Source organism: Sabethes cyaneus, chromosome 2 (genome assembly GCF_943734655.1).
Source record: "Sabethes cyaneus chromosome 2, idSabCyanKW18_F2, whole genome shotgun sequence".
Classification (NCBI taxonomy): Eukaryota; Metazoa; Arthropoda; class Insecta; order Diptera; family Culicidae; genus Sabethes; species Sabethes cyaneus.
This window is the reverse complement of record NC_071354.1, coordinates 134,955,843-135,100,021: the sequence shown is the minus strand read 5'-3', so window position 1 is coordinate 135,100,021 and position 144,179 is coordinate 134,955,843. Positions and strand designations below refer to the sequence as shown.

Sequence of the window (144,179 nt, the reverse complement as noted above, 5' to 3'; positions counted from 1 at the left end):
ATAGCTAAATGTTTTGAATGAACACTTTTTTTTAACATATATGTGTGAACAAAACTCATTTATTCTATGTAAAATGAACTGTAAAATTAAGGCTTTACAGAATATGCAGTACACCGCTGAAGAGCTGCTTGAGTACCGTCCTGCCTCGGTATACCTCGGTTTTTCGGTATAATTTATACTGCCCCTCACTCAAAAGCTCTCTGAAGGATAGAGTTTAAGCCACTTGCGGATTGAATTTCGCATCTAAGGCAGTGTTGAATGATTGCACGATTGAATGAATACACAAAATGACAAAATCCGTCAGAAAAGTTCTTCCAAGGCGTGTTGCTGCAAGACGTCAGCAGCAAGTCCTGATTCTTTCAACTAGATCAGTCGAATTTGAGTGGATGGATGTAAAGGGCGTGCATATGCGCGAAACATCAATCGACGACACATCAGTGACTTCCGAAGCGTATCCGATTGCAGCAATTGGAGATCATTTTCAAAATCCGTGAATCGAAGACTTATAAGTTCGAAAATTTTCCTTTTTTTATTTGCTGAAATTCATTTGATAGCTTTAAATAAAAAAGGTTGGAATGAATATTTAATTTTTTTGTTGTGAAGAGGGGGGGGGGGGGTTGCTGTGACGTAACGTACTTTCTCAGGGGGGGGTCACGAATGTGTGACAAAATGTGGCAAGGGGGGGTTGATTTTGGTCAAAATTTGCGTGACGTACTAAATGGATGTCGCCAAAAGTCCAAAGGAAAGTGAAAGTCCAAGTCCAAGTCCAAGTCCAAGTCCAAGTCCAAGTCCAAGTCCAAGTCCAAGTCAAAGTCAAAGTCAAAGAAATAAGGAAAGAAAATACGCGCTGACGCCGCCGCTGGGAGGTAGGGAGCGTTGGGGTTTCCACGCGGAAGGGACACAACCCACAACACACATTTCAGGATAAGTTCTAAAGGTGGCAAATTAAAAACATTTTCTAATAACTTTCCTATGGAAATAGCATGTGCTGTAATCGACGAATGGCTAGACTTTTTCCAGCGATGCTTATATGTTGTGTGATTTATAAATATGTAGGTATTAAGTTACTGAGCAATAGAGTTTTGAAAAAATCATATACATATATGCACCTTTTATATGCACCATCCGAGTAATCGTAGTAATATTCAAAAATATGTTAATTAACTCCTCAGGAGCCTAATTACGAGTTAAACAGTTTTCTTGAAGGTATAATGATATTCGGTTTTGATTGTTTTCGTGCAGCAAAAAAAAAGAATTAATGTTCAATTTGGAATGGACATTTAGTGCTTTTAATTTTACCAGAGCCGATCCTGTACGAAATTGACTAACAACGGTTTGTAGCAATTGATTTATTCTTTAGTAAACTAAATTGTACAAGACTAATACTAATGTGATCTTATACTGACAACTAACCCTTCAAAATTGTTGATTGTACAATACTCCACGACTATTTTCTACTTCATACCTTCATATCACGCCTCCCTCTTATTGTACCACATACTGCTAAAAACTATTCAACATAACCCTCATTCAAATAAGTAATGAAGTAATAACTATGATACCCTAGGAATAAATCCAAATGCATTCATTGTCTCCAGCGACCATTCAACGTACAGTTGTCTAACATATTTCCTTCACACGGATTATTCAAAAACTTTCCTCATGAATCTTCAAATAGTCCATTTTTAAAGCTATAAGAAATAAAGTATGGCGACCTCTTGTAATGCGAAGCAGGAAACTTGTGAGCGGTTATTCCGCAGTTATGTCTTAAAGAGGAAGTAGTGCTAAATATGCACGCAACGTGGAATGTGGTCTTCACCCACAACAAACTTAATAGGATTCTCTAGCATACTGCATAAAATCGTTAAAATAAGGTAACCATTAATCACAACCAACATGTTCGGACTCCAACAGAAAGGTTTTTTACCCCTCTCATCTTCCAAGTACAACTCGCTGTCTTATTTTTCACAAAATACGCCATATGTGGCCAACTGGCGCTAGATGCACTCGCCAATGGAATTATGATACAACGTTGTCGAGATTCAGCAAGAAGAGTATAGTAGGAAAAAGTTACATACCACTTGCATTAACATAGAGTAGCATACACCACGATAGCTAAGAACAAGCTAAAGTTTTACGTTTGAAATTCGCTACAAAGTGAAACTTTGCGCGTTGTAGAATTAAACAGGCATATGATAGGGTAGAAGCATCGCGGAAAACCAAAAGTGGAAGGAAAAATTTATGAGCGAATATCAAACGAAAGATCAACCGTGGTGTTACGCAAGTAAAGTTTCATTTTAGTTTCTGGTATTAATAATCGAGGAAAATTCTACTTGTTTTATATCATTTCGAAAGTTTGTTTCAGCTGCATCATATGAAATTGTTAATATTTAATCAATATTTAAGATTTATGCAATTTTTTTTAAGATTAAAAATATATTGTATGTTTCTAAGAGTCCAAAACATGAATAATTTTCGCGAAAATGTGTTGTAAAATCGACAAATATTCCCTAATACGATGGCTGTACGGTGAATGATTTGTCCACCTTCACATCTTGTCATATCTAAACTAATTGACACTAACTCAAAGTCATCGAAGACGTAGGACCCCGAAGCGACCCGAATCCAATCAATATAAATAATTTGTTTTCTTTTAGTTACCATTTTCTCCCTAACAATGAGATATGACATAAAATAAAAACAATATTACATGAGAAATTTAATGAGGAAACCTAATTTAGTAGCCATATTCTGCAAATAGAGAGTAGCTACCTAATGCCTATCAACCTATATTTCAAATTGCTAATAGTAGCATTTAAGCGAAACTTGTAACAAAATTAATAAACCAATTATATGGGAAAAGTTTGATTTCACACAAAGTTTTGCACCCAACTGACATCGAGCAGCATCGAGGTTTACATCAGTATGGGGTATTGTCACATCGTATATGGGAGTGTATTGGTGACACCGGGCTGGTTATTTGTTATGGACCAGCCGTAACTGTTTTTGAAAACCATCTATTTAACATTAATATTTTTGAAACGGTGGTTCTAGAATTAATGAAGGGACGGTAGGGAAAGTAATGATTTTTTTTTTGTGTGGAAAGGGCGGGTAGGTAGTTACGTTTAATAAGTTGTCGTTATGACTCCTACTTTTTGTCCAATACTGGAAGGTGCATTAGTCGAACCAAGCTATAATCTGACATTATAACCGGATTTGAACCCACAACACCCGCCAGGGCATGTGGCTCGCTGGTACTCGTGTACCTTTGAGCCGCAGAGGCGCTAGGCGGTCATGGTGTGGAAAAAATATGTTAGAAAATTACTGTTTTTCACTATTTGTTCAAAAAATAGAAGTCCTCTTGGTTTTTTACCAGTTTTGAGTATGACGAAGAGAATCTGCTGATCGCTCGATTAAACTACTTGAAATTTTGAGCTGTGATCAAACTATTTCCACTTTTTTACCTTTGTTATACTATAACAAAGGTTTAAAAATTGGTCGAAAAACACGAAATTGATCCGAGGCCCGGAGGGCTAAGTCACATATAACAATCGATAGGGTTCGACGATTTGAGCAATGTCTGTGTGTGTGTGTGTGTGTGTGTGTGTGTGTGTGTGTGTGTGTGTGTGTGTGTGTGTGTGTGTGTGTGTGTGTGTGTGTGTGTGGTGTGTGTATGTATGTAATGATTTTTTCTATCGCCTGTTTCTCAGAGATGGCTGAACCGAACGGTTCGCTATTACTTTTGTTTGAAAGGTGTTATTGTCTAGTTGATCACTATTGAGTTGTTTCGTGATACGACATTTCGTTTAAAAGTTATAAGCAAAAATGTGAAAAATACGTGACACTGGTTTCTTCGGAAATACATGACCGATTTCAACGATCTTAGTATCAAATGAAAGCCCTTATTAAAGCTAAATTGTTCAGGAATTTTCAATTGTAAACAAACAAGTAGTTTAAAAGTTATGCTTAAAAAACCTGTTTTGACAAGGTAATAATTATCGCCTGTTTCTTAGAGATGGTCAAACCAATTTATAAGCTATTAGTCTCATTTTAAAGATAATATATCCTAATAGATCACTATTGAATGGTTTTTTGATTGGACGTTTAATTCGAAAGTTATGAGCAACCGTATACACCACACCAAAATTAACAATAATTTATAATGATTTTAACCTACATAATTTACCTAATTTCAATTATTTTAATATCAAACGAGAGGTTTTCACACTACGAATATATATGCAAAATTTCATAATAATTGGTTTTACCGGTCAAAAGATATTAACCCTCGAACACTCGCGCCATCTTTTATAACACAGTTACTCGCGCGCACAATAGCCCAAAACCAAAGAAAACGTGTGCACTAGAGTTTTGACTGGGAAAACTTGGTTTTAGGTTCATCGAACCTTTGGAAGAGTTTCTTGAAATTGAAAGCTCTATCGTCTGGTGGAATTTAAATTTTGATTAATCCCCATAAAAATGAAATATAAAAAATATTTTTCTTCAGTGTCAATATAACACATTGATGTGTTCTGCAAAGTTATAGAGCATATTATTACAAGAAATTTTAGTAAAGATAGTACCCTTCTATCTCTGCAGAGAAGATAGAAATATCTTATTTATTGTATATGAATTTGTAAAACCAGTTTTTCTATTTTTCCTCTTTTTGTAATTGTTGTATGACTTTTTCATGTACTACAAATTTGTACAAATAGTAAAAATACACAACTTTGCTGAAAATAGTATACCTGGATGTTTGCTTGTTTAGGAACCGTAGAACTTTGATTATAAAGAATACCCTAATTTTGACTCCGAATCACTCGACTACCAGCAGACGGATACATTTTAAACATTTTACATTTGCTGATAGTTTTACTGCATAAATTTTCCCAACAATTTAAATTATTAATGCATTGAATAATTATGATATTTTGCTCACAATAAGTTTGTTGAAGAATATACGTTAGTTAAACAACGATTTGTAACTTTATAACAATATGGCGTTAAAAAACCTACACGTGTTGTCAGGGGCGGACTGGGAGCCAAAGGGCCCACCGGGCCTTTGAGATTAGGGGCCCCGTGCAACTTGACTCGACTCAGTCACTGTCGAGTGTCGAGTATCGAGAGAACGGGCAGCATAGCGGCTCGATGCTCGAAACAAAACAAACTCAGTCGTTATTAGGACCGAGTTACCAACTTTTAGCGTGTGCGGCATATTAGCGGTTCACGGTACTTTAGTTTGGACGCATTTTTCTTCAACCCAATCTTCGCTACTTTGAGTTTTAGTTTTTTCAGCCACCATCACAGATGTTGTTCTATCGACAATATTCATTTCATTGGCAAAGCAAACGAACTAACTAGATTTGCTGAAGATTGTGCCTGTGTGTGCTCCTTTAATAACATCCTGTAACGGCATGTTGAACAGCCCACATGAGGGACCATCACGTTGATAAAGTCCACTGCGAGGTTAGAATGGCCATGATTTTACGGTCGATGGAATCATGCGCAACTTTGAAATCAATGAAATAATTGTGCGTAGAATTCTGTATTCATGGACTTTTTTGGAGGATCTGCCGCAGCGTGAATATTTGATTCTTTATTGACCGTGCTTCAGCGAACCCGGAAAAGAACTTTTCACATTCTGACCACTGTGCATCTTTACCAGCAATGCAACGTTTTCCTCATCTATCACCCATTTATATTTCTGCAGATTTTATGTTATAGGGTTAATGACATGCAAAATTGCAAGTATCATATAAGCTGATTTTATAAATGATGGGATGTAAACAGTTCAATATATATATGAGTAGCTTACTGCGTCTTCAAATCAGAACAAAACAGTCCATAGTGCAGGCGATTCCCTTGCCGAGTTGTAGCTATCCCTGGGATTAAACTCTTGGATTTTCCTATAAGAATTCTGCTTCTATAAGCAAGGTATTCTGTGCGAATCCTCTGCAGAATTTCTTCACACGATTCCGATGTGAGGAAGGCCCGAAACTCTGCGCGAATCTTTTTGGTTCGTCCTGGTAGAGCTGCGGAAGAAAGAACCCACCGTCTAAAAATGTCAGTACGAAGAGCACGTGCTCGCCAGTCCAGAGGAGAGGTTCGCCAGCAACGACACACGGAGTTTCTACAAAACGGTCAGGTGCAAGAATTTTGCCATGCCTGTGACGTGCAATGATAGTGCTGGCAACCTGCTTACTGACAAAACGACGGTAGCAGCCAGGTGGAAGAGTATTTCCAGACGCTGTTGAATAGAGAAGTAAACACGAAGATCAGCAGGTACAGGATAAGAATTTTGAGCGACGGCAAAACTGTGGAGCCATCAACACAGGAGGAGGTCAAAAGAGCAATCAGTGAGCTGAAAAACGGTAAAGTTGCTGTAAAGGATGCTATCCTGACTGAACTTCTAAAAGCGAGGAGCGAGCAGCCGTACGAAACAATTCGCCACCTCTTTGTCACGAACAAAATAAGGGAGGAAAACAAATCTCGGAGGAGTGGTTGATTGGCCTCATTTCCCATAATTTAAAAAACGGACATCGACTTTACATCGACATCGACATCGGACATCGAGACATTACGTTGCTCAATTTTGCCTATAAGGTGGTCTCCCTATCGTGTGTGGCTGAGTCCGTTAGCTGAGTTCTTCGTCGGCGAGTATCAAGCTGGTTTTCATGAGGGTCGCTTCAGGATAGATCAGATATTTACCCTGCGTCTAGTAACTGACGAGTTCCGGGAGTACAACTTGCAGATTCATCATGTTTTTATCATGGATTTCAAGGCGGCATACGATTCAGTAAAACGAAATGAGCTGTGACAGTTAACGCTAGGACTAGTTACGTTGATTCGTGTGACGCAGGATGAGTAAAAATTATGAGTCAGAATAGCAAATGAGACCTCACGTGCTTTTTGATTTTGCGGATGACGTCGATATCACCGAAATCAAAAGAAGAGCAGCGAAAGAAGCCTTTAGGTCATTTATTTAGAAAGTGGGACTTACCATTAACACCGCCAAAACGAAGTACATGGCGCGGAAATCCAAATGGTGCTGGTGTCGAAGAGGAACTGAATATATTTTGGTATGCTCGTGATATGTGACAACGATGTAAGTCGCAAAATAAAACGACTAATTGCAGCTGCGAATTGGCCTTTACGCAGGCATTACATTTTGTAGCTGAAGTCCCGTAGCTTGCAAATTCGCATAAACTGACGCTCTAGCCTTTCGGTGGCCCTTTACGGACATGAATCATGGACGCTAAAAGAAGCTGATCGACGAATGCTTCGGGTTTTAGCGTAATATTGCAAAATCCAAAATGGCGTGTAGCGCAGACGCATGAACCACGAGCTGTATTAAGAATGTAAATATGCTGTTATAATGAAGATAGTACAGTGTGACAGTCTGCGCTGGGCTGGTCACGTGTCTAGAATGCCCGACGAAAGAGTAACCAAAATTATTTTAAGCATAGAATCAAGAAGAGGCCGTAGACTTCGGAGTAGACATCGCACTGATAGATGTGCGCTATCAAGGATGATGCACGTTCAGCTGGTGTTCGAGGGGTTTGAAGAAAGGTAGCCCAGGATTGAGTACTGAAGGACCATAATTCATTCGGCGCAGGATCGATAACGGACCGTCGCCACTGAAGTAAACTAAGTATGGAGCTTAAGCCGACAGTTCGATATTTATAAGTAGTCAAATAACTGCGGATGAAATACTAATTCTACTTTTAATTACTCAGAATTGAAGCTGGTAATATTTTCTGAGCTTGGACCCCAACAGCTCAACTTAAATGGTTTCATGAATCATGGGGCCCCAGCAATCGAGCATTCGTGAGTCATAGAAAAAGTTTAATTAAAAGAAAAATTTTGGTTTAAAGTTCGGGGCCCCAATAGTCCCATTTGAAGCTGAATTTTCAATCATCAACTCGGTTGATTTAATATATCATGGGGCCCCAGCAACCGAGCATTCGTGAGTCATAGAAAAAGTTTAACTGAAAGAGAAATTTTGGTTTAAAGTTCGGGGCCCCAATAGTCCCATTTGAAGCTGAATTTTCAATCTTCAAATCGGTTGATTTCATGAATCATGGGGCCCCAGCAATCGAGCATTCGTGAGTCATAGAAAAAGTTTAATTGAAAGAAAAATTTTGGTTTAAAGTTCGGGGCCCCAATAGTCCCATTTGAAGCTGAATTTTCAATCTTCAAATCGGTTGATTTCATAAATCATGGGGCCCCAGCAATCGAATATTCGTGAGTCATAGAAAAAGTTTAACTGAAATAAAAATTTTGGAAAATCTCATTTTGTGTAACGACGAAATTTTTACTGGGGCCCACCGGGCATTTGCCCGGTTGCCCGGTGGGCCAGTCCGCCCCTGCGTGTTGTATAAAATACAACAGCGTGAGTTAATAAAAATTGATGAAGATTATTCAAGAAAACTCTATTGATGTGATTCAAATAGAATGGCATTACAGGAAACTATGCATAGTTCAAAAACCTATAAACTAGACCTTTACTAGACTATGTATATGCTAAAGGATAAGATTTCCTCTTAGAAATTACTTTTATTTGCACTTACTCAGATTAATAACAACTTACTTATCCTTACTCAGCCATTTCATGAAAAAAGGATCTATCAAAATTTAAAAGTGTTCCTATTTTGTTCAAATTTTGTAAACTTTTTCAATTTTCAAAAATTTTATGTAAATCAACGCACTACGCAACGATAACCAATAGATGAATTATGTTCCGAAGACGTGTCGATTTCTATCTCAAATAGCAAGTAAGACCGTATAACAAAGGTTCCTTTCACCACTAGGTGGATTAAATCGGGTTTTTCTCCATCCAATCTTCATTACTGGTTACAAGAGGATTTATACTAATAGTTTTTAGAATACTGAGATGACCTGTTAAGTCCCCTTCAAAAAGGTCCTTTGATCTTTTGATCCTCAGAGCACTTTTTTCAGCTTCTAATTGTATAAACTGATGCAATAGAAGTATATAGAGTAAAGCATCCAATGCCTTCGAAGGTGTACTTCTCATTGCACCTGTTATTGAGAGAGTGGCTAGCCTTTGAAGTTTTTCCAGCTTTGTTTGGGTAGTTTTCTCTTTCGTTTTTGGCCACCAGACCAACGAAGCATAGGTAATCCTGGGTCTGACAATGGCCGAATGGATCATCTTCGGTTTCAGTCCCCATTGCTTACCAAACGTTCTTTTACATATCCATAGAGCATTTGTTGCTTTGTTTACTGCTTGCTCTAGATGTGTGTTCCAATTGAGTTTTCTGTCAAGAAATACTCCAAGATATTTAACAGTGTCTGAAAGTTTTAAAAGTGTTCCTTTCAATCTGATGTTATTTAATGTAATTTTTTTCCTTCTCGTAAATGGTATGATAGTAGTTTTATTGGCATTTATGTTGAGACCCTGCCTATCACACCATGATGAAATCAAATTTAAAGCCATTTGCATTCGGTCAGCGATAATAGAATCAAATTTTCCTCGAACAATTATGACTATATCATCTGCGAAGCCAATTATTTCAAAGTCTAGCGCCGTCAACTTTTGAAGAAGATCATCAACTATTAAAGACCACAGTAGAGGTGATATTACGCCTCCTTGTGGGCAACCTTTTACTGCTCTAATGCTTATAGATGAGTTTCCAAGGCTTGCTGATATCTCCCTTTTTGATAACATTTCGCTAATCCAGTCGATAATGGATATATCGAAACCACGTTTCGTCATAGCCGTAATCATTGAATTATGAGATGAATTATCAAATGCGCCTTCTATGTCAAGGAAGGCACCTAGTGAAATTTCTTTCGCTTCAAAAGACTTTTCTAGTTTTTTTACAACAGTTTGTACTGCTGTTATTGAAGATTTGCCTTCTTGATATGCGAATTGATATTCGCTCAAAGGATCTTTGGCTAAATATGATGATTTTATATGCTCATCAATTATTTTTTCCATTGTTTTTAACACAACGGACGATAAGCTTATCGGCCTGAAGGATTTTGGTGAAGTCTTATCCTTCTTATTAGCCTTCGGAATGAACGTGACCCGTACTTGTCGCCGTACTGCTGGTATATGACATAGTATCAGGCTTGATTGAAAAAGGTTTGTTAGAATAGGTGTTAAAAACGCCTTGCCCTTCTGTAGTAGTACAGGAAAAATTCCATCCCTACCCGGTGATTTGAAGGGTTCAAAAGTGTCAATCGCCCATTCAACCTTGCTTCTTGTAAAAAAGTTTTTGGCCAAAGTACAAGCATCATTCCTGTTTCTATCTAACCCAGTCATTTCACTCGCTATTTCGAGAATGTCTGTCCTGGTTTCAAGATTTACAGTTCTCAATGCCGGTGCACTTTGGTCTCCGCATGTATTAATGATTGAACAGGGAAAATGTGTTCTCATCATTAACTCTAATGTTTCCTTAGTTGAGTTAGTAAAAGAGCCATCCTCTTTTTTCAAAGTACCTAACCCATTAGAATGATCTTTAGCGAGGATTTTCTGCAATCTAGCAGTTGCTGGAGTATTTTCAATGTTTTCACATGTGTGCCTCCAGTGAATCCTCTTTGATCTTCGTATTTCCCTATTATAGGCAGTGAGAGTTTGTTTATACTCCTCCCACTGTTGTGTTCTTTTTGCCCGGTTAAATAATTTCCGAGTTTTCTTTCTAAATTTCTCCAAAGTTTTGTTCCACCAAGGTACATCTCTATTCGTAGAGCGTTCCTTTGCAGGACAGCTTTCGTGATAAGCTTGTTGGATCAGGTTTGAAAGTTGTTTTGAGTTGTCCTCAAGTTCTTTACATGTCCTTGAGCAGCCTTTCAAGTTCTTGACTCCAACCTTCAGTTTCAAATTATACTGATCCCAGTTTGTTTTCCTGGGATCTCTTATAATTTCCTTAAGTTGCTGATTAGCTTCATAATCAAACATGATTTGCTTGTGATCGGACAAAGATTCTTCATCCGATACGTGCCAATTTTTTATTTTATCAGTCATCGTTGGACTGCATAGTGTTAAGTCAAGTACTTCTTGCCTTATTGCGTTTACAAAAGTTGGCTCTTCCCCTTTATTGCATATATCTATATCATTTGATGATATATAGTCTAAAAGGAGTTCACCTCTGTTATTGGTATCTGTGCTGGCCCAAACAGTGTGATGGGCGTTTGCATCACATCCAATTACAAGTGCTTTGTTTTGTTTCTTGCAGTAAGAAACCAAATTTACCACTTCTGGTGGAGGTACTTCACCCAAATCTCCTGGAAAATATGCAGATGCTACGCAAATTTCAGTCGTGCCATGGGTCGTTGGAACCTCCATCATTATTGCTGTGAGATCTTTTGTAATCAATTCTGTAATTGGAAAACTTTTTATGTTTTCACTTACTAAAATGGCAGCTCTTGGCGTGAGCTCACTTTCGGCGTAAATCAATTTACACGACTTTGTAGGAATTCCTTGTATCTTACCTTTATAGGTCCAGGGCTCCTGGATCAGTGCTACATCCAGGTTGCTTTCTGTGAATCTTCTACAAAGTACAGCAGTTGCTCCCTTTGCATGGTGAAGATTCACCTGGACAAATTTAACATTTTTTCTTTGTAATTTTATATGATTTATGGTACGACCGGGCTGTTTTGGGTTTAGTCCTGCACCGTTGACACAACTGGGTCCTGGGATTTGACTGATTATATCAGCATCGCCAGTTTCCTCTTGGGTCTTATCGATGTCAGGGTCCCTCCTGAGTGCTGATCCCCCACTTGATTTGTTATTTATATTTATATTAAAAGTTTTATTAATTGTTTCCATCTCAACGGTCTTAATTTGCTGGGAGAAAGAATCAGCTGTCCGTTACCAGCTTAGAACAGAGGGAGCAAATTACTGCACGGGGTGCCCTGGTACCATGCAGGCTCCGTTCGACCTTGGGAGACTTAATTAGACCCCCCCAAGCATTCATCCTTAGGCACGGGTCGCGTTACACCGAGGATTGGGGTCCTCCTCCGCAATTTACTCAGAATGCAGCATGCCCCAATGTTGCTTGCTACATTGGGAGCAAACGTTTTTTTACAAGATTTGCCGCGGAAGAGACTCGGTGCAGATCTAGATGGATCCATCACGTGTTTGTCATGGAGCCATCCAGCGCTGCACACCAAAAGACAAATCTCAACACTCCTCCTTTATCCTGGCTTGTGACAGACAGTTTGGGTCCCGATCCAATTTCCCCATCACTTGTTCACTCTTTTTATGGAGTCACACGTGCTAGTTCATCAGCGTGGTCCCTCACTGGCGGAGTTAAAACCACATGCTTAATACATTTTTCCACATACTATTAGATAGCTGTGAGGTCCTGTAGTAGTGCCAAAGAGGTTGGGGGAGCTCGAAATGTAGTTTGGACTAGTGCATTGGAATTGAGTGCAATAGGGTGATTTAACTATTTTGGGCAAGCGTTACGCCTATTCCATTGACGAACTGACACGACACATAGAAGAAAATCCTTTAAAAACCATCGTCCTACACATTTTGCTTGCACACTAGCACCCTCTATTATGCAGGTTGCGGAGTAGCTTGCATTTGCAGGGTTTTATGCTGTAGGATTTTTACATTTGTATGGTTTTATACTGAAAACTCTAAGCAACACCCGCGCGCCGCGGTGTGTCCATGTTGCGAAACATGCTTTTTTGAAAAATGAGTGGTTTTTTATTGGACGATGGAATTAACGCGAGTGTCTTGTCTGTTTGTCTGTGCCTATTCTATTTTAGACATTTTCATTTGATTTTGTCGTAAAAGTCCAAAATAGAGTACGTTTAACGTCTGTCCACAATATATAAATCATCCTAGTTTATAGTAGGGTAGATGCTCCAGTAATGGAGGGATTATGTCGGGGGATAGTGTGTAAAGACAATTTGAACGCTCAATTTATCAGTTTCCAATTGAACTACATGATAATATGATGCACCATAGTGTTGGCTTTAAATACATACCAAAATTATACCTTTCTACTGGTTAATATATCTAAAATATTGCTTTTCCTGACATTAGTATGTGCTCCTAAAGTAGTGGTAATGTTCCTATAATAGTGGAAAATTTGCCTATAATAGTGGAATGTTGTTTACCGCCTTAGCAACGCTTGCAATGAGCATGGCAGCAGGTGGATAACAACGTAGGCTTGTTAAAATGCTATGGATTGTTACGAATTTCTTAAGCAATTGCACTCTATTGGACTGCTGAAAAGGAATTTGTAATTTTTGCACCAACATCTTGAATTTTAACTGTGTATCTTAGATAAAGCTGTTAACAAATATATATTTAACAATAGAAAACGGAAATTGTCTCGAAATCCGCCAAAATCATGATATATTTCGAGTTTCCACCACTACTGGTACTACCACAACTACTGGAGCATCTACCCTAGCTATGTAGTAATATGTGAATTACGGAGCAGCCCATAAGGTTTTTCATAGTCACTTTTGTAGCTCCCTCGCCGGCAGGCTTAGCTGATTTGTACTTTATGGCCTCGTTTTTTTACTGAGTAAATAGTAAGAGCACAGACTAACAGATGTATTACTTCTAACAAATTTTCTAACAAAACATCGTTTCAATGACACCCCTAAAACTTGGAAAAAACACTAGCATCACCTGGTGCAGTCTTCGCGCTACGCCAGAATAGGTTTCTATAAATTTAGCAATGCTATGCAGCTTTTTACGGGTCATAATGGCGCACGTGTTCGTAATATTTGAACAGCTTTTTTGACATTTCCCTAATACATCTAGTGATGTCCATTAATCGTTCGATTAATTCAACTAATCGAATAACATGTGGAATATTCGAATAATTTTTAATCGAATACTGCCAGCACAAGTAGTTGAATTAATCGAATAGTTTAATGAGCACGAATAATCCCCGAATAATGCTCGTTAATCGTTCATAATCGTTCGATTAATCGAATTAATCAAAGAAATATTCGAATATTTCTAATCGAACACCACTGGCACGAATAGTTGAATTAATAGATTAATGCAGACAACGCTCACCGATTAATAGGACACCGCCTCTAGTTTCTGATAATAAATAACCGAAGTTGGCGCAAGTGTTTCATCATGCGCCATGTGTGAGAGTATGCTTGAAACTATCAATGTTTCCCTGTTGAATACAACAGATGTCGTTACTTCGTAGCGCATAGTGTGCATTTCCGTAACAACTGAATTTTGCGCGACAATAAATTTACTGACATCAACACCCTGACTCTCTCATGCATCTCAGTTTCTTTTGTGTTTATCGCAATATAACGTTTGACACCTGAACCAACAAATAGTGTTTATCGCTAATCGCAATATAACGTTTGACACCTGAACCAATAAATAGTTGGTAAACATTGTACTTTGCGAATTGTTTTTATTTATTGCGTTCATGTTGCGAAATTTAATTTTTTCGAATTGAAATGTCGCAAACATACTTTTCATAAAGCCCTATAAATGTATCTTTATAGGGCTTTAGCTTTTTATAGGGCTCTCGGATGACTGGTAGTAAAATGCTATGGAGAGGTATAGGAAATGTTTGTTTTTTATCAAAATTAGGCAGAAATCATGAAAATTAAGTATAACAGAATAACTGTACCACAAATAAAATATGATTAGTGATTGTTTTTCAGGTAGGTAAACATAAATAAGTGAGAAATTTTGATTTTACTACCACTAGAAAAGCGCCATCTCTTGAAAAGCAACGGTTCGTATGGTGTCCTATTGGTAATCGAATAATTGAAAATTTCGGACATCACTAAATACATCGTACGTTTTCTTTCCGCGCGTTCACGGTAAAACTAAAGGAATGCACGGAAAGAAGACGTGCGATGCATTAGGGAAATATCAAATATGTTGTTCAAATATTACGAACACGTCCGCCATTATGGCTCGGAAAAAGCTGGTTAAATTTACTTGTATATTATCTGATTATTATCTGACTATTATCTGACAACAGTGCCACCGCAGGCAGGCGCAATTCTCGCTCAGCGACTGTTGTTTGAGTCTTGGCTTAAGCGTAAATTTGGAATGATCGTTTTTATTGGCGATGGAATAAGGCTTCAGTGTTACGTCTGTTAGTCTGTGGTAAGAGTAAAGAAGACTGCTACTTTATTTTGCGCATAGAATTTCTGTTGAACAACAATCACACACACCAAATGGTGACTGGCTGATTCAGCTGCGGCTGGCTCAAATGTAATGTCAAATAAACTGACTGGTTTAGCTAGGATGGATTTTTATTACATGGATGGAAATTTTATTACAAAAATTCGATAAATTCAGGAAATCATTAATAATTTACGCATCGTAAGAAAGAAAATATAATTATTGCACCTATCACATCCTTGTGATTTTTTCCGTTATACAGCGTAGGTTTGTTTCTGGTAACACGCCAGAAAAATGTATATGTTGCCAAAATCGCACGGGTTTTAAATTTTTGGCTCACTATCACTCCTGATTGTTGAATATAAAATTAGGATGTTGCAGTGTATTACAGCCACGTAGCTAGAGGTGGGGGCCAAGAGCCCTATCTTGGCTTCTAATGCATTATATGCATATCTTTCTGCTTATAAATATAATACATCACAATACATTTAACGTATTGTACTTCTAAACGCAAAAATATGCATATAAAACAGTTAAAATCAAAATTGGGCACCGCCCCCCCCCTCTGGCTACGTGGCTGGTGTATTATAAAGATCACCAAATATACTTTTATTGAACTATCAGGTACACAACGAGCAGAACCAGAATGGCATGAGTTTCTTCTCCAGTGCATCTCAATATTGCATCAAAATGTAATAGCTTCCTTCAAATTTTATTACAAATTTTCACGCACTAACCCAAGCCGGGAGTAGCTAGCTAGGTATTCAGAATAGCCTAGGAATGGCCAATATTCGTAAAAACCATTCTGGGATATTATTTAAAAAAAATGTTTTCTTGAATCGATGATTTTGGCACATGTGCCAAAGAACGAGGCGTGCCAAAATCGAACCGATGCTGTATGAGGATTTTTGTTAACAGATATTTAAAAATATAGTTATCTTGGTTATAGATGTTCCTGAGAAATTATAAAATAATTATTATTGCAGTAGGAAGGCCAAACCACCTCTAGGTGGATTAATTAGGGTTCTTATTTTGTTCTTGCTAGTGAGTTTCAAGGATATCTAACATATGGAAACTTTCTCATTACAAGTATTGAAACATAAAACAAATATTCCTCAACTGCCAATACATTATCGCATGCAGGTAGGTACAGCACATACAAATTTCTGCTTACACCTGCCGGAAAATTCAAAACATCCTTCGCGATGTTGACTGGGTTATTCCTCAATCAACATTCATACAAAACGAAAATTCATTTCAAACTTTTTCATGTCCAGTTGTTCACTCATTCAGTGCAACAGTTTTTCGTTCTAACGAAACTTTTTTATCCTCGGCAGGTTACACACAGTAGTAGGAAAGCACTTGTAAGCTACAAGCAAAGCTAGGAATGAAAACTTTCTGCTGAAAACTTTTGCTAGCCACTGTATCGACAGTTTGACAGATGGATTTTGCAAATTACATTTGAATATTTCGACAACTTTAGCTCGTTCGACATTCGAGTGCTCTCTTATACCTACCTGCAAGCTTTATCAAACTGTCAAGTATCGTGGTCTCAACTAGTCTCATTCTTTTCGCGAACCACTGCCCAGTGGACGATGCTAGAGTACTTTTTCATATCAGCCCTGTGGGAGAAACAAACTGTGACACAGTTCTTGTTCCTCCTTCTGTTGCACAATTTAACTTTTTCTCGCCGTAAATTGTGTGAATGAATTGCATACAAACGGGTAACTGCTACAGGAGGAATCTACGAGGTAGACTTCCCAAGCAAATACCGCCCGAAGGTATTTTCGTTTGTCTCTTAAAAATTAAGTTTCGAACAAACTGCAAAACAAGAAAAAAACCATCATGTTATGCTTTAGTTTTTCGTCAATTATTAGTGATTTGTATATATATATATATATATATATATATATATATATATATATATATATATATATATATATATATATATATATATATATATACTAGCTGACCCGACAAACTTCGTATTGCCACAAATTAACCTGTGTTGTACATAAATCATGAATCTCGGATGATCTTTGTCACAATCTCGAGTTTTGCTAGCCCCCCAGTGGACGGCGCTTCCGACGGCGGGTCATCGACAACACTCGCGACCGTCTCGTCCTGAATGATCTAGTGTTACTATAGATAGTTTTTGTGGTCTTGTATTGACTAATGTTTTATGGAAGAGTCTCGAATTTCTCGAGTTCGATTAGTTTTTGAGTTTCGCAAAAATTGCTGTTTTATTTGTATGAGAGTCTATATCCCCCTACCACAGGGGTGAGAGGTCTCTAACTATCGTAAAATAAATTCAAGACTCCAAAATCTCCCACATGCCAAATTTGGTTCCATTTGCTTGATTATTTCTCAAGTTATATGGAAATTTGAATTTCATTTGAATGGGAGCTCCCCTCTCAAAAGGGGAAGGAGTCGTAATTCACCATAGAAAAAATTTCTGCCATCTAAAACTCCCACATGCCAAATTTGGTTCCATTTGATTGATTAGTTCTCGAGATAAGAGGAAATTTACATTTCATTTGTATGGAAGCCCACCCTCTTAAAAGGGAGATGGGCCATAACTCGCTTTCTAAAGAAGAGAGGGGTCTCAATTCACCATAGAAAAAATCTTGCGTCCAAAACCACTTACATGTCAAATTTGGTTCCATTTGCTTGATTAGTTCTCGAGTTATGAGGAAATTTGTTTTTCATTTGTATAGGAGCCCCCCCTCCTAAAGTGGGTAGGGGTCCCAATTCATCATAGAAAAAATTTTTGTCTCCAAAAACACCCACGTGCCAAATTTGGTTCCATTTGCTTGATTAGTTCTCGAGTTATGAGGAAATTTGTATTTCGTTTGTATAGGAGCCCCTCCTCTTAAAGTTGGGAGGGGTCCTAATTCACCATAGAAAATATTTTTGCCTTCAGAAACCTCCACATGCCAAATTTGGTTCTATTTGCTTGATTAGTTCTCGAGTTATGAGGAAATTTGAATTTCATTTGTATAGGAGCCCCCCCTCCTAAAGTGAGGAGGGGTCCCAGTTCATCATAGAAAAAATTTTTGTCTCCAAAAACACCCACGTGTCAAATTTGGTTCCATTTGCTTGATTAGTTCTCGAGTTATGAGGAAATTTGTATTTCGTTTGTATAGGAGCCCCCCCTCTTAAAGTGGGGAGGGGATCTAATTCACCATAGAAAATATTCATACCCTAGAAAACTTTCACATGCCAAATTTGGTTCCATTTGCTTGATTAATTCTCGAGTTATGAGGAAATTTGCATTTCATTTGTATAGGAGCCCCCCTTCCTAAAGTGGGGAGGGGTCCCAATTCATCATAGAAAAAAATTTTGTCTCCAAAAACACCCACGTGCCAAATTTGGTTCCATTTGCTTGATTAGTTCTCGAGTTATGAGGAAATTTGTATTTAGTTTGTATAGGAGCCCCCCCTCTTAAAGTGGGGAGGCGTCCTTATTCACCATAGAAAATATTCTTGCCCTCGAAAACTTTCACATGCCAAATTTTGTTCCATTTGCTTGATTAGTTCTCGAGTTATGAGGAAATTTGTATGGAAGCCCCCCCTTTTAAAGAGGAGAGGAGTTATAATTCCGCTTATAAAGAGGGGAGGGGTCTCAATTTACTATAGAATAAATTCTTGTCACCGAAAACACCCACATGCCAAATTTTGTTCTGTTTGCTTGATTAGTTGTCGAGTTATGCAGAAATTTGTGTTTCATTTGTATGGGAGCCCCCCCTCTTAGTGGGGGGAGGGGTTTCTAACCATCACTAAAACCTTTCCTGGCCCCAAAAAACCTCTACATGCATATTTTCATGCCGATTGGTTCAGTAGTTTTCGATTCTATAAGGAACATACGGACAGACAGACAGACAGACAGACAGACAGACAGACAGAAATCCTTCTTTATAGGTATAGATATATATATATATATATATATGCTTTAGTTTTTCGTCAATTATTAGTGATTTGTATATATATATATATGCTTTAGTTTTTCGTCAATTATTAGTGATTTGTATATATATATATATATATATATATATATATATATATATATATATATATATATATATATATATATATATATATATATATACAAATCACTAATAATTGACGAAAAACTAAAGCATAACATGATGGTTTTTTTCTTGTTTTGCAGTTTGTTCGAAACTTAATTTTTAAGAGACAAACGAAAATACCTTCGGGCGGTATTTGCTTGGGAAGTCTACCTCGTAGATTCCTCCTGTAGCAGTTACCCGTTTGTATGCAATTCATTCACACAATTTACGGCGAGAAAAAGTTAATATATATATATATATATATATATATATATATATATATATATATATATATATATATATATATATATATATATATATATATATATATATATATATATATATATATATTATGTTTGTATGTTCCACCATAACTCCAGAACGCCTTGACCATTCTCCACCAAACTTGGCACACATATTCCTTGATATAAGGAAATCAGCACTGGGGAGTTCACAAATAGGGGGGATCCATATCAAAGAGGGGGAGGTCCAAATAAGTAAAAGGAGCTGCGTTTCTCTTATATTTAAACGGATTACAGTTGTACAAGTGACTTTGAGAAAAGAGAGGGTCCCACCTAGGAGGAATATATGGCAAAGAAAACTTTTGTTTCGTCTCCGTTATAAGGATTTTTATCGACCAAACTGATGCATAATTAGCTACGTGACAGAAGTGGGAGGACTGGGAAGGAGCCGACAGGTAGGGAGACTAGGAACGTGAGTATGTATGTTACGACATAGCTCCGGAACAGTTGTACAAGTTGCTGGATTGCTGAAAGAGGGAATAGGGTGGCCATTAACAAGGGGCAGGTTCAAACACGTATGAAAGGCTTTGTGTCGATTTATATTGATTACCGAGAAGAACACAGATTTACAAGTTGCTAAACAGTTAATGATTTTAACCAAGATAATTTATCTAGTTTCAATTATTTTAGTATCAAACGAAAGATTTTTGCACTGAGAATATATATTCAAAAATTTTTAAGAATTGGATTTGCCGGTCAAAAGATATTTAAGCTATGTACATAGCTGTACTAACAACCAACAAACTAAAAACAAGATTATCTGGGCACAAATCGGTTACAAACAAACTGGAAAAATCGTACAAATACAGGATCAAACTACAAGAACTGAACGGCTAAAATCCCAATCATTTGATAAGGAAACCTTACTGTTATGAAACAGTGGGACCAAACCTCAAAAACGCGATAATTAACTCTAGCGTGAAAGTGTGTAATATTTTAACGTGTGTATCTTTGGAGCAGTTTATTAATAAAATATAGCGCATTTTCTTGCACTATTAGGGTGACCTTGATTGCGCCTAATAGGATGACACTAATTTTTATTTATTTTAAATGCGCAATAAAATGTAGCGTCGTCACAAAAATTGTAAAACGCACTCAAATAAGTAATTTTGCTGCATATACTAACTATCTATCTCTCACTGGTCGAAATATAATGAATTGTTTAAAAAAACACGCAAAAAAGCCAAATTGTTTGGATTATTTTTGATTGGAATGATTGGAATTGGAATGTGAAAATAGTTTCTTTCTAAACCTAATAAGGTATGTTGCTGCTTCGTCGTAATTGCCTATTCCCATCCTATCCAATAAAAATTGTTAAAAAATATCAGCGTTTTCTATGACAATGCAAAATTAGTTATTCCCTGATATTTTAGTTTGTTGATTATCATACACGATCAATAAAAGTGAGCTAAGATCTATTTAAATGTTTTTTTTTTATTAAAAAATTTCTTCCAGCCAAACTACCTATACGTTTTTTTATGCGACGAAGAAGAAAATGTCGACTAATCGTTTCAATTTCCATCATTCATAAAATGAAATTGACTCACACACCATATTGTTGTTATTGTCGGATTTTAAAACGGTGCGACAAATTTAAGAAATTAAGTCAGTTGCGTAATTTCAATAAAGTGTTTTGATAATCGCTTTTTAGTGAATTCAAAGGTCACGGATGGGAAGGTAAGTGTTTGAGTCAAAACAGGAAATGAAGCTTTGGAGAATTCATTAAATCCATCCAACAAATGATGAAAATTAAAGTGGCTTTACTAACTATGACGGGAATTAGAAATAAATCCTATTTCCAGATATATTTTGTTTTGAAACGGTGGTGCTACAGTTGGCGAATGGACGGTAGGAGAAGGTTATGAAAAATTTTTGAATGGAGGGGATAGAGTGGAAAGGTTAGGGGGGGGGGGGGGGTTATTGGTAGCTACGCTTAATAAGTTGTCGTTGTGACTCCTACCTTTTGTCCAATGCTGGAAGGTGCAAGGGTCGAACCAAGCTATAATCTGAGATTATAACCGGATTCGAATCCACAACACCCGCCAGGGCATGTGGCTCGCTGGTACTTGTATCTTTGAACCATAGAGACGCTGGACAAAAGGAGACTGCGCTACCCTCTTATTAAGCTAGCAACATGATTTGGGTTATTGGACACAAATTGTGCCTCTTCCTCCGTCTACTGTACTGCCCATAAATGAAGAATTGGCTAATATGCCACGAACATGAAATTGAGAAAAAGGCAATTTTATTACTTTTGTCTGTCAAAGAGGTTTTACACGGTAATGGCAACCTGTTTAATGTGCATATTACCCGTCATACATGCCGGAGTCATGCCGTGGAATTGAAACAGCGATACCTGTGGCCAAAAGACTTCCGGAGCACGTTTTTAACGCAGTAGCCATTTTTTCATTTATTAACCCAAGGAGAGTTGATAATCCAGGAAAAAATTTGGCTGACGTGCATACGTTGTCAATTATCTTATACTGACGAGTCTTCAAAATGGTTTTAAGCTATTTAAAAAAGTACGGAAGCATAAGTGACGACGAGGCTGTCGTGGCAATGAAAAAAAAATAATAACGAGATTCGATCCAAAAACTTAGCGATTACTAGCTTTACGCTAGTCTAGTGAGCCGCTTGAATGCTAGTGATCCGCTTGAATGTGTGATGGAAAAATGCGAAATAAGAGCACATCGGTTGCTGCGCATGCAGTTTTAAATCATCACGGATATTAGCCAACTTCTCATTTATTTTGGATATTAACCAAAATTGTGTCACGTCGTGTGCCTCCGGAAATGCAATTTTTTACAATCGGCTTCCGTGAGGACGTTGTTTGGGGTGTATACTATCATGTGATATTATGATCCCAATTTTGGAAAAATGGCATATTAGCCAATTTTTCATTTAGGCTTATACAAATTTGAAAAAAAGTTTATGTCACCCCCCCCCCCCCTTCAAAAATTTTCGAAATTTGAAGGGGCAAACAAATAAATTGCAATAATGTTGCATTCTTTAATGGTAAGCAGATTTTTACAATTCAACGAGTTTACATCTCTAAATTACCCAATTCGTGCAAAGTTGAAGTAATTATCCCGTTAGTCTCGATCAACTATCCTACACCATCTTAGCTTTCTGATTCCTGCTACAGGTCACAGGCGACTATTGTGCTTAACCTTTAAGTTCCGACGTCGAAAATTGGGGTGCTTGGAATTAGACTTTTGGCTCCATTTACTTTGAATTTTGTTCCATTTTAATTCAACTTGCTTCAAAAAAACCGAATTAGATTGAGGCATCAATCAACTAAACAATGTATTAGTGAAATTTGCTACCACTTTTGACGGAGATATTCCGAATTGCTGTGGGATTATATTTTGCTGTCATAGGTAGTAGATAAAATTAAAATAAAAATACAACAAATTACACACTCCGGAACATCAGCTTTCGGTGCTTTCGGGGTTCCAAATTGATCGTTTTATTCCATATTGTCCAAGTACCTAGCCTAAATTTGGGAGTAAGGGACGAAAAACTTATAGATAACATTTTTTATCATGCATTGAACGCATGCAAAAAGGATGTCACTGAACTGTTCGAAACTTTTCTGACTGTTGTCATGTTGTGATTATCATTCGGATCAACGGTGGCCCCGACCATTACATCAAATCAAGTCATGTTAAGTTATATTGCTTTTTTATTGAGCTTTATCTGCTTCTGCTTTAAAAATTGAGTTTTAGTATGGAAATGTACGAAAGTGGAATTAAATTGGAATAACACTTTCATTGCTAGGCAGTCGAAACAGTCTGATCTTATAACAGGACATTGTCCAAACCGCTTTCATCTGAAGCTTATGGGGAAACTGCAAGGTGATATATGTCGATTCTGTGGCACAAAAAAAAATAGACTAGGAACATCTGTTATGCCGATGTCCGGCATTTTTCAATTAAAGTTCAAGGTTTTTCGACAGAGGGCTGTTAGAAGCCCTGATATTTGGAAAACAACTCCCAGTGCAGTGCATCGGACTGGACAAATGCTATTAGCCAAAAAATGGCAAACGCTTCTGATAGTGGTGCGTTTGCATCCTTAATATATCAAAGATAAACATGTTATTGTTGAGAACCAGCATCAGCTGAGGAATGGGCTGATATTCATATGACTAAAAGGTTGTCCAAGAAACAAGTGGTTTCAAACGTGAATGGTGTGAGAGATTTTTTTCTTAAAAAATGTCGGTAACATAGCACATGCGTTCCAAGTAAAAAAGTTGTAGGGACCTAAATTGCCAATTTTTCGAGAAGATTAGATTCCGATACTATTTCGTGGTTACAGAGTTCTGAACTAGTAGGTGAAACAGATTTGGACTATTATCCAAATCCGAGTGACATACAAGTAAAAAGCAATATTCAAATGAAGGTTAATGGGAAATTAGCAGTCATCAACTTTTCGTCGGAAAGCCCAATTTTGGAAGTAGTTTTGAGCTCAAAAACGGAGTTTTGTTCGTAAATACTGCATTCTTCTGGCGAATCTAAACACTTCAAATATATTTTCATGAACAGAATTTTTGTTTCAAACAAAAAAAACTGCTTTTGAAACTGGCAGAATCGATGACGACTAATTTCACCCTAAGTTACACGTTTATGGCTCACTAAGGTGATCCTGTAGCACTCCACTATTTTCAAGTTGATTCATCTCTGCCAGAATACTTACTTTATGTGCTTGGATCAAAAAATTTTGAAAGTTGTTTTGGTTTGAACTAAAATTTAAGTACTGTACAACTTTTTTGTATTAAACTTTTATTAATCTGGAAAAATAAACACTGGTTTCTTCTCCTTTGTTTAGTTATTGAAGGTTTGATGTTATTATTTTTTTCTTGACACCCCCCCCCCCCCCCTTGAACAATATTTCGAGACCAGGACATAAACTTTTTTCCAAATTTGTATAAGCCTTATGGGCAGTAAACAACTTACTAAAAATTCAAGCTACGCTTTATTCACTATGAAATTTCGGCGAACCGGCGTTGCAAATTTACTTTGTACCTACTGAATTCCGTTATATTTCTCGTGATAGAACCGTTATTGCTACGTTTATTTACTTTGCTCGATTGGTTCCAATAACGAAACAAGAATGATGATATAATTTGATATTTTATCTATTAAAAGCTAAAACGACCATCATATGACCGTTCGAAACACGATTGTTTCAACCGTCGTGTTCGTCCAGGGTCCAGCAAGAAAATGTGCGCACAACACAATAATCTTGATATTTTTTTGAAACGATGATTCTACAATTGATGAAGGGACGGTAAGGGAAAGTAATGAAGAAGGATTTTCTAGGGAATGCAGGGGAAAGAGTGGAAAGGAGGAGGGTAATAGGTAGCTATACTTAACAAGTTGTCGTTGTGACTCCTATCTTTTGTCCAATGCTGGAAGGTGCATGGGTCGAACCAAGCTATAATCAGAGATTATAACCGGATTTGAACCCACAACACTTGCTAGAGCGTGTGGCTCGCTGGTACCCGTGTACCTTTGAACCATAGAGGCGCTGGACAAAAGAAGTCTGCACAACCCCCCTTATTAACCATAGCGACATGGGTTGGGCTATTTTTAGACACAAATTGTGCTACTTCCTCCACCTACTGTAGAAACCACCGACCGAGAAGTTTTAATCTAACGTGTTTTTACTTTCAGGATGACGACACTATGCAGGCCCTTACGACTTGCAAGGTACTGCGTGTGACGTTGTTCGTCCGAAAGCGTGTTAGTCCGCGTTTCTCAGCGCGGTTCTTCGGAGAAAGGCTCCGTTCCTACACTGAGAAAACTTTTCGTATAGTTTCTATGTGCCCCACACATAGATTTTTGCAATGTGCCCAATTAATGAACTTTATCCAGCTTTCCACGAGCGATAATGGCGGATATTGAGCACAAGTGGGCACAATCTTTTGACATGCATTGGAGGAGCGTCGAGTTCGCCCTGACGGAGTTACTATGGATACATTCATGATTGTTTGTTGTTCGAATGTAAAAATGTAAACATTGTTCAATTTTGCAGATCAGCTAAAGAGGAACATAATTGAACGGATAAGAAGTTTTATGGATTGTGGCTTTGCAGTTTTCGGACACTTCAGGAAGAATGGCCAAATACGTAACGGAAAGTTTTTTTTTTATCAAAACGAGACGCTATTCGATAGCAAACTTGGCAACGACTCGACCAATATGAAGTTAATGTTTGCCTTTTAAGTGCACTCGAATGCTAATTAGCACGATTATAAAAAGTATCCTGAGCCGGTGCTTTCAGGAAGTTATGGCCGCAAACCACCACAAAAGTTTGAATCCGTCCAGTTATGTTCTACTTCAGCTGATCTGCAAAATGAAACAATGTTTATATTTTTACACTCGAACAACAAACAATCATGGATGTTTCCATAGTAACTCCATCAGGGCGCACTCGACGCTCCTCCAATGAATGTCAAAAGATTGTGCCCACTTGTTCTCAATATCCGCCATTATCGCTCGTGGAAAGCTGGATATGCCAAACAGTTATAATTTATGGGTACGCGAAACTTTTGCACATACTATTCATATGCGCATATTTTTTATGTGTATAATTGCACGTACTATTCATATCCGTATAATTTTTATATGTATTTCTAGGCGGATTGTGCTTATATGTGACACATGATAATTATCTGGAATTTCATATGGAAATTTACCATGTGCAGAATATTTGGAGTGTATGAAATTGACCAAACTCATGATTTTAGTCATGACCTTGAAATGCGGTCAGGCATATATTAATATTTTTTTGAAACGATGATTCTACTACCCCCCCCCCCCCCCCCCCCCTCCTTTCCACTCTTTCCCCTGCATTCCCTAATACCGTCCCTTCTTCAATTGTAGAATCATCGTTTCAAAAAAATATTAATATATGCCTGACCGCATTTCAAGGTCATGACTAAAATCACGAGTTTGGTGAATTTCATAGGAACGGAGCCTTTCTCCGAAGAACCGCGCTGAGAAACGCGGACTAACACGCTTTCGGACGAACAACGTCACACGCAGTACCTTGCAAGTCGTAAGGGCCTGCATAGCGTCGTCGTCCTGAAAGTAAAAACACGTTAGATTAAAACTTCTCGGTCGGTGGTTTCTACAGTAGGTGGAGGAAGAGGCACAATTTGTGTCTAAAAATAGCCCAACGCATGTCGCTATGGTTAATAAGGGGGGTTGTGCAGACTTCTTTTGTCCAGCGCCTCTATGGTTCAAAGGTACACGAGTACCAGCGACCCACACGCCCTGGCAGGTGTTGTGGGTTCAAATCCGGTTATAATCTCTGATTATAGCTTGGTTCGACCCATGCACCTTCCAGCATTGGACAAAAGATAGGAGTCACAACAACAACTTGTTAAGCATAGCTACCTATTGCCCCCCCCCCCCTCCTTTCCACTCTTTCCCCTGCATTCCCTAAAAAATCCTTCTTCATTACTTTCCCTTACCGTCCCTTCATCAATTGTAGAATCATCGTTTCAAAAAAATATTAATATATGCCTGACCGCATTTCAAGGCCATGACTAAAATCACGAGTTTGGTCAACAATAATCTTGACTACAAGCGCAAGATATTCTGTGTAAAAGAATCATTTATTTTTCCTTTAACTAAGAACTCAAATTTTCTATCCAACAATACAGGTATTTTCCAGCAACAGCAAACAATTGTTTGGAAACTTTTTTGTTGAATTCTGCGATCCTTTGTTTATATAAAGACAAAGAAAATAAATAAAACGGAAATGTGCAAATACCCAGCGTGACTAAAAAATGGACAATAATTATTAGTAGGGGAAGAATAAACGCTTAAGGGGAAACCGAAAGTGGCTCGAAGATGGCTGGATAAATGGCTACCATTCGAAGCATGTATTGTTTTGCGCCTTAAAAATGCATCTGTATTGGCAGAGCACGCTTTCGCCACGTAATCAGTGCTTCCAGCGCTGTTATAATTTCCTAAAACTTGTAATTCAATTTATCGATCTGCTATGTATCAATAAACGCTCAGCAAAACATAATTGCTAATGGAAAATAAATTTAACTGAACATATCGATCATTACGTGTTCATAAAAGCGACCAATGTATAATTTGGAATTGGTTAATAGATATTTGGTTACGCACATATTTCGTTGAACTAGCGATTTCCGAAAAAGCAGCAACACAGTATCAAACTTCCGTCACACCAATGAGCTTTTAAAGAACTTTCAACTTTCGCCGCATCGATGAGCTTAGAGTAAAGTAAACAAACAAAACGCAAACGCAGGAATCAAAAACGAAATCCGATGCAAGCGTATTAATTAAACATCCTAGTGATCCTACGCATTATTCAGTTGCTGCTGTTAATTTTGATTGAATCGGAATGCCTTGATAAAGAAAACAAACCCTTTTTCGGGATGTTTGTAGTCAGTGCGATTGGCTGCGGATCAGCTGTTTATGTTTGCAAGCTCCGCTATTTGACATATTTTACCAATACTAATGCAATATTCAAATAAACGTTTAGGTTTTTAACGAACACATGAGATGTACAGTACAGTGTTTGTCGCACTAACACAATAACGTTAGCCACTTTCGGTTCCGCCTTAATGCGAGAAATGTAGATTCAGGCACACTGAAAATTCTTGATATTAGGCCAAAAGTATAGACTTAGCGAAGGTGAGAGTCGAACTCACAGCTCCCAATCTCTAGTTGAGCGTGTTGTTTAACCAATTACACCACTAAGCCATCTATACTCTGCGGTCTTATATCAAGATTTTGTTATGACGCATGCCTGATTCTATCATTCATTCGCAGTTGCAATTGCAGCAAATACAGTCAACAAAAATATATTCGCGCTGGATAAATGTGCGAATGAATGATAGAATCAGGCATGCGTCATAACAAAATCTGGATATAAGACCACAGAGTGTAGACGGTTTAGTGGTGTAATTGGTTAAACAACACGCTCAACTAGAGATTGGGAGCTGTGAGTTAGACTCTCATCTTCGCTAAGTCTATATTTTTAGCCTAATATCAAGAATTTTCAGTTTCCCTGAATCTACATTTCTCGCATTAAGCATTTATTCTTCCCCAACAGAAAAGTAAAGCCGACTGCTATACGTCGTTAGAAAAAAGAAAGAAAAAAAATTATTAACAACCTAATCTATAGGACGGCATCGAAACTCCTACTCGAACAAACAAACAAAAACTATTTTGAAACAAAAATTAATTTCGTGATTCTTCTTATTTATTTGATCATGAACATATTCACAACCATTATAGTAAAACTCATTGCGCCATCTTTAGTTAAAAACAAAGCGAGTGAATTATAGTACGTTGAATTGCGTTACGCTAGTAACGCACTAGCATTGAGGATGTAGGCGAATAAACGCAAAACTAATGAAGTCCATGCGACTCCTACATTTGGCTGTCCGAACTAGGAAAATGATGATCAGTTACAATTTTTCGCTGCACGGATATTACAAATCAAAACATTTTTTATTTAAATCTCACTAAAATGAATGTTGCGAACATCAAATTTTCTGCAGCGGGTTAGAAATCTTATTTACTAGCTAGCGCACTGGTGGTTGCAAATGAAATGTGTACTTAGGACTAGAGTGACTATATACAGAGTGGCGACAAGTCATCCCAAATGTATGCAATGCGGTTTTTCCAAGGTCTTTCTTTCTCTTTCCTGCATACGCGTTGGATAGGTCGTCTGCTCGATTGGAATGACACTGACAGATAATTATCATTCCAATTTTGACATTGTCGCCACTCTGTATATAGTCACTCTACTTAGGACAAGTAAATTGAGTAGAATCAATATATATAGAATGCCAGTGTCGCTGCAGTGCTCGTGGTAAACATCACACATTGTCTGCGCATATGTGTGAGTGCTTGATTCGAAACGAGAATCTCATTGTCAAATTGGAAAGGCAACCCAATAAAAAATCCTTCCTGCTTTTCCGTAAATCATGTAGGATAAATCACACGATTTGGTCGTTTTGGGGTATTTCGTCGATAGGGAAATTTTTCTGTTGGGCAATTTGACAGCGTTGTTCCCGCATCCAAGACACGAACCAGCAAGATGTTTGCCACTAGTGATGTCCGTTAATCGTTCGATTAATTCAACTAATCGAATAACTATAAAAATATTCGAATAATTTTTAATCGAATACTGCTAGCACGAGTCAAGGGGTCGGTCACTCGGCACAGCCGTTTTTATGTTAGGCGACTTGAAACGAGCCGAACTGTGCCGATGCTGTACCGAAAGTGCCGAACTGCAAGACTTGTTAAATTCGTTAAAATCTGATAGATCTGGCAACCGTGCGAGATGATTTTGACAACTGGCAGTGCTCCCATTTCATATAAATGTTATTTTTATAGGGCTTTAGAGGTGTGCCGTTTGATATCTCTGCAGTGCCGGGGCACTATGTGCTGAGTGTCCGACCCCTTGAGCACGAGTAGTTGAATTAATCGAATAGTTCAAAGGAAATAATATGAATGCGAATAATCCCCGAATAATGGCCGCAAATCGTTCATAATCGTTCGATTAATCGAATTAACGAAAAAAGTATTCGAATATTTCTAATCGAATACCACTACGACGAATAGTTGAATTAATCGATTAGTGCAGACAACACTCGCCGATTAATCGGTAATCGAATAATTGAAAATTTCGGACATCACTATTTGCCACCAAAACATTTATGAAACGCCAGCGACACTGGCATTCTGTATATATATATTGATTATAGTGTAAATTGAGATCCGGATTTAGTTTAGTTGTGTGTGGTTATGTTTATAGGTGTGGCACCGAAAAATTTCAATCCAAATATATTCATGAAAGTGTTTTACTTAATTGTTTAAGGTAATTTAAATAGTTTTAAGCAAAATTATAACAATATTTCATCCAAGGCATGCTGAATCAATGTCCTTATTGTTTCGTATTTATTATGTAATAAAATTTTAATAGTTTTAAATAAAATGCAGGCAAATAGAAATTATAGTATGTATATCCAGCTTTTTACGCGCTATAATGGCGGACGCTATAAATTGTGTTCGTAATATTCGACCAATCTTTTTGACAACTCTGCATCCATCAAAACTGGGTACTCTTCTCCTGTACGGCAGTGTTGCTCTTTCTTTCGTTTACGCAAAAGGAGGAAAGCAATAATTTTGTTTACATTTCGCACATTTTTGCTCTCCTTCTTTGGCGTAAACGAAAGAAAGAGCACGGTAGTGTTGCAAGAGAAAAGTGCCAGATTTGATGTATGCAGAATTGTCAAAAAGATTGTTCGCATAATACGAACACAATTTATAGCGGCCATCATTATAGCGCGTAAAAAGCTGGATATGTTATTTTCTAACCTAACCATAACATTTGATTGATTCCAAAGCGCGTATTTAAAAAAATCCAAATTCACTTCTGATGATTTTAGTTTTTTGTGTTTTGACAGCTTGAAATAAAAATATCATCATTTTTACCGCGGCGCCAACTACTTGTCGAATGAAGCTTTTGTTCACCTATCCAGCTTTTTACGAGCCATAATGGCGGACGTGTTCGTAATATTTGAACAGCATTTTTGACATTTCTCTAATACAGCGCACGTCTTGTTTCCGCGCGTTCACGGTAAAACTAAAGGAATGTACGGAAAGAAAACGTGCGATGTACTAGGGAAATGTCAAAAATGCTGTTTAAGGCTGTGAACCATTTCGCGAAATTTTTAACTTTTTGGTTAAAATTTGACAGTTCGATGGTTTTTCGAAAATAACCCTGCTCGGGAGCATGGTTAGTTTTGACCAAGGTTTTGACAGTTCGATGGTTCGCTTCAGAGCCAATGAGATATGCACAGGTGAGGAAGAGAGCTTCGACGTGTTTCACTGATTTTTCGTTGGATTTTTTTTGCATTGGTATGGATGCTTATCGCATAATAAATTTGTTCAAACAACCCGGGTTGAAATGAGATGAATTTTATCTATCAAATAAAAGCAAATCAACATCAAAAATTCATCCAATTTTAACTCGAACAGAATAAACAATATTTTCATCCTCACCTTATAGGCTCTCATTGAACAAAAAAAAACTATCAATATGTCAAATATGAAATGGTTCGCATTCTGAACTGATTTTAACCACTCGAGGAGAAATAACCATCAAACTGTCAAATTTTAACTAAAAAGTTAAAAATTTCGCGAAATGGTTCACAGCCTAAATATTACGAACACGTCCGCCATTATGGCTCGTAAAAAGCTGGATATCCAGCTTTTTACGCGCTATAATGGCGGGCGCTATAAATTGTATTCGTGATATGCGAACAACCTTTTTGACAACTCTGCATCCATCAAAACTAGGCACTCTTCTCCTGTACGGCAGTGTTGCTCTTTCTTTCGTTTACGCAAAAGAAGGAGAGCAAAAGTTTTGTTTACATTTCGCACATTTTTGCTCTCCTTCTTTGGCGTAAACGAAAGAAAGAGCACGGTAGTGTTGCGAGAGAAGAGTGCCAGATTTGCTGTATGCAGAGTTGTCAAAAAGATTGTTCGCATATTACGAACCAAATTTATAGCGGCCACCATCATAGCCGGTAAAAATCTGGATAGGTGCGATGTATTAGTGAAATGTCAAAAATGTTGTTCAAATATTACGAACACACCCGCTATTATGGCTCGTTAAAACCTGGATACAAAAATTTGCCTATAGAGCTTGCTAAGCCCAGTGCAAAAGGCTACAAAAACTTATCGTTTATCACTAAAATTACCGGGGTATAACTGGGGGAAAACAAAAACAAACGTGTAAAATCAATGTAAAATCTAACAACAGCAACAATAAATCGAGCGTCGATGTGTGCGTACGATAAACGTCAGCAAGCTCAATAGTGCGGAAATTCCGGAAACCCCTCGCTTAAATTTACCACAGTTTACCCAAGTAACCACGAAGCTTTATATCAATTCATTTGTAATGCTTTATAGTGCGCTACAAAGCATATCATATAATGTGTTATTTTCTTACATGTACAATAAATGCAGTAATAAAGTGGAAAAGGGCCCCACTATTGTCAAATTAAAGCTGCATTATAATAGAAATTGCTAAAGCACCATTACGGCATGAATTAAACATCGCTTCGCCTGCATTATCGACATATCGTTATTTTTAGCCTGTTTGCGAAAAAAATATAAAAACATCAATTCGGCCGGCGTGTCAAAAGACAAAAATAAATATTGTCAATTGCAAGGAAAATTGTACCAACCAAAGTGCGATATCGCTCATAAAAGTGCTATTTTAGCTTAAATCGTTTCGGTATCTTCGGCGCACTTTTTCGTTATCTTCCAAGCAATAAGTGCACCGAAGAGACCGAAACGATTTAAGCTAAAATAGCACTTTTATGAGCGATATCGCACTTTGGATGGTACAATTTTCCTTGCAATTGACAATATATTTCATATTTATTTTTTAAGTCCGCTGGTTCTAGCAGCTTCTCAAGCTATGCGTTACTTCATTATTTACGACGAATGGATTTTTTTGCATTTCAAATGTTACCTTTAATGAGACTTGAACCTGATGGGTGCGTGTATCCCTGCATGGTTCATTTGCTGGCGCCTTTAATATCTTAACCACAGCTGTTATAGATGAGTGGGTTGTAATTAGTCGTACTTAAATCGTCGTTCGTAGTTGATTTTAGAATTCAATTGGTTGAAAAAAGACAGCAGCAGTTAGGTGAAACAGAGTATGAGTAGTGGCCGTAAATAAGCAAAAACGAAGTCAGGTATAAGCATTTTATTAACATTTACGGTACGTTTTAAAGATTTGTCCTAAAGCTTGTAAGCAACACATTGTAACATTATATACGCCAAGGGGTCGGTCACTCGGCACAGCCGTTTTTATGTTAGGCGACTTGAAACGAACCGAGCTGTGCCGATGCTGTACCGAAAGTGCCGAATTGCAAGATTTCTCGGGAAATTTTTCAAAGGGACTTAAGTCGCAAAATGTCAACAAACGGTTTTTTATGCTATGTTACTATATAACATGTTATGAAAGCACTTATTAGATTAGATTCACGAAAATCGACTCTTGAATAAGTTTAAACAATTTTGACAATATGACCGAACATCCCTACAGTTACATTTTTTACTTGCACCGCTTCGGGACGAATGTATGAAACGAATTGTCATTTGACATACGCTCTTATAAAATCAGCCGAAGTAACTAAAGAAAAAAGAAATGCACCACAGTCATTTCCGTCATTTTGTGTGAACTTGTGGTTTTGATTCGGATAGCTTTATTTTACTTTTTCCTCGAGTTTTTCTAACTCACAATGAGACGAACAACGAACCAAAACACAACACTGTTTACGTAAAAGCCTATAATGCAGCATAATATGCTTATGTTCAATTCGACGTTAGTAACATTCGATTGCATTGAACGATGTAAACATATTGACGATTTTGACGCATATAACATAACGGTTTTCAATCTGACACAACATTTTGACGTAAGGTAACGCACTAGTTTATAGCGTGCGTTACGCCAAGTGGAGAGTAACACGCTAGCTGTCATTATGTCTTATGATCGGGTGTATGTGTTTTTTACTGAACCGAAGCATTGTATACTTTATTTTTGCTCAAAATTCAGTTATTTTTAAAAATTCTTAGAATCCTTACTACAATAATGCAAAACCATAGTAAAAAGTACCGTTAGGCAGTATCCACTAAAATAAAAATTGCCGGATTTTTAAATAGGATTTAAAATGATGAGTAAATAGTTTCAATGTTAATTTTCTCAGTTCGATGCAAATGTTAGATAAGGCCATTTGAAAAATTTCCCGAGATTTGTTAAATTCGTTAAAATCTGATAGATCTGGCAACCGTGCGAGATGATTTTGACAACTGGCAGTGCTCCCATTTCATATGTAAAATTGAACCGGAGGTGTGTAAAGCCCTGTAAATGTTATTTTTATAAGGCTTTAGAGGTGTGCCGTTTGATATCTCTGCAGTGCCGGGGCACTATGTGCTGAGTGTCCGACCCCTTGATATACGCAAATAGTGTTTTTAATAATGCTAATTTACGATAATGCTTAAACGCATTAGCAATGTTTATACAAAAGTTTTAACCATGCGAATTGCTGATATACCGCTGTCTGGTATTAGCGATGCCGAGCTACAGCCAATATGGGGTTATGCGTTAATGCTTGTGGTTACTTGGGTATTTTTTTGAAATGTACTAAATTTTACTTATATTTAGGTTAATTTCCACGAGCGTGTTTGAGGTTTGACAGTAAAGTTTTAGTTTGATGACAGCAAGAGGCAAGCAATGTGATATATACAGGTGTGGCAAAGTTAGTTAAGTGGTGTTAGTGCAATGAAGAAATTTCATCATGGTGTGGGTGAAATCGTAAATCGACCAATCACGATGAAGCGTGACGTAAAACTCCAAAAACAAATCCCATTGTCCGACGCGGTTTGTTTTTGTAGTTTGACGTCGTTTTCTGATTTTTCGCTACTAATACCATCAAATGTCTTCATCTGCCACACCTTTTTAAACCTCATTGAGAGGCAAGAGCAAACTGAAGTTTGTGTTTGTGAATATCAAAAGATTCAATGTCGTCGCGAATTTAATCGCTTTAAAAAATTTGATTTTATACTATAATTCTGCTATTGCAAAGTTTTCCCTTTTCGTACTGGTGTTCAAAATCAATCTAAAGCAATGGGAAAAGGATTCAACAACTATATGTGCAAGAAGTTTTTTCATCCTGCTTCTCGCGATAATCTTAAACGAGTAATGATCAACTTGCTCGTTTTGTAATGCTAAATTAAATTTTTACAATTATTCCTTCAGGTATGGATGGCAGAGCAACAAGCAGAGGCATATAAAAAGAAGCAAGAAGAACTTCGAAATCAATATGAGAAAGAACAGGAATTGCACGACAACAAAGCCATGCTTAGCAAGGAAAGTAAAGACAAACTTAGCGTCAACTTCATGTACGAGCTGCCTCCGGGCATGAAGAAGGAAAGGGAAAAGGAAACATCCAACGAAACCGAATACAAATTTGAATGGCAGCGGAAGTATAATGCTCCACGAGAAAGCTATTGTAAAGGCGATACCGAAATCAGAGATCAACCGTACGTATAACTTGGATTCACTTCTTGTAGATGTAGTCACTATTATCAACAAACAATTTCCATTCTAGATTTGGCATACAAGTTCGTAACGTTCGTTGTATCAAATGCCATAAGTGGGGCCATATAAATACAGACAAGGAGTGCACAATGTACAGTCTATCTATGAGTGAGGCAAAAAAAATTCATTCTGAATCAGAAGCAAACCAGATTTTATCAAAGAATGATTTGGAGCAGGGTCTTCGTGAAGATGGACTTGCAATGAAAAGAAGTGCCAAAGAACTGGCAACATCTCATCAACTTATTGAGGAGCCCGGACTAGAGAAAATCCAATCTGAAACTGATTTTCTAAAATCACTGACTACAAAGCAAAAGAAAAAACTGTTAAAAAAATTAGAGAAAATTGAAAAAAGACACAAAGCAGAATCAAAGAACAAGAAGAAGAAGAAGAAGCATGCTTCAAATAGTTCGACAGATTCGTCATCAGATGACGAAAAACTGCATCGTTCGCAAGGGGAATTCCGAAGAAATAAACGAAAGTACTCTTCCGACTTAGACGCTGAAAAATGCAGAGCTAGAAAACGCTCGCGTTCTCCAGATACAAAGCGTTATTATCGCTATAATGATAGTAAGAGAAACCGTGGCAGAGATCGTTCAGACAGTCCCCGAGATCGCAAACGACGTTGAAATCACAAGGCGTCTATAAACCTTTGAATATATTTATTTCTTGCGATGCCATCGATGGGACATGGCATATGGCGATGTGATATTTGACGCGTCATTGAATTCGCAGTATAATCTGAAACGTGTTTATCTTACTTTTAAACGTGCTTGGTTGCAAATTTATTCGATAAAACATATCAATTACTGTATTATTATATTTCATTTAATATCGAAATTCCATCAAGTAACGTATGGTGTGCGAGTACGACTCATCTACTTGGGTTTCTTCCGGAATCGTGCAAAAAACTCTTCCTCGTTCGGATTTAATCAATTGCGTACTAATAATGACGAAGAAGATCCAGTAGCCGGAAGAATTTCCGTTGCATGGTTACTCTCACGAGGTTGATTCTGGAAGCAAAAAGTCATGTTTTTGAAAAGTATAGAGTCTATCAATATGGACAGCTGAAAATTTTAATTATTTTACCGGTTGTTTTGTCTTTCCGCCGATATTTTCTAATAGACTTGTACCCTATGTTTGAGTAAACCTGGGAAATCAGTAGTACAGTGGTTTGTGTGCAAGAGGCCAACGCTTCCGTAGGTAGAAATAGGGCATATAATCGAACGAAGACGGCACTAAGCCCAGCACCAGCTAATAGTCTGAACTAGTCGTTTACTCACCATAAAAAGCGGCGGCCTCTGGCATAAAAGTCACTTGTTTCTAGGGTCTACTCAAACCTAGTATATAGCTAGTAGCCGTTTTACACGGAGCAACTAGAACAACTCCCAATATGCTACAATACACAATTATTTATTAAATACCAATTTGGAGGAAAACATTTTAGCGGAAAGTATTGACATTCGCGACTATATGCGACTTATGGTGGTCTACATGCATGCATGCAAGTATGAGTCTTCCTTACTCGTTATGTCGTTACACTTTTTAGCGCTAAAATCTTACCTTAACATGAATATGGTGTCTAACCATAGCTGCTCTAAGAATCAGCATGCGTGAGCGTCGCTGAAACTCTTTACCAACAATTATGGCCTTTTCGAACGTTGCACTACGATGGTCCGCATCTTTGGCATATAAAATCTTGTTATGTGAGTCAATTCGTGCCTGGATCTGCCCATCCAGAATAAGCTGCATCAATTCATTTTCAAGTGCCCCAACTGAACGATTGAAAGCGGTAGCCATTTTACGCATATCAGCCGACATATATGGACTGAAGTACTGCACTAGAGCTCTATTGCGGATTTGCGTATAAAGAGCGTTCACATGTGGAGCAATGTACATGTCCAGAAGAAGATTGTCCTTTATTTCGTCCAGCAATTTCAGGCAGGAAGCGTATTTAGATTCGTAAAATTTAAATATGATGTCCCGTAGCTGTGGTTCCAGCTCTAGAAATAATTTAAACGAGCTGCTAGAAATCACGTTTTTCAGCTCTTGTCTGTCAAACGTAGCTAACGCACAAAGTCCACCATACATTGCAACATTATTAGTAGAAATCATCTCCGGAAAGTCACACAAATCGAAATTGGCTTGCAAAAAGTGCTTAGCTGCTGATTTATACTTTCTGGTAGCTAGCTCAGCTAATCCAGCGGCACATTTTAAACGAGTAACAACGGCTTGATTGGGATCCTTTTCTTTAGATGTATCTGCAATTTCAGTTGTTCCCTCTGCTTTTGAAACGTAGCTCAAAACATGGGACCAGTTTTGCAGATAAATAGATACTTTTATAACATTTAGGCACATATTTACTACATGCTTTCCGCTGGTGCAATAGTCACGCGCTCTCGAATAACATTTCAATGCATTCGACAAGTCACCACAGTTAAGATAGTGATCCCCAAGATCATCGTGTCCCCGACGAATGCTTTCCTTGATCGAATTAGCTTTATAATTCTTGAGATCGCAGTCCAATTTTTCCAATTTTAGTGCAGATTTTTTACTTTTGGTTTCAACCCATGCCGCATCAAAACTGGGAACATCCTATAAAAATAAAAATAATGTTATGCAAAATGTTTAATCTACCTAATTAATATCTTAAGTGACCTGGGAGCTAGACTGAACAGCTACATCTGGCAGAGTGCTACCAGTGGCTATATCCGCCAATTTTTTATGCAAATGTTGGTATAAGGTAACATTATAGGTCGTTGTAACGTAATTTATTGCCATCTTGAGAGCTTCTAAGCGAAGAGCGGGGCAGTGATCGGCAATATAGATGAGTCGATGCAGCTTGGCCAGCCCAATAAACTGGTTAGCGTATACTTCAAGATCAAGGGATGAGTTTTCAACGATGTAAGCATCTTCTTCATTGTTCTCATTATCTTCAGGCTGAGCATCCACCTGCATTGGCTCCACTGCATTCTAAAACCGAATGATACGAAATAATCACACTCAAAATAGACACTTTACAATCAGAGGATTACCGAACAAAATAGCAGTAATCGAATCTAATGGCTAAGGCATACCGACTTAATAAACCCATTTTTTATTTTAACTATAATCATCATAAATCATATTTTTATCCTTTTTTACTTACCGGTATAATCAAAGGAAGTGGCATCATAAAATATTATAAAATATCCCAACAACTCACAAATTTTCTGCAAAAATGAAATTTGAAAACGGTCTCGGGTTTCGCTCTCGGTTCGGCTCGGTCCTCGGTCTGACGTTTGAGTTTGAGTCCAGAGATGCCAGATTTTTTTGAGAAAATACAACAACCCTACTCGAAAACCTCCAGCCTTGCCTCCTGCGGAATAAAGGGAATAAACAAGGGAATAAAGCTGCACCGAAAAAGAATCCACACAGTCGATAGAAGTGAATATCTGGAAATCAAGTATAGAGTGTTTTATGTAACGTTTAAGATCATATGGTTTTGGTTTGTTTATGATCTTGACACTTACTGGTAACGACAACAGGTATTAGTAAAAGAGAGACAGAAATATATTTGCTTTTTATATCACATATTCTCTGGTAACTGGTTATGCGATTCCGTGTAAGTATGAGCGCCCAAGTAACCACAAGCATTAACGCATAACCCCATATTGGCTGTAGCTCGGCATCGCTAATACCCAATACCAGACAGCGGTAGGGTTGCCAAGTGGCCGGTTTTTGGCCGGCCCGACCGGTTTTTCACCTGCAAAGCCGGTGGCCGGTCAATCCTGCAAAAAGGGCGGTTTGCCGACATAGGAAGCCGGATTGGTACTTTTTTTTCCTGATTTGTTGAATTTTCTGATAAATTTATTAGCAATCCTGAGCAGTGGATCATTGAAGATAGCCAGTTTTGCAATGACAATACTTTGCTTCTGGCGATAATATACCTTAAATTGTCCACCAGCACCAGAAGCAACTAGTTGTCTTCTAGTATCTTCAATAATCCATGCAATGTTCGTTGTGCGTTCGTTCGTTCGTTGTCCTAAATAATAATTAACGCACATTAAACATTCCAGGCAAATCCTCTAGTAATATGCTGACACAACCCCCCCCCCCCCCCCCCTCGCAGTTTTTGAAGACAGGACCGACCGGCCGGTTTTTGAAATTTTCGGCAAATTATCAGCAATTCGCATGGTTAAAACTTTTGTATAAACATTGCTAATGCGTTTAAGCATTATCGTAAATTAGTATTATTTAAAACACTATTTGCGTATATAATGTTACAATATGTTGCTTACAAGCTTTAGGACAAATCTTTAAAACGTACCGTAAATGTTAATGTTAATGTTAAAGCATTTGCTTATACCTGATTCCGTTTTTGCTTATTTACGGTCACTACTCATGCTCTGTTTCACCTAACTGCTGCTGTCTTTCTTCAACCAATTGGATTCTAAAATGAACTGCGAACGACGATTTAAGTACGACTAATTACAACCCACTCATCTACAGCAGCTGTGGTAGTGGTTGAGATGTCAAAAGCGCCAGCAAATGAATGATGCAGGGATACACGCACCCAGGTTCGAATCTAATTAAAGGAAACATTTGAAATGCGAAATAAAATGTGTTTCATTCATCGTAAATAATGGAACGCATAGCTTGAGAAGCTGTGTTAGAAATTGCGGACTTGAAAAATAAATATGAAAATATCCCAAGAAACATTTATACGCTGAATAAACACTTTTGCAGCCATAATTATTCAGCCATAGCTGAATATGCATCGAATAAAATTTATGTAAACAACTGTACAATACTTATTCAGCCGAAATTGGAGAACTTATACAACCTATTTTATTCGAGGCGGAAAAACACTTCCCAGGTAACCAATAAGCATTTCCAATGCAATTTAAAAGCAAGCCAATAAGCATTTAAGTTGCCTTAAATGCTATTTTGGCAAAATATGCGGCTTCTTTACTGCTAGCCCTCTTATAGTGCTGACAATGCTTATTTGCAGCTAGTTACCAACAAGAAGAATTTAAATAGAATTGTGGGTGCCAATTCACAACAGTTATGCAGTCAAAAAGCTGATAAACAACCTGCAGTATAAAACGCCAGGGATGCTAATAAACGACTGATTTACTGCTTATTTTAATGCTTATTGGTTACCTGGGTAGTGCAAGATGGCCGACACGAACAAATTTTCATTTGCGAAACTGAATAACCCAAACTGGCACAGCTGGAAGTTTCGCATAGAAATGTTGTTGACGAGGGAAGAGCTATGGCATGTGATTGAAAGCCCTAAGCCGGAACCGGTTCCCGAGCAGCGGAATAAAGACGATAAAAGGGCTCGGGCAACAATCGGTGTATGTCTAGAAGAATCGCAATATGGTTTAGTGAAAAACGAAAACAGTGCCAAAGCGTATTGGGATCAGCTGAAAAGCTATCATGAAAAGACAACTGTAACGTCGCGAGTGTCGTTGTTGAAAAAGTTGTGCAATTTAGATCGGAGGGAGGTGATATAGAACGCCATTTGCAAGAGCTCGAAGATTTGTATGATATGCTAGCGAATGCCGGTATAGAACTGCAAGAACCGTTGTGCATCGCTATGATTTTGCGAAGTTTGCCGGAGTCTTATGACACTTTGGTAACGGGCTTGGAAAGTAGTCCCGACGCTGATTTGACGATGCAATTAGTGAAAACAAAGCTTCAAAAAGCCAGGTCACCTCCGGCGCAACTGCAGGCTGTTAAAACAGCAGAAGAAAAGTTACGAAGAGAAGAAACCGCAAATGAAACAAACCGCAAAGCAAGCTGAAAAAGAAGTGTGTGGCAATGTTTGCTTTATGGTCGGTGATGGGCAACAATATTCGTGGTTTTTGACAGTGGTGCTAGTTGTCATATGACAAGCGATCGAAACTTTTTCACATCGTTGGGGAAGAGAGTCGAACCAAATGTGATTTTGGCAGACGGAAAAGTTGCGGAATCGGCAGGATGTGGTGAAGGACTGGTATACTGTGTCAATGACAATGGTAATGTGATCGAAGTGAAACTTTCAGATGTGTTGTACGTTCCATCGGTCACGAGCGGTCTTGTTTCGGTGGATAGGCTCACTGCTAAAGAGTTTACGGTCGTGTTTGATAAACATGGCTGCAGCGTTCGCGATGCGACTAGGATGGTCGTCGTAGTTGGTGAGCGATCTGGTTGTTTGTACAAGCTAAGTCTTGCGGAAACTTCGAGAAAAGCAGAAGGTAAGGTACACACTCTTAATTGTCAGCATCAATAGCACCGACGATTCGGGCATAGACACTCTGATGCGATTACTAGAATCACGAACGAAAATTTGGCTGTTGGTGTTAAAGTCGTAGATTGCGGTATACGTGAAACATGTGCCTTGTTTAGAAGGGAAAATGTTAAGGTCGCCCATTCCCAAGCAGGCTAAACGGAAATCGGTGCAGGTTTTAGACTTGATTCGCACCGATTTGTGCGGTCCAATGTGAACAACAACGCCAGGTGGTAAAAGATTTTTAATGACCATGATCGATGACTTCAGTAGATTCACAGTCGTCTATTTACTGAAGAAGAAATCAGAAGCGTGTCACAAAATTAAAGAATATGTAAGATATGTAGAGAATCTATTGGATCGAAAGCCACGATTGATTCGATCGGATGGTGGAGGGGAGTATGTAAATCAGGAACTGCAGCAATTCTTTGCTGATGAAGGTATCAAAGCACAGTACACGACAGCATATACCCCCCAGCAGAATGGCGTGGCAGAGAGGAAAAATAGATCTTTACAGGAAATGGCGACGACCATGTTGCTAGACGCTGGTCTAGATAAACGGTATTGGGGCGAGGCAGTGTTAACCGCTGCGTATTTACAGAATCGCCTCCCGTCAGGCTCTGTAGATACAACGCCATATGAAAAGTGGCATGGGCGGAAACCAAGCCTTGAACATTTGAGAGTTTACGGTTGCCCAGCTTACGTTCATGTCCCTGATGTCAAGCGTACAAAGTTTGACAGTAATTCAAGAAAACTCAGGTTCATTGGCTACTCACACGAGCACAAAGGCTACCGCTTTGTTGATACCGATATAGATGTGATCACTATAAGTCGTGATGCAAAGTTCTTAGAAATGAATAGCCATACACCAGAAAATGGAAACGCGAGTGACGCGAATCGTAAAGAGGACGATATCGAGTAGAGCTTAATCGAGCAGTCGGGCTCTGATGCAAATGTTCCGGATATACCTGATGATGGAGGCAGCGAGTATGATGATGAACAAGAAGATTTTTTTGTCGTTGATGATGTGGATAATCAATACGATCCCCTTGCTGTGAAGCAGGAGGAGTCGGATGCAATCGTAGACGATGAATCCCATGAAGGTAGCTATAGCGGCCGTAGTACTCGCGGTGTTCTGCCGAGTCGATATTCCGACTATGTGGTGGGCTTGTTTGTGGCAACGAGAAATGGAAAAATCGTTTATTTGATCGCCTACGTTGACGATTTGCTAGTGGGATGTGAAAGTGAGCAGGAAATTTATCGCATTCAACAGCAGTTAAGCCAGAGCTTCGATATTACATGTATGGGCGATGTAAAGCATTTCCTTGGCTTAGTAGTTGAGAAGGAAAACGGTGTTTACATGACTAGTCTTACGAACTATATTAACGATCTGGTAGGGTAATTGATCTTGAATGGACCTATTTAGCGCTTTTTAACACCACCACTCGCACTCCCCAAGGAACAATTTTTGCTTATTAAACGTTTCACCGACAGCTTTTATTCAGCACATGCTGTATAGCTGCTTTTAAAGTATATCTAAACACCTCTGTTCAATGCTTATACAGTTGGTTTTGGAGAATTTAAACAGCACAGTGCTGAATATGGGCGTGGAAGATGCGTTTGTATGACTGTTATGCAACGTATAGTAAAATGTTTATTCAGTACGCATAGAGATGTTTATTAAACTGCTGCTAATGATACTGAAATTACGTTTATTCCACAGCAGTTCAACATTTAGACAAGCAAAAAGAATAAAATATGCAGGAAGTATTTTTATTTTATTTTGTGGGTTTCGTTATTTTTATGTTCACTTTTGTATTCGTATTTTTATAATTTAATGAGAGACTTAGTAGGAAATCGTTGGTTGACTCAAAATTTATCAAGCCTGCCATTATACTTTTTTCATTCATCCGGATTCGAACTTACATACTGACGGTCGGAAGCCATCGACGAACACATCTGAGATAATCTGACATATGACAGGCGCCGAGTTTTTAGCCGATGTGGATTTACCTGTTTAAATTTGTCAAGCGTGGAACAAAAATGGGCTAAAATACATTTAAGCGCTGAAGAGTAGTTTCTTAAATCATGTTTGGCATCTGCTGTACAAGATTGCTTTAGAAGTATTTATTCTGCACATGTTAAACATTTAATAAACTATTTGTGCTAAAGTATTTCGCTTGTACCACCAGCAATGACAGCAACATAAAGGCCCAAACAGAATACTGCGTCAACGTGTCCGTCGGCGTCATTCTGACAGTTTTCCCATGGGTTTATTGCCAAATTGACGCTGACGGATGCGTTGACGCAGCATTCTGTTTGGGCCTTAACACACTCACAACGCAAAGGTTTTTTTTTCTTGAATATTGACGACGGTGAGCGGTGCTACTGAGTGAAATTAACTGGAAACTGGAAATCCAGAACTTTCGTCTAGCTGCGAACATTGTGTGCAATTGTTCAGTTAGTTAGCAGTGATGTGATTAGTTAGCAGCAGCAGTGATTAGTTAACAGCAGAAGTGGTTCGTGCTAGTACAGCAGAGGATTAGTACTTTTGTCACCCCATCATTAGTTTACGCAGATAGTACTGCTTCTGCTTGCTGTCTGTGCAGGTATATTTGTCAACGGGTCGGATTTAGTTTTTTTCGTCCAAAAAACAAAAAGCAGCAGTGGATGGCACGAGAAGAAGTGAGGTTTTCGCGCACCGGCAGCGGGAGCTGGTCACGCGATTACGGCGCTACCAGCAGTGGTGGTATTGCCATTATGCCACCCGATCATAACAATTCTGGCGGCTTTAGCCCGACGCAATTCATCTCGCTGAGCAAAGCGTCAAGTAGAGCTGGTTGCCTTGGACGAGGGATAAAGACACGCCGAGGGAGAAGATACAGATCGTCCAGACAACAACAAATAAAAGGATTGCCACGACCAGCAAAGATTTGTCTCAGATAAAAGTGGTTATGGAAATTTTTTCTATTCTTAATCTGTAAAAAATAGAAATAAAGTGTACCTAATACAAATTTATTTATATAAATTATAAAGTGTAAAGTATAAAGTGTCATTCAAGTTATTGTGTTATTGGCTGCCATCAAGCACTTTTTATTCCACACCTGCTCTTGGTGGTGCTACTGATACGTTTGTACGACGATTAATCGACACATATTTCACAATTTCTCTTAGCAATCAGCTGATGCGTTTGGGCAACTTTCATTCCACCCTTATTCCATCACTATTCCACACTTGCTCTCAGCAATGCTGCTGATTCGTTTGCGCCACGTTTATTCCATCCTTATTCCACTACTATTCCACACGTGCTTTCTGTAATACTGCTGATACGTTTGCGCAATGCTGATTCCCCTCTTATTCCACTTTTACTCCACAATTGCTCTTAGCTGATACGGTAGCTTTTAAGCGACCGGTATTCCACACCTGCTCTTAGCTGTGCTACTGATACGTTTGCACAATGCCTATTCGACTCTCATTCCACACTTACATAACAACATGTAGATGTTGATTAGAAGCTAGGAAAAATGTGGGATATGACGTTTAAACAACACGTACTTCAGCAAATTCGCTTATTCAGCACCGGATGCTACCACACAACTCTTATTCGACACCTGCTCTTTTAAGTGCTGCCGTTTTGCTCCTTGGGTCCTGCTCAATTTACTCGTCATTTATAAATAATATGTGGTGATGTTACTATTTGTTGGAAAGTACCACCTTTTTTCTACATTATCAGTACTTTAAAAATGTATAATTGATGAAACTTTTATTAAATATATCGTTTTTTGCCAAAGCCTTTTTTTGATCTTGAATGGACCCAACATGATCTTGAATTGGACCTATTTTTGATTTTGAAATGGACCTAAATTAGGATTGTCATAGTTTCTTCCATGTAAATGATTTTTTTAATAGTACAACTATACTACTGTTATTTATTAATAGGACACAAGGTTGAACAGCTTTTACCTTTCTTATACTCTGTTAGAAAGGTATGAAAGTCGGTTGAAAAATTTGAAATCGGTCACAGTCACCGAGGATCTTGTTTTTATGTCAGCCCAACAATTGAACAATGTTTCAGTGACTTGATATGCGTTGTGTATGTATCTGTGTGTGACATTTGTATATTGGGAATTTATTATTACCTGTTGCTCAGATATGATTGAAACGATTTCCACGTCATAAGAAAATTATGTCGCCTATTAGTTTCAAAAATTTAAACCATTCATTAAAAATATGTAATATAACTTGTATTAAACGTAGTTTATCAAGTACAGTGGGGTTCGAGCTTTTATTTAGTGAATACATATTTCGAAAGGTCAGACTTTTACTGACGTAGGACTACGTCTTACTGCAAAGCATCTAAAGGTTTGCGACAGCCCCTGTCGAACATTTTGAATATAAAACCGTTGCAGTCGTGAAAAATTCGTTAATTAGTGGTAATTATTCAATTTTTGACACATTTATATGCAATTTTTTCAGTTGAAAAATGGTCTAGATTTTGCCACGGTTTCGATTTTGGCAACATAGGCGACACGCATTTGTTGTCAATTTCGAAATCATACTGTAAATGGTACTTGAAAAAATTAGACTTGGTAATTCTACATCCCTACAAAACTTTACATCCCCCAAGAAAAAAATCAGAGGGGTTGTGTATAAGACCACGGATGACGTAGTACAACGTTAGTCCGGTTGCATAATTTTGAATATTTTACTAAACTGATTTTTAATCTATCTGTCAATCGACCAAAAGGTGATGTGAAGTCAACCTGCTTACTTATAGGCGGAATATAAGAGGCCTTTGCAAAATATTTTTTAAGTCACAATTTGTCACCCCCCCCCCCCCCCCCCCCCCCCTTTGGAAATTGACTTGAAAAATCGGGGGGCTAAAAAAATTTGGAGGATATGAGTATAAAATCAATTGTCCGTGGGCTCTACAGCCTGAAAAACTCGAAAAATGAGTGTACTTAACACTTCTAGCACGAAACAGAAATGGAAATTTGAATTCGGAGTTTCCGAAAATCGTCCAAAAAAAATTCTCTCGTTTTTGTCTTCTTTTCGTACATTTTTGCATGGAAAATAATAACGTATATATTAAAAGCAAGAACAGATTTGGTTTTCACGCTTAAACTTTAAATAAAAATGCTTCAAACCCATGTTTTTTGCTCGATTAAAAAATTCACTTTGCCCCCCCCCCTTTAGTGGCCCAACACCGGAAGGACAAAAACTTTATAAAATATTTGTAATGGCCTAACTTTACTTTATTCTGAGTCTCATAATTATTTTAACTAAACTAGAAAATTATCAAATACAATATTACTTTTTTAGGCATATCCAGTTCGAAAATGGTCCAGATATTGATCCAAATTTTATATTTTTTGCACCATATCATTATCCAGGCCTTTACCTAATTTCTGAATCCTCCATTGACGCACAGATGATTTTATTGCCAAACCGGGTAATTTTGTAGGGCAGTTGGGCATCACAAAGTTTCACGAGGGTGAGGAAGTTGGCGTTCTTAACCATCAGAAGTGGCTGCTTCTTTTTACTCAGACGACTCTGATTTTGTGACTACAGGATCCGGTTGAATTTTAGTGGCCATAGAGTTTTCGGTCAGCGCGCTAAAGGTGTTTTGAAGCTTTGGTATATGCTTGATTAACGTGTTTAAACTATTTCTCATCTGAGTTTTGTCAAAACTTAAACTTACAGCAAAACTTTTTGCTGTATTTATATGGAAAATACAGGACGTTATTTGTCCATGAAAAAATTTTTGATTCAAACCATTTTTACGATGTTGCCTGTCGATAGTTAAGCAGGGATAACCACTTGAAATAGAGTTTGGAATATTAGCTTCGTAACTCAATTCGAAGTTCCAATATTAGAGTTTCCTATGCAATAAAGCTATATATAAATCTTCCGAATTGTATTCTCAAATAACTTGTTTCATTCTTCTGTGCATTACTTTTAATGATACAAGAATTGTCCCGTTTAGCATAATTTGGGAATTTTTTTACATAGGGCGAACAAATTGGGAAAATTTTGCTCTACTTATATAGATTACTTATATAGATTATATAGATTACACTTTTGCTTCGTGCTAAAACAAATACGTAAAATCCGATTGAAAAATTTAAGTGTAACTGGTTTTGTGCTAAATGCAAATGAAGCAAAAATAGCTCTTTTTTAAGGGGCATAGTACCTTTTACACCATATTTTTTGCCTAATTTCAAATATTTTTTTCTCGATAACGCGAAAGGCAAATTGAATCGGGTTTTTTGCATTCGAAACATTGCATTTTATACTAATATTTACAGTTTTGTTTTCATAAGGGAACCTCTTCCCCTTGCCCCTACGGCTCCTTGAAGATAGTCGTTCAAAAAAACCATGAATTTCGGTACCATGGATTGGCGCTGGGGGGCTTATCCGAATTGAAAAATTCCAAAACGACATGAAAGAACATTAAATCTCGTGTTTGATCCATCCTTTTTTAGAATTCGAACACATAACAAAATGGCGGACATTGAAACATAAAAGTATGGTTTTTAAGCGAAAAAATTGACTTCAAACATTTCTAAAAAATTCAAAAATTACAATATCAAGAAAAGGATGGGTCAAACACTAGATAATTTTGTTGGCTTTCAAACAAAAAAAGAATCATAAGAAATGCTTGAGCCGTTCTTGAGATATTTATGGTACCGACTTTCAAAACCTGGTTTCGAGAAAAACGACGTTGAAGTTTTTACTCGTTGTTTAATCGCTCCAGACATGCGCGGTACAAATAGCTGTAACTTTGTCAATATTTGGAATTCATGCAAACGACTTCAAACACATATGGTTAAAATGGTAATCTTTCGAAATAATCAATAAAAAATTTAGGTTTTAAAAAATTGAAAAGGTACTATGCCCCCTTAACAGAAGGCAGTCCATCCATCTTATCTTTTAATCAATTATGGTTAAAATTTTTGTACAATACTGAGAATAAATTAAGTTTATATTGTTTTAAGCATAAAATGACATATGTTAGCTAACTAATTAGGAAGACTTTTTAGTTTCAAAACTAGAGGCTACACTATGAAGCAACTACGAAAAAGGATGAGGGATAGTTAGTTTTATCAATATAATTAAGTTTTTATTTAGGCTATAAATGAAGCCTACTTTCAATATCCCGTGCTTATAGATTAATTATAAACGGAGATACTATAGTGACAACAAGCAGTTTCAATGAATATACAACGACGAGTTCGTTAGTGGTAGGCAATGATAGCTACCGCCAGTGATGTCTCGGAGCGCAAAACTAGGTCCATTCTAAAATCAATACTAGGTCCATTCAAGATCAAAAAAGGGGGTTAACATTTTTAAGGAATTTGAAGATTTTACTGGTTTTACTGAACTTTTAAATACCTGAATTGAAATTACACATATTTTAGCATCATTTTAAGAGTATTGTTTTATTTCAAACCAGAAGGGTTCCGGGTAGTAACAGTTTGAAAATACTCTATGGTGACTGCCAAAACGCTGAAAAACAGCTACTTTTAAATAAGCGGCAATAAAGTGGTTTTGGCTATAATTTTAATTTAATTTTAGCATATTTACGTTCAGAAATGATTAAAGATAAACATAAAAGCTAAATACAGCACAAAGACTTGATAATTATATCCTAAAATTCTTATTTAAAAATAGGTCCATTCAAGATCAGAATTCGACTAGGTCCATTTCAAAATCATTTACCCTAACTAAAGTTGGGCTTAGTGAGGCGAAGACAGCGAAGACCCCAATGGACCCGGGTTATTTGAAAGCTGACATAAATAGTAAACCACTGGAAGATTCTACCAAGTTCAGAGCAGTCGTCGGCGCATTATTATACATTGCGGTGTGTGCTCGGCCGAACATTGCCGCAAGTGCTGCTATTCTAGGTAGGAAATTTAGTTCACCTACCGAAGCGGACTGGATTGCTGCAAAGAGGGTTGTACGTTACCTGAAAGGTACTATCGACTGGAAGCTTCAATTTGACGGTGAAAATCAGGATTTGAAAGCATTTTCGGATTCAGATTGGGCAGGAGACCAGAGAACGCGTAAGTCGACCACAGGCTTTGTGATTTACTACGCAGGAGGAGCGGTATCTTGGGTGAGTCGGTAACAGAGCTGCGTTACACTGTCTACAATGGAAGCAGAGTACGTCGCGCTTACCGAAACCTGTCAGGAGGTTCTATGGATGCGTAAGCTGCTAAAAGACCTAGGCGAAGAACAGATGAGTGCTACACCAATAGAGGAAGACAACCAAAGTTGTCTGAGTTTCGCTACATCGGAGCGCACCAGCAAACGATCTAAGCACATCGAAACCAAACATCATTTTGTAAAAGATATCTGCGAGCGTCGGGAAGTCTTGTTGGAGTATTGTCCTACTGATCGAATGAATGCGGATATTTTTACCTAACCGCTGGGTACAGTGAAACACCACTACTTCGCCGAGCAATTGAAGATGTTCGATGGAAAGCTGAGCGCCAACCTTTGAGGAGGAGTGAAGGAATTGAGCGTTATTATTGAGCGGAGTTCTCAAAAGCTAATAAACACTGTGGAAAACTGTATCCACAAGCCGCCATTAGGCGCGTGAAAAGGTGGATTAATGAGTATTTTACGGAAGTTTCCACCTTATTCAATACGATCTTGAGCTGTCAAGTCCCATAACAGTATGTGGTAAGAGTTGTTATGATGAAGTGGACACATTTAAAATAGTAGGGGATTGTCCCCGGTTGTGAAACACCCATCGTTTTTGACGTGTTTATTAAACTAGTACTACCAAATTACTACCAACGGCTCGTCTCATATAGTACTCTACCTTTTGAGCTACAAAATACAGCTTTTAGAATGTTTTGTGGGAAATGTGTTCGAAAAACATGCTCGAAAAAGTTTTATAGAATATTTTGGGATTGAATTTTTGTCTATCGAATAAAATAGAAAACGGCAGTAAAATGCATTTAACCTTAGTTTTGGATCTCTATTTCATTACACAGACAAATTTTAAGTGAAATAATTTACTCAAAAAATATTACATAAATTTTTACAAACTCGTCGTTCGCCCCGGTTGTGAAACAGTGAAGTTCTCTGGTTATGAAAAATTCAGCAAAACGATTATTCAATACTTTAATGATCACCAACATTTTCAACACACTTTTCAGGCACATGAGAGCCAAATCCGCATATTTGAGATCTCGAACTTCCTGTTTTTACATACATGGATTACAATTTAGATTTAGATGATTAAATTAAGAAACTGATAAATTACTTTGCATTTAAGGTGTTTTCCGTTAATAAATGAATGTTATATTTTATTTTCATTTCATATTTCTTTATTTTCTTCTTTATTTGTATTTTCTTTTATGGATTTTTCGAAGTGTTTCACAACCGGGTACACTTTGTTTTTGGTCAAAAAGTTCTATGTCTCCCAATTTCGCTATAACTTTTTTGTTTCAAGCAAAAAATATATGCTGTCTTTAGCAAAAACATACGTAAGTCTTCAATCTTTCAAATGCTTTAAAAAATCAGAGTGGTTGTGCACAAGACACGACCGCATATATAGGTGACGCAGAACTACGTAAGTCTCTTTGTAGTCATAGTGGCATGTATTCATGCTTGTAATCATTCGATCCTTCATGTATACATGCTATATGCAACATATATCCATGCTACATGCGTTGTATGTAACATTTATCAAAGAACATATACGTTCAATTCTCAAAATATTGTGCATTTGAAAACAATTTAACAAAATCAAGAACACAAACTATTGCTTTCCTGCTACCTTACTGAAATTAAAGATTGTTTTTATTATCCATGGTTTCCCACGTTGAAGGGATTTTACCTATTCAATCCTATTTTATCAACAGCACATCTTTTCACTATACTTCTAATGAAACGGCAAGCCTGCGCATTCATACAGAGTCGTATTATAACCGAACAGTACAGCTGTAGCACATTTTTCCAACACAGATATCAAGTTCGCCGAGGTTAAATCGTCTCGCAGTAAAGAATTTGCGATCTGTTGGGACAACGAACTTGTGTCATTTTTTCTGGCACACTTTCCTAACACAGACATCAAATTGGACTAGGTTTAATCGCGTTCGTAAGAAATCTGTTGGCACGAGGGGGCTTTGTTACTCTCTCTGCGTACTTCCCAAGCAAGGACATCAAAATGGTCTAGGTTGAACCACGGTGTTAAGAAATCTTGTTGAAATGAGGAAACTTGGTCACTTGTATTGGCTTACTTCCCAAGCACTTGATATCTGTGCTTGGGAAGTAAGCCAACAGCTGTACTGTTGGTATAGGTTTAGATCATCGTAAAGAATCTTCCAACCAATCACGAAGCGCGAATTCTGGTAAAACATAGGTTCATTATTTTCAATTTTTCAATAGTTCAAAATCAAGAATCCATACTTTTCTTCATTTGGGTCAATTCTTAAAAGATTTTCCGATCGATTGTTGTAAGAATATTGAAAATCGATCAGAAAACCGCTGAGCTATTAGCGCTCAAAACCTTTCATTTTTCGTGACGCTCACATTTTTCGATTTTTTGGAATGCCACCCTATCTCAAAACTTGCCGTAAGACGTAGTCCTACGTCAAAAGATATGGAATTAAATAATCCGTTCAAAACCTATGACCAAAAAACAAAACCTGTTTCATAACCGGGGACTTTCCCCTAAATATATTTATCACATATTGAATATTTATGCAGGAAGTGATTTACCCCGTGCCTGAAATTCATTATTTATGTACACATTGGGCAACGATTGAAAGCCCCATCAAATAGTAAATAAAATATTTAAAATTTATGTACAACACAGGTTAATTTGTGGCAATACGAAGTTTTTCGGGCCAGCTACTGTTTTACCTGTCCTACTGTGAATATGCGTGTTATTTATTGCAACAAAAAGGTAATCTACCGTTTTATTCGTTTATACTGCATATGCAGCTAATATCTATAACAAACGATTTTTTGTAAGTTGTGCTCTTTTGTTATTGCATTTAACTTGTAAAAAGTTGCACAAATAGCAATTCAGTTTCACAATACAATTATTGCGTACTACTGGCACTTGAAATATAACGTTTAAGTACGTTATTTTTAGTGATCAAAATTAACGATATTTTCGATACAAGGGCTATATTTTTCGAAACCTTTCGAATCAACACGATCCCGCGAACACAACGCATATTCGCTGTAAGTCAGGTAACACAGTAGTACAGAATAAAGGTGTATGTTTTACCAGTGTTTTGATAATTCATAATGGATTTATTGTAAGTGCTAAAATGCTTGGAAATTTATACCCATTAATACAAATATGAATGCAGGTACGCCGCTGACCAATGAATCGCCAAGACTAACGAAATCGAGTAGGGTAGGCGTACCCTTAGTGGAGGTAGTACCAATAGTGGTGGTACTTGAATAAAATACGCCCTTTATGAGATAAAATGCAATTATGATTCTAAATAACGTATATATAATCTATAAGTGGGTTTTACAGGTTTACTTGATATAATCGTCACTTCTTTTAGCGGTACAATGAAATTTGTAGAAATTTTCCGCTGGTTTTATTAAGATTTCCTGATTGAAATTTAATTTTGCATAGCTGCTAAAATAGGTTTTGAATTTTATCTTTTCTGATATTATTTATTTATGAATTTAAGAAATTTAAATCTGTCGAGCATATAAAGTGTGTGCGTAATCTCATGCAAATAAGCAGAGCCAGTTTGTATAAATTTTTATTGCAGTAATTGAATGTTTAATGTGTTACCTCCATTATGGGCTCGCGATGCTTCCAATCTAGGGACCTCGGCAAACCAATGATCGTAGAAAAAATGTTTCTCTTTAATAAAATTCGAATTTTTAATTACTCCAACCATCATTTTTAGTAAGATTAAGAATGTTTCAATCATATCGTGCGCGAGTGCATGTATATTTGTTCTGATATCACAGTATTTTGACCAGAAATATGAAATTTTACTACTAAATGCGCCACTACTGGTACGCTTACCCTAGTTATTCGAATGGTAGCGAGGAACGGCCGCTGCAAAAATTTATAGTTTGAGCACGCTAGCTTGGCTGTCAAATCAAATGAAACTCATTTATCCATTACTATTATTTATTTCACCACTTCATGTAGTCATTAGAAATTTTTTTATGCACATCAAAAAGACTATAAAATACATGGTTATCGTCTACAGTTTGGCCATACTTCCGCGTAAGTTCATCTGCGGACTTCTCGTGTACCAACAATCCATACCAGCCTGCATTTCTCGCTCCAAAATAATCCGTCGCAGGCGTTGCTCCAATATGTAAACACTCCTGTGGTTTCAAATCATCCAGCTCTGCCGCGTTCATGGCAGCTGCAAAAATTTCTTTAGCCGGTTTCATGTATCCAACATCATAAGAATTAAGCACAAAGTCAAAATAATGATTTATCTTCATATTTCTAAGTAAAACATCCAACCGGGGATCGAAATTTGAAATTACTCCAAGTTTGAAAGGAGGATTTTTGCTTCCACTAGATTCTATATGTCTCTGAAGCTTCAGATAGTTCAAGAAATCGATTGACCCATAGCAATGCTGCCAAAATCCACTGGTTTTGAAGAATTCCATAAAATGCTCAGTCATTTGTTCTATCTTGTCCTCTGGGATATTGTGAGTACCGTTTTCGTTGAAGATTCCTGAAAAAAGAATATGCTATCAATCTTTCATAAAATTTGCAATCACACATCCTCTGCGCTACAGACTTTGACAGTATCCCCATTACCAAGAGCCTCACAATGCGAAACCCCAAACAACAATGAAGTATTCCACCACGCACACACATCGACCTTTTCGTGTGCGTAATGGCGGCTAGTGGGCAAAACTTTCGGAAAAGCATGGCTTTGGTAACTTTATTCACGTCAAGTTAATATTTCCAGTCTTGATTGTTGTTGTAGAACTTTCAAGCGTACGTGAGTGGGGTTTCCTTAAGCAAATAAACGCTGTCGAAATATGTACCCACTAGCCGCCATTAAGCACGCGAAAAGGTGGATAATGATTTTTGACATTAGCTGAGGCCCTCGCTGAGACTGTTTGCAATAGGAATAATATCAAAAACATCAAATATTAAACTCCCGGATCCTCTCCTCCACTCTTCGTTCCCCTCTCACTCCTACATAAACGAGCCGCAGCCGCAGTTAATGTCATTCTCGTTGGTGACGAAACCGCAAATTACTTCATGACCGTTCTTTCGAAATTCTATGCTGTAATTCGGCACCAAATTTTCAAACTACCATAGGGAAAGAAACCCTCCCTCGGTTTGGTTACATTTTGCAGATAGGCCTTTTCGAAAAGTTGGTGCCGAATTTCTCATCCAGTGCTTTAGATTTACGTCACAGAAAAATGGCATCCAATGCTTTAGATTTTCGTCACAGAAAAATGGCAACGTGTCGGAAGGTCGGTTGCTCGCAAACACATTGAGTTTGATGGTGTGTAAACAACCCCGATGAGAGTCCTACACCCTACACCCAGGTAACCAATAAACATTAACATAAGCAGTAAATCAACTGGTTATTGACATATCTTCAATTTCACTAATTCGGATCATTGAGAACAACTACAGACTATAGATTACAGAGGCGACTTGGCACTCAAAAACCGCTAAATTTTTAATCAAAACAGAGAATAAAGGTAACATTTGTGATGGTACTCTCCGTTTTTGATTCAAAATTTAGCGGTTTTAAGTGAAAAGTCGCCTCTGTAATCTATAGTCTCTGCAAGAACAACTAAGGAACAACCACTAATATATGCTCATTCAATCTAAGCCATCTAAGCTAAGTTGTGACTGGAAAGCTATCGATTAACCACGGCTCTTGACTGCTTATTAGTTTTTTGGCCTCAAGTCAGCGACGAAAATGGCACTACAAATTTTCAATATTGAAAGATCAAAAATTGGCGAATGCTGTTCGTTAATGACTAAAGGATGTGTAATTGCAACCAAATGAATTTAATCATTAAAAGAAATAATGCACCAAAAAAACAAAAAAATTGACTCTTCAATATTATATGCAATAATTGAACTATTACAAATTCTAGTTAACTAATAAATGGTTAAAATATTGATATGCCAGTACTACGTCACCCTCTTGTACAATCTTAGGTGTATGTATACTTTGATTTTTTTTAAGTTCACGGAGTGCACGTGAAGATCACAAAGCGGTACATTTAAATTTTTAAAAACAACCGTTTCACTTCCCTGCCTATAAAAAATAGCTTCTCCTTTTGGCCTTGGACTTAAAAATACAATTCTAGTGACGTGCCATACAATAACGTAAAAGTAGACACGCGCGTGCAGCTCGGCAGAACTCTGCATGTTTCCAAACTCACCATACTGTATACTTAGTCTATCATTCAAGCGCTTTGACACCATCATTGACATCATATAATGAGTTATCTTTGCAATGCATGTCGTCTATTAGATCTAGGCGCGAACTGCATAAATAAACAGCATGGCTCAGACTAACTAATAAAAGACTACAATGATTTTATTATTTGAATATGTTAAATAATAATTAAATAATAATTTAATATTCATAGGTAACAAAAAATCCATAATAAATTAAAAAACCCGAATTAATCCATCTAGCGGTGTGACCTGGCCTTTCTACTGCAACAATAATTATTTTTTATTTCTCAGGAACATCTATAATTAAGTTGACTATATTTTTAAATATCTGTTCCTTATTCTTCAAAATCCTTATTTAACAGTAAAATCCATAAAAACGTACTGCGTGCAATATTTCCTAGCAATATCCTAGCGTGCGTAAATATTTGTAAGGGTCATTTAATTTACTTTATCAGCACCTTATTTAGTTTTATTATAGGGCACGGGAGGGTATTTTCAGCCCATTAAGCGATGGCATCTATTTTTTCGGCCCATGGCCTAGTTTTAGTGGAAGAACAGGTGGTTTTGACGTTCTTTGAATAAAAAATTGTAGATTACTTACAGTCTTGAAAGAAAAGTTTTTCCTTTTTTTTTTTTTTCGGGTTATCCAACTGGTCGCTTAATAGCGTATAAAACTCTGCGCTGGGCCCTTTTGTGTTGTCAACAAAGTGTCAGGGAGACCTCAAACATCAGTTCTACCTGACGAGACAGGCACTGGCGCCCACTAAAACACAGGTAGAGCCCCAAGCATAGCCGTCACGCCTATACCCGCAGGCGGAGGCGTTTCGGCCCTGCGCGGACTCCACGAACTGACTCTAAGATCTCTCTGCCAAAGGCCGGAATGTCATATTTTAAATATAATGATGATGATGACGATGATGATGATAATTATGATGATGAGAAGAAAAATAATAGATCGAATTTGTAAATGTGCTTTGGACTTTTTGTACCACTCGAGTTGCAATATGTGGTATAGTGAAGAAGTGGAGAATTCGTCAGCCCCGCCTGACACCGGTCTTCAACCGCGCGCCCGCTTTCAGTTTTCCAACACAAACAACCACAAATGAACCAATAGGTAAGACAAATTTCGGAGCATTAGTGGTTATCAACTTATCAGGGCAAATTTAATCTTTCATCCCCTTAGTATTCACAGTGCATTCCCACGATACAAAGTAAATTGAGCGCAGCACAAGCTGGACGTTCGCGGTAGTCGACAGAAGCTTCAAAATATAGAGACTCGCCCGCCTTCCAACCCTCGAGACCAAAGTGCTGTAAAGCTCTGGGCTTAAACGTCTCTTTAAGACTCGACCCCTTCCCATCGACAGAGCCCGCGGGCGGCCATCAGAGCTCAGGACAGCCACGGGGCCAGTGCAAAAATCCTACTCTATCTAGCAGCACCGCCTAGCCGAAACTCGAACACGCGACACGAATTGACCTAATTTTCCCATCTGCTACCTAAGAAGTGCTATTACCCGTAATCATTACAGAATGGTCCTTCGGCATCCAATCGGATCTGGTATCCCGCTTACATCCCATTACTAACCCTAAGCCCCCGATCAACTCAATCAATCCGACATTTTTCGGAGATATTTGTGACAGTTGTGATAAATAAGGATGAATCCCAGAAAACTTCATCTATTGTCAGAGATCCCCATGCTGGCCTTATTCTTAAACGGAATAAAAGCACTTTCTGAACAACGCAACAATCACATTTGGTAAATTTTTACCCCGAGTCCCACTTGAAATCACAAAAGTATTTTGATATATACCCACATTCAGAAGTAAACGTGACCGCTGTTCATTTACTGATTAGTTAAAAAGCCCTACACCACGACAAGGTTCAGTTTTATCGTAGGGACTTACAGTCTTGAAAGAAAAGTTATATATAACATAAAGTGACCAGATTTTTTTTGGATGAATGCGGGACATATTGAATGGTTCATATGCTGAATCGGTTCGGTACTAAAGATAGGATTATTTAGAAATTGGGCATTCCATTTTAGTGATTGCGGCGCTCCCAGTGACCGTGGAGTTTTGGCAGCGTTGTGTTATTTGTAAACATGCATCATGCAGTAGGAGAAATGAAAGTAATTGTGTGCGGTCACCTGCAGAATGCATCTGCGTCGACCCGGGAGCTGGTGGGACTGACGGATTATCCTGAAAGAGCTGTGACGTCTGTAATTGAGGGGTGCAAGAAAACTCTCAGGGCTGTCCGCAAGGCGCAGGCCAGACGTTGGAGTTGAACTGTTGATTGTCAACTGCAGTCGAGTGTCATTCGGAAAGTGAAGGCTGATCTTAGCATCACGGATTGTGCTCTGGAATGAATACTGAATACTGACCGCTGGCGCTGTACTGTACGTCGAATTCGCCTCGGAATGGCTACAAGCGTTACCGAGCAAATGGGGAGCCCAACTTAAGCCTCAAACAAGAAACAAATGCTAGAATCCGGTCTCGTGCACTGTGCGGCCGGGTGGTGACGAAACGTGATGCATATGTCTGACTCGATGATGAATAAGCTTCAGAGAAGGCCGATTTCAGTCAAATCCAATGGTTAAATTCTTCATGCTCTGGCTCGCGGTAGGGTTTGTAGCCGATTCGAGATTACTTTTGGGGATGGGTTCGTGATAATAGGTCACGACTTGGCAAGGGATCTGTTTCATTGGCATCCGTGTGAAAACCAGTGTTTTATGACGGATAAGAATTGCGAGATACACAGAAGTAGGTGCCTCGCCAGGCAGATTTTGCCTTTCTTTAAGTCTCATGTCGGCCTGCCGCAGTTTCAGCATGCATACTACAATGGACAATGGATTTCAGTTCATCTCAAAAGATCTGAGTGCACCAAATTGTTTCCGGGTTCGTCCAGTATAGAAATACTGGGGGATAATGAAGCGAAAGCTGAAGATAAAGAGAACAGTCACCAGCGAAATTGGTCAGATAAGGAGTTCGAGGTGCCGGCTGGCCAGGGCCGTGACTGGAGTGGGTGCATCGGCTGACGAGCGGTGTCAGCAGTAGGTTTTTTCATGCAATGTAACATAATTTCCTATGTTTCGTCCTTAGAAATTGTTTCGATTAAAAATTAATCAATGCGGGACACTTTCCGGGACGCTTAGTAAACCGGGACAAGCCATCCAAATCCGGGACAGTCCCGCATAATCCGGGACGTCTGGTCAGCCTATTATAACATATTATAATTGCATACCGGCAAGATTGGCGAAAGAAAAGGCAAATAGGCTTTTAGCAACCGGCTGAAAATACCCTCCCGTACCCTAGTTAAGTGATTCCTAAAAATATATTTAAAGACAAACGATAATTTTTGCAGACTTCAATGAATATATGTAGAAAATTATAAATTAACCGTTTAACGGGTAAGGCTTCAAAGCCACAAACGAATTTTGTTTTAAATTGACAATTCAAATTGAAAAATGTGTTCAGAGCCGATTTCGTGATATTTTGATATTAATACCATTGGCGGAACTAGGGGGGCTTGTCTTTCACACCATATTGACATATGTGTGGCGTAAAATAGCGTTTTTTTAGTTTATAGTCACTTTAACCAGTTTTAGGTCATTCGTGACTTCTGCGGGGTTGGGATTTGAACCCGGGTCCTCGGCGTGAGAGGTGTGAATGCTAACCACTACGCCGGGACTGACCCAGTAAGATAGCGATATGTTAATAATAGTGCTAAATAATTGTATCGTATTTTTGGTATGTATTTTTTGTAATTTGTGAAGCCAAAAACAAATATTTTTACCAGTGTCAGAATCGGAATACAGCTTGAATCCGTTAATTGGGCCATGACTGCACTTCAGCTGATTCGCTAATTGGGCCGACTGACAGTTGTTTGAAATTTTTAAACTCAAACGTTCAATAGAATTTTGACATTCAAGTTGGAGCATGGCCCAACTAACGAATACCCAATTAATGAACCGTATCTCCCTCACTCACCCAGCTATTAACAAAATTCTCTCGTTAATATCAAACACTATTCACATATATATGTATTTTGATGTTATCAAAAAATTGATATGGTAAAATGGCTTGACTGTGCTACAGGTTGAGAAATCCAAATTTTTGCCAGTCGATAATTTTTCAGATCGTTTTATTCATTTTAATGATTGAACTAAGTAAGTTAAAGCTGTTTGCAAAATGTTTTGTACCTTACTGCCTTATACTGAGTCACTGAGTTGACGGTCAAATAAACATTAGCACCACTACGGATCCCTTCTGCCTTGTCTTCTCCATCATTTTCGAAAGAAATTAATGCTTTGCAATTGAATAGTAAAGATTTGCAGGCATCTAACTGACGCAAAACGGCAATTGAAACATTCAAAACTATTCTCGGTTAAAAGAGTCGCTGATTTTTCTCACTTTGAGAATTGCTGCGTTAGTTCACATGCACAAATACCCCTTCAGCCGTGTTTCCTTGTAAGACAACAGTTCCGAAAAAAATCAGAGGGGTTGTGTACAGGACACGACCGCATATATAGGTGACGCAGGACTACGTAAGTCTCTTTGTAGTGATAGTAGCATGTATTCATGCTTGTAATAGGGTGTTTGCAGAGTGCATATGTATTGAAGAGCTGTTGGGTAGGCAAAAATGACAACTCCATATAAACTGTAAGGGTTGGAAAGGGCGAGATTTTTTAAATAATTTAATTTCTTCATTGAAAACAGAAATTACTATTTGCGTTATATGTATAGCAAGGTAATATATCTGTTTACTAAATAACAAATAACAAACAAGCTAAAACGCGGTAGAATTGATCAAAAATGTAACTATTAACTATGTTAGCTAACTTAGCGGGATAAAACTGACCAAATATCTATAACCAGCGATTGCTTTCAGCCAAGAAAACAATAAATTATACTAAAATCAATGCTACATTCAGTTGTTTCGAACTTGGCCTATGCGGCATGCTACATCCGAAAATCGTATTTTTGGGTCACCGATTCAATGCTAATTCACTGAAATATTAGTTGCTAAATGTGAACATATATATCGGGATACATTTCTTGGTTGATTTAAACATTAATTGTTTCGAATGTATAAATAATTTTAGAAAAAATGATCATTTTATCCAACGCGTTTTTGCTGCATCGAATAGGAAAAGATGCAATGTGTGCCTAACAGACGTCTTGCATGTGTGTGTGTGTGTGCGTGTGTGTGTGTGTGCGTGTGTGTGTGTGTGCGTGTGTGTGTGTGTGCGTGTGTGTGTGTGTGCGTGTGTGTGTGTGTGCGTGTGTGTGTGTGTGCGTGTGTGTGTGTGTGCGTGTGTGTGTGTGTGCGTGTGTGTGTGTGTGCGTGTGTGTGTGTGTGCGTGTGTGTGTGTGTGCGTGTGTGTGTGTGTGCGTGTGTGTGTGTGTGCGTGTGTGTGTGTGTGTGTGTGTGCGTGTGTGTGCGTGTGTGTGTGTGTGCGTGTGTGTGCGTGTGTGTGTGTGTGCGTGTGCGTGTGTGTGTGTGTGTGTGTGTGTGTGTGTGTGTGTGTGTGTGTGTGTGTGTGTGTGTGTGTGTGTGTGTGTGTGTGTGTGTGTGTGTGTGTGTGTGTGTGTGTGTGTGTGTGTGTGTGTGTGTGTGTGTGTGTGTGTGTGTGTGTGTGTGTGTGTGTGTGTGTGTGTGTGTGTGTGTGTGTGTGTGTGCGTGTGTGTGTGTGTGTGTAGCAAAAGCCCTCATTCGATTCTTCAAGTATACATGCTATATGCAACATATATACATGCTGCATGCGCTGTATGTAACATTTATCAAAGTAGTAACATTGCATACGTTCAATTCTAAAAAGACTCACTACACTTCTAATGAAACGGCAAGCATGCGTATTCATACAGAGTCGTATTATAACCGAACACTACAGCTGTGTGCTGTAGCACATTTTTCCAACACAGATATCAAATTCGCCGAGGTTTAATCGTCTCGCAGTAAAGAATTTGCGATCTGTTGGGACAACGAACTTGCGTCATTTTTTCTGGCACACTTCTCTAACACAGACATCAAATTGGACTAGGTTTAATCGCGTTCGTGAGAAATCTGTTGACAAGAGGGGGCTTGTCACTCTTTCTGGCGTACTTCCCAAGCAAGGACATCAAAATGGTCTAGGTTTAACCGCGGTGTTAAGAAATCTTGTTGAAATAAGGAAACTTCGTCACTTGTTTTGGCTTACTTCCCAAGCACAGATATCAAATTGGTATAGGTTTAGATCATCATAAAGAATCTTCCAACCAATCACGAAGAGAGAATTCTGGTAAAACATAGGTTCATTATTTTCAATTTTTCAATAGTTCAACAACAAGAATCCATACTTTTCTTCATTTGGGTCAATTCTTAGAAGATTTTCCGATCGATTGGTGTAAGAATGTTGAAAATCGATCGGAAAACCGCTGAGCTATTAGCGCTCAAAACCTTTCATTTTTCGTGACGCTCGCATTTTTCGATTTTTTGGAATGACACCCTATCTCAAAACTTGCCGTAAGACGTAGTCCTACGTCAAAATTCTTGCAGTACCTATTCGCGACTGCGAAAGCTAAAGAGATTTTTAATCCTGTTCGCAGTTAGACGAAAACCCATGGTCGAAACTTGAATGAAAACAAAAGCAAAAATACCTCCTTCACGTTTTTCTCACGGAAAAACCAAACAAATATTAGCAACTTCGTAGCCGCGAATGTGGATACAATCTGGCAAAAGAAAAGGATTGCTGCTCACTTTTCTGTGACGTTTCACCTTCAGCACATCAATTTGGACTAGATTCAATGTTTAAAAATAAACTGGGTTGAAAGGAAGGGGTGGTTTTAAGCTTTAAAAAAATTGTTTACTTTCAGGACATCAGACTGGTTTGTCGCAGTCCTAAGAAATCTTGTTGGGACAAGAGGACTTTATCATTCTTACTGGCATGCTTCCCAAGCACAGATATCAAATTAGTATAAGTCTAAACGTCGTAAAGAATCTTCGACCTATTGGGACGAAGGGGTTTTGTTGCTTATTTTTCTAATCATAAAGTAATCGAAATCACAGTAAACAGATGGTGTATTTAAATGTTGTCCCTGCCTGTGGAGCAAGGCGATCACAAAGAAAATGTATGGGATAATTTGACCTTGAAACTGTTCAGTAATTTTTACTAATTAGTGATTGAAAAAGAATGTTACAATAGAAATCACATAATTGCTACATTTTTTATGAGTCGATCGGTATTTAAACCATGAAAATCCATTCATAATTGGCAGAGCTATTAGCGCTCAAAATCTTTCATTCTTTCGTAACGCTGGGTTGAATCCAAATTTTGGATTGACACCCTGCGGTAAGACGTAGTTCTACGTCAAAAAGTACAAGGGTCCATGCCTAGTGGCACGGGCGCAGGCTTGAAGTAGGACTACGAATGTAGAGCAATTCGTCTCCCAATGCCAAAGCCGGTGATTTTTGTACGAATTTCATATAATAGATTCCCCAGTTGCGCGGTAACGGAAGGTTTACTTGCGCTGTTGTATTTTGTACAACACCTGTGAACCGTTTACTTTATCTCGGTATATCTCGGGAATCTAGCAATAAATAAAATTACTGTTTTCAGTAATGTTGATCCGCAGACAAAGATCTTTCAAATGGTGGAAAAAGTTTCATAAGTTTTTCACCAAGTGGCATTAGTATTCGAGAGAATTCTGTTACGTTTTAGCATGCCTATAAATCGGAGTTGACGCGAGTAACGAAAGGTAAAGGATTGTGTTCTTACATGTGAGAAATTCATAATTTCAACTCTTCAGCTAATTTAAATAGTGGACCTGAAAAGGTCCGTTTGTTATTCTCGAATTCTCAAATTTCTGACTCGTGGTGTCCATTGTCTATTTTCGTCCATCAGATAGGTTATTGGTGTGTGGGTTAATGGTGGGAATACTATTTATGAGACAAACGCTACTGGTAGGATCTGTAATCAAGATAGACTTTTATGTTTATGATGTTATGAGTCGCAAGCTAGTTGCTTGCCGATGTATCGCCAACGAAAGCCGGTAAGCGACTGATGACGCGCACCGAGGCAAAGGCAAACAATGTTTCAAATACCTTTAAAATTATGCCACGGATGTGACTCGAAAACTGGCTGTCCGATGCGTCGCAAGCTAGCTGCTTGCCGATGTGTTTCCAACGAAAGCCGGTGACCGAAAAAAGTAAAGAAAGGAAGTTTAACCCATACCTCATCTCGTATATATTTCTGTCATCCGTGCTAGGGAAGCACTGACTTGGGAAGGCAAAACAATGCAAATAATGAAATATTAAATATTCGACTCATATTTTCTCAATTATTAAACGTCTGTTAGGAAAACATGTAATCTACTGTGTTGTAATGGATTTTTTGAAAAATTTCCAATCGATTGATACCAATATCTCTAGAATCTGTTGACGGATGACTGAGTTATAAGCGTGCAAACCATAACCGCTTTTCGTTACATGTTCCCTTTTCGTTTTTCTAAAGTGCACCCCAATATAGAAATCAAAGAAGTGGTCCTACTTTAAAATGCCGGGGGCTATATCCCCCTCTAGAAATGAACGCTACTTAGTTCCGTCAATGATTAATACCACAACATTATTACTATGCGTCAGTTAAAATAAGCGAAAAAGACTGCAGAATCAAAATCTGAAATAAAAAATTTATGACTTTTCAAAAAAATTTAGTCGTTTATGTCCCCTTAAAATGTATCCGTCTGTTGGTAGTCGAGTAATTCGGGGTCAAAATTAGGGTATTTTTTATAATCAAAGTTCTACAGCTCCTAAACAAACAAACATAGAGGTATACTATATTTAGCAAAGTTGTGTATTTTTACTATTTGTACAACTTTGTAACTGACCCCGCACTGTCCTGTATTCTAACAGCTGGTTGCGAAGTCTGTCGTATAAAAACAGAAGGTCAAAATTCGATAACGGAATTGGCACCCAGGCTTTGCTTTTTTACACCTTTGTAATACATGAAAGTCATACAACAATTACAAAAAGAGCTAAAATAGAAAAACTGCTTTTACAAATTCATATACAATAAATAAGATTTTTCTAACTTCGCTGAATAGATAGAAGGTTACTGCATTCAACAAAACTTCTTGTAATAATATGCTCTAAAACTTTGCAGAACACATGAATGTGTCTATGTGTTATATTGAAACGGAAAAAAAATAATTTTTATATTTCACTTTTAGAGGGATTAATCAAAATTTAAATTCCACCAGACGATAGAGCTTTCAATTGCAAGAAATTCTTCCGAAGGTTCGATTAACCTAAAACCAAGTTTTCCCAGTCAAAACTCTAGTGCGCATGTCTTTTTAGTTGTGGGCCATTGTGCGTGCGAGTAACCGTGTTACAAAAGTTGGCGCGAGTGTTGGAGGGTTAATATCTTTTGATCGGCAAAACCAATTCTTCTGAAATTTTGCAATTATATTTGCAGCATTCAAACCTCTAATTTGATGCCAAAATATTTCAAACTAGATAAATTATCTTAGATGATATCGTTATAAATTATTGTAAATTTTAATGTGATGTATTCAATTTCTCATAACTTTCAAAGGCTAATAGCACCTAAATCGGTTTAGCCATTTCTAAGAAACAGGCGATAATTATTACCTTGTCAAAACAGGTTTTTTAAGCATAACTTTTAAACTACTTGTTTGTTTTCAATAAAACTTCGTGAAAAATTTAGCGTTAACAAGAGCTTTCATTCGATACTAAGATCGTTGAAATTAGTCGTGTTTCCGGAGAAAATCTTGTCATTGTCACGTAGTTTTCACATTTTTGCCACAAAAGTAATAGCGAACAAATCGATCCAGCCATCTCCGAGAAACAGGTGATAGAAAAGTTGCCCCCCCCCCTCACACACACACACAGACACACACACACACGCACACACACACACACAATCAATCAAAATTACCTCACCGCGAACGGAGCCTGGCGGACACCGGGGCGCATCCAGTTCGAAGCCCTTACTGCGTTACGGCAGGGCACTGGCGCAGCGGACTACATATTTCCCTAGCTACTCGTGGGATCCAAAATGAGTTTTCAAGAATTAAATACAAAATCAAATACAGGAGAAGATAGCGATTGCGCGATGGATACGCAGACCAGCGATGCCAACGTGTTCGATAGGAAGGAGAAGCTGTGTAGATCGCCAATGTTGAAGGAGGTAGTCCCACAAATGTTTAGTGGCAACACACAGCAGATAACCCCAAAAGGGCAAGGCTCGATGCTAAACTTCACTACGCCCACCCCGAAGTCAAAGGAGGACAGCCAACAGACGAACAAGCTGCGAGCTGCCAAAGAAAAGCTTCTGAAACTGATTGAGTTCATGAAGGAGAGAAGTAACATCCATGGTGAGATCAAGAAGCAAGCGGCACGGACCTTAACGGCGGTGATAGAGGCAGAAGTGGAGCAGGAGGCCTTGATTAAGAGGGTTGTAGTAGCCGAGGAGGCCCTGGCAGAGAAGGAAGTGGAGCATGCGGCCTTACGACCCTGGAACAGACGGTGTCGAGAGCCCCGCGCACAGAAAAGCGGGATCGGGAATCGCCAGGAGATAAGGTAAGGTCAAAAAAGCGGAAGGATGAGCTGAATGGCGACCACGAAGAGCAAAATGAAAACAGAGCGGAGGAGCAGTGCGACACGGAGCAGGGTGAGGCTAGCGGCTGGCGAACCATTCCTAAGCAGAAGGAGGAGAGTGAGAAAAAGAAAAAGATGAAAGAAGATCGGCAGGACCAGTTGCAGAGGGAAATGCCGGCAGAACGCGAAGAAGCGGAAAAAAAGGCGAAGAATACGGAGAGACCCCAACCTCGCCGGATCCAAGCAGAGGCGATGCTCTGATTGTTGGAGTGAAGGGAAGACGACGTATGCCGATCTCCTCAAAAGAATGACGGACGACCCGATGCTGAAAGAGTTAGGGGAAAAGGTCGTGAAAACCCGGAGAACCCAGAGCGGCGAGTTGCTCTTCGAGCTCAAGAGAGACCCGGAGGTGAAGAGCGCGGCCTTCAAGGCGCTAGTCGAGACAGCGCTCGGTAGCGAAGCTCAAGAAAAAGCTTTGTCTCAGGAGACGATCGTTGAAGCGAAAAACCTGGACGAGATCACGACAGAGAGTGAGGTGAAAGCGGTGCTGACAAGAGCGGAATACCTGGGCGACGTTCCAATGTCTATCCGGCTGCGGAAGGCATACGGCAGTACGCAGACGGCGTCGATTCGTTTATCTATCGCGGCGGCAAACCGGCTTCTGAAGATGGACAGAGTCAAGATCGGATGGGCAGTGGTTAGCTTTAGAGCCATCCCACGTGAACCCAAAGAAATGGCGAGATGCTTTAAATGCATGGACTTTGGTCACCAGGCAAGGAATTGTCCGGACCTGACGGATCGAAGCTGTGTCGGAAATGCGACAATGAGGGGCATGTTGCGAAGGACTGTAATAAGCAACCGAGGTGTATGTTGTGCAAGGAAGACAACGACCACGTGACGGGAGGCTTTAAATGTCCGGTGTACCAGAAGGTAAAGGCAGCTCTACAATAATGGAGGTGATTCAAATCAACCTCAATCACTGCGACACTGCACAGCAACTGTTGTGGCAGTCGGCAACAGAAACGAAGCGCGACGTTGCAATCATAACGGAGCCGTATCAAATTTCCTCCGATAACAGTAACTGGATTGCAGACAGAGCAGGAATGGCTGCGATATTGGTGACGGGCAGATATCTCATCCAGGAGGTGGTTACAAGCCGATATGAGGGTTTCGTGGTCGCCAAAATTAACGGAATCTTCGTGTGCAGCTGCTATGCTCCCCCAAGCTGGACGCTGGAACAGTTCTGCCGCATGCTGGACGAACTAACTGGTGAGCTCATTGGACGGAGACAGATCGTCATAGGAGGTGACTCCAACGCCTGGGCAACCGAATGGGGAAGTAGATGTACGAACGCCAGAGGAGCCAGCCTACTTGAAGCACTGACAACGCTCGAAGTAGAGCTGAGCAACGTTGGAACCACCAGTACCTTCCACAGAGATGGCCGAGAATCTATCATCGACGTCACCTTCTGCAGCCCGTCGCTGACAACCGACATTAGCTGGAGAGTGTGCGAAGAGTTCACGTACAGTGATCACTAAGCTATACGGTACACTATTGGCCAACGGAACCCCGTGACAGCACAAACAGGAAGAATTCAAGAGCGGCAGTGGAAAATGGAGGCACTACGACCACACAGCGAAGCCCAGAATTGTGATGCTGACGAGCTGACCGAGGCGCTAACCAGAGTATGCGACACAACCATGTCGAGGAAGGTGGAGCCTAGAAACCGACGGCGTCCGGTCTACTGGTGAAACGAGTCACTCAACGCATTACGAGCTAACTGCAATAGAGCTAGAAGGTGCTTCCAGAGAGCAAGAGGTACCGAGACTAAAGAGGAGTGACCTCCGCGTTGCCAATGCCGCACTGAAATACGCGATTAAACAGAGCAAAACTAATACCTTTAAGGAGCTTTGTAGATCAGTCGATTCCAAGCCCTTGCCGAAGCCGGGAAAACCTCCGGGTGTCCCCTCGTCATATAGGCCGATCTGTCTACTCGATACTGCCGGCAAGGTGCTGGAGAGGGTTATCCCTAACAGACTCGTACAGTACACGGAGGGTACAAACGGTCTGTCAAGGAACCAATTCGGCTTCCGAAAAGGCAAATCTACGGTGGATGCCATCTTGTCTGTCACTAAGACAGCTGAGGTGGCAATCCAGCCCAAGAGGACAGGTATTTGTTATTGCGCAGTTGTCACGCTCGACGTGAGAAATGCGTTTAATAGCGCTAGCTGGGACTCCATAGCCAGCTCGCTTCGGAGCGTCCAAGTGCCGGTGTCGCTGTACAGAATTCTGGAAAATTATTTCCAGAATCGTGTGCTATGCTACAACACGGAGGAGGGTCAGAAATGCGTTCCAATCACCTCAGGGGTTCCGCAAGGTTCCATACGGACGATATCACCTTGGAAGTCTGCGGTGAATCTATCAGAGAGGTTGAGTTGACGGCTGCCCACTCTATAAGCATTGTTGAAGATTGCATGCGATCCAGGAAACTGGACCTAGCGCATCATAAAACGGAGGTTATCGTGGTGAACAACCGCAAGTCGGTGCAGCAAGCAAATATCAGCGTCGGGGACTGCACTATTTCGTCAACGCGGTCCTTAAAACTCCTTGGAGTCATGGTCGACGACAAGCTCAAGTTCGGGAGCCACGTCGACTATGCCTGCAAGAAGGCTTCCACAGCTATTTCGGCATTGTCTCGTATGATGTCTAATAGCTCTGCGGTATATGGCAGCAAGCGAAGGCTTGCGTGGAACTAGAGGCATACGGAGTACCACAAGATCGGCCTCGATGATCACATGGCAGCGGGCATGGTCTGATTCCACAAAAGGCCGGTGGACACATCGACTTATCCCGGAACTATCCGGATGGGTCAACAGGTGCCATGGCGAAGTCAACATCCACCTGACACAGATTCTGTCAGGACATGGTTGTTTTAGACAGTATCTGCACAAGTTTGGGCATGCGGAGTCCCCCGAGTGTCCGGAATGCGCGGACGTTGAGGAAACTGCAGAACATGCTTTCTTCATATGCCCTCGTTTCGCGGGCGTGAGAAGCAACATGGCAGTTAGCGGACAGGACACTACTCCGGATAACTTAGTATAAAGGATGTGCTCTAGCTCGGACGTCTGGGGTGCGGTAAATCCGGCTGCTACCCAGATCGTACTTGAGCTACAAAACCGCTGGAAGCCGATCAACGGCGAATAAACAGCCTAACTACCATAGTCCAGTAGTTATTTAAGAGTGTGCGTTAAGCACAATAGCCCCTCCCTGAAGTAATACCGATAAGGTTGTTCCAGGGGGGATTGAGGCTGGAGATTCGAGTAGGGTTTTAGTGGGTCTGGATCCTCACGCCCCAGTAGGGGGGTCGGGATACCAAACCCCACTCCCTGAGTTGTCTTCTCAGGTGTCTGATAGCAGATTTCCCTACTCGCTAAAAAAAAGCCCCTGGGGCGACGCATACCGAATAGTGATGGCAAGGATCAAATAAATACTTCGAAATGAGGATCGGTTCATTAATGAAACCGAATGAACCTCCCTAATGTTAATGGAAGCAAATTTAAGTATGATGGTTTGAGTCTTGGCTATCGTTAAAATTGAGCACGCAAGTTTGCCACATGTGTTAACAATTGCTACTTATATAATTATATCCGTGCTCTCACAAGAGTTCGAGCTAGAGCAGAATTTCACTTTCGTTTGCGGAACGGTCGGGGACAGAACGCGTCGAAGTAGTGTCTTATTTTAACCTCTTTTCGGTAGGAAACGTGGTATTAGAAATTATCAAATGTGCTAATAGTTTATCTTCTTTTGTAGTTAGAGTTACTTGCTTCGATAGCACAGTGATTTAAAGTTCTGTTGAGCGTAATCAATAAAAATTGAAGGTAGGAATCAATAATTATAATTTTTAATGAACATACTGAGTAATGCTGTTGAACGCAGACGCCTGTTCAACATGCGGTAGGTCCCAGACTGTAGTCCCTTCGTTGTATCTCGGACCACGAGCCAGGCTAGCTTGTTAGTAGTTGAGCTACTACGGAACCAGGGAATTCGACCGTAAACGAAACGGACGGAGTTAAACCGAACATCCGACCGGCATTCGGCGCAGCCGCAGTGCCACGTAGCGTCCGTCAACACACGCTACGCTTCCAGAGAATCGACCGACCTTCGGATTCGACTGCATTGGGTATTTCGCATCGATCTACCCCTGGGCGGCCCAAGCCGCTAATGATTCGCTAAACGCAGGCACTAACATCGCATGATCGCACCCAGCTAGTTCATCGGAACCGCTCCCAGCATAAACTGCCAGCCTCCGGGTAAACCCTGTGCGCAGGTATGTGTGTTTGTGATATGGCCATACACAATTACAATTAGAGATAAGAATAAACCGAATGAACCACGAACAAGTACAAGGCGAAACTGCCACCCCATGCTAGGTGAGCAGCATAAAGAACCGTTAGAGTAACGAGTGAATAGGAGAGTTTAGGGCCCCACCAACCATGTAAATTGTGGCTGAATATAAATGATTTCCCTGAATTAGTGCTTTTATATTTTCTAACACCGTAGCCTCTGTTCGCGACTCGTAGTACCGTTCCAGTACGGAAGAAGAAACTCTGGTTTAGTTTTCATTATGCGGTCGAGTTATTGATGATTTATTGCAACTATTTTGCTAAAGTAATTTGAAGACGATTGAAGTGTTGGTTTTAGATGTGTCGCGGTGTTATCTTCGCCTAGCCTGCTCAATGTTTACCTGACTGTCGGAATAAAAATCATAGCCGGCCAACTCGACACGACCGGCAGGGATGCCACATATAATTCTGTGTTTTTTGTTGGAAAAATCTGACAATCTGTACGGCGAGGAAAAATATCTGTGCAAAAATCTGGCCAATGCAAAACAACCAGAGTGAAAGAGATAGAGAGTCATTTTGCTGACTATTTCCGTCTCTTTCACTCTCGTGTAAAAGCTCAAAAATCTGTTGATTCTGTGTAATTTGGCGAAAATCTGTATTCTATGCATACAGATTCTGTACAGGCGATTTCTTTCAAATATCTGTTAAACACAGAATAATCTGTGCATGTGGCAACCCTGACGACCGGTGGTCTCTCCCTTTCAGGAGCGTGGCGCATAAGCTCGTTTGGTCAGGCAAACGAGCGGCTACATACGCTTACAAGTACTGTCGCACCCTAGGAAGGAAAATATAATTATTGTACACAGTGACAGTATGTTGCGAATTTTACTGGTAAAGCAAGGTACGCCGCTGAAAAGAAAACAGCTCAAGAAAAAATCCTGCTATTTTCCGAAGAAATTTTGACAACTCCAATGCAAGCAACCACAAAGTCATTTTTTCTTGTGGTAATAGTTACGTCGGATATTCGCATTGACGGCATTAAACGATCTCTTGCACACTCATAGAAATGCCCGTATGTATGTGTGGGTGAAAATCTGCCAAAATGTTTCGATCTCTTGCGCTCTTTAAAAAATTCCTATTCCGCTTCACCCATACAGTAAACTTTTGGAGGTGGCAGGAGCTTACGTTCGTCAACGCGAATTGTTCCGTACGGAAAAATGACGTTTCAATTCACTTGCGTGTAAACCTGCGCCATCTGAAGGAGAAATAATATTACTTGTGAGGTGCGTACTGGTTAACTGGCTTGGAATATCAATGTCGATATGATGGGAAGTGACCACACACCCCTAACAATATCCTGGGGTTTACGAACATGATTGTAAAAGCTGCTAAAGTCGCAATTCCCAAAACAAGTTCAAAATTAGGCAGGGAGGCCATACACTGGTGGTCTCCGGAGGTAAAAAAAAAGTGTTGAAAGCTAGGCGAAAGGCTCTCCGGGCCGCAAAACGAATGGCAGATCAAGACCCTTCCAAGGAGGCAGTCATGGAGCGATATCATACCCTACGAAATGAATGCAGGCAAGTCATCCGGAATGCAAAGCGGGAATCATGGGAAAGCTTTCTGGATGGCATAAGTGAGGAGCAGACTCCAGCTGAGGTTTGGGGTCGAGTCAATTCCATGAATGGTAAGCGGCGATCCACGGGAATTACTCTACAAATCGAAGGTCAATTCACGCGCGACACAAACACGGTGGCAAATGCACTCGCTAATCATTTCGCGGACATGTCATCGATCGACAACTACTCTCTAGCTTTTGTCAAAAAAATGACGTATCGAACCAGCCAATCCATAATACCGTCATCCCGGAATCAGGGCAGAATGAGTATATTAACTCCCCCTTCTCCATGACCGAGCTCACCTTCGCCCTCTGTAAAGCCAAGGGAAAATCTGCAGGAAGTGACGAGGTGGGATATCCGATGCTAAAAAACCTTCCCCCATCTGGCAAAAAATGCTTGCTACAATTAATCAACCGCGAATGGACTGGAAGAACATTCCCGGAAGGTTGGAAGCACAGCCTTGTAATACCACTCCCCAAACCGAACAACAGCAACACGGATCCCGCAGGATATCGACCTATCTCACTGACAAGCTGCATCTGCAAATCCATGGAAAGGATGGTCAACAGAAGACTAACACACTTTTTAAAGACCGGAAACCTCCTTGAACACCGTCAACATGCATTTAGACCGGGACATGGAACTGGTACATACTTCGCTACACTAGGTGATATTCTGGGCAAGGCGAAGGATGCTAATCTGCATACGAATCTTGTCTCTATAGACCTCGCGAAGGCGTATAATAGGGCTTGGACGCCAAAAGCAATCGAACAACTGATAACATGGGGACTATCTGGCAACATCCTTTATCTCATTCGAAACTTTCTCACCGATAGAACGTTCCAGGTCACCGTCGGCAACACACGATCGAGAGTACTGAAGGAGGAAACTGGAGTTCCTCAAGGCTCCGTTCTAGCAGTAACTCTCTTCCTCGTCATAATGGACACCGTTTTCCGCAACCTGCCAAAAACCATCGACGCAATAACCTATGCCGATGACATCCTTTTGATTGGCAGTGGCAAAACAATGCCAGCTCTCTTCCGGCGAACACAAGCAGCGGTCAGAGCTGTGGAAAAATGGGCGACGACATCCGGATTCCAGCTCGCTACAGATAAAAGCACACTACTCCACTGCTGCTCTAGGAACCACCAAACCAGTTCACGACAGATCCATCTAAACGGCCTGCCAATTAAGCATCAAAAAACGATGCGAGTCCTGGGCGTCTTATTGGACAGGAAGCTATCGTTTCAACAACATTTTGCACAGGTGAAGCAACGCTGCAAAACCACCATAAAGCTCCTCAGAGCGATATCGGGGCGCAGAACGAACAGCAATAGGCAAATGAGACTGAAAGTAGCAAAAGCAATACTAGACTCCAGGCTACTATACGGTATTGAACTGACCTGCAGCGCAGATACCGAACTTGTCCGCACACTTGGTCCTACCTATAATCATTCTAGGAGGATCATATCCAACTTACTCCCCTCCACTCCAACATTGTCAACCCACGCCGAGCTGGGAACACTACCTTTCGATTTTCTGGTAAGCCTTACCATCGCAAAACGAGCCGCAGGACACGCTGAGAAAACCAAACCAAAAGACCGAAGGATACACCTCCTTACCAATCCTTGCAAACCAATCATTACGACAGACAATGGGGCAAAAGCTTCCACCCGTGACCCAAATACACTGGACCGGTGACAGGGGCTGGGCTCTTCACCCAATACGAACTGACCGTAGTCTACAGCTTGAAATGCGCCGGAATCGCAACCCTGAAAGCATCAAAATGGCTGCAGCGGAACTTTTACGTGAGAAGTATCCCAATCATACACACCGATATACTGACGGCTCAAAGGCATACGAACGTGTCGGTTTCGGCGTCCACGAAGATCTAAGAGACCAATTCCACCGTCTTCCGAACATCACCTCGGTCTTCTCAGCTGAGGCAGCAGGAATATACAGAGCAGCAACATCTTCGTCTGATCAACCAATCGCAGTTATTAGCGACTCCCTCAGCGCAATTCAGGCACTCGAATCGCAAACAGCTCGCCACCCGTGGATTCAGTCAACACAGAAAGACACCAGAACAGACACAATTTTCATCTATGTTCCAGGGACTGTAGCATCCAGGCAACGAAGCTGCTGATAGACTCGCCGGACTTGGGCGAAAAGGAATTTTGTACACCAAAAAAGTGGCCTACATAGACGTCAAAAAGTGGTTGGAAAGCAAAATGAGACAAGCATGGGAAGAAAGATGGCACGGCTGTGAAGATATTTTCTTACGAAAAATAAAAAACGCAACTATCGCCTGGACTGAACGAAAGAGCTGGAAAGAAAGAAAAGTATTATCAAGGTTAAGAGCTGGACACACAGGAATAACGCACAATCTAACAGGCACCGGAAAATTCAGGAAAACCTGCTCGATATGCAATGTCACCTTAAAGGTGGAACACATAATTACGTTCTGTCCGGAGTTCGAGGGACCACGACGCACCTACAGCATCCCATCAAGCGTAAGGGAGGCACTGAGCGACGATCCTGTGGCAGAAACGACGATAATATTGTTCCTAAAAGACTGCAACTTATTCGACCAAATTTAAACTGAATGCTTTGGCAGAAACAAAATTGTATTCCTTTACTTTTTACAAAGAGGCGAACCAGCCGCAGGCTGAAAACCTCTTCAATATAGAATAAAAAAAAAGGAAATCGATTTCTTGAGCATTTCTTGTCCTAACTTTTGACGTAGGACTACGTCTTACGGCAAGTTTTGAGATAGGGTGTCATTCCAAAAAATCGAAAAATGCGAGCGTCACGAAAAATGAAAGGTTTTGAGCGCTAATAGCTCAGCGGTTTTCCGATCGATTTTCAATATTCTTATACCAATCGATCGGAAAATCTTCTAAGAATTGACCCAAATGAAGAAAAGTATGGATTCTTGATGTTGAACTATTGAAAAAATGAAAATAATGAACCTATGTTTTACCAGAATTCTCGCTTCGTGATTGGTTGGAAGATTCTTTACGATGATCTAAACCTATATCAATTTGATATCTGTGCTTGGGAAGTAAGCCAAAACAAGTGACAGTTTCCTCATTTCAATAAGATTTCTTAACACCGCGGTTCAACCTAGACCATTTTGATGTCCTTGCTTGGGAAGTACGCCAGAGAGAGTAACAAAGCCCCCTCGTGCCAACAGATTTTTTACAAACGCGATTAAACCTAGTCCGATTTGATGTCTGTGTTAGGGAAGTGTGCCAGAAAAAATGACACAAGTTCGTTATCCCAACAGATCGCAAATTCTTTACTGCGAGACGATTGAAAAAATGTGCTACAGCTGTAGTGTTCGGTTATAATCAACGGGGTAACAAACTGACAGCTCCCATATATAAAAAACGTACCTCGAAATGCTGGTTCCTGGTTCCGCTACTAACCTTTGAGTGTGGTGTATAACTCGAAATGATAACATTGCATGAATTTTCATGCAATACGCGTGAAAATTTTGTCTTTCAGTATACTATTTAGAAACTATTGTTTCACTCAAGACCGTGAAAAATTGATGGCATGGACCGACAATTCCAAAATCATCGTCGTAAATACTTATTGCAACAAAGTTGATCTACCTTTCCATCTTACTTTTTTCGTTGAAATCTGCGTAAACAGATACATAACGTTTGAAGCATGAACCTACAAAAAGGCATTTGTGCAAACGAAAACTAAAACAGGTGAAAGATTGTTTTTCTACATACAGTCAACCAAAAAAGTATTCGGACTGCAGCGCATAAAATTTTCTTTTAGAAATTTTGCACAGTATTTTTGCAAAGAATGGTAACACATATTTTTTAAAACAATGTTTAACTAAAGCATATTTAGATGCACAACAAAAATTCGGGGAAAAGCTTTCCGTTTTGAAGATAGGGTACATATAGTTTGAATTCCTCAAAAATGCAGCCAAAAAAGCATTCGGACAGTTAACTATTAGTTGAAACAAATGTCCTTTCTCGCTCATCTACTACCTCGTAGGACCATTTACAATCTTGATGACCTGTTTTAATCTGTTTGGGATAAAATTAACAATTTTTCAAATATCCCTCTGTGAATTGCTGACCATTTTTTTACAAGAGTTCGGTTTAAGTCATTGTGATAAGAAATCGAATGATTTCTCATTTAGAAATAAAATTATCTAAAAAGATGTTCAAAAGGGTTCAAATCTAGACTGAATGCAGATGTTTCGGTAGCTCTAGGACAATTGTATGGTGCCTACCGCTTACAATTATCGACAGTATGTTTAGTTTCAACATCCCGGTACAATATGTATGTACCGCACAATTACAATTTTGCTTTAATTTCACCTAAAATTGTTCAGATAATTGAGTTTACACTTAGTTCTATCCAAAAATATATATCTTTGCTACCTCGGAGCTTTCCAAGCATCCCAACAAGGTATGACACTAACCGCATTGCTTGTTTACTTGCTGACGAGTGATTTTTCGCTTGTAACCCTTCTCTTTTAGTTATTCTTGCATAAGGGTTGTTGATGTCATACCTTGTTGGGGTGCTTGGAAAGCTCCGAGGCACCAAAGATATATATTTTTGGAAAGAACTAAATGTTAACTCAACTATCTGAATAATTTTAGCTGAAATTAAAGCAAAATTGTGTACTGTGCAAAATTTCTAAAAGAAAATTTTATGCGCTGCTGTCCGAATACTTTTTTGGTTGACTGTATGCTGGAAAAAAATTTCCACTCGGTTTGTTTACGTTTGTATATTTGCCGTGTGATGGATTAAGTAAATCTTATTTGCTTACGACTCATCTTAATTACATAATTATAAACAAATACAACAAAGAATAAAAGCTATCGATTTACAATCAGCATGATAAATGTGCAATTTTGTTATACGCGCATTTCAAATGTAACACAAGATGAGGTTTTGCTTCCATAATTGATGCTACAAAAGTGAACGTTTTCCTATAGAAATAATGCATCACTTATTATGGACGGCCCGAAAATGCGATTGCAGCGCCGCTCACAACACTGGTAGCAGTTACGGGAAACATGCTCTGAACTGTCATTATAATAGGGGGTAGGTTATAATACGACTCTGTATGAATACGCATGCTTGCCGTTTCATTAGAAGTGTAGTGGAAAGATGCGCTGTTGATAAAATAGAATAGAATTGGTAAAACCCCATCAACGTGGGAAACCATGGATAATAAAAACAATCTTTAATTTCAGTAAGGTAGCAGGAAAGTAATAGTTTGTGTTCTTGATTTTGTTGAATTGTTTTCAAATGCACAATATTTTGAGAATTAAACGTATGCAATGTTACTACTTTGATAAATGTTACATACAACGCATGTAGCATGTATACATGTTGCATATAGCATGTATACATGAAGAATCGAATGATTATAAGCATGAATACATGCCACTATCGCATTTAAATGCGTGGGAATCGATGTACATCAGCACCGCCGATCGACTTTTAATGAATGAAGATGAGGCGCTCATCTCATCGCCTCTCTTCCAACTGACGAAATTGAATCTGTAGCAGACAACAAATCACAATGCGTATGCAGTCGACCACCGCTCCGTAGATGGGTTGGATTAAACCCGAAACCGGTTAGCGAAAAAGGTAATTTTAATGTTTTGTAAGAACCATAAGTGATGTGTCTTGTTTGTTCGTGTTAAGTTGTTCTTACGTTAAGCAAAAAAGTCAAGTTATAAGTTGCAATGGTGGCTTTGAAAATAAGTGGACGGGGGTTCATAAGTACAACGCCTGCAACCATTAAGACATAGAGATTTCTTTTAAAAATCACTTGTGGACATCTTAAAGGTTGAAATAGTAATGAATGACCAGCCCACAGATTATTGTATTAAATAAGATTCTGTGTCGTAGCTTGACATGTTTCAATAAGGCTTATGCAAATTTGAAAAAATGTTTATGTCCTGGTCTCAAAATATTGTTGAAGGGGGGGCAAGAAAAAAATAATAACATCAAACCTTCAATAACTAAACAAAAGAGAAGAAACCAGCGTATATTTTTCCATATTATTAACAATTTAATACAGATATTTTGTACAGTACTTAAATTTTAGTTCACACCGAACCACACTTTTCACACGATATTTTTCGACCCAAGCACATAAAGTAAGGATCCTGGTAGAGATGAACCAGTTTGATCATAGTGTGAAAATGACAGTTTAGGTCCCTACCACTTTTTTACTTGAAACGCATGTACTGTGCTACCGACATGTTTTAAGAAAACAAATCTCTGAAACTATTCACGTTTGAAACCGCTTATTTTTTGGTCAACCTTTTAGTCATGAATATCAGGCCATTCATTCCTTTGTTGATGCTTGTTCTCCAACAATAATGTGTTCACCTTTGCTTATTAAGGATGCAAACTGTTTCGTAAATTTCAAGTTTCGAACACTTCAGTCACATCCTTCCTGCATGCATCCAATTCATGGCAAAGAACTGTATCTCTGTGTTTTACGGTCCTACCATGCAAAATTAGGGTACGTACTTGGACACTTTACCGAATAAAACGACCAATTTGCAGCTCCTCAATTTGTCGTGTTTCTATCTTATCTAGTACCTATGACGCTAATTGCAATTCGGAATTTCTCCGTCAACAACGGTACAGAATTTCACTCATATATATGTTTAATTGATTTTTGCCTCAATCTAATTCGTAGAATTAAAATGGAACGAGCAAACGAACGCCAAAATAGTCGCCTGTGACTTGCAATAGGAACCATAAAGGTTAGTTGGTGAAAGAAAGTTGATCAATACTAACGGGATAATTACTTTAACTTTGCACATATTGGATAATTTATAGATGTAAACTCGTTGAACTGTAAAAAATCTGCTTTTCACTAAAGAATGCAACATAATAATATAACTCTTTATTTTTTTGCCCCTTCACATTTCGAAAATTTTTAAAGGAGGGGGTGACATAAACTTTTTTTCAAATTTGTATAAGCCTAATCTTACTTTAACTCGCTTGTGACCTTCAAAAGGGCCATTGGTTACAAATAACATTAAAGCCAAAGCACGTTCATCGCAAATATGACGTGCCATTCGAATGTCCTTCTCTTTTGACATGAATGCATCAGACCATCATAAAATAAATTCATGCCTAGAATAACCCCCCCATACCAAAGTTGGTTCCATTTGCTTGATTATTTTTGGAGTAATGAGGAAATTTGTGTTTCATTTGTATAGGAGCCCCCTCCGCCCCCCCATTAGAAGAAAAAGGGGTCTCAGTACACCATAGAAAAAAATCTTACCTCCAAAAACCTCCACACGCCAAATTTGGTTCCTTTTGCTTGATTAGTTCTCGAGATATGAGAAAATTTGTATATTATTTGTATGGGAACCACCCTTTTAAAGAGAGGAGGGGTCTCAATTCACCATAGAAAAAATTCTTGCCTTCTGAAACCACCACATGCCCAATTTGGTTCCATTTGCTTGATTAGTTCTCGAGTTTAGAGGAAATTTGTCTTTCATTTGTATAGGAGCCCCCCCCTCTTTCGTCCTCCTTAAAATTGGTCTAACCCCTCATAAAATTGTTGGTCATTTTATCTATCCAACGGCATATAAATAGTTCAGTTTCGTTCAGTAGTTTAGTACTTATTAGCATTAGAAATCTTTCATTCAAACGTTACACTTCTATTTTCGTTTTCACAAAGTGCTACCCAGTACAGTAAACAAAGACGTAGTCCTACGTCAAAATTATTGCGGCAGTAGAAAGGCTAGGTCACACCGCTAGGTGGATTATTTCGGGTTTTTGATATTGAAATTGAATTTTGATACTTATTGAAATTGAAATTAAATTAACGCCCTCATCAAACACCGTAAGGTACTTGAGTGTACGACCATAACGATTCTTCAACATACGGTAATAAAAACTGGCTGGATAACTCAGACGATAGTCCACCTTGACTTATATACCTGCATATAGGTACTTATACTTACCTCCTATCATCATTTGCCACCAATGCTTGTAACCAATTTTGGTTTTCAGTCCAAAGTTTGGATGCAGTCGGTTCATCTTTTGCCTGAAACAAAATATAAACCACATATTTACTATTTGTACATAAAGAAATGTTATTGCTTTCAGTCAAACTTGTGGTTATTATCTCTGGCTTAATCTATGCAATTATTATATATTATACTTTATTGGAATAATACAGATGCGTCTGATACAGATGCAAGTCGCAAATTCTAAAATCTGGTTTTCTATGATAATGATAATGACCCATCTCTTACACCCTACATAGGAAAATATGTTTTGGGAAAATTTATCCCAGCTTTTGCACCTTAAGGGCCAAACAGAATGCTGCATCAACGCGTCCGTCAGCGTTATTCTGACAGTTTTCCCATGGGTACTTTTACCACCGACGAACCGACGTGCCATCCCATACATTTTCCATTGAAACTTTTGACCAAAATTTCAAATTAAAATACGTTGAAGCAGCAACGCCATCTGTACAACGGCTCGCCCCTTATTGTGAATAAGGCTGAAGAAAGGTGAAAAAACCTATTTATTTGAAATGAAGCCATATAATAAAATATATATGTAGGACTTCACACATCATCACAAGCGTAATATAACTACACTCAAAATAATCCGCACATAACTAATTGAAAATTTTCATATGAAAATCCTTATGATTATTATGTGCCACATATAAACACAATCCGCCCAGAAGTACACATGAAAATTATATGCATATGAATAGTATGTGCAAATTTACAAGATAAATTTTAAAAACACATAAATGGTAACTGTTTGGCATATAATGTTCATTTACTGGGCACGTGGCAAAAATCTATGTGTGAAACACATAGAAACTATACGAAAAGTTTTCTCAGTGTAGGATAATAAATATGTTTATCGGAAAATTTCATCACAGACAATCAGACATAACACTCTTTTTCAATTCTTCGTACCAATTAAACCGCCATTTCAAATTTGGGCTTAGTTGGGAATGTCTCCGTTTTGGTCACAGTGGCGCTTTTTGACGAAAGAAGGGGAATTCCCCATAAAAATACTTGCTACTTCGAGGAATACTCCTGTTGCTAATTGATATTTGGGAATGTCTATCATAGATGGTGCTGGTGTTCAGGCTAAATGTGAGGTACGATAATTTTTGTTGATTTTTTTCTGTGATTTCATTTTTCCTTTTTATAAAGAGATATTTACGGTCATATTTCCATAAACGCGATGTCTAGCAATATATTTGCTTACCGCACCTTTTTGCTTTTCTACTATATAAATATATAGCATTAGCTGATCCGACAAACTTCGTATTGCCACAAATTAAACAAATCCTGATTCTCGGATGACCTTTATCACAATCTCGAGTTTTGCAAGTTTGTGAGGAGTTCATGGGTATTTTAATATACAAATTTTCCTCACAGTAAAATAGAAAACAACTTCCTCCGTTGTTTAGCCTGATAAAATAAAGCGGATAGCATTTAAGTATTCGCCATCATTACAAACCATTTGGCCGAATACCGTTTTGCGGAACACCAATTCTCGGTTGACCATAACGCGGAATATAGAGCTTCGCAGAATACAATTTCGCGAAAAAGCTTACGCGGGATATACCATTTCACGGAAAATCTTTTCGTAGAAAGTACCATTTCGCAGGAGTGACCCAACTGAAGAAAAGTAATAGACGTCAGTAGATTTAGAAAAATAAATAAACCTAGATACAGGTGATCTCTACGGGGGGCTGCCATCCGCAGTGGGCGGCGCTTACGACAGCGGGTCACCGGCAACACTCGCCAAATTTTGTTCCATTTGCTTGATTAGTTCTCGAGTTATGAAGAAATTAGTATTTCATTTGTATGGAAGCCCCCGCTCGTAAAGGGGAGAGGAGTCATAATTCCCCTTCTAAAGAGGGGAGGGGTCCCAATTTACCATAGAATAAATTCTTGTCACCGAAAACACCCACATGCCAAATTTTGTTCTATATGCTTGATTAGTTCTGGAGTTATGCAGAAATATGTGTTTCATTTGTATGGGAGCCCCCCTCTTAGTGGGGGGAGGGGTCTCTAACCATCACTAAAACCTTTCCTGGCCCCAAAAACCTCTACATGCAAATTGTCACGCCGATTGGTTCAGTAGTTTTTGATTCTATAAGGAACATCCCGACAGACAGACAGACAGAAATCCATTTTTATATAGAAGACTAGCTGACCCGACAAACTTCGTATTGCCACAAATAAATCTGTGTCGTACATAAATCATGAATCTCGGATGATCTTTGTCACAATCTCGAGTTTTGCAAGCCCCCCAGTGGGCGGCGCTTCCGACGGTGGGTCACCGGCAACACTCGCGACTATAGTGTTACTATAGATAGTTTTTGTGGTCTTGTATTGACTAATGTTTTATGGAAGAGTCTCGAATTTCTCGAGTTCGATTAGTTTTTGAGTTTCCCAAAAATTTCTGTTTTATTTGTATGAGAGTCCATATCCCCCTACCACAGGGGTGAGAGGTTTCTAACTATCGTAAAATAAATTCAAGACCCCAAAATCTCCCACATGCCAAATTTGGTTCCATTTGCTTGATTAGTTCTCAAATTATAAAGAAATTTGAATTTCATTTGTATGGGAGCTCCCCTCTTAAAAGGGGAAGGGGTCGTAATTCACCATAGAAAAAATTTCTGCCATCTAAAACTCCCACATGCCAAATTTGGTTCCATTTGATTGATTAGTTCTCGAGATAAGAGGAAATTTGCATTTCATTTGTATGGAAGCCCACCCTCTTAAAGGGTAGATGGGCCATAACTCGCTTTCTAAAGAAGAGAGGGGTCTCAATTCACCATAGAAAAAAATCTTGCGTCCAAAACCACTTACATGTCAAATTTGGTTCCATTTGCTTGATTAGTTCTCGAGTTATGAGGAAATTTGTTTTTCATTTGTATAGGAGCCCCCCCTCTTAAAGTGGGGAAATCCATAGAAAATATACCATAGAAAATATTCTTGCCTACAAAAACACCCACATGATAAATTTGGTTCCATTTGCTTGATTAGTTCTAGAGTTATGAGGAAATTTGCATTTCGTTTGTATGAGAGCCCCCCCTCTTAAAAAGGTAAGGGGTCCTAATTCATCATAGAAAAAATGGTTGCCTCCAAAAACACCCACATGCCAAATATGGTTCCATTTGCTTGATTAGTTCTCGAATTATGAGGAAATTTGTATTTCATTTGTGTAGAAGCACCCCCTCTTAAAGTTGGGAGGGGTCCTAATTCACTATAGAAAATATTTTTGCCTCCAGAAACCTCCACATGCCCAATTTGGTTCTATTTGCTTGATTAGTTCTCGAGTTATGAGGAAATTTGAATTTCATTTGTATAGGAGCCCCCCCTCTTAAAGTTGGGAGGGGTCCTAATTCACCATAGAAAATATTCTTGCCCTCGAAAACTCACATGCCAAATTTAGTTTCATTTGCTTGATTAGCACTCGAGTTATGAGGAAATTTGTATTTCATTTGTATAGGAGCCCCCCTCCTAAACTGAGGAGGGGTCCCAGTTCATCATAGAAAAAATTTTTGTCTCCATAAACACCCACGTGTCAAATTTGGTTCCATTTGCTTGATTAGTTCTCGAGTTATGAGGAAATTTGTATTTCGTTTGTATAGGAGCCCCCCCTCTTAAAGTGGGGAGGGGTTCTAATTCACCATAGAAAATATTCATGCCCTAGAAAACTTTCACATGCCAAATTTGGTTCCATTTGCTTGATTAGTTCTCGAGTTATGAGGAAATTTGCATTTCATTTGTATAGGAGCCCCCCTTCCTAAAGTGGGGAGGGGTCCCTATTCATCATAGAAAAAAATTTGTCTCCAAAAACACCCACGTGCCAAATTTTGTTCCATTTGCTTGATTAGTTCTCGAGTTATGAGGAAATTTGTATTTCGTTTGTATAGGAGCCCCCCCTCTTAAAGTGGGGAGTGGTCCTAATTTACTATAGAAAATATTCTTGCCCTCGAAAACCTTTACATGCCAAATTTGGTTCCATTTGCTTGATTAATTCTCGAGTTATGAGGAAATTTGTATAGAAGCCCCCCCTTTTAAAGAGGAGAGGAGTTATAATTCCCCTTATAAAGAGGGGAGGGGTCTCAATTTAGATTCTTGTCACCGAAAACACCCACATGCCAAATTTTGTTCTATTTGCTTGATTAGTTGTCGAGTTATGCAGAAATTTGTATTTCATTTGTATGGGAGCCCCCCCTCTTAGTGGGGGAAGGGGTTTCTAACCATCACTAAAACCTTTTCTGGCCCCAAAAAACCTCTACATGCATATTTTCATGCCGATTGGTTCAGTAGTTTTCGATTCTATAAGGAACATACGGACAGACAGACAGACAGACAGAAATCCTTCTTTATAGGTATAGATTGATTGATTAAAGGTTCCGCTTATTGGAAACATTGACATTTACCTATTTTTTAAAAATTAGTAAATTTTGCATCCGGACAATTTCGGACTTCCGGACCGGAACCGGAACCAAGCCAAATCGGACCGGAACGAAATCGGACCTAACAAGTTCGTTTCGATTTTTAACCAGACCGGAACCCGGACTTCAATTTTCGTTCCGATGTCGAACAGTACATATCTACGGAAAAAGTGTTACGAACTTTTAATTAACGAACCACATCTCCCTCATTCACCCAGCTATTAACAAAATTCTCTAGTTAATATCAAACTCCATTCACATATATATGTATTTTGATATCAAAAAATTGTTATGTTAAAATGGCTGAACTGTGCTACAGGTTGAGAAATTCAAATTTTTGCAAGTCGATCATTTTTCAGATCATTTTATTCATTTTAATGATTGAAGGCTACTAAGTTAAAGTTGTTTGCAAAATGTTTTGTATCTTACTGCCTTATACTGAGTCACTGAGTCAAATAAACATTAGCACCACTACGGATCCCTTCTGCCTTGTCTTCTCCATCATTTTCGAAAAAAATTAATGCTTGACTATTGAATGAATAGTGAAAAATTGCAGGCAACTAACTGACGCAAAGCAGCAATTGAAACATTCAAAACTAGTCTCGGATAAAAGAGTCGCTGATTTTCCTCACTTTGAGAATTGCTGCGTTACTTCACATGCACAATAGACAACAAGACAACAGTTCCGAAAAAAATTCTTGCAGTACCTATTCGCAACTGCGAAAGCTAAAGAGATTTTTAATCCTGTTCGCACTTACACGAAAACCCATTGTCAAAACTTGTGTGAAAACAAAAGCAAAAATACTTCCTTCACTTTTTTCTCGCGCAAAAACCAAACAAATATTAGCAACTTCGTAGTCGCGAATGTGGATACAATCTGGCAAAAGGAAAGGATTGCTGCTCACTTTTCTGTGACGTTTCACTTCTAGGACATCAATTTGGACTAGTTTCAATGTTTAAAAATAAACTAGGTTGAAAGGTAGGGGTGGTTTTATGCTATAACAAAATTGTTTACTTTCAGGACATCAAACTGGACTAGGTTTGTCGCAGTCCTAAGAAATCTTGCACAGATATCAAATTAGTATAAGTCTAAACGTCGTAAAGAATCTTCGACCTATTGAGACGAGGGGGCTTTGCTGCTTTTTTTCTAGACATGAAGTAATCGAGATCACAGTAAACAAATGGTGTACTTAACTGTCATCCCTGCCGGTGGAGCAAGGCAATCACAAAGAAAATGTATGGGATAATTTGACCTTGAAACTGTTCGGTTATTTTTACTAATTAGTGATTGAAAAAGAATGTTACAATAGAAATTACATAATTGCTACATTTTTTATGAGTCGATCGGTATCCAAATCATGAGAATCCAATCATAATTGGCAGAGCTATTAGCGTTCAAAATCTTTCATTTTTTCGTGACGCTGGGTTGAATCCAAATTTTGGATTGACACCCTACGGCATGGGCGTAGCCAGAAATATTTCCTGGGGGGGGGGGGGGTTTACAAAAAAAATCTGACATAGCCTAACCGTAAGGAGTTTATTCAGGAAATGGGGAATTATTTTCAGTTGAAAGCTATTTTGGTTGAAATTGAGTGTTCTTTTGACTAAAAAGATAATATTGAAATAATAGAAACCAAATATTAAAATTTTGCCTCCCAGTTGGCAGTGAGGTACGTCGTATGTTCGAATCTCGGCTGGGAGAGGCTGTTAGAGTCTATCGGATCGAGTCTCTTCGAGACGCAGTGAAGGTGCTGCTAACAACTTATCTTGCAAGATTTTAAACTTTGCTCTTAAAGTGATCCGCCGAGCAGATTTCGAAACCGGTGGTTTGATTTTCAGAAAAGGTAGCAAATTTCTTGGCTACGCAGGTGACTTTGATATTAAAAACAGAAACTTTGCCACTGCAGAGGCCATTTGCGCTAAACTGAAAGCGGTGGCTAGGAGGATAAACGCGTCGAAGATTAAATACATGAATGACAGAAGCACAAACGAAACGAACGTGCTTTTTTCGCGGACGGTAATCGTTGACGGCGACGAACCAAAAGTGGTAGATGAGTTCGCGTATGTGGGATGGCTGATAGACGGACAGCATAAATCCTCAGACGAAAGTACGATACCCACTATCTTTGAGCTTATCCTGTGGGCCAAAAGACGAATAGTATCAGCTTTCAATAGACAGCGAAACAGGACAAATTTTCGGCAGAATAAAACACCGCATGATCGTACTTGACCATCTATATTACGCAACTAAACTATCTCGGACAACAGTATTCTATTTATACGGACGGACGTTACATTGTTCTAATCTTCTTACATTTAACAAAGCTATTTGTCTCGCAGAGAATCTAGTAATAGATTCCGTCGCACTCAATCTCAGATAAAACAAGCGGCTTATTCAAACAGGACATCGAAACTGCTTTGCCCTTCGTAAAACGCTACGATCAAAAGGCATAAGCCGCCGTACGAACCCCCTACTAGACCGATAGTCGGACGACATTTGGAGGAGTACAAGCTGAAAGCTAAGAGCAGCGAAGGTGCATGAATCAAGGGTAATAGATACTGCTTTTGGGGCAAATCAACCACTGGTTGAAAGCCTCATCGAAAAAAGTTAATAAATAAATAGATGCACTGCTTGGGGAGACGTGCATTTGGCGAAAATCGGTAAGCCACGGTGTACCGGACAGGTCGTAAGGAAAACAGTTTTTCACAACAACCCCACCGGCACCCAAAACAGAGGGACTGAACGTGCGAGATGGCTCGTTCAGTTCTAAAGTGACATTTTTTATTTTTTAAATAAAATAAACTGCGACTTCAGAGACGCCTGGGAAAGGAGCGACGAGTAACCCAAGATCGAGTTGAATAGAGCTTAAAACAGTAAGAACTAACCCGGCTCGAAGCTGCTGCTGACGACGACGAGGATCGTACAACATGGCCCGTAAATATTCCAGTGCTCTAAACAGCTGGCTATGAAATTTCAAGCTAAAAAGTATAGAACAAATGTTCGTCCCGGGGGGGGGAGTTAAAACCACCAACCCCCCCCCCCCCCTCGCTACGCCCATGCCCTGCGCTAAGACGTAGTTCTACGTCAAAAGTATACTTTTTCAAGCTTTTAATAATTATTGACGGAAACGTGCATGGTGTGTTGGGAGCAGGGCCCGACAACGGCACCTCCAATTACAAATCGTCACTACACAATGAAGCAATGAAGCTTGGGTTTCAACTCAACAGCACCGCTTCGCTTCAAAACTGGCTTCAATCGGCGTCAGTAAAACCGATTTCACTTCATCGTGACGATCGGTTTCATTTGTACTTTTCTATCAAATATTTAGTAGAAGACCAGTAACTTTGAATGCAAATTAATTGAATTCGAGTAACATTTCCTATAATGTAATTTATGTTATAATTAACCTAGTCAAAACCGACAAATCGTGCCTGACTTTCAGTCGTCGTCAATAGAAACAGTCACTAACTTCAGCTGAAAGAAACTTGCTTGAAACGTTCTGTAAAACAAATGAGAGTTTGAAGATTGCTGATTCAATGCCAGGTTACCGGAAGTAGGTGCGCAAATTAGGCGTGAATTTATCCTAAATATATAGGTCTCGTTCAAATATTACATCACGCAGCAGGGGGTGGGGGTTCCTTAAATTTCTGTTACAGATTGTTACGCAAATTTTACGGGGAGGGGGCTTTGAGCGATAATGTTACGCGTAACATTGTATATTAAAATGTCGAAAAAATAAACTATTCATATAACATATATAAATTTACGCAAAAACTAATTAGGCCATTACAAATATTTTATAAAGTTTTTATCCTTCCAGTGTTGAACCACTGAGGGGGGGGGGGGGCGGGGCGAAAAAAACAGATTTTTTTAATCGAGAAAAAAAAATTGATTTTGAGCATTTTTACTTAAAGTTTAAACGTGAAAACCAAATCTATTCTTGCTTTTAATATATAAGTTATTATTTTCCATGCAAAAATCTACGAAAACAGACAAAAACGAAAGAAAAATTTTTCGGCTGATTTTCGGAAATTTCGTTGTTCGAATTTCCATTTCTGTTTCGTGCTAGAATCATTAACTCAACTCGTGCACTCATTTTTCGAGTTTTTCAGGCTTGTAGAACCCACAGACAATTGATTTTATGAAAAAAATTAACACATATCCTACAAATTATTTTTTTGCCCCCCGATTTTTCAAGCCAATTTCCAAGGGAGGGGGTTGTCAAAAATTTTCAAAATTATTTGCAATTGCCTTACATGACCATTGGCGTAGCTAGAGGGGGTGCCTGGGGTACCAGGCCCCCTCCAAAATTCTACAGGCCCCCTCCAGAAATTTTCCTCATTGGAATTGGAAACCGGGAAAAAAACTCAGTGTATATGTTCCCGCTGTGTAGATATTTTCTTGTTCACTAGGCATCGCAAAAGCGTAGTTGTCGTCGTCAGTAGCCACCCCGGTTCATGCTGTTTCAAGCGTTCGTCTCCATTCAACTACATCTTGAGCTCGTCGCAAATTTCCCACTCACAGAAGTCGCAAATCACTTTCGACCTGGTCGAGCCATCACGTTAAGCCTTCCTGTTCCTGATGCTGGTGCAGTTGTTAAAGAGAACTATTTTCGTTGCACTGTAGCCTATTGACTTTTGCCGATGACGATGGCAATCTCTCCAAACAGTGCTTGGAGCTCATGATTCATACGTCTCCGTTACTCTCCGCTTTCAGTTTGTACTCCGCCAAATATCGTCCGCAGTATCTTCCGCTCGAAAATCGCGTATGGCTTGCGTTTTGCGGAGGGGTAAGGAAGCCTAATCCTGCTTGAATGCGCATCAAGATCTTCTTACTAGTGTTGTTGTCCGTTTGCACCAGCAATACCAAATACACGAACCCTTCTGCCACTTCTATTTCGTCGCCATCAAAAGTTACCGTCCGCGAGAGGCACGCGTTTGTTTTCTTTGAGTATTTGGTCTTGGCCGCATTTACGTTTAGAACACTTGTCCTAGATTCCGATTTCGTCGGATCACCCCTTCAAGTGCAATGTTGAATAGCATGCAAAATAAGCCGTCACCTTGTCCCAACTTTCGCCGCGTCTCAAAGTAACTCGAAAGTATCGCCGAGATGCACACGAAACACAACACTCTCTCCAATGTGCTTTGCTCGCTTGCGTCAGTTTATTCAGAAAACCGTTTTCGTGCATTATCTGCCATAGCTGGTCTCAACCGACTGTATCGTATGTTGCTTTGAAATCAATAAAGATGTGATGCGCGGATAGGTTGTACTCACGACATATCTGGTAATTGCGCGGATCCTCATCAAGCCCGCCTGGTATTTTCCTACAAAACCTTGTGCTATCGGTGACAGCCAGAGTAACAAGATCATAATCAAAATTCAAATTTTTGGAAGGCACCCTCTAGGCCCCCTCCAGGGAAAGTTCCTAGCTACGCCAATGTACATGACATTTGTGAGCTAAATTTAAATAAGTTACGTGTCACGGGTATGGGTGGGGGTGTAAGAAACAATTGTCGACCAACATTTGAAAGGGGCGGATAAGCCAACTGTCAAACAGAACGAGTGAGAGTTATTTTTTGCTGGAGCAGCATAGGAAAATGAACTCTCACTCGTTCTGTTTGACAGTTGGCTTATACGCCCCTTTCAAATGTTAGTCGACAATTGTTTCAAATTGTTACAAGATGGTGGGGGGGTTCGCGAAAATGACGTTTCTGGCGCTACGTAATATTTGAACGGCTCCATATTAAAATTTTTGTCATTCCGAAATACACTCAAGTCACTTTTTATGCAAAAGGCACGTTCCGCGTAAGAGCTGAAATTTGCTCGTAAATTTCGAAATACGCGTAAAGAACAAACCGTGCAAACTGACTGTGTGACCAGTGTAATTGGAATAAACAGTTTGAAACAAGCTTATTTCTCCAAAAGAGCTTCGTTTTCTTTTTTTAGAGTTATAAACATGTACTTTCCTTCAATAAAATATCGTTCTTAACAGATCTTCCCCTACTGTTCGAATGTATTTAGTGTTTAGCCTAAGTCTACCAACTGACTGATTTTTATGATTTAAGGTGACTTCCAATCCGAGATCCGAAAATTAACATTTTAGCTTACCGGTTTTATTTCCTGATTGAACGTGTTTTGATAAATAATTATATAAATAAGTTGATAAATAGACTACCTATAGGACCCATAGAGACAATGAGCTACAAAACTGACGATCAGTAACCATACAGTAAACCAAAAAAGTATTCGGACAGCAGCGCATAAAATTTCCATTTAGTAATTTTGCACAGTATTTTTGCAAAGAATGGTAACACATATTTTTTAAAACAATGTTTAAGTGGTTTAACTAAAGCATATTTAGATGCACAACAAAAATTCGGGGAAAAGCTTTCCGTTTTGAAGATAGGGTTCATATAGTCTGAATTGCTCAAAAATGCAGCCAAAAAAGTATTCGGACAGTTAGATATTAGTTGAAACAAATGTTCTTTCTCGCTCAACTACTGCCTTGTAGGACCATTTACATTCTTTACATTTAGTTCTATCCAAAAATATATATCTTTGCTACCTCGGAGCTTTCCATGCACTGCAACAAGGTATGACATCAACAACCCTTATGCAAGAATAACTAAAAGAGAAGGGTTACAAGAGAAACATCACTCGTCAGCAAGTAAACAAGCAATGCGGTTAGTGTCATACCTTGTTGGGATGCATGGAAAGCTCTGAGATAGCAAAGATATATATTTTTGGATAGAACTAAGTGTAAACTCAATTATCTGAACAATTTTAGGTGAAATTAAAGCAAAATTTTAATTGTGCGGTACATACATATTGTACCGGGATGTTAAATCTAAACATACTGTCGATAATTGTAAGCGGTAGGCCGTAGCGGTGTCCTAGAGCTATCGAAATATCAGTATTCAGTCTAGATTTGAACCCTTTTGAACATCTTTTTAGATAATTTCATTTCTAAGTGAGAAATCATTCGATTTCTTATCACAATGATTTAAACCGAGCTCTTGTAAAAAAATGGTCAGCAATTCACAGAGGGATATTTGAAAAATTGTTAATTTTATCCCAAACAGATTAAAACAGGTCATCAAGAATGTAAATGGTCCTACAAGGTAGTAGTTGAGCGAGAAAGGACATTTGTTTCAACTAATAGCTAACTGTCCGAATACTTTTTTGGCTGCATTTTTGAGCAATTCAAACTATATAAACCCTATCTTCAAAACGGAAAGCTTTTCCCCGAATTTTTGTTGTGCATCTAAATATGCTTTAGTTAAACCACTTAAACATTGTTTTAAAAAATATGTGTTACCATTCTTTGCAAAAATACTGTGCAAAATTACTAAAAGAAAATTTTATGCGCTGCTGTCCGAATACTTTTTTGTTTGACTGTAGATAGGGCACACGCGCCGTTTTTTTTTCGAAACAGGCGTACTGGCCGTGATTGTTATTTACAGTCCATTAAAGTTAACCGAGATAGTCACTAGTATGAAATTGTGTACCTAAAGTAAAAAATAAGATCACTTCTGCAGAAGTCTATAATAATCACTGCACTGTCTATAATAATAACCATCAATATAAATACTTTGGTAATTATGCCATTGCAAATTACTTTTAAAGCTTTTATCACCACTCCCTCTTTCTTTAAATCAGGTGGTGGGGGATGAAAAAATGTTAAACATGAGTATGAAAGTTTGAGTATCAAATAAATTGCTCTATGGCCTAAAGAACTTGAAAAAAAGAGTGTTAATGCTTCCAGCGCAACACAAAAGTAGAAGTTCAAATAATTTGATGATCGAAAAACGGTAAAGTTTCTTCCGATTTTGTATTTTTGGTAGGTTTTTGCATGGAAAGTAATAACGTACATATCTATGAAAAGTAAGAACAAATTTAAAATTAAAAAAAAATCTCAATGTTTTTTCCACTCTCCCCCTTCAGTTGCCCAACATCGGATGAACAAACACTTTAAAAAATATTTGTAATGGCCTTATTAATAATTGCTTGAAAAGTTACTATAAAAACTATGTACATGCAGACATGTCGCGCTATTTCTTTTATGTAATCATTTTTACTTTCAACTAAGAGGCTCGTCTAATGTCAACGCTTGCATTACTTACCAACTCGAGACGTAGTTAGCTACAAGCTGATTTCTGTTGTTGCTAATACCGAACATGGCGCCAAGTTCACCATATTTCTTACCAGGTGCAGAACGAATTTGCAACAACGTATTATGCACATCGAACGTGATTAAACGAAAACGCGACAAGCTACTCATATCTATGGCACTTAAATTTGTTAAAAACGGGACTCCAGTATACGGATACGATCCAAACCTGTTTCTTAGTTGTAGGTAGACACCGGTTTTGTACGGACGAATGCAGAAGCATAAATGTGTAACTTGAGAAACAGATCGCTGAACAGAAGATCAATCGTTATACAGTAAAAGAATTCGACTCAAAAAATCTTATTTTGAGTTTTTCTTATCATCTCTCGTATGTTATTCCCTGATAAGATGGCAATAATATATTCACAGCTGAATGTAGTGGTAGTGAATAAAGCGATACCGGCAAATTATCTCTCGAAAGTAAATATAATAGCAATCCGCACGTACACAGAACTGGCAAATGCGTGGCACTTTCATGGATTCCAAAACTGAACTATTCACAATGCTCCTTCCTTTCCTTTACTGAGGCTAGGGTACTACCTACTAACAACAGACGCACACAACTTAAACAAAATGAATGGAACATTTATTCATAATCTCGTACAAGGTAAAAAATCATGTTTTAAATCTAACAGAGTATTGAAATTTAATGTTTCGCCAGTTTAAAAATGTCACAGCCATTTTGCGGAATACAGTGGATTGTGAGCCGTTTCTGCCTAAGCCTAATAGTATCGCGATCGCGAGCATGTTAACATGACTACTACTAGCGTCGAATTAACATGTCATGTTTCCTACGGGCAATATGATATACATCTCGACTTTTATATTCCATTTCCAACACGATCGAGTCTGATGTTTCTTTAGAATGTTATCATTCATCTGTTCAACACACATACACTTATTTCCTTACGTATTTTGTAGTGCTGTGTTATTTCTGTAACATATAGGGATGCCCACTATACATTATTTCATTTAATTTCAAAACAAACAAATTTTGAATGGCACTGTAAATGATTATTAAAAAGTAACTTGTAACTCATTATTATTTGTTTATTTTTTGACGTAGGACTACGTTTTTGTTTACTATACTGGGACTGGGTAGCACTTTGTGAAAATGAAACTAAAAGTGTAACGTTTGAATGAAAGATTTCAAATGGTAATAACTAGGGTACGGGAGGGTATTTTCAGCAGGTTTCTAAATTCAGCCTATTTTCCTTTTCTTTCGCCAATAAAAATACTTTGCCGACATACAATTTTAAATTGTTATAACTATTTTCTCATGGCTGTAAGTAATCTATTATTTCTCATTAAAAAGAACGTCAAAACCACCTGTTCTTCCACTATAGAACTAGGCCATAGGCCGAAAAAATAGATGCCATCGCTTAATGGGCTGAAAATATCCTCCCGTGTCATACTAAACTACTGAACGAAACTGGACAATTGTCGACCAACATTAGAAAACGGCGGATAAGCCAACTGTCAAACAGAACGAGTGAGAGTTAATTTTCCTATGCTGCTCCAGCAAAAAATAACTCATTCGTTCGGTTTGACAGTTGGGTTATCCGCCCATTTCAAATGTTGGTCGACAATTTATATGCCGTTGGATAGATAAAATGCCCAGCAATTTTATGGAGGGGGTAAAAGAGCAACTTTATGGAAGGCGTAAGAGGAGGGGCTCCCGTACAATTGAAACAGAAATTCCCTCAAAACTCGAGAGCTAATCTAGCAAATGGAACCAAAAATTGGCATGTGGGGGTTTTAGAAGGCAGGATGTTTATGGTGTACTGATACCCCTTCCCCTTCTAATAGGGGGGGGGGGGGGGCTCCCATACAAATGAAATTCAAATTTCCTCATAACTCTAGAACTAGTCAAGCAAATGGAACCAAATTTGGCACGTGGATGTTTTTGGAGCTAAGATTTTTTTCTATGCTGTAGTGATACCCCCTCTCCTTCTAAGAGAAGGGGGGCTCCCATACAAATGAAATACAAATTTCTACATAGCTCGAGAACTAATTAAGCAAACGGTACCAAATTTGGCATGTGGGACGAGGGGCAAGATACTTCATAATATTATCAATTCTAGATAGAATAAACAAAAGGGCGAATGTCGCAAATGTAAACAAAACGAGTGAGAGTTACTTTTTGCTGGACCAGCATAGGAAAATCAACCCTCACTCGGTTTGTTTACGCTTGCGACATTCGCCCTTTTGTTAATTCTATCTTCAATTAATATATTATGCCCTATTAAAGCCCTATAAATTGATAACTTTATAGGGCTTTAGGTTATATTTTTGGTGGGAACGGTATTGCGGAGTTTCCACCTATTTAGAGTCCCACGCGAAAATTATTAGCGTGGTTATTTTCTGCGTTTAGCTGCACACATGTTTGCAATTTAGCAAGTTGAACCATCAGTTTTTCATTATTGCCTCCCCACTGCACCCCTCCTTGCTTAAAATTTTTTTAATGTATTTAGTAAGTACAGGATAATTATTATTAAAAAATGAATTTGCGTACGACTCATAAAATTGCTGCCAGGTGCAATAAATATATTAAGATTGAAAAAATATTTCCATAGGGAAAAGTTATATATTTTAAACAGTGCCTTGCCCCTCGGTTTTAACCCTGGCTTTAACCATGCGAATTGCTGATATACCGCAGTCTGGTATTAGCGATGCCGAGCTGCAGCCAATATGGGGTTATGCCACAGAGAACAGACTACCAGGTAATTGACAAAAAGTGTGTAAAAGGTTTTTATGTAATCTACGAGTAATCCTTCACTAGAGCACCCCTCGAGCAGTAAGTGGCAAACTAAATCTTGATGTCGCTGCCGTCGCTGCTATGTAACTACAGCACAAAGAAATATTGATAAAGGTACATGGATATTTTTTGATGCGTTTGGCAAACTATTTCTGGAGGGCGCTACCGACAAATTTTACACACAAAAAATCGATTACCTTCTTCGAGCCTGTTAATCTGTTCTCTGTGGTTATGCGTTAATGCTTGTGGTTACTTGTCCTTAAAGAGCGCAAGAGATCGAAACATTTTGACAGATTTTCACCCACACGTACATACGGGCATTTCTATGAGTGTGCAAAGTAAACAAACTTGTGTTTCGTATAGGCAGGGAAGACTAAGTATTGTAATCTACCTAAAATGTTAAAACTTAAACTATTGATTCATATGTTGTTATTGCGACATTTGCCCATATTTAGACTACCCCGATTTACACGATTATCACAGTCGAATCTCGCACACGATTTCGCTCAAAGAAAATGAAGTGAAAAAGAAAGGGGAAGAAAGTCAAACTCATTAGTAGATCAAACTAAAAGCCACTCTAGTGTCAGATTAACAGTGCAAAATGCGGTACGTTGCATTAAATAATTATCACAGTAGTCTAAATAGGCATAAAAGGGGCAATAATATGAATTATATACCTTCAATACATCATATACAGTGAACCCCCGTTCGTTTGAACGATTCCTCATGCAAACTAACGGGGTTGGTTTTTAATTTGAACAACTGGTAACCCTAAATATGCTGGAACTTGTGTGAACTGGCTGCCCTGTTCTTTGTTATTGTTTTGGTGGTTTGATTCAGTTGGTAGTTGAAAGCAGCGAATATTTCATTCTCCGATTGGATTTCTACACTAATCGTTGGGAAAACGCAATGTGAAACAGATTAAACACGCTAGATCAGTACAAACAAACGTGTTTATGTGCATTGTCTGCATAAGCAAAAGATGTCATATTGAGAATGACATTTGAACCAGTTTTAATTTGCACGTCGTGCAAACCAACGGGGTTCAAATTAAAAAGTGTTCAGATTAAAAACGGTCAAACGAACGGGAGTCCACGGTAATGCTTTAAAACATTCAATTGGCTTGTTCAATTTGCAAAATATGCGTCGTATTTCGCGAAGTTCCACGGAACATACTTCGCGATTCACGCAACTTACTGCTGATTATTTGTCGACCAACATTTGAAAGGGGCGGATAAGCCAACTGTCAAACAGACCGAGCGAGTTATTTTTTGCTGGAGCAGCATAGGAAAATGAACTCTCACTCTTTCTGTTTGACAGTTGGCTTATCCGCCCCTTTCAAATGTTGGTCGACATTTGAAGATTGATCCAATTCTGACTGGTTGCAAAAACTGTTTAAATAAAATAAACAAAAAAAAGTGTTGCCGTCTAGGTAATTTTTCTCTTTCCGCGTCTGTAGATTATCTACCGTATGTACGTAGAATCATTTCCGGAGTGATTCGCGATTGGGGCTCAACTACAAATTGTAAACAAATCGTTTTATCACACTATCAGCCTTAAAAAGACTGATAATATCCTTGGCAAGAATCCTTTCTTCTGTTCTAATTGTTAGAATTATTTAAAACAAGTTTTTAGTAATGGACGATAGAAGTGTTTAATCAAAACAAAAGACAGTTTGCAGTTTAGCCCCTCGCATTGTTATGAAGTGACAGGCTTATTTGCAAATCGTTTTGTAAACAGGCGATAGTAAAGAGCGAAACTGCGTTGTTTCAAAACGCAGGCGCATTGTAAACAGGCGAAACTAAATAAAAAAATCAGAATGGTTGTGTACAAGACACGACCGCATATATAGGTGACGCAGGACTACGTAAGTCTCTTTGTAGTGATAGTAGCATGTATTCATGCTTGTAATCTTTCGATTCTTCATGTATACATGCTATATGCAACATATAAACATGCTACATGCGTTGTATGTAACATTTATCAAAGTAGTAACATTGCATACGTTCAATTCTCAAAAGACACATTCCAGCGTGACGAGACACCATGAGCAACCGTGTTTTCGAAGCAAATTTGTTCATATTTTACCAACAGTCTGACGAATATCTTTCAAAACAGGTGTTTTGAGATGCTATTTAGTAGTACTTTCTCAATACGAGGGCGAAATATTTATCATAATAAGCATCATTGAATAGTGGCGGAATACTTTTCGTTACGGGACACCATCGCAGAAAATGCGTATACTGAACATGATTCAAACATTTGCAAAATTCTGCTCTCTTTCAAGTTTTTCAAAGTCGACGTGTTCCGAAAATTTTTAGCTGAAGGCAGCCTGAAACTCAAAATGTAAAAGTATGTTCAGGTTTTTGGTTTAGTTTTTAAGATATAATAAAAATCATTTCGTTACGGGACACCATGCGCTGTTGGGCAAACGGTATTCTGCAAATGGTGTCCCGTAACGAAAAAAGTAAACTGCATTATATGGTTTATTTTCTCTAGATTTCTGTTCAGGCCGTCATATTTTTTATATCTGGTCTATATTCACTATATTTTGTAACAATAGTGTACTGATTTGGTGTGTTATAGTCTGGTAATAAGACATACGTAACGAAGTAAGGTAAAGTTTACTTCCAGGTAAAGAGAAATACCCATGTGAGAACTATACTGAAGTATTATAATGAAATGCTTGCCTAATCTTAGGGTTTGGACACATTAGTAATTAAAATGTAGGGGCTGTGCATTAATTATGTAACGAGTTTTCCCCATTGTTGACTAATCGCCCCCTCCCCCTATGTAAGGTTTTGCATGATTTTGGCCAAAATAACAAAATTCAAAAATTTTATTTGAAAAAATTTAAAACGGCAAATAAGGTTCGTCTTGATGCGAAAGGTATGCTTTATTTGCGCTGCACGCCAAAATGGTATTAAATAGCAAATATTTGAAAATTAGGTATTTTGTTTTTCTTCAGACGTATCAGTTGACGTATCATAACGCATAAATTTAAAAGTTTTTAAGCAACTCTACTATTTCATGCAACATTAACAACTCATGTTGCAAACTATAACTATAACATAAGTTGCTATAAAAGACTAATTTTGCCTATTCTTTAAAATAACTTTGTTGAACTTGCAAATTATTCTACAGTCATAAAACAGTTATATAAAATATAAAAAAATAAATGAAAAGGGTCATGAAAACTTTCAAAAAAGAAACGCTAAAAAAAGTAGCTCAAAATGATGCCGTTCGAAGTACGACACTTACTATGCATCTTGCAAGCTAAAAAATGTTCTCTGGGCTAGGCTGTCTTGCTAGTGTGCTAAAAAAGCTGACTAAACAACTTTCAGAAACGGAATTCCAAATTTTTAGTCTATTCAAGTATTTTAATGATAAAGTATTGAAGTAAGTCGAAATCGGCGTTAAGTATAAATGTCTTTAAGACTTAACCCTTCTTCTTTATCGAGAGACTTTCTTTCTTTTTCATTAACTTTTTTTTGTTTTCGGGTACAGTGGGTTGTTAGCCTCAGGTCCCTATCTCACTGACGTGGCTGCCACCTTAAGGTGGGAGGAAGCCACTCTGTCCCCTTCACTGTTAGCCTACAGTAACCGAGGTTGCGTACCCCAGCCGGCAACACGTGGACGTAGGGGTAGAAGTTAGTAAACAGAGGTTATGGAATGCACATGTTCACCCTTTGCCTGGAGCCACCCTTTGTCGAGAGACTCTGCAGCTAGTTATTAGAGTACAAAACAATTAGGTTGATTTGTCTATTTTGGATAGGCTTTACGCGTACTTTATTTTGGTTACTTCTATTTGATTTTGCCGTAAATGTCCCAAATAACGTACGCGCAACGTCTGCCCTAAATAGATAAATCACTCTACGAGGCTTGTACAATGATCCTACTGACTTTGGCAGCACCATCCAGTCGAGATTCGAACATACGACGACTGGTATCAACCTCGTTAGGTATTACTCATCAGGCATCACACCTTTTTTGCGGTGTCCACCTTTCATATAATGTGTCCGTTTTTCTGTACAATGTCTAAAAATATGATTACTAGGTAATGTTTTTGATGTTAAAGTATAAGTTTTGAACAAAATTTAGTAGTAGTATGGCTGTATCAAACAGAGATACTTGTGTAGATATTGAATTTTAATCTTGAGGTGCCCGTCTTTACCGCACATTCCCTAATATTACAATATATTATTATATTGTAATCATGTTTATACATACTTATACAGTGGACCCCCGTTCGTTTGAACGATTCCTCATGCAAACTAACGGGGTTAGTTTTTAATTTGAACAACTGGTAACCCTAAATATGCTGGAACTTGTATGAACTGGCTGCCCTGCTCTTTGTTATTGTTTTGGTGGTTTGATTCAGTTGGCAGTTGCAAGCAGCGAATATTTCATTCTCCGATCGGATTTCTACCATAATCGTTGGGAAAACGCAATGTGAAACAGTTTAAACACGGTAGATCAGCACAAACAAATCGTGTTTATGTGCATTGTCTGCATAAGCAAATGTTGTCATATTGAGAATGACGTTTGAACTATTTTTAATTTGCACGTCGTGCAAACCAACGGGGTTCAAATTAAAAAGTGTTCAGATTAAAAACGGTCAAACGAACGGGGGTCCACGGTAGTAAATACATATTTACTTGCATTCGGTCATCAAAATAATAGATTTGTTATCGTCGATAAAGATTAGTTGAAACATGATGTGATAAGTGCTTTTTCATTCAATTACTTTTTGCGTTAAACAAAACGTTACGGGACACCATTTTGAAGCACCTATTTTATTTTACATAGAAATGCTTATCAAAAGTCAAGCACAGCGCGATTTTGCTTGTACATATATGATTAAAGAAAATCCATAGTTTCAAAAAATTCGGATTTAAATTCTCTGGTATATGGAAATAAATGCAAAATTTTCGTTACGGGACACCATTATAAAAGTACCTGTTTTTAAAGGCCGCTTATCTAAAAAATGCTTTCATTTTTCAAAAAACTCTGTATGAACAAAATGTTACCCTAGTAATGAAACATGTTTTGACGATATACAGTTTTAAATTATTTTGGCTTAAAACTATTGACAGAGAATTAATTGCAGCCTTGCCTAAATGATGAAAAAATCTATATTGTTAACCTCCCAGTTGCAAGGTGCATTTTAGCATGAATTGTTAATAAATATGACAATTCAGGATTTTTGTAAGCTTTATAGTATGTTTGAACCTACTACATACAAATATTTTTAAAATTACTACTTTCAAAATTTGCTCTCATGGGATAGATGCGCTTGGAATGTGTCAAAAGATTGTGCATTTGAAAACCACTTAACAAAATCAAGAACACAAACTATTGCTTTCCTGCTACCTTACTAAAATTAAAGATTGTTTTTATTACCCATGGTTCCCCACGTTGAAGGGATTTTACCAATTCAATCCTATTTTATCAACAGCACATCTTTTCACTACACTTCTAATGGAACGGCAAGCATGCGTATTCATACAGAGTCGTATTGTAACCGAACACTACAGCTGTAGCACATTTTTCCAACACAGATATCAAATTCGCCTAGGTTTAATCGTCTCGCAGTAAAGAATTTGCAATCTGTTGGGACAACGAACTTGTGTCATTTTTTCTGGCATACTTCCCTAACACAGACATCAAATTGGACTAGGTTTAATCGCGTTCGTAAGAAATTTGTTGGCACGAGGGGGCTTTAACACTCTTTCTGGCGTACTTCCCAAGCAAGGACATCAAAATGGTCTAGGTTTAACCGCGGTGATAAGAAATCTTGTTGAAATGAGGAAACTTGGTCACTTGTTTTGGCTTACTTCCCAAGCACAGATATCAAATTGGTATAGGTTTAGATCATCGTGAAGAATCTTCCAACCAATCACGAAGCGAGAGTTCTGGTAAAACATAGGTTCATTATTTTCAATTTTTCAATAGTTCAACATCAAGAATCCATACTTCTCTTCATTTGGGTCAATTCTTAGAAGATTTTCCGATCGATTGGTGTAAGAATATTGAAAATCGATCGGAAAACCGCTGAGCTATTAGCGCTCAAAACCTTTCATTTTTCGTGACGCTCGCATTTTTCGATTTTTTGGAATGACACCCTATCTCAAAACTTGCCGTAAGACGTAGTCCTACGTCAAAATCAAAACAAGGCGAAACAGGGCTGGGCGAATCTCGTCAAAATGCTTTGAGGCTCATTCCAAGGGGTTCAACTATAAAACTTAGATTTTGAGCGAGGGGCCAGACACTGTTGAAAATATATTACTTTTCCCTATGGAAATATTTTTTCAACCTTAATATACTTACCTTTCCCACCCATAATATAACCTAAAGCCCTATAAAGTTATACATTTATAGGGCTTTAATAGGGCCAAATATATTTAATATATGATAATATTGAGAAGTGTCTTGCCCCTCGATTTTGAGCATGAATGCACACATTTTTTGCAGTATTGTTGTGAAATTATAAGATTGATTTATTCTACACCAATTTATGTCTTTAAACTGGATTTTTGTAACTTTTATTTAAATTAAGATGTAAAAATGTACTGGCAAATTATCACAGTGATATTTCTCATTGTTCACACTTTGTTAGTTGCGCCCTTATTGCGAATCACTCCGGATTTAAGAATGCAGGCCAGATGACAGTCGTCCAGACTTTACACTTATACGGCTTTAGATGACAATCGTCCAAACTTTACTTTTATAGGGCTTTACGTTTGACAGTCCGATTGGAAAAGGAATTCTCGCGTCACTTTTGATTTCGTCCAATGTAACAATTCCACCATATTGAGAAAAACGAGATCGAAGTTCTTCGAATTGAACTTTAAATTGTTTCAAAATGAAATAATTTTCAGTCATTCACGCAACGTGGTTGATGAATAATAACATTCAATATTTAACGGAGATTTTAAAAATCTAATTAAAACTAAGCAGTTTTGGTTTATTATGGAAAAAGTTACATTGGACTGTTTACCATCTCATGCTGTACTTTGGACGGTTTTATTTTTCCAGGCTCTTGCACATAAATTAAGCGAGATCACCGTAAAATACGTGCGTTGCCGTGCTACGCTATTTTCGAGGTTATTTTTCAATATTAGACCGCTTGTTTCACTTAAAATGCATAAATAATGCAAAAAAAAACTTTCACTTGCTAAACGTCCAATGTACAGATTGGGTTTGTTTTGATTTTTTTTTGCACTTTGGACATCAGATGAGAACGACCGAAGTAACAGTCAGTCATTCGTAATTCGAATGTGCACATTGGACATTTTGATAATGCTAATTTTTTCACCTCAAAATAATTCTATTTGGGCAGGTGTTTTTGTATAACATAGAGTTTAAAAAGAGCAATAATTTGTTGTGATAAACCGGATTTGTTTACAATTGTTACATTGGACGAAATGAAAAGTGACGCGAGAATTATCATCAGAGATGCCAGAAGTGAAGACATCTCGCGTCACTTTTGATTTCGTCCAATGTATTGTCAATTGCAAGGAAAATTGTACCATCCAAAGTGCGATATCGCTCATAAGTGCTATTTTGCATTAAATCGTTTCGGTATCTTCGGCGCACTTTTTCGTTATCTTCCGAGCAATAAGTGCGCCGAAGATACCGAAACGATTTAATGCAAAATAGCACTTTTATAAGCGATATCGCACTTTGGATGGTACAATTTTCCTTGCAATTGACAATAACAATTCCACCATATTGAGAAAAACGAGATCGAAGTTCTTCGAATTGAACTTTAAATTGTTTCAAAATGAAATAATTTTCAGTCATTCACTCAACGTGGTTGATGAATAATAACATTCAATATTTAACGGAGATTTTAAAAATCTAATTAAAACTAAGCAGTTTTGGTTTATTATGGAAAAAGTTACATTGGACTGTTTACCATCTCATGCTGTACTTTGGACGGTTTTATTTTTCCAGGCTCTTGCACATAAATTAAGCGAGATCACCGTAAAATACGTGCGTTGCCGTGCTACGCTATTTTCGAGGTTATTTTTCAATATTAGACCGCTTGTTTCACTTAAAATGCATAAATAATGCGAAAAAAAACTTTCACTTGCTAAACGTCCAATGTACAGATTGGGTTTGTTTTGATTTTTTTTGCACTTTGGACATCAGATGAGAACGACCGAAGTAACAGTCAGTCATTCGTAATTCGAATGTGCACATTGGACATTTTGATAATGCTAATTTTTTCACCTCAAAATAATTCTATTTGGGCAGGTGTTTTTGTATAACATAGAGTTTAAAAAGAGCAATAATTTGTTGTGATAAACCGGATTTGTTTACAATTGTTACATTGGACGAAATGAAAAGTGACGCGAGACATATCTTCATTTTAAAGACATGTTTGTTACAAAAAAGTGAAATGAAGATAGAATTAACAAAAGGGCGAATGTCGCAAGCGTAAACAAACCGAGTGAGGGTTGTTTTTCCTATGCTGGCCCAGCAAAACATAACTCTCACTCGTTTTGTTTACATTTGCGACATTCGCCCTTTTGTTAATTCTATCTAGAAATGTCTTCGCTTGAAGACATGTCTTTACCATGCAATTTAAATGGGCGGAAAGCCGAAGGAAGACAAATGGCTTTAGTTTTCATAAGGTCGCATAATCAACTCTTTTGCATGCATTATGCGACTTTTTGAAAACTAATGCCAGAAATGAAGACATTTTTCCGATTTTTCCTTGATTCGTGAAGACTTTTCAAAAAATCACCTGGCATCCTCAATAATCACGGTCCTACTGATTTCATGACAGTTAGACATTCTTGGATTGGTAACGAAACAACAAACAAAACGGTCACAAGTGTAAACTTAGGCAAATAATTCGGACCAAGATTATACAGTAACTAATATTTGTGGAGACGGTGAGAAAGTAGATCTACAGTGACAAAGGAAAAAAAAACAAAAATTGTTAGCTGGAAACAGGAGGATGAGTGCAAGTGGCGGTGCCCCAGATGGGGCACCGATGGATACAAGAAATGGCGCTAACGATACGAGACAATTAGAAGAAAAACAAAATGGCGGTAGAGAAGAGAGAGTGAAGCCGACAGGAAATCCGCATTATCAACCGAAGATCTTTGAAAATTTTACATATAAATCAAGTGATGAAGGCCCTTACAAAGTTATAGTCACAAAAAACATACAGGAAAACGATAAATACAACGGAATTAACAAATTGGCAGTAGGTTTAATGCTCAAACAAAACGGATTTACAAACGCAGTTTTAGATATCAAAAAGACTGGAAAAGCAAAAGTATTGGTATACCTTATTGATTGGCAAGAGGCCAACAGATTAACAAAATGCCAGAATTTAGCTCTCAAACGCATTCATTCCCAAAGGATTTGAAACTGTAAAAGGCGTTATAAATGGAGTACCGGAGGATATTTCAGTGGAAGAACTGCGCTATGATCTGGAAACAGATATAGAAGTAACAGAAATATTCCGAATGAAAAAATGGATCAACACTGAGAAAGAAAGAACTCAGGTACCAAGCAATAAGGTCGGCATAGTATTCCGTAGCAACAAGCTTCCTACAAAAGTGAAGCTGTTCGCAGTTAACATGAGAATAGCCCCCTACATCACTAAAACGGTGATGTGTAATCAGTGCCTAAGATACGGTCATATAGCAGCCGACTGTAAGGGAAAGAAAAGATGCATTAACTGTGGTGAAGAGCCCGATGGGGAACAATGCAGAAACGAAACGAAGTGCGCGAACTGTAAAGGGTCACATACAGCCAACGATAGAGATTGTCCGACAAGAGCAAAACAAACAGAAATAAAAACGCTAATGGCGAGAAAAAATATGACGTATTACGAAGCACAGCAAGAAACGAAAATATCGACGAGAAACGGATACAGCATCCTGGCAAACGGTGACGAATATGTCACTATAAGGGAGAGCTACCTTGAAGCGGTAAACAAAGAAAAACAGAAACAACAATGGAACAACCGAAACAGCGAAACAGGAACGCGAAGAAAAACAGATAATAGAAAGCAAAATCAAACACAAATAGATCACGCGAACCAATCAACCAAAACTCAATAAAAAACACAACTCGAAAAAACGGAGAGTAAGAATGATCCCGGCAAAGGGCCAGCAAGGAAGCGGAAAGCTGAAGTAGAAGAGGAACAGGAAACAATTACGTTAAAACAACACTTAGATTTGAGGCAAAAATGGAATGACAAAATAAACGAACTGGCAATACAGACAGAATCATACAAACAGACAACACAGGTTATATTTAATGAGCTCGCAAAAGCCCTAAACTTAAACAATAACTCAGGTTATAACAGTTTAATTGTGTCACTGAAGAACATGGCTATTTCACTTGGATATATTCCGCAGGACAATATGGACACTGCGGCAAATGATGAGCACATTCAAAATACTCCAAAATAACATCCAGAGCCTAGGGAAAAATAAAATGGAACTGTCAAATGAACTGGACGCAAATAAATACGACGCTGCGATACTGTCAGAGATTTGGACCGATATGGACAAAATGAAAACGCTTAATATAAGTGGGTACCACAAAATTTTAAAACCTAGAATATCAGAATTTGGAGGTGGAGTAGGAATCTACCTGAGAGAGGTATATAACTACCAAATGTTAAACATCTCAACCACAAATAATTTCGAAGTAACCGGAATAAGGGTAAGTGCCTTGAACTTACATATTGTATTCTTATATTTAAACCCTAGGATTCCGATCGAGGAGCTGTCAAGTGGCTTACAGCAACTTGTACAAGAAATAAAATCATTCAAAACAGTGATAGTCGGAGGCGACTTCAATGGCCACAACGAAATATGGGGATGCGAAAAAACCAACAAGAGAGGAAAAATAATACAAGAAACATTTGCTAATACAAACCTAATCATACTAAATAATGGAGAAAAAACCTATATACCAATATCGCTAACACAACAACCGAGTGCGATTGATCTTACACTGTGCAGTGTAGACGTTTATATAGATGCAGAATGGAAAGTTTTAAACCACACGATAGGAGGATCAGGCCACTTAGTAATTGAGATCAATTTGAAAAGTTTAACGCAAAAGCCAGATAGAATAAGACTAAACCACAAAAATATTTTCAAAGATATTGAGGCCATTGACCACAAAGAATTCAACTCTATAGACGATCTTGGAACGATAATCAATTCAGTGATACATCAAAACAAAATAAAAAATAATTTTACACCTAAATACTACTGGAATGACAAGCTTACCGAATTGAATGAAAATAAAAAAACAGCCCGTAAAAACTTCAATCGACTCTCCAATGTTATAAAATCTAAAATACAGATATGAGAACAAACAGAAAAATAATGTAGTAATCTCTACACCGGAGAATGCTCGCTTGTTTATTAAAGAAAGTCTAGGAGTTGATGGACAACAAGATATACCACTGAGCGAAACAAACATCGAAACGCCAACTAGGCGACTCTTGTCACTGGGACATTGGAATGAAATATTAATTAGAAAAAAGAAACATTCAGCCCCAGGCACGGATAAAATAACATGCACGATGCTAAGGCAACTGAACACAAAGACAAAACAAAAAGTCATCGAAGAGCTTAATAATATTTTCAACTTGGGTAAACTGCCTGAACACCTGAAAGAAGTTAAGTTATTACCAGTACTAAAAACGGGGAAAGACCCAGAAGACATCTAATCGTACCACCCTATAACAATGCTTCCAACCCTCGTCAAAGTAATCAATAGTGGAGTACTGAGGATAGTAAACGATTACCTCATAGAACACGAAGTGATACCAGAACTTTCCTTTGGGTTTCAACATGAAAAGTCAACAGAAGACTGTCTCGAGTACGCCACAAACTTCATTATGCAAGGAAAAAGAGAAGGCAAAGTCAGTGTTGGGATTTTCTTTGATTTCTCCAACGCATTCAACACGGTAAATGTCGAAAAATTGATTTCAATTATGGAAGAAATGGAATTTCCAGAAGACATCCGCAGATGGATCAAAAACTTCTTGACTAACAGAAAACTAATAATACAAACAGAAAAAGGACCAGTATCTACAATCATTTCTGTAGGACTACCGCAAGGTGATGTCCTATCCCCGACACTCTTTAACATTTACACAGCAGGACTACACCATAGAACAGACAACACGAAGGACATGACTACTCTACAATTCGCAGATGATTTTCTTAAAATCTTAAAATTGTACGTGCAAAAACTAAAACAGAGGCAATTGAAAAAGCGCAACTCGAGATACAACAATTTGCACAAATGTCTACTCTATCCAGCTTTTTACGAGCCATAATGGCGGACGTGTTCGTGATATTTGAACAGCATTTTTGACATTTCCCTAATACATCGCACGTTTTCTTTCAGCGCGTTCACGGTAAAACTAAAGGAATGTACGGAAAGAACATGTGCGATGTATTAGGGAAATGTCAAAAATGCTGTTCAAATATTACGAACACGGTCCGCCATTATGGCTCGTAAAAAGCTGGATTAAACTTAAAGCTCAACGAATCCAAAACTAAAGCGATAATCTTCAACAATGTTAATGAAGAGCTGGATCTCAAAATCGGGGATCAAATCATAGAAACAGTAAGATCACACAAATACCTCGGACTATCCAGCTTTTTACGAGCCATAATGGCGGACGTGTTCGTAATATTTGAACAGCATTTTTGACATTTCCCTAATACATCGCACGTTTTCTTTCCACGCGTTCACGGTAAAACTAAAGGAATGTACGGAAATAAAACGTGCGATGTATTAGGAAAATGTCAAAAATGCTGTTCAAGTATTACGAACACGTCCGCCATTATGGCTCGTAAAAAGCTGGATATGTGGACAAAGCACTGAGCTTCGGTGTACATGTAAGGACAATGAAACAGAAAATCGAAGACAGACAAAATATGCTGAAAATAATAAGCAGCATAAAACACGGAGCTACCCCCAAGGTAATGGCACTGTTCCATAAAGCATTGTACGGAAATTATATCCAGCTTTTTACGAGCCATAATGGCGGACGTGTTCGTAATATTTGAACAGCATTTTTGACATTTCCCTAATACATCGCACGTTTTCTTTCCACGCGTTCACGGTAAAACTAAAGGAATGTACGGAAATAAAACGTGCGATGTATTAGGAAAATGTCAAAAATGCTGTTCAAATATTACGAACACGTCCGCCATTATGGCTCGTAAAAAGCTGGATATCCTACGGTTCATCGATATATGGGAGAATACCTAAAACATACAGAAATCAGCTAGAAGTATCCAACAGACAATGCCAAAGAATAGCCACAGGTTGCTCCAAAACTACTCCAGTCAATACATTAGCAGCGTTAAGTAATGAAGTCCCATTGCATATAAAAAGGGAGTACGAAACCAAAAAAAGAATTATCAAACATCTGGTTAATATGGATGCAGTTGGTAAGCAACTTCTCCAAATCGATCGAACAAACAAATTAGACGACCGATTACACTTTCATTGAAAAAGTATTTCTTGAAAACGAGCAATTGCTTAAAGTTTACGTTCGAATTCCGGATGAAAGGAGGGAACACATAGAGATACGTCCTCAGATTAATGGAATGCCAATTAATAAAGAAAAAATGAATGTAACTACAATGTACCGAATAGCGACGGAATTGTTAAATACTGAATATTGCAGCTTGCAAGAAAAATCCTCACATCGCGGTTATCTTGATTGTTGAATCAAATCAGGAAAAGATCACCGCAGAACTAATTTCAGTAATTATATACATGAAAATTTAGTACATCAATTGTTTTTCGTCAAAACCATACTACAAAACTGTTATTTTGTAAAATTGCAAACTATAAAACCTAAATTTTAATATTGCGTTTATCTCGCGGTTATCTCCTGAGCGCGTTACCACCGCCGCTGCATGAGGATTTTTCATAACCGCCGCAATATTATGGATGGAGACAGGTCTATCCAGCTTTTTACGAGCCATAATGGCGGACGTGTTCGTAATATTTGAACAGCATTTTTGACATTTCCCTAATACATCGCACGTTTTCTTTCCACGCGTTCACGGTAAAACTAAAGGAATGTACGGAAATAAAACGTGCGATGTATTAGGAAAATGTCAAAAATGCTGTTCAAATATTACGAACACGTCCGCCATTATGGCTCGTAAAAAGCTGGATACCGATGCCTCCAAAACGGCAGATGCATGCGGACTTGGAGTCTACGAGGATCAACTCAAACTGAAGATCAGCCTAAAACTTGTTGAGCACTGCTCAATTATGACAGCAGAATTACTGGCGATCTGGACTGCTGCGACGGAAATCGCGAACATGGATCAAAGGGAAACAGTGATTCTAACGGATTCACAAGCAGCTTGTTGGTATTTAAGCAGAGGTGGGCACCGCTAATCAGCTAACCGCTAACATTTTAGCTAGCGAGTAGCACGTTCGCTAGGTTTTGAATGTGCTAGCGCTTCTATTATCTTCCGATAAACATAAGTACTACTAAATAAACTACCAGCCACTAATTTTTGAAAATAATTTTTGGAAATAGTTCAACTAGCCATGAATGAACTATATTTGCTCGCGTCGCGAACAGCAACGAGCAATTTTATCAATTTGTAAGAAACCACACACTTATTTTTATTATTATTTTCAAAAATTAGCGGCTAGTAGTTTATTTAGTGGCACTTTAACTTATTGGAAGCTAATGAAAGCGCTAACAGATTTGAAACCTAGCGAACGCACTACTCGCTGGCTAAAAGGTTAGCGGTTAGCTGATTAGCGGTGCCCACCTCTGTATTTAAGAAAGTACAATGACCGATACAGAATTGACGAACTTACAGCAGAGATAGGTGACATGCTGGTGAGGACAGGAACTATTGTCCAATGGATTCCGGCACACGTCGGTTTACCTGGAAACGAAAAAGCCGATGCTTTGGCCAAAAGTGGAACATCAGCAGTAGTCTCGAAAACAAGCTCCTAACTTGTGACGTAAAAAACAGAATATCGAGAGAAATGGAAATAAGTTCCGATGAGTGGTATAGAGAACTAGCAATTGAACAGAGCAAAGGCCGTAAATTTTTCGAATTAGTTGATCACCTTCCAAATCGCCCGTGGTACTGGAAAACAAAATTCAACGGAGAAGAAGTCAGGCTATTAAAACGAATACTGGCAGGTCACGACTACTCTAACTATTGGCTAGCCAAAATGAAAGTAAAAGACACTGAAAACTGCGAGTTATGCGGAACGAAAGACACAACGGAACACATGCTGCTGAAGTGCATAAAATATCTCCACATCCACATAAGAAATCACTTCGATTAGGAACACTACAACAAAATACAGGACATAATAGGCAATTTTAGTGATGATAATCTTCAAAACATAATACGGTTTGTAAGAATGGCAAGAATAAAAGTGTAACGCCCAGTCGTTACTAAACGAGCAGTGGCGGAAATGAAGTACACAGCTAAACTTCAAGCCAAAATCGCTAGAGGAAAAAAAATGACAGTGACTATATACATGTATATATACATGTATAAAGCTTTTCACACTAACCCTAATGTGACTTCTGGGGGGCACACATTGCATTAGGCCAGCTCAAGTTAAAATGTAAACATTGAATAAAAGAGTGCTGAATTTTGTCACTACTTTTTACCATTTTTTATGTACGAACAGTGAGTAAAATAATATTGTTTATGTTTAATTGGTTAAATCTTTAAGTCAGAATATAAAAAAGCCATTTTACTTCGTAAAACTTGAGCGATATGTAGACGCGGTGTTCGTGGAGATCATCGACCAATTTTTATAATATTTCTTATAATACTTAGAATCTAGCATACTCTAACTACTGAAAAGTTGCAGTGAAAAAGTTATTGCTGCCACATGTAAACTTGCTGCTTCCAATCTGAATATTGTCAAGGCAATTGCAATATGAAGTTTGAACCAAGGTTTGAACTATTTTGATAATATATAGTACTTACTTACTTACTTACTTTAGTGGCAACGGTCCGTTACCGATCCTGCGCCGAACGAATTATAGTCCTCCAGTACCGTCGGTCCTGGGCTGCCGTTCTCCAATCCCCACGAACACCAGCTGAACGTGCATCGTCTTCGACAGCACACACCCACCGGGTGCGGGGTCTGCCTCGGAGTCTACGGCCTCTTCCTGGTTCTCTGCTGAAAATAGTTTTGGCTACTCTTTCATCGGGCATTCTGGCCACGTGTCCAGCCCACCGCAGCCTGCCACATTGTACTACCTTCACTATATCAGCATATTTGTATACTTGGTACAGCTCGTGATTCATGCGTCTGCGCCACACTCCATTTTCCATTTTGCCACCAAGTATAGATCGCAGAATTTTACGCTCAAAAACCCCAAGCACTCGCCGATCAGCTTCCTTTAGCGTCCATGATTCGTGTCCGTAAAGGGCCACCGGGAGGATTAGTGTTCTGTAGAGCGCCAGTTTTGTGCGAATTTGCAAACTACGGGACTTCAGCTGGCTACGTAATCCGTAGAAAGCCCGATTCGCGGCTGCAACTCGTCGTTTCACTTCGCGGCTTACATCGTTGTCACATGTCACGAGTGTACCAAGGTATATAAATTCCTCCACTACTTCATATCGTTCCCCATCTAACTCCACCTCGGCACCAACACCACTTGAGCTCCCACGTTCCCTACCAGCAACCATGTACTTCGTTTTGGCGGTATTAATGGTAAGTCCCAATCTCGCTGCTTCCCTTTTAAAGGGCCTAAAGGCCTCTTCTACTGCTCTACGGTTGATTCCGATGATATCGACGTCATCCGCAAAACCAAGAAGCATGTGAGATTTCGTGATGATAGTTCCATTCCTTTCCACGTTTGCTCTTCGTAATGCACCTTCCAAGGCAATGTTGAATAGCAGGTTAGAGAGTGCGTCCCCTTGCTTCAGTCCATCCAACGTCACGAAAGCAGCTGAGGTCTCACCCGCTATTCTAACGCATGATTTGGATCCATCCAGCGTCGCACGAATCAGCGTAACTAGTTTCGTCGGAAAACCATGTTCTAGCATTATCTGCCACAGCTCATTTCGTTTAACTGAATCGTACGCCGCTTTAAAATCCACAAACAGATGGTGTGTCTGCAAGTTGTACTCCCGGAACTTGTCTAGCAACTGGCGCAGGGTAAACATCTGATCCGTCGTGGAGCGACCCTCACGAAAACCCGCTTGGTACTCGCCGACGAAGGACTCCGCTAACGGTCTCAGTCTGCAGAACAGGATACGGGAAAGCACCTTGTAGGCAGAATTGAGCAATGTAATTCCTCGATAGTTTTTACACTCCATTCGATGTCCCTTTTTGAAAATTGGGCAAATGAGGCCATCCAACCACTCCTCCGGCATTTGTTCTTCCTCCCAGATCCTGACAATGATCCGGTGGATTGCTTCGTACAGCCGCTCGCTCCCCGCTTTTAGAAGTTCAGCCGGGATACCGTCCTTCCCAGCAGCCTTACCGTTTTTCAGCTCACTGATTGCCTTCTTAACCTCTTCCTGTGTTGGTGGCTCCACAGCTTGACCATCGCTTACAATTTCTATCCTGTCCCTGCTGATCTCCTCATTTACCTCTCCATTCAATAGTGTCTGGAAGTGCTCCTTCCACCTGGCTGCTACCGCCGTTTTGTCGGTAAGCAGGTTGCCAGCACTATCATTGCACATCACAGGCATGGCAAAATTCCTGCTTCTCACCGTTTTATAGAAACTCCGTGTGTCGTTGCTGGCGTATCGCTCCTCTGCGCCGGCAAGCACGTGCTCCTCGTACTCGCGTTTCTTTAGACGATGGATTCTTTTTTCCGCAGCTCTAGTCTCTCTGTATCTCTCTCTGTTTTGACGCGTTGCCGCAGTGAGCATGCGACTCCTGGCCTGGTTCTTTTCGTCTGTCACTCTCTGGCATTCGGCATCAAACCAGCTGTTACGCTGTCTTCCACGCGTCGTGCCTACCACCTCTCTCGCTGTTGTTTGGATGGCACCATGGATGTTCCTCCACAGCCCATTTATATCTTCTTCTTCTACCTGCTGTTCTGCGATTCGCTGGTCAAGCTTCCTGGCGTACTCCACTGCAACGCCGTCTGCCGTTAACCGCTGGATGTTGAAACGCAGCGTCCTTTCAGTGCGAGCTTTCGCCGTGTTCGACAGCCTTGCGCGAATCTTACTCACTACGAGATAGTGGTCAGAGTCGATATTTGGCCCACGAAAAGACCGTACATCGATAACATCCGAAAAGTGTCGACCGTCAATCAAGACATGATCGATCTGAGAGCTAGAGTCTCCATTTGGATGCCTCCAGGTTTGTTTCCGAATATTCAAACGTGGAAAGTAGGTGCTACAGATGGCCATCCCTCTGGCCGCGGCAAAATTTATGAGCCTCAGACCGTTATCATTGGTCGACAGATGCAGGCTATGTCTTCCAATAACTGGACGGAAGAATTCCTCCCTCCCGATCTGCGCGTTTGCATCTCCGATGATGATTTTCACGTCGTGTTTTGGGCACTCTCCATAGGTCCTCTCAAGCTTGTCGTAAAACTCGTCTTTAGCATCATCGGATTTATCATTTGTCGGTGCGTATAAGTTGATTAGGCTATAGTTGAAGAATTTGCCCTTAATCCTCAACACGCATATACGGTCATCTACGGGCCTCCACCGGATAACTCGTTGCTTTTGTTTTCCCAACACTACGAAACCGACTCCATGTTCAGCTTTCTTACCGCCACTGTAGTAGATGTGGTACTTAAAAGAAGTGCCTGAAATAGGGTCTACTGCACGGAACTCCCTTTCTCCGGAATTTGGCCACCGAACTTCCTGAATAGCAGCGATCTCCACTCCGAGTTGATGCAGCTCTCGAGCAAGCAAGCCAGCCCGTGCCGGTTCATGGAGAGTTCGGACATTCCAGGTACCAAGTTTCCAATCGTTATCCCTTAATCGTTTCCTTGTCCCTTGCCGTGTCCTATACCGATTGTTCCGTCCTGAATTTCTTTGTTCGTTGTTCGTGGTATTTGAGTTTTCGGTATACTACCTCACCGGGGTCGCGATACCTACATCCCGCTGATGGGTCTGCCATCTTAGGTATAGCTTGCGGGATACAGCATTTCATATTCAGCCGCCCGTTACGAGACAGACGCTGTGTGAGCCGCCCCTCACCTGGAGAACAGGCGCTCTAGTTCGCACCTCCTAGCTTAGCTGCTTCAGTAAGTACATGAAGCATTTCCGGGTAAGGCCATCGACCGTCATCATTTGACTTAGATCTGCGTGGAGGCGCCAGGTGGGAGCTTGAGAGAGCCAGAGCTATGTTTGACGCTCCTTCCAGGTAACTCTCTCCATTTCATACCCTTGATAATATATAGACCTCTCGTTAAATCTTAAATTCTTGAAAACGTCTAGTCTACAAGAGTAGTTAAACATTACCTAACTATTCTACTGACATTACTTATATTTAAATATAGTACTTTAGAAAAATTTAGAAATTTGCCGCCTTCAATCTTTGATAGTAATTATTAAATTGTTTATACCTTCAATATTTTGCAAGCTTAAGGACTTATGTAAATGATTTTCGTGCATAAAAATTGGTTCGATACTTACCGATATCAAATTAGACAACGTTTTTCGGCAAAAAATACTTTTAATACAGTTGACAGGAAGCAAGACTTTTCCAAAACTTTTCTAAAGCAAACCAAAACATTGTACATCATTCAAACTTATCGCTATGCTGTTTCTGAGTATCTTAAACGAAATACCTATTTAAAAAAAATTAAAATAAATCTTATTCAACACCTTTCCCATTCATTTTTGCCTGGCTGTAAGGCCATGTGTGCCCCCCAGATCACTAATACTTTTACACATAGGCAAAAGCCCTATAGTCACTCTAATGACAGTATCCAAAACAAACTTTATTGCTATATATAATAACTATACAATAACTTTTTCTTTAATTTCGAAAATCGAGCTTCATGGCCTCTGCAATGCGATATTTTGTTGGGCGAGGAAATCGAATTCGGACCGGCTACATAAAACGTTTCTTCCATGATGAATTTACTCAGCCAGAACGAATTGCAGGACATAAACAAACTGAAAAGAACCGTACATTAGAATTGCCCTCGGCAGGTTCTATCGCAAACAAATATCAAATATTTCGTGATATAGATGCTACTGTTATTCTGGATATTGAAGAAGAGCGTCAAAGAAAAATGCCAGTGAAAGACAGTAATGAATCAGTTCATAAACTTCCCGGCGTGTATAGTGAGCTCAATCTGAATCGTAAGTTCCAAATTAATAAAATCTAAATTTTTAACTAAATTTATGTATCTAAATTGCTTAATCAATACAGGAGGGCAGACAGAAGTGTACGACATAGAGGATTTGATTACAGTTCTCCGATTAAATAATGCAGGAAATATATTTGTGTGCAGCGTCCCGAAGGAGATCAAGTACGTCGACTATATCTGTGTAGTGACAGGAATGAGCTTCCGGCATATGCGAGGGATTGTTGAATTTGTTCGTAAGGTATACAAAATGAAACGTAAACCGGATGAAATTATACCCAAAATTGAAGGTGAAAACAGTGCCGATTGGATGGCGATAGATTTGGGCAATATTGTGTTGCATGTATTTTCGGAAAAGGCTCGTGAGCAGTACAATCTGGAATCTCTGTGGGCTCTAGGACCAGAATATGACAGTAACTGCAATGAACCAGAAGAATCGCTAAATGAGCTAATTGAACGACACACTATATATTTGGATGATTTAAAACCGCTGAAAGTTACCTGAAGAGAGCAGTACAATCGCAAGAACAAGACTTCCATTAATGAGTTCGTCGAGTAGTCAAAGTTTAAATATATTGGAATTCTGACCTAATAAAACTACAGCATTTTAAGCACTTTTAAAACTTATAAATGAAAGACTACCGTTCTAAAAACAAAGCCATATGTATGTATATGGAAAGCTACCATTAGTTCAAAATCTTGTGTGTCGACATCAGTATATCCAAATATTAAATTAACTTCACACATCTGTTGTAGAAGCGCAAGAAAAGATTGGGCGGGTCCACAAGCAAGCGAAACACTTGTGCGCATTGCGAGATTATGAAATTACCTTCCAGTATTAGGATCTCTCCAAGTTATAGTAAATTCCGCCGAACTAGCTTTAACGATATGACGATTTGTTTGTTAAATGTGTGCGACTTAATCCTTGTATCAGACCATTATCAGGTGTTTCTGGCAAACAAGCCGCCTAAAAATTCTATTCTGTATGAGATGTCCATATATACGGAAAACAATTGACAAAATTGTGCCACTTGTTATTTAATGAATAAAACAATTTTTATTATGTTTGGTGAGCAAAACGAAAAACGAAATATTTTGCATTTGCAATCACGCACATGTCGATGTGCCATGTCGCAATGAGATTTTGTGTTGGTGTGTGAGACTTAAAAATCTCTTTTACTTGATTTGTAATCACAAATTAATTGGACCCTTTTAAATATGGTGTATTGAATTATTAATTTTATTGTATTATTAGGTTTTATGCTTGGACGTACCTAAGATGATGCACACTTTGCAATAACAAACTATGGTACTATTAAAAAACTGATCGTTCTAGCATATCCTAATCGTATTGTTGCCGACGATAACGATGACACCTTCGTCTTGCAACTCCTTCAATGCATCTTCAAACTGTTCCTTTGTCACCAGCTAGAAAATGGAGCAATAAAGCATAACTTCCAACTATTTAACAGTTAACTACTCACCACCTGAGATGCTTCTTTAATTTCCCCAAACAGCTTCTGGTACGGTAGTGTCGAAATTTTACCCTTGGCTTTAAGATTGTCCTTAATACTATTTACCAACTCAGCACGTTTCTTTCTTGCAGCACTAGACAATCCAGTAGTTAAAATTCCGACATCTATTTTACCCGACAAAGGATCAGTGGCAGATTGCTTCAATGCTTCCCGATGCAATCGCCAAGCTTCTTCGACATCGACAATTTCAACGGTTTCACTGAGTCGTACTTTAGCATGTGCTTCTGCGAGTCGAATCAAACTCTCAAGTTGCCTAGGGTATGCCGAAATTTGACCTCGTCCCGCACCGACTTTGCGCATATCAACATACGCCTGAATCAATCGCTGTTGAGCTTCTTCCGACAAAACTGGATTAATATGTTCCTTTGCATAAGCCATGTAATCACGAAGAACGCTCATATCCTGACAAATATCATATATTTGATACTGTTACGAATAAAAATCATAATTTAAATACTCACAAATAAATTGTCTTCATTATCTTCGCGCGTTGCATAATATAAAGAAACTAGATGTGCAGCAAGCCGACGATCAAAAAGCTCGTCTTGTGGATCCAGAATCAGAAAAATTAGATCGAACCGAGACATCAACGTGTGAGGTAACTGAACATTATCGATGATAGTTTTATTTTTATTCCATTGTGATTCAGAAGGATTAGCAGCTGCAAGAATTGAAGTACGCGCATTTAATTGACAAATTATTCCAGCTTTCGCAATACTGAGTGTCTGCTGTTCCATAACTTCGTGGAGTACGCTTCTGGTAGAATCATTCATCTTGTCAAATTCATCTATACAACATACACCGTTATCCGCCAGAACCAAAGCACCACTGAGAAAAGGAATAAAGATTATAAAAAAAATTGTAAACAACATCCTGTACCAGAGCTTACGTTTGCAAAACAAGTTGCCTCGTCTCCGGATCTTTCGTAACGTAGGCAGTCAAACCGACGGCCGATGAACCCTTGCCCGAAGTATACTGTGCTCTTGGAACTAAATGATACACGTATTGTAACAACTGAGATTTTGAAGTACCCGGATCGCCACAAAGTAAAATGTGTATTTCCGCTCGAAAGTTTTGTCTGCCAGATGTAGCTTGCTTCTTTTTTGAACCACCAAACAATTGAAGTAAAATACCTTTCTTTATATCTGTGTTTTCATATATGGATGGTGCAATAGTTCTGACTAGCCGGTCGTAAACATCGGGTTTTTGTGACAATTTTTTCAAAAGTTCTACTCGTTCAGGTGGAAACATATGATCCTTTCCATCTTCCTGCTCGTACAACCTTTTGTCATCAACCTTTCGGAAATGAACCACGTCAATATGTGTTTTATACACAGATTTGACATTACGCTGGCGTGGATTTTCTTGGATCGGCATAGCTTTATATATGCCTGTTACAGTTACTCGATCACCTGGCTGAACCTTGTCTACCAAATCATCATGAGCCAGAAGTAATACGTTGTGTGGGGTCTGTCCAGCGGCCATATCATCTAATAATAAAAGTTATAAACATTCACTTACAGCACATTTTTAAAGTTTAAACCCGTAGTAAAACCAGAGAATAACGGATTACAATTATAAATTCTGTTTCCCTAAACCCACACTGGTTTTATGTACCTCCTGGTTTTTCTATCACAAAGGCTAATATTCTTATACCTATCTATTTTTAATGCTTGCGTATTATTTTCAGTAGGATCAATTTTACACCTACCTGGCGCTTCCTGGAGCTTCACCATTTGCCTATCAGCAAACTGTGATCGATTGTGAATTAGCTGGAAACAATGATTGGTATTACAGTGCGAACATAACGTAGGCTCCGAAATCCTTCCCCGTTCTAATTCGACAACAGTACTGAAATCGCAGACCATACATTTGAAAAAAGCCTCTCTCATTTCAGGCATGATATTAGATGTTCGGATGACCATTCCGCTAATGGTAATCAATTGATCAATATCTTCCGGATTCAGTGCCCGCATATTTCGTGTTTTTTCCGCATTAAAAGGCCGGACTTGTATTTGGTGCTCCAATATAGCAGCAGGGTAACGCTCAAAAAACATCTCATTTATAGCTACATCAAAAGTTGGAATAACATCCTGGGGATAGCAAATTAGTTGCCGATAAAGAGTCTCGTCAAAAGTTTTTAGATGGGTGCAGTTCACATTCAAAAAGGGCTCCTCAAGTGTATGTATATCCTCCAACTTTTGCATATACAATGGGTCATTCAAATTCATTCCTTCCGAAATCTCGTCTTGGGCTGCATCCGGATCAATGTATCGCATAATGAAATCTTTGAATTTTTTTAAACATTCAGATACGACAATGTTAGTTCCCCAAACAACCAGTCTCGGTTGACTCGCGGTAGCAGAGTCTGTTTCTGAAGGTTGGCTGCCCTCCTGTATGGGTTCTAGTGGATCAGATGCAACGTTAACTTGACGTACGCGCCGATCGGTTCGAATATCTGGACGCTGTCTCGCAGGAGTTCCTCGAATACCCGATCTAGGAGTACGGATCGTACTCGCCGAGCTGGGCGTTCCATAGTTTAATGGAGAGCTTAAATCAATCTCACTCATTCCAACTGCGCCAGTACCACCGGCAGCAACATACGGACTAGTTGGTGGTGCCATTACTCCCACTCCCGACACGCCCACGGCTGGTGATGTTGGTACAGTAACATTATCCGAATTTTCACCCAAATTAGCTTCCTGTGGTCGACTACCCATCCGAAGAGGCGTTTCCGTCTCATTATTGCTGGTTGCTAAATAAAGAATTTTTATTTTCTACTTGCAGAATAATTTTTTTTAAATCCTACTCTGTTTTGACGGGGTGTTTTGAGAACCAGTCTCCTGGCGTTGACTACCGCTGGATCTTGCTGGGCTCGACATTATTAAAATATTAACAAGGATAAACTTGACCAAATTCGCGAATAAACTTTGTTCGATCTTCTTTCTTACAATCCAACAAAAAATGTTAAACAACACGCTTTATAAATTAGATGCAACACACAGAAGCTTCAAACAATCCGTTTGCGCGCGTATTTGGTTTCGCTTTGTAAAACAGGGCTGCCAGATAAAAGCGTTTGTTAAAGAGATTAGAAATATAATTATAGGCTGGCGGATACCAAACCAAGAGTGACTATACCACAGAGAACAGACATTCATCTTAATCTCACGGGATGTGTAAAAGCAACCCCATCGGCAGACAACCATGTTTTCGCCGCCAACATCTCGTGTGTGCGAAAATGAGATAGCATGTCAACACTGCGTTTCACTCAACTGCCAGCAGTCTGATTTGGGCCCGCTGTCAAATTTTGAGCCCCGGACATGCTGTCGCTGATGTTTACTGCAGTTCGATATAGAGATGTCGATGGGTTGGTAAAAGCTCTATCGCCATTTTAAAAGTATGTGGTAATGCTCCCGTTAGGCGGCGCTCGCATCACAAACAGGAAGGGATTTTTCATCAATGCATATTATAACCAATTTTTGCTGGACCAGCATAGGAAAATCAACCCTCACTCGGTTTGTTTACGCTTGCGACATTCGCCCTTTTGTTAATTCTATCTACAAGTGTGTTCAAAATCCAACTGTCAATGCAAAGAGCAATATTCAAAATTGCCTTTATTTTAAGTAATTGAACAATGAACTCTTAAAGTGGTTCAAAATACCTCCGTTACCCTATTGTGCAACATAATATGAAGATAGAATTAACAAAGGGGCGAATATCGCAAGCGTAAACAAACCGAGTGAAGGTTGATTTTCCCATGCTGGTCCAGCAAAAAATAATCCCCCGTTTTGTTTACATTTGCGACATTCGCCCTTTTGTTAATTCTACCTAGAATATGCAAACGCCTCCAAATAGGTTAAAATCCAACCAACTTAGATAAAAACATTTAAGGGTGTATGCTGTCAACGTCAATTCATGAATATGGTTTGAATCTTCGCTAAGTTATAAAAAGCGCGGTTTTTAGTTGAATGCCACCAAATTAATATCCTATTGAGTGATTCTGATTATTTCGATAATTTTGTAGTTGCTTCCATTGATTGTGAAATATAAAAGTGTAACATAAATCGTTGAACCTCCAAGAAATCAGAATGAGGCGTATTACCAACAATAACGTCAACAAATGTTCCATAAGTTGGGTTGGTAAACAATGTGAACCTCATGTTGAGCGATCTTTTAAAACGAGACCAGCGGTGTTCTACAGGTGAGCACCTAATTTTATTTTTAAAGACTATCATTGTAAATACCTTTTTTCTAATCTTTAAATAGAGTAAGCAAATTAAATTTAGAGGATCAACCAACTACACATTCATTATTTTTGCGTTCCGTAACTAAACCTTAATCAAAAAAGAATGAAAGGGATACAGAAGAATTTTAAATATATGTACTGTCTAGAAGAATGTTGAGATAATTACCTAAAATGTTTATTTTTATTATGATTTCAGTAAATGTTTTTATGGCGCTTTGACTTTGGAAGTCGGAAGCTATGTTCTCGTCTCAAACATGGACAACCCAGAACCGGACTCCGTTTCCGGCAGTGATATAGCTCGGATTGAATATATGTATGAAATACTAGTTGATGATCCGAAGGTCGATGCATGTAGGGCAATCGTGCAGTGGTATTCTCGCCCCGCGTCATTACCAGCAAAAGTAATATCTAACGAAAATTATGCAATCGATTCTAATTTTGAAATAGTTGAGGATTGTCGGTTTAGTCCAGATATTGCAATTGAATCTATTAATGGATTATGCTGTGTTAAAATCGTGGAAACTAAAAGCATTGCCTCGGATGTAATTAAAAATATTACAAGTAAATTCCCGGCTTTTATCGCACGCTACAGATTGTCACACCAACCAGGCAGTAAAAAAATGCATTTGGAACCTTTGAAGGCGGTTCGAAAGGAAACTTTGCCGGACCGACGTAGTTCGATGGTTGATAAATCCCATCATCTAAACATAAAAGATGATATTCCAAATACTCCGAAACGTAAAATAGATAAATTAAAATCTACTGAGCCTAATAGTATAGATCATTTCAGTAATCGTGAAACAGCTGTACCTCAAAAATTGATGGAGCAGAAAAAATGGGTTATTAAAACAATAGTAGATACAAATAATACGTATAAAAGCAAACTTGAGAAAGTCACTGAAGGAATATGTGATGTAGCAATTAGTGACGACGAGAAGATTTCTCCTTCAAAAATTGCCAAGTTGCACAGCGCCAAGCGCAAAACCCAAAGTTTTAGAAAAAACTTGAACGCCAGTTTTCATTGCGATTCGGCCACGTCTTCGGACGCTGAAATACTAAATTATTCTATTGTGAAAGATGATGTAGTCAATACGCCTGAGATAAAGATAAAGTTTCGATTATCGGAAAGTCAAAAAACGGCGGCCGATACATCTACTGGTCGGTCTAGTAGAAAAAGGTCAACTTGTGAAAAAAATGATACAACAGACAACGAAACATCTCCCAGAAAATGTAGGAAGTCTTCTTCAAACGATGGTGAAATTGGAACGACTCCGACTGTACGGCCGAGGCGCAAAAGTATCTTGAAAACACCAAGTTACAAAGCAGTGGATAATGCCGGAACACCTAAACGCAACATACAGCTTTCAAACATTGTGGAAGAATTTTCAAACGGGAGACGAACTTCGAAAAAAGTTGATACAACCCCTACAAAACTTAGTCCAACAGAAAATTCGGAAAAAATGCGCTCTAGAGGACGTAAATCTTTGAATGATACAGACAAAAACACTCCAAAAAGTTCAAGTAAACTGAAATTAATTCGAGCCGGCACTATAAAACCGAATATTCATAGTCGTGATTTGCCAGTTATAGAACCATTAGATGATAATCTGGCAGTTGTGCGAGAAAGATTGCACGTATCAACTGTTCCAGAAAGTCTGCCATGTCGAGAGAAAGAATACGCCGAAATTTATAACTTTTTAGAAGGAAAAATAATTGACAGATGCGGTGGCTGTATGTATATATCAGGTGTTCCAGGTACTGGGAAAACAGCTACAACCACTGCCGTTATACGTGCTCTTCAATTACAGGCTGAAGAAGAAGAAATTCCACAATTTGAATACATAGAAATTAATGGAATGCGATTGACGGAGCCACGTCAAGCATATGTGCATATATATCGTCAACTCACAGGAAAAACATTAGCCTGGGAGCAAGCTTATAATTTACTGGATAAACGTTTCACCACTAAATCTCCACGACGTATCACCACAATTCTTCTGGTTGACGAGCTTGATATTCTTTGTAATAAACGTCAAGATGTTGTATATAATTTGTTGAACTGGCCAACCGCAATAACCGCTCACTTAGTAGTTATAACAATTGCCAACACTATGGATCTTCCAGAGCGTTTACTTATGGGAAAGATTTCATCTCGTTTAGGTCTTACGCGTCTTACTTTTCAACCATATAACTTTCGACAGTTACAGGAAATAGTAATGGCTCGTCTTTTGGGAATGTCATCTTTTGATTCCGATGCAATTCAATTAGTAGCACGAAAGGTGGCTGCCGTTTCGGGTGACGCCCGTCGAGCACTCGATATTTGTCGTCGGGCAACAGAATTTGCCGATGATCATTCAATAAAGAGCAGACAACGTGTCAGCGTTTCAATGATCCATGTACAGCAGGCTCTAGGAGAGATGATTTCTAGTGCCAAAGTGCAAACTATTAAAAGTTGTTCTAGAATGGAGCAGTTATTCCTGCAAGCCGTTACTGCTGAGGTGAGTAAATATATATAATGAAAGGCAACTTTCGTGACGTGCCCTTTTAGGAGGCTATATAAAGCTTAAAATTGCGTTTTGCAATTTAACATTTATCCAATTTTCATCGTTGAACGGAATAAATTTGATAAAACGTACATAATTTATTTACGTGATTTTTATAGGAAAAAAATCAATCTCAGTCGAGTAATACAGTAGCATGTTTGCATCAACAAGATGTCAGACCATGTAATACGTTCAGGGCTCAGCTTAACTATTTGCTTAATTATATTACCCAACAATGATCGTATATACTTCATCTAAGTATTAAATTATGTTATTAAAAAACAAAACCACGAATATTAAGTATTATAGTGATGATAGAGTCAAAAATTATAGCAACTGTTTTTATTTTACAGGTCGCTCGCACAGGAATTGAAGAATGTAGTTTTCTCGGAGTTTACTCGCAATTTGAGTCGTTGGCTGCCTTTGCTGGTGTACCGCTACCTAATCCCGGAAGAGCAATTTCCATTTGCAATCGTTTGGGAATCTGTCGATTGCTAATTTGTGAAAGTTCTCGAAATGATATTTATCAAAAAATACTACTTAATATTAGTTCCGATGACGTACATTATGCACTTCAAGCTAGTAATCTGATTTAAAAAGAAAGATCGATTATTCTGCAATTCTACGCCACTTCATTTATTACATTCCGATTTATCCTAACTATCTACTTATTAGAAAAAATAAATTACAGTTAACAATTGAATCATGGTTAGGGTCATATAAACGCAATCGTAAATCAATTTTGGCGAAAAGACTGTCCACACAAAGATATGGTTACGCATAATTGCTACAACAATGACGTAAAATACTAATGGGGTTGTATTTGCTAAATTAAAGAGTTTCAATAGCCAATTGGTAATAACCTTGTTACTCTGTTCTATTTGGGCGATTCTGTTCGTAAATTTATGCTGGTGTATGTTATCTAAATAATATAACAACATAATAAAACTCAGTATTTGTCCGTGATATGTATTGAAAAATAGGAAGAAGCCAACCCGATAAAAACTAAAACTGCTCAATCCCACGTAACCAGCATTGAGATCAATAGTCGCAAGGTTATTTGAATTACCCTAGAATAGAAACTGTTTAAATTTATTCACATAAACTTACGGCGTAGTTACCTGATAAAAATAAAAAAGCCTTCCCAGCCATATATGTGAACCTATTTTAAGCAAGAGGTTTTCTGATTTATTTTCTGCAATGTTGTCGATTCTTGCAATCAAATAGCGACTAGAGAACAATAATGCCGCAACCATAACTACATTATGCGGTTTATGTACCAGCATCGATAGTAGAGCGCTCACAGCTATTGCGCTGGTTATCATTGTACTGGATTGTTTCTTTGTTTTGCCAATAATTTTGTAATATATCTTTGGTAGAAATGATATGGCAAAAATTACAAGCAGATTGATCCAAAATATGCTGAGGTAGCTGTTGGTCCTGTGAATATAATCCATAAAAGGTGAACTTCCAAAATTATTGTTATAAAAATACTTTGCCGGAATAATTCCAAATGCGCAAACAAAGCCTGTCATCAGTCTATAATAGTAAATTATTAAGCAGGCTACAGCACTTAACACTGTCGTTAAAACTCCAGCCAGCTGTCCAATAGCAAAAACGGTGTGAGAAAGTCCTATATTGGTTCAAAATAGATATAATACCATATATATTTGGCTACAATTTGTTTACTTACCGACTAAAAATACTACACTAAGCCAACCCTTACGTTCCTCTCTACTAAGCCAATCTCCAATGTCCGTTACATGCTGCCATTTGTCTCCAGTTTGGTTCCAACGTCTGAGCACTATGTGACTGCAGAGGAATAGAATCGATTTGATACAAAACTCCTGCCGTTCTCGCCAAAAGTTCTTTAAAAATGTTTTATTTTCTTTTCCAGATAGTTTAACCTTCTCAATAATTTGGTTAATTTTTCTTATTTCAACCAATATCATCAATACAAATAATGTATTGCAAAAATAATACCATATTTGGTGTTCTTCTTCAATAAATGAACTACTACAAGAAGAGATCATGTGAAATAGAAAACCCAACATTAAACAAACTACACAAAGAGTTGTTTTATGAACCGGTACAGAGTCTTTTTTAATAACGGAGGCTATGCTCCTGAAAATACTCCAATGCACAAACAAAAGCAAATGTACAAAAACCAGATGGTACGCATTAGAATTTTGCTGAATAGCCATAAGTTCGTATATGACATATTTGAAACAGTATAAAGATGTGAATATAATCACCCCAGGAACCACTTTAAAACGAATATCAACCTCATAAACGTACTGTGGTAGAAATATAAGCATAAACGATAACGCTGAAGTCTGAAAGTAGTTATTTTTGTTCATTTTGTGTTTTAATAAGCAAAATTATATTTACCAAAACACCCAAGCATATTCCAATCAGCATGCTGAACTCATCATATTTAATATAGCTTTTAATTAATAGTGCTGACAAATTGCGGCTTACAGCAGCATACTTTTTTATCGCTTTGCTGACTATTGTAGGATCTTCTCCGCGTTCTAAGAATATTGTATGTAGTAATTTGGCTTCTTTGTACTGTAAGAAAAAGTCTAAAAGTGAAACGAAATCTGAAATACAAGTCGTGCCATATGTAACAATTTTTGACCACCAGGTTTGCGCCTAATAAAACTTATTTTTTTACACGTATCATTTCTATTAACAAACAAAAGTATTCAATTAACATATGTATACAAATCTTAATTTCGGAATTTAGACCGAGGCGTAAGTGATGCAAATGAACATATAAAGTACATAACCAATAACAAAAAAGAATTTGTCTACTTTTGTTGTAAATAATAGGCTGATTAAAAAAAAATCAATTTTAATACTGATCATCAACCCTATTTAATTTCGTTTATTTTTTTGAAAAAATGACTTCCTATCAATAGTCTTGCTATTACCAGAGAAATAGTTGTTTACGTACCATGTTCCCTTACATTATCGTCAGAAAAGAGTTGAACCTTTTCAATCAGTCTTTTGGTGTTGTAATAACTAACATACGCTTTATCTATTGACGAAAAATCACTCAAAAGAGGTTCTATGAGTGAACCAATTGAGGAATGTGGAATGGCAACTCCTAGAATTGCAGCCAAGGTTGGGGCCATATCAATTTGCATGAAGAGATCATCGCTTCGAGAACAGTTGTTTCCAAACACAAGCAAAGGAACATTTGTTTCCGGAATTGTTGAACCACCGTGGCCTCCTGAGTCGCGCATTCCATGATCAGCCGTAATAAGCAGTAATGATGGAGTGGTATTTGTTTTGTCCTAAAACGTAATATTATTATAAGTGCTCTCAAAGTCTTAAAAGTAAACAATGCTTATTTCGACAGATTTCGCAGCTGTTAGAATATAGATCATTTTGCTTGGCTACTGATACAATACTATTGACTTTAACAATCACTTCAAGTTGAGATTCGACCATCTTAACTGTGAATTGAGTAGGTCTCACGTTTTCCAGCATTTAATATAAACACACTCACACTAGCGAGGTCCAGATTTTAAAAAACCGAGTTCGCATTCGCGGAGGTCCATGTTATATGTTTTGAATTTGCTCTATAACAGTTTTGGTAGCAGATCCAATATATGGGTTAAGGAATTTATAAAAAGGTTGGCATAAAATTATATAGGGGAAAGTCCAGTGTGTTCGAACAGACAGTCTCTCCGCACATTAGCGACTTCTCAAAAGAATGATAAAAATAAGCGACGGTCATACAAGACTTTCCCTTACATATCCACATTTCCACTTACCCGTATTTTCATGGATTCCACAATCTCAACAACTACGTTATCCATTTCCTTTAACTTCGGCGGAACTTTCTCACTATACGGGCCCTCAACGTGACCTATGTGATCTAATCCAAGATAATGAAGTATCATTAGCTCCCAATCGTTATTATACAACTCGGATCGCATGCTTTTTGTTATATTCTTATCCCCCTAAAAGTACGAAAAGTATGTAAGCTAGTCGAAAGTAAAATATAAGCTTAAGGCTCGAAACTATACATTATAAAAATCGTTTACAAATAAAGAATCGACGTTTTCCCCTTGTCGGTAAAACGTTTCGGGAAACATATTTGTCCAGGTATCATCACCGTAGAAAACAATACGCTGATGTTGCTGAACCATTTGGTATAAGAACGTATCCAAATTTGACTTGGAACTACCTAGGTTAAATATTACATCTAAAAAGCTTGGTATAGATCCAGAAGTAATAGCCTTAATCCTAGGCATTGTTACTGTTGGAGGGTGGACCTGTAACCGGTACTGACATGCAACTCCACTGGCAATAGATCTAGATAGAAATGGCATCTTTTCCTCTACAACAAAATCACTACGCATTGCGTCGACAACCATCAGTATAATTCTGGAATATTTTGATTTGTACGAACCGGTATTTAGCCTTCAAAAATGGGTATTAATCATTATATCAATCATAGTTCTGTAGTTTTCGCTGCTTACCTGGTATTATCCAGGGAATTTGGTAATTCGAATAAACTTGATTTATTTGTAGAAGTGTATGACAAAGGAAAAAATCCATAACTAAACAATAACATTGAAAGGAAAAAACTTATATACAGGTATACCCAAATGTATTTGATACTTGTAATCATTTTTAACTTGTTTCATTTTTGTGTTAAGCCCGTTAAGCTCATAGTTTTTTAACAGCTCAAGCAAGCTCAATCAGAATCAAATCAGTGAGTCAGTGTCTGTGTCAGTGACACAAACAGCAAACAGTGACATTTGACAATCGAGAGGATCGACTTCGAGAGAGGTTTGCATTACAGACGGTAGATAATCTACAGACGCGCAAAGAGAAAAATTACCAATTCGGCAACACTTTTTTTTGTTTATTTTATTTAAACAGTTTTGGCAACCAGTCAGAATTGGATCAATCTCCCTATAATCAGCAGTAAGTTGCGTGAATCGCGAGGTATGTTCCATGGAACTTCGCGAATTACGACGCATATTTTGCAAATTGAACAAGCCAATTGAATTTTTCAAAGCATTATATGATATATCGAGTGTAACTAATCCATATGTTGTTACTAAATCAATAGTTCAATTTTTAATATTTTAGGTAGATTACAAAATTTAGTCTTCCCTGCCTATACGAAACACAAGTTTGTTTACTTTGCTTATTTGGTGCCTCGATTTGACGGTTCGATTGGTGTTTTATGCCACGCTCTTTGCGCGTCTGTAGATTATCTACCGTCTGTAGTTTGCATCAAGTCAAGAAATCCAAAAGCCTCTTCAGGTCAAACTTTCTAACAGGGTCGGCGACAAATTGATTAGCCGAGACACTTACCACTGTAAAAACGACATCTGTGAGCATCGACCTGAAATAAAACAATTGAAGGTAGAATTAATAAAAGGGCGAATCGCAAGCGTCCCTTTCAAACACTCTACTGTGTTACCTGACCCACTGCGAATATGCGTTGTGTTCGCGGGATCGTGTTGGTTCGAAACGTTTCGAAAAATATGGCCCTTGTATCGAAAATATCGTTAATTTTGATCACTAAAAATAACGTACTTAAACCACAGTCTCTGGTGCTTAAACGTTATATTGCAAGTGCTAGTAATACGCAATAATGGATCATTGGAAAAGCTAAAGGTGCGTTTAAACTGGGCAATGTTTCGGCAACATGTGGAATGCAACATTTGGTATGCGACATGCTGCTAGTTGTTACTCAATGCTGCTTCTGTTGCCACCTGAACATTTGTTATACGTTGCTATGTTGCTTGGAAACATCGGGCAACAGTTTGGAAAAAGTTGCATGCCACATGTGGCCAATCTAAACGCACCTTAAGAAATTTCACAGATGGCTCCAGCGTAGACATGTTCTGTCAAACACACCCGACGAACGTCTGTGACCGCCTGTCAAACTACCTTGCAATCTGATTGGTCCACCTAAAAAGACTGATGGTTCAGATTACCCGTTATCAACCGTCAACAACAACGAAACGGCAAGAAATTATGACGTGTAATCTGTATCGTCTGTATCAGCCTTAAAGTTTACTCTAAATATGCCACGTGGGGCTTTAGTGTCCATCTAGCGGTAAGGTTGAGCAAAACCTACCGACAATGATCCATTAAGATGGTTGTTTCCGCGTATCTCTCCTCTGAGTATTTCTATATCCATCTTGGTGCAGTTGCGAATAAGCATGATAAAAGCAATAAGAGTGATTAAGGTTTTTTGTTTTTTCTTAGAAATCCTGGAGAAATCAAACAAGATCGTCAGTTTTATTAGTAAAAACGCAAAGCTGAAGAAATATTATGGCAAAATTCGTTAATTTATTCACGAATTTGTTCCCTAAAACAAATTCAAAGTTGGAGTCTGATGCAGCAATCATTCCGAGACAAGACGGAAAGAACAGCGAGAGCAGAAAGCTGGAAGCAAGCAATTCCGATTCACAAATAATTCAGAGTACAGATGTTTCAAACTCGTCTGCAACCCAAAACGCTTTGCTTTCTAATAGTGCACCAGGCGAGCATTTAACAATCGTAGACTCACCTTTAAATTTAGAACATCCAAATGTTACAAATAATGTGCACAACAATATATTGTCCGCCCCGCAAACATCGATTAACAGCACGACAGGAATTCATGTGTATCAAATTAAAAATGCAAGTAATGTTCACATTGGCAATAGCATCACCATTCATTCGGCTAGTGCTATGGATAATCATACGAAAACTCTTGTAACAAATGGTAACAAAAAATGGTCAAACCTGAAATTATCAGAAACAATTAGGCAAATGATGGAGTGTAATGATGATCTAGATACTGAGATGATGGACACCATTTCCAGACATTTAGGTTACGAATGGAAAAGTTTCGCTAGAACTTTGAATTATTCTGCAGGGCAGATTGAATCATTCGAGTGCGACCACAAAACACTTTCTGAGGTAAATTCGTCTCGTAGATAACGGTAGTAACTCAAAATAACTTGATGTTTACATTGAAGCAAATTTTTCATTTTGTGTTGGATTGGTCTCGAAACGACGATGAACCATCGTTAGGCAAGATGGGTAACCTATTATGGGAACAAAACCACAAAGAGACTGTCTATTACATGAAAATACTATGGAAAAATCGGAAACAAAATGCCGCGGTGTAAGCATTTTGCAAACAAGTGCATAATGCAGTACGTTCTTACACCTATAAGATAACATATGCACCATTCTATATTTTTGGAAGACGCGAGATAATGTAACTCGTGATTTTTTAAAGTAAAACAAAACAATGTCTAAATATTTATAATATCAAAAGAAAAACCTACCAAACACAAGGCATCTCTTTTTAACAATCGTGTTCTGGAAATTTGATAGAAAACCCATGAAAAAATTGTCAGGTTTCCGGAACGTATTAAAAAACGGGTGCATTATGTATTGTGTTTCGGCCTTTATTGTACACTAGCTGAGTACCCGGTCTTACTCGGGGCGCCTTTATCTCACAGCCACTTATACATCAGTTATTGTAACCGAAATGCCTATAATGCAAAAATATAAAGCTTGTTTCTCTTATGGACGTTCCTCCCCATTTGTCAGCTCCCCCTCTTTTGTCTACCCGGCCACTTACATATCTGTTTTCTTTATGGACATCCCTATAAAAACCTATAAAGAAAGAAAAACAAAGACATTTATCTTATTTGCACTTTCCGGTAACAATGGCCACCTCACCCATAGGTAATGAATAGTTTTGTTATTGTGCATTGCAAGAAATCTTTTCATTCTCGGAAAGTTCATAGCAAGCTGTCCCTCCCATGGGTAGGTGGTTTGACGCGTACTTCGGCCAAACGACCTAAAAATTCTTAGTTCCGCATGTAGAATGTTTATAGTTTAAGTTGGATATATGTGTAGTATGTAGTATTGCATAATTTAGCTTTATGTGTAGCATGTGTCTCGTAAAGCGGAATGGAGCGAAATCGAACGGATTTGATTTTAAATTCAATCCGTTTGGGCCGAAGCACCGGGAGGGCTTACTCGGTTCCCTAGATGAATTGCTGGTATGCACAGAAATTTCTCTAGAAAACTGAAACCAAATCCTAATCACCATTCATGAGATTTTGACTTACTCATGAAAATTAAAATGTATCGCTAGTTAGAACGAACGAGTGTTCAAAAATGATGTGATGTCTTTATTTGCGTAATCGAGACATTTTCTATGAGATTGCCATAGAATTTGTGGCTGTTATGCGATTATGGACAGTACAGCACTGAAAAATATACACACACATACATGTATACATGTGTATGCATGTATGAGTGTGCATGGGTGTATAGGTACGAATGAATATATGTTTGAGTGTTCTATGATGAGTCGGAAATTCTTCTTATACCTATGCTGCCAAATTACAATTATTAATGGGCAGGAAGTTATAGTCAGTAGCTGTGTTTCCTGTATCAGTTTCCTATGCTATTACTATTATTACTAATATTGCTATCGTTGCTGTTACTGTCACCTCTATTGTATTGTTTTGGATGTAATTATAATTTTTTTTTTTTTTTTTTTTTTTCTTAGAATGATTTGCATGTCTTGTGACTAACCGCGTTAACGGTATTCAACTAACAACATAAAATGATCATGTATGACGCTGTTTGTCTCCCAAGGGCCTTCCTAATGCTGATGAGCCTCTGTCGGAGAGTCCATCAAGTCGAACGGTGGCAACTCACCGGCGGCCTGCTCCTCTCCATTCTTGCGGCTGTCGTCGCGGTCGGACTTAGTGGATCACTCGAAAAGATTTATAGCCTCGATATATATCTTGTTCTGTCCATTGCCCAATGCTGGCAGACTTCAACTGAAATTCCATTTCTAACTAAATCTTTTTAGAGTTAAAACTTCTTCAAGTAAAAACAGGTATTCGATTCTCTGGCTGATTCAAGCGATAGCGAAGGGCTGTCCTCAATCATTTCCACTTCCTAAAATGGGGTCATAGTACATAATATATGGCCGTGGTATGAGGATTTTTTTTTTTCGATTCAATACCATCCTCACAGAATTATCAACGTCGTTAACATCTTATTAAGTCTTGCTTTAGTGACAGCTTGCACTTAAGACCTAACACGGCATATATACATATCTCCAAGTGAAGTTCTTTTTGATCCACCTCATCCCTTCTTAGTTACAGAATCATTTCAATTGACCACGGTCTGAAGAGCATACCGACAAATCGGTTGACTACCGCTACAAATATGCAATTAATGCCACCGGGAATAATACGAGCGAGTACCAGTCCCCATTATATCGCATCTGCTCTATTTTTCGGAAGTTCAAGTAGTTTTTCGATAGTTCTGAGCGATAATATTGCTCTTGAATAATATTCCGCACAAAATATTCGAAAATTTACGCCAACAGCTACAATACTGCAAAGATGGTAGATAAAGAAGCGGCTGTGGCTTTTAATGACCATAGGTTGTTGAACAGCGCTGGGTCAATCGTGATGACATGGGTATTTGGGAGATGAGTAGCGTCCATCCTAGCGAGTAGTTAGTCGGTAGTAGCATAGGTGATGGACAGACATAGAATTCTCGTGATATTACTAACTTGAAAATTGCAATCAACATGTTGACTAAAAAATTCCTCTTTTCTTTTCTTTTCTGCCTGATCTCTATCGCTTCTTCTCACGGCAACAATAATGTTGCCGTGAGGGGAGGCAAGAGACCAGCCACAGATGACCACACTGGTGACAACGATAAAGAGGACGGCCGGCGTGGAGCCTGCTTCAGGTTTAATAGGATTGACTACGAACAAGATGAGGAAACAAACAAAGGAAGGAGAAAACAAGATAAGTACAAGCCATCTTATGCTATATTGACCAAGCACACAATTATATCAAGCCAAGTTCTGTCACTCTTCTTCCGCCCATTAATCCATAATCACCAATACATTATGGAGCTAGCGTAATCCGCACGGATTCTTTTAACATTATCACAACCACCTTATCTCAGCCCTGGACAGACTTGGCTCTAACTGCCCCACCTTGTGCTGCAAACAGAAACAGAACAGGAAAGTTCATAGCAAGCTGTCAAAATAATTCTGTATTGAGCGAAGCTGACAAATTTTCGTTAATTGAATATCGATATTTTTCACATATCGATACGTATACTCAGCTGAAAGCATAATCAGCAAAATTGCTCGCATCACGTGACGATCTGCATTTTACATTTATTTTTAACACTCCGTATAACGTGTTAACATTTACAAAGCTGTTATATGCATGCCGAAATTAACTATTTCGAAAAAAACTATATCGAGATTTCGTCCACGAATATCGATACCATTTATATCGATACATTATCGCCCAATGCTGACCTCGCCAAATATTGAAGGATGTGCTTTTGTCCAGAGCTGCCATACAAATAGATTAATTTCTATTGTTTAGATATTTGCAACCCCTTTCCGTACTTCTTAAATTGTGTTACTATTTACACATATTTTTATACTTATGATATTCAATGAATTTATATAATACATATTTTTGAATGTAAAAGGTTAAAAGACGTTTTTTTAATGTATTTTTAGTTGCTAAAGCATCAGTAACAATTGCACATATAAACCAAAAAATATTTGGCCACCTTTCCTTGTTCTCTTTGCGGTGATTGACGATGGGGGTTACCGCCGCAACAGACCAAATCAAGGTGACGTCATCTGGCAGATACTGGCGCCCTTGTTTGCAAACAGATCGCAGAGTCCAAACAGAGTCCAAAAAAATTTCAGCTGTTAAACGGCAAGTTTTTTGTTTAAACAGCATTAGGACTAAATTTTAAACGCCATTATGCCTGTAACATGCTAAAACACACGCTACATTCGTTATAAACGAAAAGGAAAATTTTCCAAAATGTAAACAAGGGCGCCAGTATCTGTCAATTGACGGTATGATGATTTGGTCTACAGGATGAAAATTTATGTAAATAACCGCAATATATAGTAACTATACATGTTAGCTGCAAAAACATGCCAGCCTGCCAGCCCCCTGCTTAATGTCATGTTGTCCTAGCTCTGCACCTCCTACACAGCCGGGCTAACGGGGCTAACAAATAAACAAACAAGATCGAGAAATGGAATTACCACTTTTAGTAAGAAGCGGACTGGATCTGCTAACACATTCAAATTGCAATGCAATTATCGACAAAGCGTTTGATATTATGAGTCAATCTCAAACAGGTAATAATTATATAATAATTTAAAGATATTGCTTATGATTTTGGTTTATTCATGTGTACCGTGTATTACCAAATTTATCTATTTTCGTGGACATTACCAGTGACCTACACTCTTAAATGATTCTACCTGTAAATAGGTCGGATTTAGTTAAAGCTAGGTTGAAACTACTCAAAATGCCCTTAAAGTGTACAAACTCAAACTTTGGGTAAAAATTTCAACCAATTTTGGCTACTTGCTACCGATAATTGAATTATTCTCTATGACAAATAACGCAATTTTAAGTTCCTACTACTAATTTTTTGGTTGAAAAACTACTCAAAATCTGAGTTTGTACACTTTAAGGGCATTTAGAGTAGTTTCAACCTAACTTTAACTAAATCCGACCAATTTACAGGTAGAATCATTTAAGAGTGTAGAGAGTATAGAAACAGGTCCTGAAGGGTATCAATACGAAAATATTGAACCAATATATTTATGAACAATGCTATAATATTGTTGGTATTTTAAATTAATTCCTTCCATTTTTTATACCAAACAGTACATATTTCAGATTCCGCTGAATACTCTTTGGTCACTATTTTAGTCTTAGGCTACCAGCAAAACTATGACAAAGAACAAATGCGCGAATTTCTTGAAACGCATATTCAGGACAAGTATACAGTATACAGTATCCTTTCCAGATATGTTGCTCATGAAAACGAATATATCACAAAAACTACGAGCTTCGGTATTGCGCTACCACATGTTACCGATGCGAACTGGACACTTCGCTCGGATTTGTCATCTTCCTGTTACTCCGTATCATCAGGTAATCTAAGTTTCAATATAGACTTGGAATCTTTTGATAATAAGAAGAAAACAAAAGTATCTGTGGTACGATTTATCTGTACCCCTGAGGAGCTTCAGTTATTCATAAACAAACTAAAAGATATTGAATTGAATTGTGACAAGTTATGCAAATAAGACAAAACGATGAATCAATTGCATTTGAAATAAAAGTTTATAATCAAAAATCAATCTGCGTCATTCAAAAACATGTAGGCTTTGTCACTGGAGTCACTTAGGTGACTTTCTTTATCGTAAATTGTTCTTCGACTCAATTCACATTCATTTGACAGTACCGTCTCAACCAAGCAAAATTTGACAAAGTTTTAGATGGGACATTTGTAGAATTAGTTATCTAAAATTTTACTGTATCTTTTGTCGTCACGGCGCTACAATGCTAGTAGCTCATTAACATCATCAACGTTCACTTGGCTACTAATGAACTACTAGCATTGTAGCACCGTAAATACGAAAGATGCAAATAAATGTGAATTGAGTCAAAGTGATTGTGGCATCCCTGATTCCACCTAAAAAATTAGGGTGAGACGAGGCCCGTGACTCAGCTACCGATTTTTTAAAACTTGTTGCACCAAATGAACACCATTAGACCATTACTCTTTATCTAGGGTAGTAAATTGGCTTAAACTTGACGAAAGATGAGCGTGGTTGATGTTTAGGCTATTTCTCCCTTCCCTTCAACAAAGTATTACTACTTTTAGATTTGCGTTATTATTTATCTATAAGTTGACCACTGAACAAATTTAAAAAATTTGATTTATTTTTCAGCTTTCTGAGCTAACTTTTCCTTTTTTGCCGCTTCGGCTTCAGCTTCAGCTTTCTCATGTTTTGTAATCAAAGCGTCTACTTCTGTATTGGTAAGAATTTTGATGACCGTTTTTTCGTTTTCCCTTGTAAGAACTGCCATTTCGACTGTGAAAAGAAAAAGAAATATACATATATATATATCAGTTCTGTTTTGTCAAATTGGTTAAATACTCTTACTTTTCTCTGAGGTCAATTTTGTCATATCAAGAGTCTTTGAGAGGATTTTTACTGCGAGATCCTGTGCATGTGCCAGCGTTATCTCATTATCTCCAAGTTCTTGTTTAAGGGCTGAAACAGCAGCCTGTCAAATAAATAAGATAAAGCTTTAAAGACTACAACTATTGTGGTTCAATAATATACATACTGCAGAGTTGTTTCCAATGCATGTGGCTTTCCAGCCACCGTAATTTCCGCTCGGGTCAGATTGGTAAAGCTGGTAGCCATAATGTTTGTCCCATCCCATGTACAGAATAGATACCCCGAACGGACGTTTTCCACCGTATTGTGTATAAGCTTGTTTAACGTCACACAAGTGTGAAACAAGTTGCTCACAGGGCATTGCTTCACCATAATTCAGCTGGTATCTTTGGGCAATAACTCGTAGTAAATTTGTCAACACGTTAGCATCCGAAGTAATACCAGCTACTGAACATACCATATCACTGCAATAAAATATCAGTAAATTCGATTAATTGTAAACGGTTATTGTGTACTTATAGCTTTACTCGTTAAGCTTGTAGATTTTTTCGGAAAAAATAACACTGTCTAGCAGTTTGTTGGTATTTCTTCTCTCAGCAGCTAGTAATATACCATCCTTAGCCAAGATTCCTAAAGAAGTTCCGGCGTGAGAAATAGCTTCCATAGCATATTCAACCTGGTACAAACGACCCTCGGGAGAGAAGATAGTAGTTCTCGAATCATAACGACGGGCCTGTAAACGAGAGTGAGAAGGCAAAATTACAAGCGGTATAACCTCAAACTACATCATTCAGTTGGTATATAACTTAAATAAACTTACCATGTTTATTTAGGTTTTCGGAACAAAACAATCAATGAGATGATCAATAGTGAAAGAAAAAACCCTGTCGTATTCGTTGGGTTTTACTAAATATTCCGTTGCACAAAATGTAGCCAAGACAAGAAAAACAGTACACCAAATACCAACAACTATAGATTGTACCGATTGTACCAAGGCGTATGAAAATGAAACTGAAGTGAAGGCTGAACGCTGAAGGGTAAAGAAGCGGCAAGGGGTTTCCAACAGCAATGATTACTACGCACCTTTGAAAAAAGTTACTTTTGATTACTTTACTGATTACCTCTGATTACCAGTAATCAATCTCTAGTGATTACTATAAATTAATCATGATTACCAATGATAACTTAACATTATCATTGATTACTCTACCGATTAACATTGATTACCTAATTAAATCGTAAATGATTACAAAAGTAATCTCTAATTACTACGCACTTATACGCTTTGGAAACCGCTTGATAAGCGGCTAACATCTCTTTACGCTTCCTACACCCTACACGTCCGATACAAAAAGAATAAGAGCAAAATATCAACAGATCATTTTGCGATGACGTCATTATCTGCCGGACAAAGATAGAAAACTTAATAGACCAAATCATCATACCGTCAATTGACAGATACTGGCGCCCTTGTTTATATTTTGGAAAATTTTCATTTTCGTTTATAGCGAATGTAGCGTGTGTTTTAACATGTTACAGGCATAATAGCTTTTTAAATTTAGTCCTAATACTGTTTAAACAACAAACTTGCCGTTTAAACGCTGAAACTTTTTTGGACTCTGCGGTCTGTTTGTAAACAAGGGCGCCAGTATCTGCCAGATGACGTCACCTTGATTTGGTCTATTCAAACTTTAACACCATGTAAACAAACCACCAAGTGCTGTCAAAAAAGTGTGGTTTAGGAGCTCCCGTGTAATGATCTACTTTGTTCGGGCCAGGGGACTGGCAACTAGAAATACCACGGGAATGACACTTTCAATACCAACCTGTACAAAAAAAACGTAGCCAACATAAAGCGGGCCCAAGCTGACAGCTTCATAGATAGGCTCAAGCTGACAACCGAGTCGGATATATAAATTGTTAAATTTTTTTAGTTTTAATTTGATTTTAGCCAAGGTTTTAGTATCACATAGCTAATGTCAGGCAGACAATTGTCGACCAACATTTGAAAAGGGCGGATAATCCAACTGTCAAACAGAACGAGTGAGAGTTCATTTTCCTATGCTACTCCAGCAAAAAATAACTCTCATTCATTCTGTTTGACAGTTTACTTATCCGCCCTTTTCAAATGTTGGTCGACAATTGATGCAATATACATGAAACTGAGAAAATGGTTAGGTAAATTCGTTTTGTGAAATCGCTTTGCGTTTGCCGCCTTTTTCATGTGAACAACGAAAATGTGACGTCATATCAGCCCCCTGAGAAATACTCACATTCACCTCTGAGTATTTCTACTGGCAACCCCATCCCTTTCAACCAGAGCTGCCACAAATACAGATATTTGTGCATACATAAATTTGGGACCCATCAATTATTTCAGTTGCTGTGATTTCTGGCTCTACTAATGTTCCTGAATTTTAAAGTAGTCCATAAACTATTTATGTTATTTAAAAGATTAGATCGAGAAAATTAAATACTCCGGAGAAAACGGTAGGGTCCCAAATTTATGCATGCACAAATATCTGTATTTATAGCAGCTCTGCTTTCAACAATAGATCATTACACGGGAGCTCCTAACCACACTTTTTTGACAGCACTTGGTGGTTTGTTTACATGGTGTTAAATTTTGAATTGAGTTTTCTATCTTTGTCCGGCAGATAATGATAGAAATTTATAGTTTTTATTGAAGAGAAAGTGCCTTATATGCATTTTACAGAAATTGATGCAGTAATCCTTCACGAAATTTCAAATCGAAACTGCTGGATGTGACAAAAACATGTAAACAAACCACCAAGTGGTGTCATTTGACGGCAAAATGACGTCATCGCAAAATGATCTATAGACCATAAATCATTATGCCGTCAATTGACAGATACTGGCGCCCTTGTTTACATTTTGGAAAATTTTCCTTTTCGTTTATAGCGAATGTAGCGTGTGTTTTAACATTTTAAAGGCATAATGGCGTTTTAAATTTATCCTAATGCTGTTTAAAACAACAAACTTGCCGTTTAACAGCTGAAACATTTTTGGACTCTGCGGTCTGTTTGTAAACAAGGGCGCCAGTATCTGCCAGATGACGTCACCTTGATTTGGTCTATAACCGTCGACCAAAATTTGAAAAGGGCGGATAAGCCAACTGTCAAACAGACCGAGCGAGCACAGAACAGAAGTGGAAGTTCGAACAATCGTTCGAGCAAAACCTGGCATCTACGCTCTGGTCTAAAACTCTACCAATAAGTAAGAACTTTGACGAGTTTTTGTTTTGAGTGCACTTGTCATTCAAAATCTCGTCTAAACGAAATTCCTCAACTCGTCTAAATATTTCAGCTTTACTTCGCACATAGGAGTATTTGATGCAAAATGTTGGCCATAAGTCCAAAATGGAAAATGCATGATTTTATCAAAATATCGTATCTATTATCACAATAGGGCCTACTAGTCAAGTTAGTATTGTTCTATGCAGCCCAACCCAGTAAACCATTTGGTTTATATATCTCAATTGCAACTGAGATATACAAAATCATATCTGAACGAAATGGTTATATTTCACGCCATATAAGAGCATATATGTATCAAAGTGGAGGCGATATACGTGCGAAAATTTTGACAACTATTTGTAATTCTATTTTGCACAGTTTTTATAACACGCGACTAAATACTCCTGAATATATGACATAGATATAATCAAATATTGCAATTGTCTATCCTGCTTTATAATTCACAGTCATGAATTGTATATGAAGACACGCACGACTGCAAAACAACTTATTGTTCACTTCGATTTGACATACTCTAATCATTAGACAACTCCAATATGAAATTGACATGAAAACGATTTAATGTGAACTTTCTATTACGATTTTGTGTTATCTGGGTAGAAGCTATGATACACGGTATGCCTTCAACACATAAGATGGTTTTTATTACAATGGTAATGGTTGCTTCTAAAACTAAAACTTCTAAGTTTTCAGTGTCATGCGATTTTGTTTCAAACCGCTCCAATATAACCAGAACTACCCCGTTAACCGGTTCATTATAAGTTAAATAGCTTATATACCCTAAAATCATCAATTGAACCCAAACCCGGTTACTGAAGTGGCTATTTGGTTCCAAAATGTCTCCATTGTACTTCCATCAATGTCTTTTGATCAAAGCGATATGATTTGATGTGCCTCATGATGCATTATCCCAAAATCCAAAGAATTCCCCTGAACCAGGTACCAGATGTTCCAGATCCGATAGTTATGTGGTCATTTGCTTTCGAAATGTCTTTATTATACTTTCAATAGTCTCATTTTATCAAGATGATGTGATTTGATGTGCCGTAAGATGAATTATCCTAAAATTTAAACAATGTGTCGCGAATCAGGTACCAGATGTTTTTCCGGTGAAGTGGCCATGTTGGTCCAAAATATCTTCATTACTTCTATTAGTCTTATTTCATCAAGCTGATGTGATTAGAGGTTTGCGGTACATCAATTGATGCTTGCGGCAATGAATTATTTCAAAATACAAAACGAAATTCGAATTAAAATGAGAATGAGAGCAATCTCAAATCTTTTTTCTAATGCATTGAAGGTTAAGAGGTTACCCAGGTAACCAATAAGCATTTCCAATGCAATTTAAATGCAAGCCAATAAGCATTTAAGTTGCCTTAAATGCTACCTAAATGCTATTTTGGCAAAATATGCGGCTACTTTACGGCTAGCCCTCTTATAGTGCTGACAATGCTTATTTGCAGCTAGTTACCGACAAGAAGAATTTAAATAGAATTGTGGATGCCAATTTACAACAGTTATGCAGTCAAAAGGCTGATAAACAACAACCTGCAGTATAAAACGCCAGGGATGCTAATAAACGACTGATTTACTGCTTACTTTAATGCTTATTGGTTACCTGGGTATACTTTACACAGTTGAGAGGACTAAACCTTTTAACTGATTAAAGTGGAAATTTGTATACAGTGGACCCCCGTTCGTTTGAACGATTCCTCATGCAAACTAACGGGGTTACTTTTTAATTTGAACAACTGGTAACCCGAAATATGCTGAAACCTGTGTGAACTGGCCGCCCTGCTCTTTGTTATTGTTTGGTGGTTTGTTTTAGTTGGCAGTTGCAAGTGCGAATATTGCATTTTCCAATCGGATTTCTCTCTTAATCGTTAGGAAAACGAAATGTGAAACCGATTAAACACGCTAGGTCAGTACAAACGAATCGTGTTTATGTGCATTATCTGCATAAACAAATGATGTCATGTTGAGAATGACATTTGAACCATTTTTAATTTGCACGTCGTGCAAACCAACGGGGTTCAAATTAAAAAGTGTTCAGATTAAAAATGGTCAAACGAACGGGGGTCCATGGTACATGTTACGGTAACAAACAAAAAAAAAAGAAAAATAATTTTACTCTTCGATTAATCTCTAGAAAATATTTCCAGAAAACTTGTATTAAATCAACAAAATGAAAATATAACTTGTTTAAAAGTTTCAAGTGGATCGGTGTAGGTTTTTTCGAGAAATCATGCTCATCGACTTTGGAAATACAGTTTTGAGAAATTCGCTTTCGCGATTTGCGCTCTGACACGTAACAATCAGCCAAAAAAGTATTCGGACGGCAGCGCACAAATTTTTCTCTTGAGACATGAACTGATCGCCAATCGCTGTTTTATCGAATGCTGATGTTTTTTGATATGCGATACGACATACTTTACTGATGCTGAAATGTCCCTTTATGGGAACCGGTTCCGAATTCATAGTGTCTCCCCGGATCCGGACCGTGCGCGCCATGGCCCGTAACTGCGGCAAAGTAACTTATATGTCCACAGTCGATGATACATTTACAAAAATCAACAGATTTCAAACAAATTTTAAATATTTGGCAACTATATAAAAAAGCCATGTCGCGGTCCCCCAAAGAACTCCGGTATAACTCCGGGGCCATAAGACATATGGCCATTATCTATAGATATTATGAAAATAGAAAAGACCTTAGAGGGGTTAATATGTTATCACAGAACAGAAATGGAAGTAAAAATCCACACACGTACATGCTACAGATTTCTACAGATACTAGCGAACCTGGCGGTAGCGAGTCACTTTTTTCCACAAAAACACACGAACGTATACGAATGCAAACAAAAGCATGTGAAAGCTGCTATGCGATTGGCAGCGAGCGTTCTGCTTATATTGCTGTTATTCGCTTCTATACGAAAACCTTCCCAAAGAAAAATAAAAAC

General features: G+C 38.5%; 10 protein-coding genes across 10 annotated transcripts; 5 read left to right on the top strand and 5 right to left on the bottom strand.

The window, feature by feature from the left end:
- The first annotated feature begins 35,056 nt into the window (after positions 1-35,056).
- LOC128733840 (corepressor interacting with RBPJ 1) lies at positions 35,057-36,448 on the top strand. Its single transcript, XM_053827663.1, has 3 exons — positions 35,057-35,248; positions 35,309-35,592; positions 35,661-36,448. The coding sequence occupies exons 1-3, from the start codon at positions 35,177-35,179 to the stop codon at positions 36,274-36,276; spliced, it is 972 nt and encodes a 323-aa protein (XP_053683638.1). The 5' UTR covers positions 35,057-35,176; the 3' UTR covers positions 36,277-36,448.
- On the bottom strand, positions 36,414-38,908 carry LOC128733839 (COP9 signalosome complex subunit 1b). The gene is made up of 4 exons (XM_053827662.1): positions 38,796-38,908; positions 38,306-38,620; positions 37,211-38,242; positions 36,414-36,660 (listed from the first exon to the last, which is right to left on the bottom strand). Exons 1-4 carry the CDS (start codon positions 38,820-38,822, stop codon positions 36,580-36,582), a joined length of 1,455 nt encoding a protein of 484 aa, XP_053683637.1. The 5' UTR covers positions 38,823-38,908; the 3' UTR covers positions 36,414-36,579.
- Positions 38,909-54,025: 15,117 nt separating this feature from the next.
- Positions 54,026-94,174, bottom strand: LOC128734046 (rhythmically expressed gene 2 protein). Its single transcript, XM_053828027.1, has 4 exons — positions 93,898-94,174; positions 93,451-93,837; positions 80,837-80,919; positions 54,026-54,598 (listed from the first exon to the last, which is right to left on the bottom strand). The coding sequence occupies exons 2-4, from the start codon at positions 93,606-93,608 to the stop codon at positions 54,039-54,041; spliced, it is 801 nt and encodes a 266-aa protein (XP_053684002.1). The 5' UTR covers positions 93,609-93,837; positions 93,898-94,174; the 3' UTR covers positions 54,026-54,038.
- A 17,696-nt stretch (positions 94,175-111,870) lies between these two features.
- Positions 111,871-117,541, top strand: LOC128736883 (uncharacterized). Its single transcript, XM_053831383.1, has 3 exons — positions 111,871-111,953; positions 116,251-116,561; positions 116,632-117,541. Exons 1-3 carry the CDS (start codon positions 111,943-111,945, stop codon positions 117,069-117,071), a joined length of 762 nt encoding a protein of 253 aa, XP_053687358.1. The 5' UTR covers positions 111,871-111,942; the 3' UTR covers positions 117,072-117,541.
- A 254-nt stretch (positions 117,542-117,795) lies between these two features.
- LOC128736981 (DNA replication licensing factor MCM4) lies at positions 117,796-120,983 on the bottom strand. The gene is made up of 6 exons (XM_053831505.1): positions 120,911-120,983; positions 119,813-120,856; positions 118,991-119,591; positions 118,563-118,929; positions 118,051-118,503; positions 117,796-117,994 (listed from the first exon to the last, which is right to left on the bottom strand). Exons 1-6 carry the CDS (start codon positions 120,981-120,983, stop codon positions 117,899-117,901), a joined length of 2,634 nt encoding a protein of 877 aa, XP_053687480.1. The 3' UTR covers positions 117,796-117,898.
- A 1,206-nt stretch (positions 120,984-122,189) lies between these two features.
- LOC128737778 (origin recognition complex subunit 1) lies at positions 122,190-125,486 on the top strand. Its single transcript, XM_053832485.1, has 3 exons — positions 122,190-122,302; positions 122,544-124,845; positions 125,244-125,486. The coding sequence occupies exons 1-3, from the start codon at positions 122,190-122,192 to the stop codon at positions 125,484-125,486; spliced, it is 2,658 nt and encodes an 885-aa protein (XP_053688460.1).
- A 24-nt stretch (positions 125,487-125,510) lies between these two features.
- On the bottom strand, positions 125,511-129,571 carry LOC128734821 (GPI ethanolamine phosphate transferase 2). The gene is made up of 9 exons (XM_053829186.1): positions 129,387-129,571; positions 128,931-129,327; positions 128,676-128,864; positions 127,850-128,192; positions 127,282-127,475; positions 126,584-127,226; positions 126,385-126,523; positions 126,012-126,330; positions 125,511-125,960 (listed from the first exon to the last, which is right to left on the bottom strand). Exons 1-9 carry the CDS (start codon positions 129,536-129,538, stop codon positions 125,562-125,564), a joined length of 2,775 nt encoding a protein of 924 aa, XP_053685161.1. The 5' UTR covers positions 129,539-129,571; the 3' UTR covers positions 125,511-125,561.
- Positions 129,572-131,091: 1,520 nt separating this feature from the next.
- LOC128737298 (protein immune deficiency) lies at positions 131,092-132,154 on the top strand. The gene is made up of 2 exons (XM_053831909.1): positions 131,092-131,835; positions 131,895-132,154. Exons 1-2 carry the CDS (start codon positions 131,203-131,205, stop codon positions 132,045-132,047), a joined length of 786 nt encoding a protein of 261 aa, XP_053687884.1. The 5' UTR covers positions 131,092-131,202; the 3' UTR covers positions 132,048-132,154.
- Positions 132,155-135,957: 3,803 nt separating this feature from the next.
- LOC128737920 (COMM domain-containing protein 3) lies at positions 135,958-137,062 on the top strand. The gene is made up of 2 exons (XM_053832695.1): positions 135,958-136,093; positions 136,632-137,062. Exons 1-2 carry the CDS (start codon positions 135,988-135,990, stop codon positions 137,054-137,056), a joined length of 531 nt encoding a protein of 176 aa, XP_053688670.1. The 5' UTR covers positions 135,958-135,987; the 3' UTR covers positions 137,057-137,062.
- A 566-nt stretch (positions 137,063-137,628) lies between these two features.
- Positions 137,629-138,925, bottom strand: LOC128734870 (proteasome subunit alpha type-4). The gene is made up of 5 exons (XM_053829251.1): positions 138,762-138,925; positions 138,469-138,674; positions 138,108-138,405; positions 137,921-138,044; positions 137,629-137,848 (listed from the first exon to the last, which is right to left on the bottom strand). Exons 1-5 carry the CDS (start codon positions 138,762-138,764, stop codon positions 137,694-137,696), a joined length of 786 nt encoding a protein of 261 aa, XP_053685226.1. The 5' UTR covers positions 138,765-138,925; the 3' UTR covers positions 137,629-137,693.
- Between the last annotated feature and the right edge of the window lie 5,254 nt (positions 138,926-144,179).

Bases quoted from the DNA above. Each gene is read 5' to 3' on its own strand.
- LOC128733840 (XM_053827663.1), top strand. From the start codon at position 35,177: ATGGGAAAAGGATTCAACAACTATATGTGCAAGAAGTTTTTTCATCCT. The intron at 35,249-35,308 runs GTAATGATCAAC...TTATTCCTTCAG, and splicing joins CTCGCGATAATCTTAAACGA to GTATGGATGGCAGAGCAACA. The intron at 35,593-35,660 runs GTACGTATAACT...TTTCCATTCTAG, and splicing joins ACCGAAATCAGAGATCAACC to ATTTGGCATACAAGTTCGTA.
- LOC128737920 (XM_053832695.1), top strand. From the start codon at position 135,988: ATGGAATTACCACTTTTAGTAAGAAGCGGACTGGATCTGCTAACACAT. The intron at 136,094-136,631 runs GTAATAATTATA...TATACCAAACAG, and splicing joins TATGAGTCAATCTCAAACAG to TACATATTTCAGATTCCGCT.
- LOC128737298 (XM_053831909.1), top strand. From the start codon at position 131,203: ATGGCAAAATTCGTTAATTTATTCACGAATTTGTTCCCTAAAACAAAT. The intron at 131,836-131,894 runs GTAAATTCGTCT...TTTACATTGAAG, and splicing joins ACCACAAAACACTTTCTGAG to CAAATTTTTCATTTTGTGTT.
- LOC128733839 (XM_053827662.1), bottom strand. From the start codon at position 38,822: ATGATGCCACTTCCTTTGATTATACCG. The intron at 38,621-38,795 runs GTAAGTAAAAAA...ATTCGGTTTTAG, and splicing joins CACTTCCTTTGATTATACCG to AATGCAGTGGAGCCAATGCA. The intron at 38,243-38,305 runs GTCACTTAAGAT...TTATTTTTATAG, and splicing joins CTGTTCAGTCTAGCTCCCAG to GATGTTCCCAGTTTTGATGC.
- LOC128734046 (XM_053828027.1), bottom strand. From the start codon at position 93,608: ATGAGTAGCTTGTCGCGTTTTCGTTTAATCACGTTCGATGTGCATAAT. The intron at 80,920-93,450 runs GTAAGTAATGCA...ATTTTGTTTCAG, and splicing joins GCTAACTACGTCTCGAGTTG to GCAAAAGATGAACCGACTGC. The intron at 54,599-80,836 runs GTAAGTATAAGT...TTCTTTTTTCAG, and splicing joins GTGGCAAATGATGATAGGAG to GAATCTTCAACGAAAACGGT.
- LOC128736883 (XM_053831383.1), top strand. The intron at 116,562-116,631 runs GTAAGTTCCAAA...TAATCAATACAG, and splicing joins TAGTGAGCTCAATCTGAATC to GAGGGCAGACAGAAGTGTAC.
- LOC128734821 (XM_053829186.1), bottom strand. From the start codon at position 129,538: ATGATTACAAGTATCAAATACATTTGGGTATACCTGTATATAAGTTTT. The intron at 129,328-129,386 runs GTAAGCAGCGAA...CCATTTTTGAAG, and splicing joins AATTCCCTGGATAATACCAG to GCTAAATACCGGTTCGTACA. The intron at 125,961-126,011 runs GTAACTACGCCG...TTTCTATTCTAG, and splicing joins GGCTTTTTTATTTTTATCAG to GGTAATTCAAATAACCTTGC.
- LOC128734870 (XM_053829251.1), bottom strand. The intron at 138,045-138,107 runs GTATGTATATTA...TTTATTTGACAG, and splicing joins GCATTGGAAACAACTCTGCA to GCTGCTGTTTCAGCCCTTAA. The intron at 137,849-137,920 runs GTAAGAGTATTT...TTCTTTTCACAG, and splicing joins AAAATTGACCTCAGAGAAAA to TCGAAATGGCAGTTCTTACA.
- LOC128736981 (XM_053831505.1), bottom strand. From the start codon at position 120,983: ATGTCGAGCCCAGCAAGATCCAGCGGTAGTCAACGCCAGGAGACTGGT. The intron at 120,857-120,910 runs GTAGGATTTAAA...TTCTTTATTTAG, and splicing joins AAACACCCCGTCAAAACAGA to CAACCAGCAATAATGAGACG. The intron at 118,930-118,990 runs GTAAGCTCTGGT...TCCTTTTCTCAG, and splicing joins AGGCAACTTGTTTTGCAAAC to TGGTGCTTTGGTTCTGGCGG.
- LOC128737778 (XM_053832485.1), top strand. From the start codon at position 122,190: ATGAGGCGTATTACCAACAATAACGTCAACAAATGTTCCATAAGTTGG. The intron at 122,303-122,543 runs GTGAGCACCTAA...TTATGATTTCAG, and splicing joins AGACCAGCGGTGTTCTACAG to TAAATGTTTTTATGGCGCTT. The intron at 124,846-125,243 runs GTGAGTAAATAT...TTTATTTTACAG, and splicing joins TGCAAGCCGTTACTGCTGAG to GTCGCTCGCACAGGAATTGA.